Source organism: Peromyscus californicus, unplaced genomic scaffold, assembly GCF_007827085.1.
Source record: "Peromyscus californicus insignis strain IS unplaced genomic scaffold, ASM782708v3 Scaffold_9__1_contigs__length_137607984, whole genome shotgun sequence".
Lineage (NCBI taxonomy): Eukaryota > Metazoa > Chordata > Mammalia > Rodentia > Cricetidae > Peromyscus > Peromyscus californicus.
The window spans coordinates 86,745,916-86,883,560 of NW_026294617.1; the positions used below are offsets into that span (position 1 = coordinate 86,745,916).

Below are 137,645 nucleotides of genomic sequence, written 5' to 3' on the forward strand. Positions count from 1 at the left end.
ACTGACCCTGAATGTATCTGACCAGTCCAGACTGTTGAGCTGGGAGAGGAGCCCTGCGGGTGTGAGAAAAGGCCCCTTAGGCCCTTGTCTCAGGTCAGGGAGGGAAGGAAGAAGCTGCAGTTTGCCATGTGTAATATCTATCTGTGTCCCTTTTCCTGTCTATCTGTCTGCTGGCATCTGCTCACCTCTGGGTCCTCAAGACTGATTAGAATGTCTAGATTCCAGGCTTGCTGCATGTCCACTATGGAATCTTGGGCAAATCATTGCCTTTCATCACTCTAATGTGAATAATGAATAGTCATCTTTTGTTGTTGTTGTTGTTGTTGTTGTTGTTTTGTTTGTTTTTTGAGACAGGGTTTCTCCGTGTAGCTCTGGCTGTCTTGGAACTCGCTCTGTAGACCAGGCTGGCCTCGAACTCACAGAGATCCACCTGTCTCTGCCTCCAGAGTGTTGGGATTAAAGGCGTGCGCCACCTATGTCGTGCTATGAGAGGCGTCTTAAGAGGGATTGTGAGGCATAGACACTATGTTGTGCTTCTTGACTGCCCAAACCAACCCAGGACTAGAAAAACAGGATGCTGTTCTTTTTCTTCTGTCACGTTTCTGACTCTATTCACCATTATCTGATTGTACATGACTGGCATCCTTCTCGACCGCATTGAAGATGTAAACGTTTAGATGCTGTTACCACTGTCTGACAGGCACAATTTAGACGTAGTTCTTTAGATGAACTATCCCGGCAAAATACTGAGATCATTTCCAGGAGGCATCATGTCTGCCACTTGTTGGATTCTGATGTTCCGTGAAGCATTTTTGAAATATGAGGGCCCCAGGTAATGTTAGATTGTGTTTATACTTCTTTTCCTATTTTCTTCCGTCACTGAGAAGATTCAAAATCAATGTTACCAGAGTTGTTTGGGTCAGAGCCTGGGTCCTGGCAGCCCTAATGACCTCCGTTCAGTTACCTGTCCTCAGTATGCCAATTAAACAGACAAGTCATAGAGAAAGGACACATTCAGTGTGGCCACATGAGGGGAAGAACAAACCAGCGCTCTCCACATCTGTCTTCAGGGCACCGACATGAGGGTCAGAAGCGATCATGGCTAGGCCGTCCTGGCCTGGGTTTCAGCCACTGTTACCAGGCAGTCTAACCTGTGGTCAACATTATGTGGCATCTCCTTCCTGGAGACTAAGTCTGCCTCTGGATGGCACCCACTTCAGCCTTTCAGCATGAGATTCCCCCCAGAAATTCCAATGTCCTAGGGACTATCTCAATAGTCTGGTAACTGAGAGGCGGGGTACACATTTCTCTACAGAATATCTTCATTTCTGCCAAGCTTGTGGTGGTTTGAATAAGAATGGCCCCCGTCGGCTCATATATTTGAATGCTTAGTCACCAAGGAGTGGCACTATTAGGATTGAAAAGATTAGGGAGTGAGGACTTGTTGGAGGAAGTGTGTCACTGAGGGGTGAGGGGATGGGCTTTGAGTTTTCAAAAGCCTATGGCAGGCCCAGAGTCCCTCTCATTTTTTTTTCTCCGTGTAGTTTTGGTGCCTGTCCTGGAACTCGCTCTGTAGACCAGGCTGGCTTCGAACTCACAGAGATCCGCCTGGCTCTGCCTCAGGCGTGCGCCACCACTGCCCGTCATCAGAGTCTCTCTCTTTGACCATGAATCAGGATGTAGTTCCCTCTACTGCTCCAGTGTCTGCCTGCCATGATGATAATGGACTAAACCTCTGGAACTGTAAGCCAGCCCCAGTTAAATGCTTTTTCTTGGAATAGTTGCCTTGGTCATGGAGTCTCTTCACATCAATAGAATAGGGACTAAGATACTTGTTAAATGATTTTCTTCCAGGGTTTAGGTGAACTGGGCAATTGATGTTTTGAAGTTCAGATTTTTTAAAAAAATTCCCCCCGAATTTAAAAATGTTCTCTCTACAACTTTTCCTTTAAACGATGACTTATCTTTTCAATTTCTCCTCCTTTTTGTATGCATATGTATGTGTGGGTATGTGTGCACGGGAAGCCAGAAGTTGACATTGGGTGTCTTCTCTGATTACTCTGCATCCGATTTATCAAGGCAAGGTCTCTCCTTGAACCCAGAGCTTGACAGTTAGTCAGCTTGTGTCCCTCACTCCCATGGTCCCATCTCTGCCTCCGCAGCTCTGGGATTACAGGGGGCCACCAGTCTCACACAGGTGCTGAGGATCCCAACCCCGTTCTTCAGAATTGCATGGCGAGCACTGTCCACAGACCCACCTCTCCAGTGCCGTCTTATTTTGAGACTGGGTAGGGCTTTACTAGGTAGCTGAGCTCAGGCTGGCCTCCAACTCCCAGTACTCTTCATCCTGCTGAATTAAAGGCATGCACCAACATACCTGGCCTCAAAAAAAAAAAAAAAAAAAAGCCACAGTAATCATATGGTGATAGAGGACAGCTTGCAGGAATTTGTTCTCTCCTATCATATGGTTCTCAAAGACTGAACCCAGATCATCAGGCAATTGGCTTGACCTGCTGAGCCATCTTTTTAGTACTTCTTGTTTTTGGAGACAGAACCCTCTGTAGCCCAGGATGACCTTGAACTCTGTATAACTGAGGATGACATCAAACTCAGTCCACAGTCTCTGCCTTTCAAGTGCTGTGACTCATCTGACTTTTTTTTTTAAAAAACTGGATTTAAAAAAAAATTTTTTTATTATTTTTTTGAGTCAGGGTTTCTCTGTGTAGTTTTAGTGCCTGTCCTGGATCTCACTTTGTAGCCCAGGCTGGCCTCGAACTCACAGAGATCCACCTGACTCTGCCTCCCGAGCGCTGGGATGAAAGGCATGCGCCACCACTGCCTGGCTAATTCCTGAAGGTTTAATTTAGCTCCTTGAGCGTCACATATTTGGGAGAGTACTACTGCACAAATATTGTAGGAGTGAGGCTCCTACTGTAAATACAAGGGCAGGCAAAAACTAACTTTAAGTGCTTCAAGGAAGGATTAGCTTTACACATGGAGAAACTGGAAGGGGCAGACAAGCTGCTAAGTTTTCATGGAAAGAAGTGGAGTATGGAAAAGAGGAAGGAAGCAAGATTTATTCCATTTAACCTTTACTAATAAATCATTGGAAGTAGAATAACAGTGGAAGTCATATTTTATATATATAATAGAAGTGCAGAGAGATCTTCTACATCTGCAAGTGTCAGACCTGTTGTGTTAGTTCCTTTTCTATGGCTGTGACAAAACACCATGACCAAGGCAACTTCTAAAAGAAAGCATTTAATTTTGGGCTCGGGGTTCCAGAGGGTTAGCCCATGATATCATGGCAGAGAGTATGTTAGCAGACAGGGAGGCAGGATCCTGGAACAGTAAGTAGCTAAGAGTTTTACATCTGATCCCCAAGCACCAGACATAGAACTAAGTAGGAATGGTCTGGGCTTTTGAACCCTCAAGCCCACCTCCCCAGTGACACACCTCCTCCAACCAGTCCACACCTCCTAATCCAGTGGTTTTCAACCTTACTAATGCTGTGATTCTTTAATACCTTCCTCACGTTGTGGTGACACCCCCCCCCAAGCATAAAATTACTTTCATTGCTACTGTTATGAATCGAATCATAATGTAAATGTCTGATATGCAGGATATCTGATACACGACCCCTGTGAAAGGGTCCTTCCACCCTCAGGTTGAGAACCACTGCCCTAATCCTTCCCAAACAATCCACCAACTGGGGGACGACCAACCATTCAAACGTATGAGTCTACGGGGGGCAATGCTCATTCAAGCCACCACACCTGTCCACGCTATTTTGGGACACGACGTCACCCGGTGGTTCGGGGCCTCCATCCTCCTTCCAGGCATCTCCAAATCCTTAAGGGTACAGACGTTGGAGAGCCACGAGCCTCCAGGCTGCCCAGTCTTAGTTCCTGCCCCCCGCGGTAGGCCCCGCCCGCAGGCCCCGCCCTAAGCTCCGGGGCCGGCCCAGCCGCCTCTCTTCTGCGCAGGCACCTGCCTAGCCGCCCCGCGAGGAGGGGTCCTGAGACGGCCCGAGGGACGAGCCGTGATTGGCTGCAGCTGGCGGCTGGAGCCCTGCTCCAGCGGCGCTTGACAACCGCAGTCTGCGGAGCGGAGCGGTCGGAGGCGGGCTGAGGGCGGACGCGAGAAGGGCCGGCTGACGAGCGGATGGATTGACGTGCGGGCTGCGGAGCCCAGACCGCCGCCCTCGCGCTCGCGCCTCAGCCGGGAATTGGCTGCCTCGGGCTCCGGCCGCCGGCCTCTCCGCCGCGTTTCCCCCCCCCCCCCCCCCCCCGCCGCCGCCGCCGCTTCTGCCGGCTCCGCCCGGAGCCCTCAGGTGAGTGGATTCCAAGAGGCGGAGGCGGGCCGCCGGGTACCGTGGGTTGCCATGGTCACCCGTCGCCACCTGTCACGATCCTGAGGAGGCGCCGACCCCGCGGCCCCCTGGGTGGCGTTTGCGGCCGGGAGGAGGGTCTTGGGTAGGCTCGGGTGGTGACTGCCGAGAAGACGGGGCGCGGGTGAGGCCCGGGTGTCTAGGGGACAGGACCTGGGACCCGCCAGGCCGTCTCTCCAGGCCGCCGCTCCTGGACCACACCTTCCCCTGGTTGCCAGCCCGATTCCGGCGGGCGGCCGAGCGATGCGCCTCGCCCTGGCGTGGGGTCCCCCACCTCGCCGCTGCGGAGGGGCGCGAGGCGGGCTGGCTGCGCTGCATCTGCCTCGCCCCTCTGCTGGGCTGGAGCGAGACGGAGGGCTGCGCTCTGGTCCCTTTCCCGGCTCGGCGAATGGGTAGGGAGTGGCGGGGCTGGGGGAAGACACGGGGTGGGGGGGATCGGGTTTGCCCTCTCTGACATCAGGGGTCACTAGGAGCAGGCCTTTGGGGGGTCTGGGAGGGTGGCGACAGGGGCATGCACTGACTTTCGAACGCGGGTTGTGCCGGGGGCGCGGGGAGGGGGCGGGGGCGCCTGCGTAAAAGCCACCGGAGGAGGTTGTGGAACTCAGAGGGTTAAGCCTCTTAGCTGTATTGGGGAGAGAAAGATTGGGGCTCCAGCTCTGGGACGACGCCTGGGGCAAAGGGGTAGGGACCAAGGTAGGCAGGAGTAGAATTTGACCTGATGATTTTTCCCCCTGTACATCCAGGCATAACTACGGATGATGTCTGAGGGGAGCTTCTGGTTTCCTTTTTTTTTTTTGGCAACTTGGTTCTCACTGCATAATGAAAGGAGAAGTCTTTGTTCCGCCCAGATTCATCGGTTGAAATCCTGACACTTAGTTTCCCCCCTTTGTTGTAGAGTTCATAGAATGCTATAAAAAAGTTAATGGCACAGAAATTAACATACAGGTTTAAAAGGGCTATAAATCTTTTTCATAGAAAATACAAATTCAAAAAAAAATTTTTTTGTCTCAAGTGTTGGCATATGTTATGTTAACATTTTACTAGAAAGGAGAAACGCCTAGAGCCGATTTTCCTTTATATGGCACATTCTGGAGGTCTCATTTATGAGAAAGATGTAATGAATCATTGTACGTTCATTGCTTCCAACAACAAAATAACACACACGGGAAAGACAACTAAGTAACCCGTAGGTAAAGCAAACAAAACATAAACTCCTTGAATTGGGGTGCCATTATTGATTGTATGTGTGAGTGTGTGACATTTAACTTGTTATTTCCCACCCTGCCACTTCTAGTTTTTGTCCCTTTTATGAAAATCGGTAATAGGAATGTATCATAAGATACGTTAACCAATGTTTCCAGTTATATAATTGTGCACAGTCTCTTTTGTTTTGTGAAATAATTTGTTACTGAATGGGTACCATATGACTTGTTTAGTATATGGTGCAATTTGAAAAACGTTTCAAAATAAGAAAAATGCCCAATTTTCTTGGTAGTTCAGTTCCCTAGAAATCATATTGCCTGGATTTAAGCTTCCCTTTGCTACTGTAATTACAGTCTTGTAATTTATCCTATCATTGACCTTGTTTTCTTTCTTATTCTGTAACATAGGGATAATGCCTGGTGTTGTTTTAGGCTGAGAGGAACTGTGATGTTGAAAACAACTCATTTGCAAGTACTTTGAGAAAATAGGAAGGCATCTATTGAGTATATTTTATTAGAGGGGACACTGACAAGGATCATTACCATTTTCTGTGTGATCTTTTTAACATTTCTACATCCAGGACCTTGTTTATTACAGGGGCCCTAAAGGATTTAAGGGAACACTTGAGGTGCATCGCCATTCTTGGTAGAGTTTTTTTTTCTTATGTGGTGATGTGGGTGAAAAGGGTTTTTCTTCTTGTATGTAAGGGTTAGTGATGCTTTCTTGCAAATAAGGCTACTACTAATAACTGACTTGAATTATATTTGGCACTGGATAATCCTCACCGTGGATCACGGGTTCTTGACTAATGAAGACATAGCTTTTATCCCCTCTGACTTACGTTTTTCAAATTGAGGTATTGACACCATTTCAGGCTGAGGTGCAGTTTGGTGGTAGAGTATTGTCTAGCTTCCACAAGACCCTGGGCTTGATCCCCAGAACAACAGAAATAAAGGATGAATAAGCTTCAGTATCCAAGAAACAGATCTGTAGGCATGTAAATGACACAGGAAGTACTCCTTAATTTCACTTGGATACATTTGTACAAAACAAAGATGACAGAAAGAGGAGGCAATATTAACATTAATTTCTAAGGTAACCTTTAGAGATTTCAAAATAGATTTCCTGTTGGAGTTCAGGTGAGCTCTCAGCTGAGTTTAGTTTCTTCTGTCCTTAAGCACAAAAGTTTAAGAAGCTTAGTGAATGAAGGGCAAATCCTACATAGCACAGGACAACAGTCAAATTTTATTTCTGTAATTCCAGTTTTTGAAAGTTTGACTGATATTAGGTTCACCAATACTTAAATTCAAATAATCCCTTCTTGGTTTAAGCCCTGTAAAAAGTTAGGGTACTGTAACAGGAATGGTGCGGATAGATGAGTGGATCTCAACCTGTGGGTCGTGACCCCCTTGAGGGTTATCAAAGGACCATATCAGATATTTACATTAAGATTCACAACAGTAGCAAAATTACAGTATGAAGTAGCAATGAAAATAATTTTTATGGTTGGGGTCACCAGAATGTGAGGAAGGTTGGGAACTCCTGATTTAGATAGACTGACTCCTTTCATTCTGGGCCATGTACTTATTTCCTCTAGAGGCAAATTTCATACTTCTGAGCAGAAGTGCAATCCCCTGTAAAATGATGATCACGGGGGCATGAGAATTAATATAGATCAATAATGAATGGAAGTCTCTAGCACAGGACTTGATGTAAATAAATGTTAGTACCTTTTCACTTACTCTGTGTAGATTTAAAGACTAATATTTTGGGGCTGGAGAGGTGGCTCTGTGGCTTAGAGCACTGGCTGCTCTGCCAGAGGACCTGGTTTCAAGTCCCAACACACATATTATGACTTACAACCCTCTATATCTCCAGTCCAGGGTATCTAATACCCTCTTCTGACCTCTGTAGGCATTAGGTGCCCGAGTGGTGCACAGACATACATGCAGGCAAAACACTCAGATGCATTAAATAATAAAATACAAAATTTAAAAAGAAGAATAATTTTTTATACCCATTCTTAGCAGAAAACTTCATTGCCTCCTGAACCTCCTTGGTATTTTTATATATAATTTTCTTTAGGTCTTCCTTCATGTTCTTTATAAAATATCACACTGTTTTAAAACTGTGTGTGTGTATGTGTGTGTGTGTGTGTGTTTGTGTGTGTTCATGTTCACCATAGTAACTTAATTATTATATCTGAGGTATGCAGATTGGTGTTAGCATATAAAAAATACTTAAATATGTGTTTAAAACTTTCAATAACATTTATTTATTTACCTATTTTGTGTGCATGTGCAGAGGACAAATGGAAGGAGTCGGCTCCCTCTTTCCATAATGTGGGTCCTGGGATCAAACTCATTGTGCTTGGTAGCAAGTGCCTTTACTTACTGAGACAACTAGTTAAATGTTTTTGTTTTAAAGATTCATTTAATTAGCCTGGTGTGGTAACAAATGCCTTTAATCCTAGCATTAGGGAGGCAGAAGCAGGTGGATCTCTGTGAGTTCCAAGGCCAACCTGTCTACAAAGCAGTTCTAGGACAGCCAGAGCTACACAGAGAAATCCTGTCTCAACGCGCCGCCCCCCCCCCCCCCCCCCCCCGCCAAAAAATTTAAGAGTGTGTGCGTGTGCGTGTGTTCGTGAGTGCGTGAGTGCGTGAGTGCGTGCGTGCGTGCGTGCGTGCGTGCGTGCGTGTGTGTGTGTGTGTGTGTGTGTGTGTGTGTGCGCGCGCGCGTGCATTTGTGTAGGGGTGTGTGCTTATTAGTGCTGGTTCTCAGGGAGGCCAGAAGTTCTCCTGTAGTTGAAGTTGTAAGTGACTGTGAGCTGTCTAAAGTTGGTCCTGAGAACTGAACTCAGTCCCTCTGTAAGAGCAGTACATGCTCTTAACTGATGAGCTATCTCTCTAGCTTCTGATTTTAACAGTTTTTCAAAGATTATTTTGAAAACTTAGGAATAGAATTAGGTAAGTTTTGTTTATCAATTTTAAGAAAAATTGGGGGATGGTGTTGGGGATTTAGCTCAGTGGTAGAGCGCTTGCCTAGCAAACTCAAGGCCCTGGATTCTGTCCTCAGCTCTGGGAAAAGAAAAAAAAATTGGGGGTGGGTATGGTGGCACACACCTGTAATCCTAGCCCTTAGGTGATGGAGGGAGGAGGATCATTGGTTCAAAGCCAGCTTCTGCTGCACAGCAAGTTTGAGGCCAGCTTGAGTTATGTGAGATCCTGTCTCAAAAAAGCAGTTAGACATGTTGCCTAATGCCTGTAATCCCAGCATTTGGGAGATAGAGGCTGTGGATTGCTGTGAGTTTGGAGGTAGCATAGTTTATATAGCAAGTTCCAGGACAAACCTAGACTACAGTAATGCCTCAAAGGCGGTGGAGGGTGGGGTGGGGGAGGTAGGTTTGGTGATGAAATTTTAGGTAATGCAAAAAGTAGATCACAAATAAATGGTGACATTAGGCAGTTTTTTTGTGCATTCTTTGTAAAATGCCCTCAATTATGAGAAGTGTTATTTTTACTGTATATAGTTACTGACCAGACCATACCTGAAATACTGTGTTCTAATCTAGGTGCTTTAATCAAGACAGATATTCCTATGTATTCAGAGGAGCATCATCCAGATGGTAGGGGATGTGAAGGATGGTTTTGTAAGGCTCCATTAACAGTATACATAAAATCTCAGAATAGTACCCAGTGTTTCTGTAAATCTTATTTTGGGGATTCTGCTCTAGTTTGTAGCTCAATAATAGAACAGAACCTTTGTAAGCTAATTTAAAATTTTTCATTTGTATAATTTTTAGCTTAACTTTATTTAAAATTTTAAGGATTTAGTTTTGCTTTTATTCATGTGTGAGTGTATACGTGTGCACATGCCATATGTGAATAGGTGCCTTTTGTGGCCATAAGGAGGGTGTTGGATCCCTGGGAGCTGGAGTTAAAGGATGTTGTGAGTCATTGGCTATGGGTGCAGGAACTGATCTTGGGTCTTCTGAAAGAGGAGTATGTGCTCTAAACTGCTGAACTATCTCTTCAGCACCATATTTTTTATTTTAAAATTAAAAGTTGTCTTCATATCAGAAACCCACTGGCATGGTTCATACTTTTATGTGCAGCACTTAGGAGGCTGAGGCAAGAGGATCTCAAGTCTGAGGCCAGCCTGAGCTATGTAAGATGCTGATGATGATGCTGATGATGCTGATGATGCTGATGATGATCCTTTGAAACTGAGTCTTTCTGTGCTTCTAAGATTGCCTGGAATTTCTGAGGTTCAAGCATATACCCCTGCCTCAGCTTCTCAAGTATGTGGAACTACAAGTGCATACTACAGTCGTCCTGAGTGAAGCAGTCCAGACCCAGGCAGACAAGCACTGCATGTTTTTTCTCATGTGGATATTAGTTTTTCAGCTTTAGATATGTGTGTTTCATTTAGAATACTCACAGAGGTTAAGTTGTTAGTAAGTGAGCAGGGCACTTTGAGGGAAGGAAGGGATGTCCCTAGGAAGGGGGAAATACAATGTAGTGTTATAAAAGGATAAAGGGGAAATCAGAACTGGAGGACCAACTGGGGTGGGGAATGGGAGGGCAGGGTGGAAGAGGGACAGCTAACACTAAAGGTCTTTTGAAAAGGCATCTGGAAACCCACTACAGTAGAAGCTTCCTAAAATATAAACATTTATATAAATGTTTATAAAAATAAGCTCCTAAAAAAGGAGTTTAAGTAGCATTACCATATAACGAGGGGAACAATAGCCCAACTAAATACCATATGCCACCAAATAAAACCCCTAGTACCAGGAATGGATTACATCTTTTTGAGTTGTTGGCCAGTGGGCTTCCATAGATCCTGCAAATATTGCAAGCTATTGCCAATGCAATGTTATCCTTCAGGACTTAATAGTAAGGCACTATTGCTGAAGACACTACATTCTTGAGTCATAGAACATGGAGAAATCTAGCTGGTGCTCAGCTGGATTCTTCACTCTTACTTGCTAGTGTTCCTAGTGTTTATACTGCTGGAAGGTATTATAAACAGTACCAGAGGAAGCTATGAATGCTGTGAGCTATAATACTGAACTTTCTGCAAGAGAAGCCCACAGGTGCAGCAGTGGCACAGATGTTATGGGGTAGCCTGCTCCTGTTGATTGAATTTAAGGTCTGCTCCATAAGATGGGACCATACCTGGTGATGCCTAGTTAGGTCACTGGCCTAACTATGTGTTACTGTTATTCTGTTAAATGATCATAGCAATGATAAAATGATTCCTAATTATATATTGCTATAGCCATCGATCAGTGCCAGTGTGGGAAGTTGTCTTGGGTTATGAGAAAATACAAATGTCTCTGAAGTAATAGTACTTCATTATATACATACTAATTTGTTTTTTTAGGGTTATTTTTAGTTATATATGTATGTGTAGGGTTATGTGTACAGGTCCTTGGCTGTACTGTCACACATTATGTAAACCCAACTGACCTCGAATTAATTGCTTCTGCTTCCAGGTGCTGAAATTACAGATGCATGTCACCATGCCTGGCTCAGAATCAATCAATATCTCTCTCTCTCTCTCTTTTCTTCCCTCCCTCCCTCCTTCCTTTATTTTTTTGTCTGTCTGTTGACTGTCTTTCCTTGTTTCCTTTCTTTTTTTGTTTCTTCCTTTCCTCCCTTTTTTTTTTTTTTTTTTTTGGTTTTTCGAGACAGGGTTTCTCTGTGTAGCTTTGCGCCTTTCCTGGATCTCACTCTGTAGACCAGGCTGGCCTCGAACTCACAGAGATCCGCCTGGCTCTGCCTCCTGAGTGCTGGGATTAAAGGCGTGCACCACTGCCTGGCCCCTTCCTTCTTTATTTATTTATTCTTCCTTTCTTTTTCTTTCTCTTCCTTCCTTCCTTTTTTAACCTTTCTTTTTCTACCTTTTTTCTTCCTTCCTTCCTTCCTTCCTTCCTTCCTTCCTTCCTCCCTCCCTCCCTCCCTCCACCTGTGTGTGTGTGTGTGTGTGTGTGTGTGTGTGTGTGTGTGTGTGTGTGTGTGAGACATGGTCTCAATACACAGCCTTGACTGGCCTAGAACTCTCTATGTAGCACTTCCCTCAAACTCACAGAGATCTGCCTGCCTCTATCTCCAGAGTGCTGGGATTTTTAAATGTATGTATGCTACCATACCTGGCATAACTGTTTATGTTTTATTATTTTAAAAAAAATTTGACATAGGATCCTGCTATGTAGCCCAGGTTAGCTTGCAACTTTATGTCGTCTAGGCTGGCCTTAAACTTGTCATCTACCTGCTTCAAATCCTCAGGTACTGGGATTACCATACTTGAGTGTTTGTGCAACACTCAATTTTATGTAGAAATGTTTATTTTTTACAAATTTCATGTGTGTATGCCACATGTATGCAGTTGCCTGCAGGAACCAAAGAAGAAGTTGTCTACTCTAGAGCTGGAGTCACAGTGGTTGGGAGCCACTTGATGTGGGTGCTAGGAACCGAGCTTGGGTTCTCTGGAAAAGCAGCAAGGCTCTCTTAACTGATGAGCTGTCTTTCTAGCTTTACATTTACAGTTTTTGAATGTGTCATATTTGTACATGGTACAAAATTCAAAAGATTTAACAGGGTACATAATTAAAAGTCACCTAACCATTCCTCTGACCCTAGGTCTTTGGGACACAAACATTACTATCAATTCCTTATATCTTTTTCTAGAGACATTTTAGGTATATGTACAACATATGATTTAAGCTAACTTTATTTCTATAGCTATTTAAAGTGGCACCAGGCTTTAAACATCATTTGTCTCGGTATGTCCCAAATTGGCTCTAACTCATTATATTCTTGTCAGTCCCTCCCTCCCTCAACCCCTGCCTTATTCCACTGTTGTGATTTAGGAGTGTGCCACCATGCCCAGGCATAATATGTTACTTTTGTTTTGTCTTTTAAAAGTTTATTCTCTGGTTTGTATATATGTGTGTCTTTGTGTGTGCATGCCATTGTGCACATGTGGAAGTCAGAGAATAACCTGGGCGAGTAGGCCCTCTCCTTCTAATACGTGGATCCCAGGGGTCAAACTTAGGTTATCAGGTTTGGTGGCAAGTGCCTTTAGGTACTGAGCCAATTCTATGCTCCTCTTTTTATTTTTTGAGCAGCCCAGGCTGGCCTAACTTGCTCTGTAGCCAAGGATGACTTGAACTTCGGATCTTCCTTCCTCTTCCTTCTGAGGGCTGGAATTGCAGTTCTGCATCACCATGCCTGGCTTATGTGGTCCAGGACTTCTTGCACAGTGGCTAAGCACTTTATATTAACATCCTCAGCCCCACAGTCTGTTTCTGTGGGACAAAAGGCATCCACAGTTCTGAAAGTTAAGTTAAAGTAATCGATGATCAGAAGATGGTTGTCAACATTAAGAAAGGACGCGTGGTTACAAACATAGGTGATTAGCAGAGTGATGGAGCTCTGTAGTTAGAAGGAAAGTTTCGTTTGGTTAAGTTATTTAAAGAGGACTGGAGAGATGGCTCAGATAAGAGCACTGGCTGCTCTTCCAGAGGTCCTGAGTTCAATTCCCGGAAACCACATGGTGGCTCACAGCCCTCTATAATGAGATCTGGTGCTTCTGTCTGGTGCCATCTTCTGGCGCACAGGCATGCATGCAGGCATAACACTGTATACATAATAAATTAAATAAATCTTAAAAAATTATTTAAAGAAAATCTATTTTATTTTAAACTGACCTTATAAATTCAAAATTTCTGATTATCCCAGACTTCATAGTGCCCACCATAATATATGCTGTTACTAAAATATGAGTTGAAGCAAATCACAAAAATTAAAGGCACATCATAGAAACAAAACTGTGAGCACTTTTTCATAACTGTCCTAATTTCCTCAGCCTTAACTTCTGAATCGTTCTCAGCCTCCTGTGTTTTCCTTCTTTCCGATTCTGTATTTTAAGTAAGCAACGTCATTGCAAAGGAACATTTAAGTCATCTCTATTTATATTTGGTTAGAAAACTAACACTGATTTTTTTCTGTTGAGACATTGTCTTGCTGTGTAGTCTAAGTTTGTCAGCTCAGGCTGACCTCAAATTCTTAGTAGTCCTGATGGGCCTCTTGGGTGCTGAGTTTACTGTAGTATGCCACCACTTGCAGCTAGTGATATTTTTTCATAAAAACTTTCCTTCTCTATGAAAATATATTTCGGTTACCATTTTTAATCTGTTAACGTTGACCTTTAACCTTAGATTTCTAAAACTAGTTTTGTATTCAAACTTTTTTCTTTTATTTATATTTTGTGTTTATGGGTGTTTTGCCTGTATGTAGTACCTGAAGAGGTTAGAAGATGGCATCAGATCCCCTGGGATTGGAGTTAGAGAGGGTTAGGGGCTGCCATGTGGGTGCTGGGAATTGAACTCCATGTCTCCTGGAAGAGCAGACAGTGTTTTTTTCTTTTTTTGTTTGTTTGTTTTTGTTTTTTGTTTTGAAACAGGGTCTCTCTATGTGGTTCTGGCTGTGCTGAAACTCACTATGTACACTAGGCTAGCCTCAAACTTACTAAGATTTGCCTGCCTCTGCCTCCTGAGTGCTGGGATTAAAGGTGTGTACCACCACTACCCATCGACTTTTTTTGTATCTCAAGTTTGCTTAACTAGCATTAGTTGAACATATGACTAACATTAATTGAACATATGTGGTGTTGTGTCCTGTCTCGTCCTGTGTATGTGGTGTGGTCGTGTGCCTCTCTTCCCCATGCTGGGAATTGAAGTTAGGGCCTTCAGCATGTAAAGCAAGCACTCTACCATTGAGTTATAATCCCATATCCTTCCCTACCTGTCTTTTAAAGACAAGGGTTTTACTCTGTAGTCCAGGCTGGCCTTGAACTTGAGATCCTCCTGCCACAGTTTCCTGAATGTTAAGGATTACAGGTGTGTGCCACCATGCCTAGCTTGCATATCGTTTTAAAAGGTAATCTTAGAGTTAATTGTAGCAGCACACAAGTAGAGTCTGAGCTATTGAAGATGCTGAGTTGAGGTGACCATTTGAACCTGGGCATTGAGACTAGACTGGGCAGTATAGTGAGCCCTTGTCTCAATGCTCTCCCCACCCCCACCCCCAAAAAAACTCTAGAAAAAACAAACAAGCAAAGTAAACAACAATGGGCCTGGTGGGATAGGCCTGTAAGCCAGGCTACTATGATTGTGTCCGTAGTGGGTTAGAAAAGCATTGTCTTCTAAGTATGGGTGTATGTTTATAGTGTAGCCTACAGCAGTGAAACTTTTTTTTGAAACTTTTAAGAATAAAATTTCTGAGTTGAGTGATTAAAATACCATAATTTTCTACTAGGAATTTCATGGTATAGGATTCCAAGTTGTCTTTTGTTCATTAGTTCTTTTCCAAACCTGAACCAATTCTAGATTCATTAGAGTACATGTTCTATTACCTATTCGGAAGTCAGTATAAAATAAATGTTTCTGAAAATGTGTATCTTCTTTCTTTAGTCTTTACTGGTTAAAAATAATTACAGCATTAAACTTGTAATTGTGCTCGTCATAGCGCTGTATGGCTATAGTCTCAACTACAGGGGAAGCTGAGACCGGAGGGTCATATGAGACCAGGCTGGGCAATGTAACAAGCCTTTAATGTGGTTATGAGTTAAAGTAGGACAATTGCCATGAACTCTTTTCCAGAATTACTTAGTTTTAGACTATGAGACCTGTACAGTATTTATACTGAACTACATTAGAAAATTATAGTTTCAGTTCTTGCTAAATGTGTGGTTGGTACATGGTAATATCTGTGAAACGCCCCCCAAAAATCTCATTATAAGGATGGAATAATATTTTTCTGAGAGTGAAATTAATTAAAACTATTTTTTTTTTTTTTTTTGGTTTTTCGAGACAGGGTTTCTCTGTGTAGCTTTGCGCCTTTCCTGGAACTCACTTGGTAGTCCAGGCTGGCCTCGAACTCACAGAGATCCACCTGGCTCTGCCTCCCGAGTGCCTATTTTTTTAAAGATTTATTTATTATGCATACAATATCTTGCCTGCATGTGTCCCTGCACACCAGAAGAGGGTGCCAGATCTCATTACAGACGGTTGTGAGCCACCATGTGGTTGCTGGGAATTGAACTCAGGACCTCTGGAAGAACAGCCGGTGCTCTTAACCACTGAGTCATCTCTCCAGCCCCCTATTATTATTATTTTTAAAGTAAGGATTATATGACAATTTGGAGAATGTTAAGATTGCTAGTCAGTGTGTTTGGGAGAAATCTCAGGAAGATAGTTCTGAAATATGGTCAGAATTTAGTGAGTTGAGCTTTCATTGACGTTATTTTATTCTCTCTTGTGGACGAACAGGAAGATGTAGCAAAGGGAGAATCAGAGTGTGAGGAACTGGAGGGTTGGCCTGTTGAGAGAGGTTTGTGTTTGTCTGTTCGCTGAGGCAGGCATGCAGTACTGTGGAAACACATATTACTCTATAAAGGGTTTTAAAAATTACATTTGTATTTATGTATGTGTGTGCCTGTGCACACCAATACCACATGAAGGTCATAGGACAACTTGCTAGAGTTGATTCTCTCCTCTCACCACGTGGGTCCTAGGAATCAAACTCAGGTCTTCAGGCTCGGCAGCAGGCATCTTAACCTGTTGAGTCATCTCACCTGCCCCAACTATTTTTCTCTTATATCATTAAATATTTGAGTTTAGGGGCTGGAGAGATGGGTCAGCAGTTAAGAGAACTAGCTGCTCTCCCAGAAGACCCGCATCCATAATGATGGCTCACAACCATCTGAAACTCCAGTTCAAGGGATCTCATGTCCTCTCCTGGCGTCCTCAGGTACTGCATGCACATGGTGCACAGATAAACAAGCAGGCAAAACACCCATACACATAAATAAGCCCAGCATGGTGGTGCGTGCCTTTAATTCAGTACTCGGGAGGTAGAGGCAGGTGGATCTCTGTGAGTTAGAGGCCGGTCTGGTCCATATAATGAGTTGCAGGTTAGCCTGCAGCTATAAAGTGAGACTCTGTCTGCAAATTTTTTTTTTTTTTTTTTTTTTAGTTGAGTGATTATCTTAACACACTCTTCTCCTTATCCATGCAGCTTCTCTGCATAACAGACAGTATGCTATTTGGTGATGAGAACATTCTGGTTGGTGGTACATTTGCATTTCTCTTCATGAAGAAATAGACAAAAATTAACAGATTGGGAAGACCAAAACTGGATTATCTACAAGCTTGTGTTTGGTTCTGTAAGCTTGGTTAGAATGACTTGGTCCTATGAAAGACAATTCTTCCTAATAGTCCTGTTAGTCATCAGATGACATTTCTTGCAGGTAGTCCATTAGCATGGCAATCTTTTGCATTGCTCTACTACAAGAGGAAACTTCTCCGATGATGGCTGAGCAAGACACTGATCTTTAGCAGACTGTTGCTAGGAGTTATTTTATTGCTGTGTTCCTTTAGCATGTAACAATAGTGTTTGGTTTTCCTTTAGGCCCAGGGCTGATCTAATCTCAGTAGAAGGAATTGTAAAGGTTGAAATATAATTGATATTACCAATACAACATTGAAATTACCAACAAGTTGCATGTTTCAGTTGAGCCTTATTATGTTTAACTCCAAAATGATTCATGAGTGGCCAACCTTTGATCCACAGGCTGCATGTTCCTAGGATATATATGAATTTAGCCCCGTGCAAAATTGTAAACTAATTTAGAATTAGGGTTTGTTTTTTTTTTGTTAAGTCCATTGGGGAAGGGGAGGTGTTCTTGAGATGGGCTTTGTAGGTGACAGCATTGTGGCACAGTGTCTTGAGTATTAGACACACCTGATACTGTTACTTCTGAGGCACCTCAGACCTCATCATTTAATCTGCCATCACTCCAGTGTGTATTTTTCACAGATTAGTACTTTAAAAAAATCTGAGCCATATTTTTAACACATTAAAGAATGACTCAGTTTTGATAGTTAGTTTCACTTTGAAATACATGTACTAAAATTCCCAAGCAACATTGTCATTTCTAGGCAATTAAACCTATACATAAAGCAATAGGACTAACTTTTTTATTGTTCTTGTTTATTTAGGCTAGCAATATGACGGCGGAAGAAACAGTGAATGTGAAGGAGGTTGAAATCATTAAGCTGATTTTGGACTTTTTGAATTCCAAGAAGCTTCACATTAGTATGCTGGCCCTTGAGAAGGAAAGTGGAGTCATAAATGGCCTGTTTTCAGATGATATGCTTTTCCTGAGGTATGCTAACATCATTCCTACCAGGCTTACATGTAGCTCTTCCAAAGAAGAGTATTAACAGGGTGATATATGTAATATGCTCATGAAAGACTATAAATGTAATTTAATAATTGGTTTTTATTTCATAATGGAATATTTACAATGTACAGTAATATATTTGTAGAATATTTTCAGTGGTAAGATGCATAGTATTTGGAGTCACAGCCTTAAAGTATGGTAGCAATTTAAAAAAGTATTCAAGAAATCCAAGGCACTGGTAAGGTAAAGAAAACATTTCTAAAATATGCACACTGAGTGCATAGAAAAGAATTCCACAAAATAAAGCATTCATTATAGAAATATATTCATTATTAAAAATAAAATTTACCACTACCTAGAAGCAATTGTGATATTATATATATATATATATATATATATATATATATATAAATATATATCATATTTCAGCTTTATTTATGTGCATTTGTGTCTTGCCTGAATGTATGTCTATGTACCATGTGTATGCCTGGTACCTGTGAAGGCTAGAAGAGGGTGTCAGATCCCCTGGAACTGGAGTTAGAAATAGCTGTTGGCTGTCATGTAGGTGCTGGGAATTGAACCCTGGTCCTCCAGAAGAACAGGCAGTGCTTTTAACCACTGGACCATCTCTCCATTCCCTCTTGTGTATATTTTTTTAAAACAGCAATTTTTCCAGGCATTGCAGTGTACGCCTTCAATCCCAGCACTTGAGAGGTAGAGGCAGGCAGATTTCTATGAGTTCTAGGCTAGATTGGTCTTCATCATTGGTTCTCAACCTTCCTAATACTATAACCCTCTATTATAGTTCTCAGATTGTGGTGACCCTCAACCATAACATTATTTTGTTGCTACTACATAACTATAATTTTGCTACTGTTAGGAATAGTAATGTAAATATCTGATATGCAGGATACCTGCTGGATATGTGATGTGCAAAGGGGTTGAGACCCACAGGTTGAGAACCACTGATCTATATAGTGAGTTCCAGGCCTGTCCAAGCTACATAGCAAGACTCTGTCAAAAAAAAAAAAAAAAAAAAAAAAAAAGCTGGTCGGTGGTGGCACACATCTTTAATCCCAGCACTCGGGAGGTAGAGGCAGGCGTATCTCTGTGAGTTCGAGGCCAGCCTGGTCTACAGAGAGAGATCCAGGAATTCTCTGTGATTACAAATATGTATGTTAAAACTTTTCAATTTAATCTCTTAATGCTTCACCCATTTTTAGATCATTGTTTCTAAAATTCTTAAATACTCTACTGAGCAGTGTTTATACATGGGCCTTTTTGTATCTTGAATTAATTTTCTAGGGCACAGTTCTTGTGGGGCGAGGGGGAGATTTGCAAGGCAAGGGCAATTACTATATCTGCCACAATGGAAAACTGAATATCTCAAACTGGCTTGGATGGAAAAGAAAATACCAAACTCCCACATAGAAATATACTCTATTTTAGTGATTCCAAATATCCTTGAGAAGGACTGTGTATTCTTGAAAAAAATAAACTGTTCCTAATTCATGATCATGGGGCTGAAAGGAGAACACAAATTATTATATGAGCTGTAGCTTATTAAACTTGTACTTCCCTACATCCATGTTGTGGTCCTCTAGCCTCTGGGACCTACTTAGTGCTCTAGTGAGGAACCAGTTCTGAAGTTCTTTCCTCCTCCTCTTCCTCCCCTTATTCTGAGACAGGGTTTCTCTGTGTAGCCCTGGCTGTCCTGGAACTCGCTCTGTAGACCAGGCTAGCCTCAAACTCAGAGATTCACCTGCCTCTGCCTCCCAAGTGCTGGGATTAAAGGTGTGGACCACCACACCTGGCTTGCCCTTGTCTTTCAAGTGTCGATACCTCTGGGATTTAGTACTGGCCCCTGAGTCCTCTCCAGAGCCTGCTGGCTTGTGATGGAATTTTGCTGGCTGAGGTGAAATGGAAAGAATTACAGGGTAGAAAGTTTTTTGTTAAGTTAATGTATTTGAAATTGTGTCCTTTCTCCCTTTTTAAGATTAAAACATCCCTTTATAAAACTACTGTAACATATATTGTGATTGGTTATTAGTTTTCTTTAAATAAAATTTATAAATTTACTGTTATCGTAAATTCAAATTGAGACGTTATTATTGTAAAAGAATACTGCTGATGTTTGAGGAATCAGAGGTTAATCTCATTGTTTGCTTCTAATGTCTGTTTTGTCATCTACTCCGTCATCTGTTAGTGTGACCTGAATTGATTAGCATTCTGAATTTTTCTTTATTTAGGCAGCTAATTCTGGATGGTCAGTGGGATGAAGTTCTTCAATTCATTCAGCCTCTAGAATGTATGGAAAAATTTGACAAAAAAAGGTAGGATTTTGTTTTAAAGTTTTAGTATCTTGTCCTTGCTTGGTAACAGCCTGACGTCAAAACAGAGCAATAAACACATTTAAGATGCAGCCTTCCTATGAAGCAGCACACACTGGATCCACAGGATGAGTTACAAGTCTTTGCAAGTCAGAAATGCAGATTTACTCAGTCAGTAGAGTGTGTGCAAAGAGACACCAGCACAGACTTCAAAGACGTCTTTCGCCGGGCGGTGGTGGCGCACGCCTTTAATCCCAGCACTTGGGAGGCAGAGCCAGGCGGATCTCTGTGAGTTTGAGGCCAGCCTGGGTTACCAAGTGAGCTCCAGGAAAGGCGTAAAGCTACACAGGGAAACCCCGTCTCTAAAAAATAAACAAACAAAAAAAGACGTCTTTCGAAAGTTGACTCTTGGCCCTCTTTGTTCAGTGAGCAGTCAGCAGGAATTTGGACCCTTTTTCTCTCAGTGTCACCAGTGTTGTTCCTCCTTCCCCGGCTGCCTTTACGTTTTAGGCTTTATCATTGGTTTTTAGCAGTTTGATTATGATATGCTGAAGTATTTTTTAATTCATTCATTTGTTTGTTGGTTGTACATTTTCTGCTTAGGGTTTGCTGAGTTTGGGGGACTATATGTTTATTTTCACAATATGAAATGTTTTTGCCAATACTTCTTTGAAAATGTATCTCTCACTTTGTCTTTTCCTTCTGGGATATAAAATTAAATTGAATTTTGTCCACAGGACTGAGGATTTTGTTTGTTTAGTTTTTATTTGTGGTTCTAGAGATTGAATACAGGGCCTCATGCATGCTTAACAAATGTTCTCTAGTAAACTATAGCTGCAGCCTTCCCTCCCACCCCCCCACCCTCCACTTCTTTCTTTTCTCTTGAGGCAGGGTCTCTCTCATTAGTCTCAGATTGGCTTCAAACTTGATACTGGAAGGTAACCTCGAACTTCAGATCCTCCTGGCTCCACCTCCTGGGTACTTGAATTTATACAGGTGTGTACCACCAAACTCAGTTAATGAGGTGCTGGGGTTTCAAACTGGGACTTTGTGCATGTTAGGCAAACACTTTACCAACTGAGCCACATTCCCAGCCTACTACCCCCAACTTGAAAAAAATCTGTTCAGAGACAGTGTCTTGCTGTATAGCTCTGAATGGGCTGGACTTGTACTCTTCTGGTTTCCACACTCCAAATGCTGGGGTTGCTGGTGCTTGCCACCACACCTGCATCTTTTAAAAACCATTTCTCTCTTTGTTCTTATCAATTATTTTTTATTTAATGTTTACTAACTTTTCTATTAGCTATGTAATGATAAGCATGGGATTTTAAATTTCAGATAACATACTTTTCAGTTTCAATTTTTTATTAGTCATGGTGGTATATACTGATAATCCCAGTACTCAGAAGGCGGGTAGATCATGAGTTTGAGGTCATCCTGTGCCAAATAAGGAATTTCATATCAGCCTGGGCTGTACATAGCACCTAACCCCCGCAATTTTTTGTCTTTTATAGTTTCTCTGAGATATCCTTACCTGTTCATTTACTGTGGTCCTTTTCTTTAAGTCTTTGTACTTAATAGTTGCTTATTTGCTAGTATATTTATTGTTTGCTAAGTTTGAACTTCCAGTTGTACCAGGTTCAGATTTTAATGATTATCCTTTTTCCTAATTTTTTTTTTTTTTTTGTTTTTTCGAGACAGGGTTTCTCTGTGTAGCTTTGCGCCTCTCCTGGAACTCACGTGGTAGCCCAGGCTGGCCTCGAACTCACAGAGATCCGCCTGGCTCTGCCTCCCGAGTGCTGGGATTAAAGGCGTGCGCCATCACTGCCCGGCTCTTTTTCCTAATTTTAACTCACTTAAAAATGTATTCATTTTATATAAAATATTCTTCTGCCCCTATTATATATCCCCCTATCCTCACACCCCTGCTGCCCCAAATGCTAGGGACAGAAGTCAGTGCCCTGCACACACTGTACAACTAAGCCATATTCCCAGTTTGTAAATTCATTCTTGAGACTGAATTCTGTTACCTTCCTTTGAAAGTGTTGACTTTTACACTTTCTTTTTTTTTTTTTTGGTTTTTCGAGACAGGGTTTCTCTGTGTAGCTTTGCGCCTCTCCTGGGACTCACTTGGTAGCCCAGGCTGGCCTCGAACTCACAGAGATCCGCCTGGCTCTGCCTCCCAAGTGCTGGGATTAAAGGCGTGCGCCACCACCGCCTGGCCGACTTTTACACTTTCAAATTATGTGTCTGTGTGGGTGTCTCTGTGTGGATATGTGCTTGTGAGTGCAGTGCCTGACAACCAATACAGAGGTGTTGGGTCCCCTGGAGCAGGAGGTACACATAACTGTGAGCTGCTCTGTGTGGGTACTGGGATCTGAACTTGGGCCTTCTGCAAGAGCAGCAAACATTCTTAACCGTGGAGCCATCTGTACAGCCTTAAAAGAGCCAGGTGGATCTCTGTGAGTTCGAGGCCGGCCTGGGCTACCAAATGAATTCCAGGAAGGGCGCAAAGCTACACAGAGAAACCCCGTCTCGAAAAACCAAAAAAAAAAAAAAGTGTTGATTTTGATTCAAGCAATGCAAATTTAGTCTCTTCTCTGGTGAAATTTCTTGTTGATTCTTTTACCTTTTCTCTGTTGTTTTCCCATTGCCCCTTGACATTTTCCTTTTATCTTAACCATTTTGGGAATAGCCATAGATTTGGGCACTTGAATTTATACAGTAGATTTAAGTACATTTCGTAATGTGGCTTCCATCTATTTATTTATTCATTCATTCATTCATTCATTTTTTTGTCTGATCTAGCAGTATCAAACTAGGGTGCTGGAAACTTTTTTTCTTAAGATTTATTTTTATTTTCAGTTATGCCCATGCATGTGTGTCTGTGTGGAGGTATGTGCATGTGAGTGCAGGTAACCCAAGGAAGGCAGAAGGAGATGTTAGATCCCCTGGGGCTGGAGTTTGAGGCAGTTGTGAGCCATCCATCATGGATGCTGGGGATTCAAACTTGGGTCCTCTGCAAGAACAGTGCACGCTATTAACCACTGCACTATCTTTCAGCCATATCTTACACCTTTGATTCCTACTCACAAAGTTCTCTTTTTTCAAGAATTCACTTCTATGTTGAGTTTTAGTTTTCATGTTTTCCTTTCTACTCCTTTTTGTCTTTCTCTTTGGTTTGAGATAAGGTCTTGCTATATAGCCCAAACTACCTTTTGACTCAAAATCCTCCACCACATGTGGCTCCTAAGTGTTGACCTGAAGGCCTGTGCTGCCATGCCTGTACTTTTGGTTGTTTTCTAATGTCTTCGTGTGTGTGTGTGTGTGTGTGTGTGTGTGTGTGTGTGTGTGTGTGCGCGCGCTTTTTCTCTAGGGCTTAACAGTGTCTGCAGAAAGGTTAGTCAGACTCGAGCTACTTTACAGTTACAGAAGTTGAATTTTATATTTTGATTTACTCATAGATTTTTGATAACTCTTTGCTCTTATAGGTTCATTTATCTGAACTACTATTGCTTTCCAGCTTCTGTCTTTACTTGAGGCACTCCTGATAACCTACCGTCTTCTGTCTCCATAGATACCAGGCATACATAAGGTGCACATACATACATTGCAATCTAAACATTCGTGCAGATTAGTAAATAAATTTGTTTTGGTTTGGTTTTTTTGAGACATGATTTCTCTGTCTAGCACTGATGGAACTGTGTTTCTCCGTGTAACAGTCCTGGCTGTCCTGGAACTCACTTTGTAAACCAGGCTGGCCTTGAACTTAGAGATCCGCCTGCCTCTGCCTCCCAAATGCTGGGATTAAAGGCGTGCGCTAACACCACCCAGCAATACATAATTTTTTTTGTGTTTTGTTTTTAAAAAAGTTTTAAGTCTATGATTATTTTAAGATATTCTTAGAACTGTTCCTTTTTGCTCTTTTTAAATACATTTTTTGTTGTTGTTGCTGTTTTTTGAGACAGAAGCTGATCTCAAATTTACTACATAGTGATTGATACCACTTCTTTGTGATTAGAATTATTTCAGATATGACTTCAGTGTGATAAGAGCTTAAGAATTTTCTAAAAGCAGTTTTACTTTATTAAAATGTTTTTAGATTTTTAGATTTTTGTTTTATGTTTGTGAATGTTTTGCCTGCATGTATGTATATACACCATGTGTATCTAGTGCCTGTGGAGGTCAGAAGAGGGCGCCAGATCCCCTGGAACTGGAGTTACAGAAGCTGTGAGCTTTCATGTAGTTTTTGGGAACTGAACCTGGGTCCTTGGCAAGAGCAGCAAGTGCTCTGAACTACTAAGCTGTCTCTCCAGATCCCATTTTACTCACAGTAACTTCTAAGTTCATTTGTCAGCTACTGGAAAATTGTGCTTTTTAGGTTTCTTTTAAAATAATAGTTGGTGCCTTTAAAAACATATAATTGGCTGGGCGGTGGTGGCGCACGCCTTTAATCCCAGCACTCGGGAGGCAGAGCCAGGCGGATCTCTGTGAGTTCGAGGCCAGCCTGGGCTACAGAGTGAGTTCCAGGACAGGCGCAAAGCTACACAGAGAAACCCTGTCTCAAAAAACCAAAAAAAAAAAAAAAAAAAAAAAAAAAAAAACAAACCCATATAATTGTATGTGTATATATGTGCACATGTGAGATCAGAGGACAACTTAAAACAGTTGATTGTCTCTCTCTACCATGTTGGAGTTTGGGGCTCAAGCTCAGGTCTTCAGGTATGGTAGCAAGTGCCTTTACCTGTGGATCCGTCTTGCTGGCCCAATTTGATCATTTGTAGAACAAAATGGCTGCAGTGGTGCTCTGGTTTAGTGCTAGAATGTGTGCCTGGTGCTGGGCTGTGGTGCCTTTAAACCTAGCACTGAGGATCTCTGTGAGTGTGAGGACAGCCTGGTCTACAAAGTTCCAGGACCGCCAGGACTATTACACAGAGAAACCCTGTCTTGAAAAACCAAACCAAACCAAACCAACAAACAAAGAATGTGTGCCTGGCATGTGCAGAGTCCTGGGTTCAGTCTATAGTCCTGCACGGAACAAACTTCCCCTGTTGTGTTTCAGAAGCTTAGGTTCCTTCTCTGGTATTTGCCATTGCTGTCATCCTTTGTCCTTTTAAGACAGTGTCTTGCCATATAGCCCAGGTTGGTGTCCATCTCACCATCCTCCTTGTCTACCCTCCTGAGTCCGAGTTTACAGATGTATGCTCCCACGCTGGTCTCATTCAACTTTGTAATCATTTTAATGTTTCCTCTTTCTTAGGTTTCGTTATATTATCCTGAAGCAGAAGTTTCTCGAAGCTTTGTGTGTTAACAATGCAATGTCTGCGGAAGATGAGCCCCAGCATGTAAGGTTTTTATTCCTGAAGGTTTGCGCACTAGTCCTGCTTTCAGATATTTTATTCACTTAATCAGAATACTGTTATCATGAGTTTTCAAAGTTTTGTAAGCTGTGATGAAGCAAGATCTGTAGTTTTGCAATTGTAATACTTTCAGTCTGTAGTCCTTTTAAACTTGCTCTGTGATTTAAATCAAGGTGCTATGTGAATGCTTCAAGAGTATATTCTTCTCCTTTTAGGTAAGTTAGACCAGATTTGCGTATGTATATATGTGAGGTGTACTCACGTATGTACACACGGAGGCCAGAGTGCCCTCATAGGGTGTCCTCAGTTATTCTGTGCCTTGTTCCCCTGAGCAAGGGTTGGGGAAGGGTTATAGACCCATCTCTCTAGTCACTCTCTTTAAAGAAAGGGCCTCTGAGTTTGGTTCCTAACAGCCACGTGATGGCTCATGACTATCTGTAGCTCTAGTTCCAGGGGATTCAACACCTCTCCTGGCCTCCCAGGGTACTGAGCACACATATGGTGGGGTGGTCCACATATGTGGAGATCAGAAGACAATTTGAGTCAGTTCTCTCACTGTGTGGATCTGGGGATTAAACTCAAGATTGTCAGGCTTGGTAGCAATTCCTTTTACCCATTGAGCCATCTTGCTGGTCTGAACTCATGTTCTTATGCTGTGTAGCAAATGCTCTTATCCACTGAGCTATACCTGCAACAAACTATGGGAACACAGATACTCAGATCATAGCTAACCCCAAGGATATTCCAATGGGAATTGTCTCATGGTGGAGCAATTTTTGCCAGATAGTGATGTCCACAAGTAGGAAAAACCTCAGGTTGTTTTGAGTTTGTTACTAACCAGTTGATTAAATCTGTATCCTAATTTCCCCATATGTAAGATAGGCCAGAATAGTTAAATTCTATCAGGAGTGTCCAACCTTTTCACATTGGGACACGATATTGTCATCTACAATGCTATGAAGTGAAAGAAAAAAAACCCACAGTGTTTTAAGTCAGGTTACATTTTATTGTTTTTTTTTTTTTTTTTCCTAGACAGGGTTTCTCTGTAACAGTTCTGGCTGTCCTGGAACTTGCTTTGTAGACTAGGCTGGCTTTGAATTCACAAGAAATCTGCCTGCCTCTGCCTCCCGAGCACTAACATTAAAGGCAAGTTGACATTTTTGAGTTCGGCTGTATTTGTAGCTAACCTGGGACAGGTTGGACATGCCCCCAAGGCGGCTGACAATGCTTAGTGTGCACACGGTTGTCAGTCAGCTCAGCTCAGCTCCTTTTGTTCTGTCTATGGTGTTTGTATAGTAATCGACTGTAAGGGTTCCCTTTTGTCAATTTTGCTTTCTGTTCTCATAGGAATTTATTCTAAGACAAATTGAGACTAAGAAAATGGCTCTTTTGCATTTGGGATAAACCAAATAATCAAGTTTTTCAAAAAACCATTGACATTCTTTGGTTTTCACTTTTAGCTGGGCATGGTGGCTCTCAGTATTCATTATGAATATCCCAGTATTCATAAGACTGAGGAGACAGGAGGAGCTTGAGTTCAAGGCCAGCCTGAGCTATGTAGAGGCCCTGCATCTAACCACATTAACAAAGTGAAAGTAAATAAAGAACAAATAGTTGAAAATTAGAATATTCAGTCTAAATTGATTTATAGTCATCCTTTATATTTTTTAGTTGGAATTTACCATGCAAGAAGCTGTCCAGTGTCTACATGCTCTAGAGGAGTACTGCCCTTCTAAAGATGATTACAGCAAGCTCTGTCTGCTCCTCACTTTGCCTCGTCTGACCAATCATGCTGAATTTAAGGACTGGAATCCCAGTACTGCACGAGTTCACTGCTTTGAAGAGGTCTGTGTCATGGTTGCAGAGTTCATCCCTGCCGACAGGAAGCTAAGTGAGGCTGGTTTTAAAGCAAGTAACAATCGCTTATTCCAGCTCGTAATGAAGGGCTTACTTTATGAGTGCTGTGTAGAGTTTTGTCAGAGTAAAGCAACTGGTGAAGAAATCACAGAAAGTGAAGTACTTCTTGGCATTGACCTCTTATGTGGCAACGGTTGTGATGATTTAGATCTGAGTTTATTGTCTTGGCTTCAGAATCTCCCTTCTTCAGTCTTTTCTTGTGCATTTGAACAGAAAATGCTTAATATTCATGTTGACAAACTCCTGAAACCTACGAAAGCTGCCTATGCTGATCTCTTGACTCCTCTTATAAGCAAACTTTCTCCCTACCCATCATCACCAATGAGAAGACCTCAATCAGCAGATGCCTATATGACTCGCTCCCTGAATCCCGCTTTAGATGGCCTCACATGTGGATTAACCAGTCATGATAAGAGAATCTCAGATCTTGGGAACAAAACTTCTCCAATGTCACACTCCTTTGCTAACTTCCATTATCCAGGAGTACAAAACCTTAGCAGAAGTCTCATGCTGGAGAATACAGAATGTCACAGTATCTATGAAGAATCTCCTGAACGGTAGGCATTTGCTCATAAGAATTAGGAAATTGTCAGTTCTAAGTAGTCTGTAGTGTGTGCATGCAAATGCTCTTGGTGTTCAGCATTTTATAGTTTTAAGAATTTTATTTTTAAAGTTAGCTTATAAAGTAATGAGTTTCATGGTGGCGCACATTCATATCTATATCTGTCTATATCTATATCTATATATGTCATTATTATTTTGTTCTGATTTGTCTCCTCCTTCACTGTGCTCATCCCCTGCCCACTTCTGACTGGTTCCTCTTCTTCCCTCTCTTTTCTCCTCTTCCTTAAGATACCTTCCTCCTGCCGGGCATTGGTGGCGCACGCCTTTAATCCCAGCACTTGGGAGGCAGAGGCAGGCGGATCTCTGTGAGTTCGAGGCCAGCCTGGGCTACCAAGTGAGATCCAGGACAGCCAGGACTGTTACAAAGAGAAACTCTGTCTCAAAAAATAAAAAGATACTTTCCTCCCCTGTCACGATCCCCTTTTCTAGTTTGATGACCTAAACATACACCACACACATAAATATAATTCTAAATATAGGTCCTCAATATGATAGAAAGTATGTATTTGTCTTTCTGGTCTGGTTTATTTCCCTTAATACAATCACTTCCAGGTGTATCCATTTTCCTGCAGATGTCATTATTTCATTTTTCTTTAGAGCTGGTTAATATCTCATTGTGAACTCTGACCTGCCAGGCAAGATGTGCCCTGTGGTACACTAACGGCAAGACTGTCTAGGGGACTGCCAATTGCCTTCCGACTGGATTATAGGCCTAGTATATTGGAGGGAACACATGCTTGGTACTAAGCCTGTGGCTGGGCAGGTTACAGGCCCTAGAGGAGAATATACTACAGGTTTTTTGTTTTTTGTTTTTTTTTTTTTTTTGCTAAATGGACATCTAGTCAAAATGCCCTCTCAATATTTATATTTATACTCATAGAACAGTGCTGCTCTTAGCCTGAGTCAGAAAAGCTTCTTTTAGGGCTGGATGGTTGGCTCAGGGGTTAAGAGCATTGGCTGTTCTTCCAGAGGTCCTGAGTTCAATTCCCAGCAACCACATGGTGGCTCACAACCATCTATAATGAGATCTGGTGCCCTCTTCTGGAGTGCAAGCATACATGCAGGCAGAACACTGTGTACATAATAAATAAATGCATCTTTAAAAAAAAAGAAAAGCTTCTTTTAGCAGAATGTAGAGATTCACAAATGGTTAGTTAATGTAGAGACTCACAAATGGTCAAAGTACTGAGAACAAATGGTTGTTGAGTGCTTAGTCCTAAATGGAACATCTATACCTCCTTCAAGGCCCAGGAGACATCACCAAAGGTGTGTGTGGGGTGGATTGTTAAGTTAAGGATGGAGAGGAGCATCTTGAAACACTGTTTTCTGAAAGTGTTATGGCCATCCCAATCACCGGCTTGTAGCAGTTGTGGCTACCTGCACAAAAATTAAAGAGCCGTCGGAGTAGGAGGGGACTAGTTGAGGAGCAAGTCAGCAAGAGAGGGAAAGGGTAAGAGAGGCAAGTGGAGCTGAAAATGATCCCAGGCGATCTATATGTATAACATTATCAGAAATACAAATCATCAAAAGCATATTACATAATGTAAAGGAATAAATAAAATGGCCATAAAACATCCCACTGTGTGTATGTCGTACACTTTCTTTATCCACTCATTTTTTGGAAATCATCCAGGTTTGTTCCATTTCCTCACTGTTGTGAACTCTGCAGTTGTGAAGAAACATGGCTGTGCAAATACCTCTGACATGTGTTGACTTGGAACCTTTGGGCACATACTCACGAGAGTAGTATGGCTAGTATGGCAGGGTTACCTGGTAGTTCTGTTTTCAGGTTTTTGAGAAATGTCCATCTTGATTCCCACAGCGGCTGCCCAAGTTCACGTTCTCACCAACAATGAATTGTGGGTTCTTTTTCCATATCCATGCCAGCTTTGTCATTATTTGTTTTTTTGATGATAGCCGTTCTAACTGCAAGTGAGGTGGAAACTCAAAGCAGCTTTAATTTTCATTTCCCTGATGACTGAGAACATTGAACACTTTGTATACTACTTGTTATTTGTATTTCTTGTTTTGAGAATTATCTGTTTAGTCATTAGCTCATTTATTGATTTGATGAGGTTTTCTCTTTAGTGTTTAATTTTGCAGCCCCTTCTATATTCTAGATATTATTTCCTTGTTTAATGTATAGTTGGCAGAACTTTTTCCCATCTGTATGCTCTGCAGACACCTTTTAAGTTCTTTTTCCTAATAATCTCCTTTTTCTACTTCTTAGGATTCTTTTCTGTGTGATTAGAGTCCTTTCAGAAAGTCTTTGCTTCTGTGTACATTGTGATGCTTTGCCTATTCGTTTTCCTTGAGAGGTTTCAGATTGTAAGGGCTTTGATCCACTTTGAATTGATCTTTGTGCAGGATGAGATACATGGATTTGGTTTCATTCATCTACATGTGGAAATCCAGTTTCCCCTGTGCCATTTGGTAAAAAGGCCATCTATTCTCCAACATGTATGGGTTTATTTCTGGGTCCTCTGTTATAAATGTTGGTCTGTGTCTGGTTTTGTGCTGATACTGTGCTTTTTGTTGGTTTGTTTGTATTTGTTTTTTTAGCTATAGTTCTCTGTGTGTAGGCACTTGTCATAGTTGTTAGTAATTTATAGAAGTCTGGTAATGAACTCTTTTCCACATGCACACTCGCTTAGGTAGTCAGGACAAGCTCCTAAGTAAAGGTGCCTTTACAACAGTGGCTGTCCAGTGTTGCCTTCCTGATCCTTACAACTGTGTTTTGACATATCCTTATATACTCTGCCTAGAGAGGTCAGTACTGTATAATTCAGTTCTTTAAAGTGAAAGGTCATTTAACCTCCATAGTTGTTTCCATGGTGTTTTCTAGCAATCGGTAAATCTGTGTGTGTGCCTGATATTTTTCTCTCTCTCTCTCTCTCTCTCTCTCTCTCTCTCTCTCTCTCTCTCTCTCTCTCTCTCTCTCTCTCTCTCTCTCCTCTCTCTCCTCTCTCTCTCACTCCCCCCCCCCCCCTTCTTTTTCTTTTTTGAGACAAGGTATGTAGCTTTGGCTGGCCTGGAACTCACTGTGTAGAGCAGGCTGGCTTCAAACTCAAAGAGACCAACCTGCCTCTGCCTCCTAAGTGCTGGGATTAGAGGTGTGCATCACCACACCTGGGTCACTATTAACACTTTTGATATTTATGAAAAGCAGAAATTGTTAGTGTTTTAAAAGAATATTAGGAACAACCTGAAATAAAATCCTCAAATGATGCCATTAAAAAGATCATTTATTAAAAAAGTGGAAAGAAGCCAGGCGGTGGTGGCGCACGCCTTTAATCCCAGCACTTAGGAGGCAGAGGCAGGCGGATCTCTATGAGTTTGAGGCCAGCCTGATCTACGCAGCAAGTTCCAGGACAGCCAGGGCTGTATAGAGAAACCCTGTCTCAAAAAATAAGTAAAAAAAAAAAGAAAGAATCTTAAATAGCCCGGCAGTGGTAGCACTTGCCTTTAATCCCAGCACTCGGATCTCTGTGAGTTTGAGGCCAGACCGATCTACAGAGCTAGTCAGGACAGCTAGGGCTGTTATGCAGAGAAACCCTGTCTTGAAAAACCAAAAAGAAAAAGAAAAAAAGGAAAGAAGAATCAAGTAATTTTTTAAAGTGGAAAGGTCTGTTTTGCTTTTATGTTCAGTGTAAATAAAGAAAATCTCTTAATAAAATCTGAAGTCTTAGCAGGGCGGTGGTAGTGCACACCTTCAATCCCAGCACTCGGGAGGCAGGGCAGATGAATCTCTGTGAGTTCGAGGCCAGCCTGGTCTACAGATCGAGTTCCAGGACAGCTAGGGCTGTTACATAGAGAAACCCTGTCACAGAAAAAAAAAGCAAAAAAAAAAAAAAATCCAAACAAACAAACAAACAAAAACTCTAAAGTCTTAAAACTCTAAAGAAACATGTGAGAAGGAAAAACAGTATTTGAGTAACAAAATCACAATTCATATTTTATGAAGAGAATATAGGTATGAAATCCTCCAGCCTATCTAGTTTGTAGATGAATCTGGGACATGAAGAATGAAAATGAGTTCCTGAAAACACATACTACTGATATTAGGTTAGAGACCCTGCTTCCCATGTAAATGTTTGTTCTGTCTGGGCATGACAGTACACACCTGCAGCTGTGGAATGTGAGAGCTGAGGATCATGACAGTACACACCTGCAGCTGTGGAATGTGAGAGCTGAGGACCATGACAGTACACACCTGCATCTGTGGAATGTGAGAGCTGAGGATCATGACAGTACACACCTGCAGCTGTGGAATGTGAGAGCTGAGGACCATGACAGTACACACCTGCAGCTGTGGTATGTGAGAGCTGAGGACCATGACAGTACACACCTGCAGCTGTGGTATAATGAGAGCTGAGGACCATGACAGTACACACCTGCAGCTGTGGAATGTGAGAGCTGAGGACCATGACAGTACACACCTGCAGCTGTGGAATGTGAGAGCTAAGGACCATGACAGTACACACCTGCAGCTGTGGAATGTGAGAGCTGAGGACCATGACAGTACACACCTGCAGCTGTGGTATAATGAGAGCTGAGGACCATGACAGTACACACCTGCAGCTGTGGTATAATGAGAGCTGAGGACCATGACAGTACACACCTGCAGCTGTGGTATGTGAGAGCTGAGGACTATGACAGTACACACCTGCAGCTGTGGTATGTGAGAGCTGAGGACCATGACAGTACACACCTGCAGCTGTGGTATAATGAGAGCTGAGGACCATGACAGTACACACCTGCAGCTGTGGAATGTGAGAGCTGAGGACCATGACAGTACACACCTGCAGCTGTGGTATAATGAGAGCTGAGGACCATGACAGTACACACCTGCAGCTGTGGTATAATGAGAGCTGAGGACCATGACAGTACACACCTGCAGCTGTGGTATGTGAGAGCTGAGGACCATGACAGTACACACCTGCAGCTGTGGTATGTGAGAGCTGAGAACCATGACAGTACATGCCTGCAGCTGTGGAATGTGAGAGCTGAGGACCATGACAGTACACACCTGCAGCTGTGGTATAATGAGAGCTGAGGACCATGACAGTACACACCTGCAGCTGTGGTATGTGGGAAACTGAGGATCTCTTGAGCTCAGAGGTATGAGACCACTCAGCAAGACCCTGTCTCAAAAACAAACACCTCCTCTCTAAGCATGTTCTACATTTTGAAAACATTTTATGTAGTTAACAAAAGAAAGACACCTATTTTTATATATAAAGATATATAAACACTAAATCCTTAATACTCTTTTTAATGCAAGAAAAGTTCCTCTAAAATGCTTTTTTCACCCCGTCTCTGCTTTTTCTATTCTCTTAAAGAAGTGATACACCGGTTGAGGCCCAGCAGCCTGTCAACAGTGAGCCCATGTGCCAGGGTTCTGGTTTTGAAAAAGAGCCTGCCAACGGAGCACAGAATCCAGTACAGACTAAACAAGAGAAAAACGAGGTAATATTTGCCGAATGTAATGTGTCTTACAGTTACTCAATCTGTAAGAGCTAATAGGATTTCCTCTATAAAATGTAAAAGACTTTTGTATTTGGGAGTAGTACAAAGATTTTAGATATTCTGATTATCGGCTCATTTTCTGGCTTCTCCCCAAAGAATATAGTATGTTTAGTTGTTATGTATTTCATAGGTAGAGGAATTTATTAAAAATCTAAAATGCCACATATTTCATGACTCAAATAATTGAATTTAGATTACATGTGGCTACTTTTCATTTTAAAGGCATATATTCTCTATTTTATTTATTGTATTTAATGAATAAGATTTAAAATGTATAATATAGAGTAATACTTTTATCTAAATCTAAGGTTCCATTTTTATGTGTTTCTGATAGGAAATTGTATTATGACATAGAATATAGATTTATGTACTATTCCACTTAGAAGAGGTATTAAGTGTGGTTTTTCTTTTTCTTTAAAAAATTTTTTTTAATTATTGGTGTGTGTGTGTGTGTGTGTGTGTGTGTGTGTGTGTGTGTGTGTGTGCATGCCTGTGCCACGGTGCATGTGTATAAGTCAGAGGAGAATTTTGTGGGAGTGAGTTCTCTCCAGAACTCAAGTGTCAGGCTTGGGTGGTGGGCATCTTTAACCATTTGCCCATCCCTCCAGCCCCTACCCAATTGTTTAGGAGGGTGAATGGGAAATATTGAGATTGCTGAATTTAAAACCAGTTTTTACTCATGAAAGAACATTTGGAACCTAATTTTTAGGCAAGTACATGTTTTTGTCTCTAGAAACCTATTGCATGCTTAGTATTAAATATGTTTGATAAGGTTAATAATATTTTTACTAATAGTAATACAATTTTCAGACATTTAATTTAAGTAATACCGAATTTATCATTATCTACATGCATATTCTCTGACTGTGTGCCTATTATAACCATCAGTTTGCGTGTTTACTTTGGGTTGGTCAGGAACACACAGTAATCAGTCATTTCAATCGGTTGTTACAAAGTGAAGGAGCCGATAATCTGTGACTGTTAAGACACAGATGCTGTGTTATTTTTCAAAGAGAAATGTAATTTTTTTTTTTGGAGACAGGGTTTCTCTGTGTAGCTTTGCACCTTTCCTGGAACTCACTCAGTAGCCCAGGCTGGCCTCGAACTCACAGAGATCCACCTGCCTCTGCCTCTGTCTCCTGAGTGCTAGGATTAAAGGTGTGTGCCACCACCATCCGGCCAGCACCATCCGGCCAGAGCAATGTAATTTTTAAATTGTTGTAGTTGTAATTCTTTTTCAGCATTTATAGGTGATACTGTAAAAACATAATTCAGTAACGATCTGTTCATATGTATTGTTTTTCTAATATTTTTAAGCTTCGAGATTCCACTGAACAGTTTCAAGAATATTATAGGCAGAGATTACGCTATCAGCAGCATTTAGAACAGAAGGAGCAACAACGGCAGATATACCAGCAGATGTTACTGGAAGGAGGTGTGAACCAAGAGGACGGTCCTGAGCAGCAGCAGAATCTCACCGAACAATTCCTTAATAGGTCTGTTGATAGGTCTCACTCTAAATAAGAGATTCATTCAGAGCCATTTAAAGCCTACAGGAACTGCTGGGGCTGCAGAGATGGCTCACAATGAAGAGCACATGCTGCTGCTTACAGAAGACCCAGCTTCAGTTCCCAGCACCCACATGGTGACTCAGAAGGCTCCCCACCAACTTTAACTCTCTTCTGGCCTGTGTGGACACCAAATACACACGTGGTGCACATGTGTACATGCAGACAAACCCATAAAATAAGTCTTTAAAAAACATGCAGTAACTGCCACTTTATATGTAGTTTGAAATTTTCAAGATTTTAAAAATGTTTCATGTAATATAGAATTACATAATGTCTTTCAGTTAAATCTAGTTTTGTCTTCCCCAAGTAACTACAGCTGCAGTGTGGTGGTTTAGCCCATGGGCTAGGAGCTTGTAGGCTAGGTGAATCCCATTTTACCCAAGGTAGATGAGGATATAGAAGTTACTTTGTTTCTTTTGTTTTTAAACTGTAAAGTTTTATGTGTACTAGTGTTTTGTCTCTGTGTATGCCTGGTGCTCATAGAGGCCAGAGGAAGTCATCAGATCCCTGGAAATGGAGCTAGAGATAGTTGTGAGCTACCATGTGGGTGCTGGGAATTGAACCCAGACCCTCTGGAAGAGCAGTCAGTGCTCTTAACTGCTGAGCCATCTCTCCATAAACATACTTAGTAGTTTCTGTCTGCTCGTCCACTTTCCCCAGTTGCCCAGAGTGAATGAGTTAATCTGTTTATGTGCTTAGAGCAGTACCTGGCATGCTGTGAGCACTATACTGTGGTTGTAATTGTTAGTTATTAGTTTTAAACCTTCAGATTCAGCCAGGCATTGTGACATGTATTTATAGTTCTAGCTGTTTGAGAGGCCAAGATGGGATACTCATTTGAGTTAAGGTTGGAACAGCCTGGCCAACAAAATGAGACTATCTGAAAAAAAAAAAAAAAAAAAAAAAAGCAATCTGCAGATTCTTTTGGATTCAGTATATAAAAATGATTCCTTCTTAAAATTTCTTCTTAAACTATTAACTATATTGTCTTTAGTGATTGAATATGTATGCATATGTGAGTTTTTAAAAATCAAGAAACCAGCCGGGTGGTGGTGGCGCACGCCTTTAATCCCAGCACTCGGGAGGCAGAGCCAGGCGGATCTCTGTGAGTTGGAGGCCAGCCTGGACTACCAAGTGAGTTCCAGGAAAGGCGCAAAGCTACACAGAGAAACCCTGTCTCGAAAAACCAAAAAAAAAAAAAAAAAAAAAATCAAGAAACCAAAATATTTATATTTAGATGAGCAGAGGTTGTTGGAGGATTGCATGTATATACCTAATACATCTGCATATGTACTTAGACCAGTTCTGGCATGTAGGAAATGTGCTTTAGCTATCATAATTATGGTTAGGCAGCTACAGTGATGACTCTCAGTTCTTCATGTTTATTGGTATTAGAAGTAAGATGTGCTTGACCCTCTGAGTGGTGTATACAGCATTTGACCCTGAAACCGATTCTATCATCAAATCTTCACACAGGAAATGTTTATGATGATGATCTAACAATCTAAGTAGGACTCTGAATATTCACATTGGGGAGTACTTTCTTATTTGTGTGTTTGTTTTTTAAACATTTATTTTTATTTTATTTTATGTGTATGAATGTTTTGCTACATGCACATGTATATGTACTACATGCATGCCTGGTGAACAGGCAGGTCAGAAGAGGGCATAGGATCCCTTAGACCTGGAGTTTAGATAGTTGAGTTGTTATATGGATGCCGGGAATTGAACCTGGGTCCTCTGGAAGAACAGTCAGTTCTCTTAACTACTCAGCCAACTCTCTAGCCCTGGGGGTGTTTTCTTACCATCTTGGATCACACTATTGCTTGTCAGAATTTTCCTAATCTGATGAATTGACACTTGTGGTTTAGGATATCTTCTTCATAGTTGCTATTTGACTTTCCAGAGAAGATACTTTGCAATGAATAAGAAGATAAAGTACCAAAAAGAGTTTGTGATCCTCAATAGTGATTGAGATGTGCTGCTTTAGAAATAGACTATTCGCCAGGCGGTGGTGGCGCACTCCTTTAATCCCAGCACTCGGGAGGCAGAGCCAGGCAGATCTCTGTAAATTTGAGGCCAGCCTGGTCTCCAAAGCGAGTTCCAGGAAAGGCGAAAAGCTACACAGAGAAACCCTGTCTCGGGGGGAAAAAAAAAAAAAAAAAAAAGAGACTATTCAAGAGTGTTCATCCTTCAAACACAATAAAAAAATAGAAATAAAGTAGTGTAGTTTCAGTTTGGAGTAGATTTATGTTTTGTTGTTAGTGTTTGCTTTTTTTGTGGTTTTAGTTTTTTGAGACAGGGTCTAGCCTGTAACCCTGGCTGACCTAGATCTTGCCATGTAGACGAGGCTAGCATTAAATGAACAGCAGTCTGTTGTCTGTCTTCCAACGACTGGAATCTGGGTAGAGTGTATTTGTTGTTCAACAATTGTTTTCAATTTCTTTGGTAATTGGAGCTTAATATTACATTTAAGTCTGAGTATGAGAATTCTATAGGACATAGGACCAGTGAGATGGCCCAGAAGGGCCAAAGTCCCCACTGCCATATCTTCAGTCCCCAAGATCCACATGGTGTGAAGAGAGAACCAGCTCTTACAAGTTGTCCTCTGACCTCTACAAGCAAGCTGTGGCACATGCACTCCCCCACATTAATTGATTAATTTTTAAGTCCATAGGAGAGTCAAGTCTATAATTGTGTGTGCTTACCCTATGTTTTTGCAGATGACTTCTACATCAATTTTTTGTCATTCTCCTAATAGTGCTGCCCCATAATTTTTTACTCTTGATTGTTTGATCAGTATTATAATTGGCATCACTGATTTGACACTTATCATAGGCATATTCTGTCCTGCCTTCATTCTACTCTACTTTAAAGAGACTGGACTATAAAATGAGACCCTGACTCAAAAAGAAAGAAAGAAAGAAAGAAAGCCCCCAAAGTGACAGGCAGACTAATGTAAGCATTTTGAAGTCTCTTTACACTTAATGTCCATATTTACTTAGGTCCTTTTTGAAGGGAGCATATCACAGGATTAATGTTTCACAAAAACATAGTCTGGGAAATTCTGACTAATTAAATTTATACCTAATAAATATTTAATAAATATTGAATTTTTTCTGATTTTTGTTATTATTATATTTTTGTTTTGTTTTTTGAGTTGATGATGTCTCTCTGTGTAATTCAGGTTAGCCTAGTGTTACAAGTATTGGGATGATTATAGACATTTGTATGTATATGCCTGCCTTTAATAGAAGACTCCTTCAAAAACCAAACACACATACATGGTTAGTAAAGGGAAATGAGAAAGCACAGTGAACTACCACACCTATAATCATATAATATGTAATAATATAATATAATCAATAATCATACCTACTGTGCTAGTCTTTTCTCATAGTGACTCTTGGCTGAAAGGGTGATCCTGGGTCAGTTCTAGACCTAAGCTTTTTTGAGGTTGTCACTATGTAGGTCAGGCTGACCTTATCTTCCTACATTAACATCCCTTGTGATGGGATTACACATATATGCCACCAAGGCTTCCTAGATCTGAGAGAGCCTGGTACCTTCCTCTTCGTACCTTTCATAAGCCTGTGCCCCAAAGGAGTCAGGCTATGCAGATGGGAAGATTGTTGGAGAGAGTAGTGCTGAGGCCTCATTGTTTGGCGCCCATTTTATCTCTCCAGTGCCCCGTCAGAGTCTGGCAGATGTTAGTTACAGGATGAGGGAATGAATGCAGATCCGAATGATAGAGGCACCACTAGACATTTGTGATCTGCTCTAATCTTTCATGTCGTTGTTGACAGGATATTACTAGGATAAATGAAATGAAAATAGCTTATTTTGTTAGAGGAAAATTTGGTACTGTAATATTATTATTGAAAATATTTGGAAGAGAAGCTGTTTTCTATTTTTAAATCCAAGGTGTCACATGTGCCGAGCACACATTCCGCCACCAGGCTTGTCTGCTTTACAATGTGATGCTGTGGGAAAATGTGGATCATCTTTTTTTTTTTTTTTTTTTTTTTTGGTTTTTCAAGACCTGTTTTCTCTATGTAACTGGCTGTCCTGAAACTCACTCTGTAGACCAGGCTGGCCTCGAACTCAGAGATCCTCCTGCCTCTGCCTCCTGAGTGCTGGAATTAAAGGCATTGGATTATCTTTTTTAGTATCTTGGTTATGTCTTAAATTGATGGAGATCATATTTAAAATAAAATTTCCCCTAGATTATATATGTGCATGTGTTTGTCTTTTCAAGCTTTTAGCCTTGGATATATTAGGACTATTTTATACTACATTTTTATTTTAAACTATTTGTGTTGTTATTCTTATAGGTCTATTCAGAAGCTTGGTGAACTAAACATTGGAATGGATAGTCTTGGTAATGAGGTGCCAGTGCTCAACCAGCAGTGCACTGGGAGCAAAACCAATGGATCAAGTAGTTCTTCTGTGACTAGTTTTAGTACACCACCCCAAGATGCCAGCCAGAGGTTAATACACGATACTTCAAATATTCACACAAGCACTCCTCGTCATCCGGGATCAACAAATCACATCCCGTTTCTTGAAGAATCACCTTGTGGAAGCCAGAAGTAAGTGCTTGACTGTGAAACCTGAAATATTAACTTCTACTGTAGTGTTAGGAACATAAGCTTGAGCTTCTCTGGAGCTCCTCCACCCCCAAAGCTGAGCGCATCCTAGCTCCTGATTTCTCTCTGATCTGCCTTCTTTGTCTTTGAATCTCTCTATAGTCTCCTTTCTCCTCTGTTCTCCTTTTGCTTCCTCGACAGCACCAAGACGGTTCTGTTTTTTATAAACTATGTTACTGAGAGAGTCTATAGTTTTAGGTTTTATCTTGATTTTTACCCGTTGTCTTTGACATTTTTTAAACAGATAATCTCACAGACTTTTGGGGTACAAGAGGGTGTTTTTACAGCATGTTAGCGTGATTATAGAAAGGCAATTTTGGCAACTGTGAAGAAAATTATAGCAGCTAAAGACTTTGCATATTTATGTTTTCACCAATTAGAGCATTTTTATCTTCCTATCACTAGTAAACAAGTGTTAATTTATGCAATGAGAATAGTCAAGGGGCATTTTCTTGCATTACCATAAAACACTTCTCAGGTAGGTTAATTTAGAAATGTATAACTTCCTTTTGACACTTGAGTACTTGTAGAAATTAGCCTTGTAATTAATGTCATATTCTCCTTTTGTAACTGGGCTATTGGATCCCAGGCTGTCCATGGGTTGAGACAGGAATTAAATCTTTTTTTTTTTTTTTTGGTTTTTCGAGACAGGGTTTCTCTGTGTAGCTTTGCGCCTTTCCTGGAACTCACTTGGTAGTCCAGGCTGGCCTCGAACTCACAGAGATCCGCCTGGCTCTGCCTCCATAAATCTTAAAGTTATGCTTTATTCAGAGGATCTGAGATCTGAGAAGACAGAATGACCTCCACATTCATGAAGCATGCACACACCCATGCATGCACACATGCACAAAGCATTGCACACACTCGTGCACACACCATAAATAAATGTAAGAGACAAAACCCTTTCATTAGGGTAAAAAGCACCCAATAATTTGTTGTCTCTTTTCTCTCTGGGACATAGCTCCAGGATCATTCTTGCTTGTATTTACTGGCTTTAAGTCATTATTTAAAAGAACAGGTCTAGAGAATCCTGGGACTTTCCTCCTTATCTTCCTGTGTTGGATCCCCTGTTTGAAGGATCTCATAGAGTTCTTTGAAAAGGGATATATGTTAGAGGTAAAATTTCTCTGACCGTGCGTATCTGCTCATGTTTACGGTATTTGAAAGTGTTGGTGTAGAATTCGAGATGGTAACCATTTCTGAGCCTGTGACATGACCTTCCAGCTTCAATGCTCCTAGGAAGGAGTCCGATGTCCTTTTCACTCTTGATCCTTTGTGTAAGGCCTGTTGCTTTCTCCACTCTGGATTTTTAGGTCCTTTTCTTCCCAGATGTTCTCTAATTTCATTCTGTTGAATCCCCCTGGGCCTTACTAGGAACTTAAGATTTAGGAAGTTAGGAAAGGTGCTTAGTAATTTCCTCATCTCCATTTTCTATTGATGTTTTTCCCTGCTGTGATGTTTAACCAGAATTCTCATTCTCTAAAAATTTACTTTAAAGAAGTACTGCATTTTTTTTTTTCAGAGATAAAGCCCTCTTGTCTGTAAAGAGTGTAATTATGATTTTAGTCTTGGGGCTTTGTACTTTGAAGCATTTCTCTTTGCTCAGCTGCTTCAGTCTCTTAACTTTCATGAGGAGGACTTCTTTGATGGAAGCCTCTGTCTGTAATTCCTGAGGGTTTCCTTCAGCTTCTTAGAAAAGAACTGCATGATTCATCTGTCTTTGGCCTTACAAAACAAGGATTAATTGGAAATACTGTTCTAGGAAGGGATAACTGTCAGTTTTGGTTATTTTTCATTTTCTTATTTTTTCTCCAAGGCTAGATAGTTTTCCTAAAGAGCAATCTCTAGACTTGTGCTTGGGGTAGAATTAAGCATTGCAGAAGGACTGTGGGGCAAGCAGAGGAGAGGTTCTTGACCCTTCACTTTATGGTGTTTCCAGAATGACATCTCACCTTCTCCCTACAACCTTCCTTGGTATCACCAAACCCAGAGCCCCTGATGTCCCCATATAGTAGCTTTGAATAGTGTCACTGAAGATCATTTGCTTAAAATAAATAAATACATAAATAAAAAATAAAGATTGAAAGGTTAAGTTAACCTAGTTTCTGTGTTGAATTTCAGAGTGAACTTTATTGAACTTCTGTTCCCACAGCTCATCAGAACATTCTGTCAGTAAGCCATCTCTTGGAGATTCTTCAGGGAATCTATCAAGATCAAAAGGGGAAGAGGTAATGTTTGGAGAAGTTTCTTTCTGTGTGTGTACATGTTGCAAAGATTTTTTTTCCCCTGAGACAGGGTTTCTCTGTGTAGCTCTGGCTGACCTGGAAATTGCTATGTAGACCAGGCTGGCCTCAAACCCATAGAAATCCGCCTGCCTCTGCCTCCCAAGTGCTGGGATTAAAGGTGTGTGCCATCATGCCTTGCCAAAAAAGATTCTTAATTCAAAGAAAACTATAAAAATGGTCATTATTTGCCTCAAAGTAGTGGGATAGATCTCACTGAACTACACGGAGAGTTTGCCTTAGAAAACACATTTGGAGCTGGGCAGCGGTGGCAAACGCCTTTAATCCCAGCACTTGGGAGGCAGAGGCAGGTGGATCTCTGTGAGTTTGAAGCCAGCCTGGTCTACAAAACGAGTTCCACGACAGCCAGGGTACACAGAGAAACCCTGTCTCGAAAAGCCAAAAAAGAAGAAGAAGAAGAAGGAGGAGGAGGAGGAGGAGGAGGAGGAGAAGGAGGGGAGGAGGGGGGGAGGAGGAAGAGGAGGGGAGGAGGAGGAGGAGGAGGAGGAGGAGAGGAGGAGGAAGAAGAAGAAGAAGAAGAAGAAGAAGAAGAAGAAGAAGAAGAAGAAGAAGAAGAAGAAGAAGAAGAAGAAGAAACCGCATTTGGAGATCCACAGGGCTGGCTGTCTCAGTGGGACAGTGCTTATCACCAAGCCTGAAAGCTGAGTTCAGTCCCCAGGACCCACATGGTGCAAACAGAACTGACTCCCAGAAGTTGTCTTTGACCTCCATGTGCTTATGTGCACTCCCACACCCATAGTTAATTTAAAAATGAAAACACATTTGTAAGTATTCATATTAATGGCCTAGTGGTGACCTTGAATTTTCTCACTGAGACTGCGCTGCTCTCTGAACTTTATGATGGCTTTGTTCAGATAGTATTGGTATTTCTGCTGGGCCTTTCATCTCAATATGTTTTGTGCTTTAGAATCAGGTATCCTTTTCTTACTATTCTATCTTTTTTTTTCCTAGCTCAGAATTTAACCTCATAAATAAAGATATTTTTTTCAGATGCCTGTAGGGGTCAAACAGGAAACAAATGAATAGTGTCTACCATTTTCATGATAAGTACTCAGAAATATTTGTTCCCTGTACAAAGAAATGCACAATACCAGTGTTTCCAATTTCTTTGATCTCAAGAAAAGCTAGCATCTATATTTTTATATCAAATCTCCTATTATGCATAGTGCTGCATTTTAAAAAAATTTAAAACACATTGTGGCACAAATAAAATCAACTTATGTCCCTTCTGCTATAAAGAAACTCCTAATATTAATGTTTAGAATCGTGTTAGTCAACCATCCCTCTCCTCTTTCTCTTATCTCCTCCATACTACTCATTTACATGTCCATTTCCTGTGCATGGACTAAACTCCATATGAATAACAGAATTCAGTTAGATAAGAAAAATATGTGTGTGTTCGTTTTGCCTTGCTTCCCTAAGGAGGGCGCATTGTTTGAATCCTGAAAGCTTGGGTAGTAAGAGGGAAAGTCCCTTCACTGGTCATTGTGTTCTTGAGTCCACAGGCTATGACCGTAGCTGAAGTGATTTGTGTTTTTGTATACTTGACATTGGTATTTCCCAAAGATAAGATTACGTTAAGGCTGTCAACCATGCCGTCTGGAGATCCCTGTTCCCAGTCTAGTCAGTCCTGCTCAAAGTAGCAGTCCTGTTTCGGAGGTCAAAACAGCAGGAGCTATGGACATCTCTGTATAGAACTGCTTCAACTCGCCTCTCTGGAGAGTGCTGTGCACAGAGACTGACACTTTAAATAACCACTAATTTCATATATTTTGATTAAAATAATTTTCACAGTTTTAAAAGGCCATTCTACAATTTCAGTTTGAAATGCTGAAATATTAATTGCCAGAGGTAATAGTAAGCTTCTGTTGTTACCTGTAAGTGGGTTGAATTAATAATAGCCTTTTATATTTCTTCTTTTCTTCCTGAGAGTAATCTGATTGTGTTGCCAGCTCTGGTCTAGAACTACTTCTGCCTCAGTTTCTCAACTAACAGCTCATGAATTTCCTGTTGACAAACAAATGATGCTCTGTTGTTTTTAACTAGAATCCTATATGTGAGTTTCCCCTTTGACAGTTAAAGAGAGCTTAATATGGGAATATATTTTCTAATGTTATAATTTGTCTTAATTTTAGTGTTTATTTATGTGCATGGGTGGTTTTTTTTTTATGCTGAATGCTGTTTATTGAAGGAGGGAAGAGGTCTTAAATACAGGCTTACAGCACAATGGGAGAACCCTGGAGGGCAGAAGTTCGCTACCGATGTTTTACAATCTTGCATCTAAGCTGTTAACGCCCATTATGCAGGATACAGAGACAAGGAACTTCCCTTAAGCATTCAGGAGGGTGGAACACACAAAGTGCTGCCTTGAAAGAAAGAAAGAATTATATATATTCTCAATCTGTAATGAGTCTTAAGTTTTTGTCTTACATCATTTAACTGGAAAATAAAAATTTTACAGATAAAATATGTCACAGCAATAAGATTGTACTGAATGCAAAACACTCATAAACTAACAAATAAAATCTTTAAAAATAAAAAAAAAGAGCCTAGAGAACTAACTCAGTAGGTAAGAGCACTGGCTGCTCTTACAGAAGACCTGGGTTCAATTCCCATCAACCACATGGTGACTCAGCCATGTATAACTCCAGTTCCAGGGAATTAGCATAGGGAGGATATCAAGGTCAAGGTCAGCAAGCAAGGCAACAGTTACCCAAAACGGAGACCAGGGCCCTACAGGTCCCCCTTTTACTAAAAAATGAGCTTCTGACTTAGGTTGCGTGGGAAGTCAGCAGGTCACCTTACCTGTCATGCGTGGGTGTTTTGCGTGCATGTATATCTGCACTATGTGTATGCCAGGTTCCCTCAGAAGCCAGTAAAGGGTATCAGTTTCCCCGGAACTGGAGTTATACATGGCTGAGTCACCATGTGGTTGATGGGAATTGAACCCAGGTCTTCTGTAAGAGCAGCCAGTGCTCTTACCTACTGAGTTAGTTCTCTAGGCTCTTTTTTTTTTAATTTTTAAAGATTTTATTTGTTAGTTTATGAGTGTTTTGCATTCAGTGCAATCTTATTGCTGTGACATATTTTATCTGTAAAATTTTTATTTTCCAGTTAAATGATGTAAGACAAAAACTTAAGACTCATTACAGATTGAGAATATATATAATTCTTTCTTTCTTTCAAGGCAGCACTTTGTGTATCTGCATGTATGTAAGTACATTACATACATGCCTAGTACCTGAGAGATCAGAAGAGGTCATCAGTTCCCCTTGAACTGGAGTTATGTGTGATGCTGAACTGCTTCCATGTGGGTGCTGGGAACTGAACCTGGGTCCTCTGCAAGAGTAACAAGTGCTCTGAACTGCTGAGCTCTCTCTTCAGACCCTATATTTTGTTTTAGTTTGTCTGACTTTGGTTTAGTAATGGTTAGCAAAAATTAGAAACTTGATTAATTTGGTTTGTCACTTAAAAGGTTCCTGGCACTTACTATAATCAAACCGGAATAATAGGGTTGAAATGAATTTGAAGTGGATGAAGGTGACTCGAGCTTGTTTTTCCACATAATGACTCTCATGTTCATTCTTTCCGTAGGATGATAAGTCCAAAAAGCAGTTCGTTTGTATTAATACTCTAGAAGACACACAAGCTGTTAGAGCAGTGGCTTTTCATCCAAGTGGTGGTTTATATGCTGTTGGTTCGAATTCAAAAACTCTGAGAGTATGTGCCTATCCTGAAAAAATTGATCCAAGGTAAGAATAGCTGCTTTGCATTGTTCTACTTGCCTAAGTTTTCAGTAGCTGTGTTGGTTACCTTTTCATATTTGTTATTAACTAATATTTCAGTTCTTCCAAGAAATACATCCACCATTATTAATTTATTCATTTCTCCATAAAATATTTTTGATTATGCCATTTTGCATCAGTAAGTCTTATTTCCATGACATTTTTTTTATCTGCAGAGTTCTTACATTCCATTTAATGATGCAAAACAAAAACTAGGTTATAGCTCACTGCAGATTGAGAACATAGATACATTTTTTTTCTATTGAGGCAGCATTTCACTTGTAGCCTGGGTTGGCCTTGAGCTCCAGATCCTTCTGCCTCTTTCTCCCTTGCAGGCACCTGCCACCATACCTTTTTCTACAGTTTCAGAGGAGTTTAGATATAGTAATTAAACTATAGTAATTGCTGATATTTGGCCATTTTAAACCTACAAAAATTAAATTTTCATTTGGTTAACCTAACAATGATTTTTACCCTCTTGTTTTAGCAAATTGTAGGATTTGAAAACCAGGTATATATTCTAAAAGATATGTCATGAGAATGCTAATGTACATTATTTATAGCTTTGTGGTGGTATAGAATTTGCCTGTGATGTACAAGGCACTGGACTGGGTTCAGTCCCCAACACTGCGGAAAAATAGTTTTTGTTTTAGATGTAACTTCACAGGAATCTAGATTGGAACTTTTTTTTTTTTTTTTTTTTTTTTTTGGTTTTTCGAGACAGGGTTTCTCTGTGTAGCTTTGCGCCTCTCCTGGAACTCACTTGGTAGCCCAGGCTGGCCTCGAACTCACAGAGATCCGCCTGGCTCTGCCTCCCGAGTGCTGGGATTAAAGGCGTGCGCCACCACCGCCCGGCTAGATTGGAACTTTTTGATAAGGTGTTGTTTTTGTTAAAATGCCTGCTATGACTAAACTAGCATTATAGGGCGAGGAGATGGCTTAACGGTTAAGAGCACTGGCTTCTCTTCCCGAGGACCTGGGTTGAGTACCAGGACCCACATGTTGGCTCACAACCATCTGTAACTCCAGGAGAACCAATATCCTGGGACACCAGACACAGATATAAGGCACACACACACATGCAGTCAAAACATTCATACACATAAAATAAAAAATGAGCTTTATAAAGATTATGAGATGTGTGGCAGATTTTTGTGGTGAGGGAAATAAAACTATATTAATATTCTAGAAGACACATAAGCTTTTAGAACAGTGGCTTTTCATTCAAGTGGTAGTTTATATGCTGTTGACTCAAATGAAAAAACTCTGAGAGTATGTGCCTATCTAGGAAAAATTAGTTTTCATATCAAAAGAAAGATATCCAAGCAAGCTATATAAAGCTTTAAAAGTTGTTTTTTTTAAGATTTATTTATTATGTATACAGTGCTCTGTCTGCATGTGTCCCTGCGGGCCAGAAGAGGGCGCCAGATCTCATTACAGGTGGTTGTGAGCTGCCATTTGGTTGTTGGGAATTGAACTCAGGACCTCTGGAAGAGCAGTCAGTGCTCTTAACCGCTGAGCCATCTCTCCAGCTCTAAAGCTTTAAAAGTTTTAATTATTACAAGTACTATGAGGTATATTGTTTTGGATTTTTTGTTTGTTTGTTTGTTTGTTTTTTGAGATAGATTCTTTGTGTAGCTTTGGTGCCTGTCCTGGATCTCACTCTGTAGACCAGGCTAGCCTCGAACTCACAGAGATCCACCTGGCTCTGCTTCCCAAGTGCTGAGATTAAAGGTGTGAGCCACCACCACCTGGCTTGTTTTGGATTTTTAAAGCAAGTTTTTAATGTAATACTTATTATCTGGGAATTTCATACATGTATATAATGTACTTTGGTCATATCTACTCCTCCCCCTTTAACTCCTGCTAGACCCCCCCACCAAACATACATACATCCCCCCTCTCAACTTCATACACTTTTGTGTTTTGTTTTGTTTTGAAAACAGGGTTTCTTCTGCATAGCGCTGGCTGTCCTGGAACTCACTCTGTGGACCAGGCTGGCCTCGAACTCACAGAGATCCACCTGCCTTTGTCTCCTGAGTGCTGGGATTAAAGGTGTGCACCATCACTGCCCTACTTTTTTTTTTTTTAAGTTAAATACACACTGAATCTAGTTAGTATTTTCCATATACATACAAGTATGGGACCATCCACTGGTGCGTGGGTAACCTACCAGTCAAAGAAAACTGACTCTCTCTGCTAACTGCCGGCAGCTTCTCAACTAACAGTGGGGTTCCATGGTCCCCTCTCTGGTCGCTGCTGGAATTTTGATGGCTTAAGCGTTTGCAGGTCTAGTATAGGCAGCCCCAGCTGCTGTGGGTCCATGAGTGCCATGGCCATGTCATGTACAGAAGGCAGCCTCTCACAGCACACTTTCCTTCCCAGTGCTCTGCTGGTTGACACGGTCGTCTCAGTTAGAGCTGAGCACTGGCAATCTCTGATTCTTAGCACTTTGATTAGTTTTCCATCTCTATCTTAACTATCGTCCACTGCCAAAAGAAGCTTTTGCTTCTTTCGCCAAGGTTGAGAGCAGCACAGATCTATGGGTATAAATATAAATATTTAGAGGACAGTTTGACAGCATGAATATTTAGCAAATCAGCAATAGTAGGTTACCCCCAGGCCAATGATCTCCCCTTATGATAGGTTTTTGAGTAACTTAATTTTTTTTTTTTTCAAATAGAGGTTTCTCTGTGTGGTCCTGGCTGTCCTAGAACTCAGTGTGTAGACCAGGCTGACCCCAAACACAGAGATCTACCTGCCTCTGCCTCCTGAGTGCTGGGATTAAAGGTGTGTGCCACTGCTGCCTGGCAACAGTACCAATTTTTAAAGAACATTTAAAGACTTATTACAACTCTAACAGAATAGGATTGATGGAGTTTTTGTAATATCTTTGTTGTCTCTATATCTGAATAATAATTTTGACTTTTGCCCCGTGAAAGCATTTAAAGACTTAGATAAGAGGTGTAGAGATAGTTCAGTGGTTGAGAGCACTTGATACTCTTTCAGAGGACCAGCATTCAGTTCCTGGTACTCACATCAGGTGACTCACAACCATCTGTTAAGTCCAGTGTCAAGGGGTTCAGTACCTTGTTCTTGCCTCCAAGGGCATTAAAATTTTTTATTCACAGTTGTATGAGTAAATAGAGTGGATACATGCTCTTATATGTCTGTAAGTACAACACATGATGCAGTGCCCACAGAGGTCAAAAGGGCGTCAGATTCTGGAACTGCAGTCACAGATAGTTGTGAGCAGTTACATGGGTGCTGGGAACTGAACCCAGGTCCTCCCCAAGAGCAGCAAATACTCATAACCTTTGAACTATCTCTCCAGCCTTGTATTACTAAATAGAAATATTTGAAAAGGAGAAAGCCAAATTTTAGATCAGGGAGTGGAAAATCGTAGTTATGGTGACACAGCCAAAGACTTGTATGTGTAGAGTGAATGAGATGGTTTGTTTTTGTTTGGAGGCTGGCCTTGAGCTTGAGCTCCATGCCACATCCTGAGCAAGCGTCCATCTATAGCTTCTTTCCCTGCAGCTAGTCTCTGACTTTTACCTTCTTGGAAAAAAAATAATCTTATCTTTTAGGGCTCAAAACTTTATACTTTCCCATAATGGCTTACACGTAGTGGTCATGACATTATCTACTGCAACTAGATTTTTAAAATTCTGGAAAGAGATCTTGTCTTTTTATTTTTATCCATTTTCATTTTTTCTTAAACTCAGAAACATTGTTTATTTGTTAATAAATACTTATTGCACTTTCCTAGTTTGTATTAGCTTTCTTTTGTTTATTTTTTCCTCTGAAAAAAGATAAATGGAGATTTAAAAAACATATCCTATTTATTATGTGATCTGAAATGAGAGATTCATATAATAGTTATAATTTTACTGTTTGGTTTAAAGTATGGTTTATATTATTTTCTTTTATGATCTTAGAAATTTGATAATCTGTCGATTGGATGTGGTGATTTTCACATTTAGCATCAGCATTCTGGAGGCTGAGACAGAAGGATTATTGAGTTCAGAGCTATCTCTGCTTTGTAACTATATCTCAGGAAGCCAGGAAATCCAACCTTGCTGCTGGATATTCTTCTCTTCCTTCCCTTATAATAGAGAATTTCATGTTAACTTCTTTTAAAAATCAAGAAATTGAAATCTCTTTACATACTCTTTCTTTTCAGTGCACATGACGTGCCTAAGCAGCCAGTGGTACGATTTAAAAGAAACAAGCATCATAAAGGATCCATTTATTGTGTGGCGTGGAGTCCTTGTGGACAGTTATTAGCAACCGGATCAAATGACAAATACGTGAAAGTGCTGCCCTTCAATGCAGAGACGTGTAACGCAACAGGTAGGGCCCGAGTATGCAGCAGTCGCCGACAGGCAGTGTCCTGTACGTTTGCCCCGCTGTGTCTTTCTGTTGCCATTAATGACATCTCAGAACATTAGCTTAAGGAATTTATTATTTTTGTTCTGATTATTCCACCCCAGTGAGGTATTATTCTTTTAAATAAGTCTTACACGTAGCCAAATGGTATATGAATTTGAGAAAAACATCAAAGTGAAAATAATTTTTATGGACTAGGGATGTAGCTGAGTGGTAGACTACTTGAAGAGTGTGCATAACTGTGCATATGTGTGTGCATACATACACACACACACACACAGACAAGAGACAGAGACAGAAATAGAGACAGAGAGAACCTTTTAAATAACTATCATAATTGAATTAATGAATATTTTCTAGAGTCTGTCCTTTTTGTTTGAAATAAAGACAGGGAGGTGATGAACTTTCTATAACTGTTTTAAGGACAGTAATAACTCAATCCGTATTTTAATTTTTTTAGTTTTGTATTCAATAAACGAGTTGGTTATGTCAATCCCTAAGTAAAAATAAGTCTTTTTTTTTTTTTTTTTCTTTTTTGAGACAGGGTTTCTCTGTAGCTTTGGAGCCTGTCCTGGACTAGCTCTGTAGCCCAGGCTGGCCTCAAACTCACAGAGATCCGCCTGGCTCTGCCTCCCAAGTGCTGGGATTAAAGGCATGTGCCACCACCGCCCGGCATAAAAATAAGTCCTACTACTGCACTGTTTTTTAGGTTAGCACACAAGACAGTGGGTTTCACTGTGATGTTCTCCCGTGGACGTGTCAGTACGCTTTGCTCTAATGTAACTAGTGCATTCTCCTTGCCGGTGCTCAGGCACCTTAGCATCCTCTTCACACAGGAAGTTGAGCAGCATTTTTTTTTTTTAATTCTTACTGCTGTTTCAGGACCAGATCTGGAATTTAGCATGCATGATGGGACAATCCGAGATTTGGCATTTATGGAAGGCCCGGAAAGTGGTGGAGCTATTTTAATAAGTGCCGGGGCAGGAGATTGTAACATTTACACAACAGACTGTCAAAGAGGACAGGGTCTTCATGCTTTGAGTGGACACACTGGTACGTAGTGATCGCTCTGTGTGCTCTTTCCTGTGCCCAGCCTGGGCTGTGTGCTGTTTTCATTGTGGAATAGATCTCTTCATAATGGATCTCTTTGAGACAGATTTTTATTTCAAAAACTTTCATTGTGAGTTTTGGATATCAGAGAAATAATAATGGCATTATCCATTTATTCATCACAGAGTTCTTTTACTTTAATCTTCACAGACATTATATGATGTAGGAAGTTTTATCCCTCTTTATATATGAAGGCATTGGGGCAGAAAGTGGGAAGCCAGGAAGTGACAGATCTAAGATATGATTCTATATCCATTTCATTCAAAGCTAATAATCTAACTCCACTGAATAACTGCCTATATTGTCTTCATGAAAAAAGTCACCATTATTTCAAGTGACAAGTTTTTGTGTGTACTAATTATTATATCTTGAAATACAGAAATGACTTATTCTACTAATGGAGTCAAGAAAGTTTGAATTTGTTCAGAGTGGTTTTGATATGTTTTAATGAATTAAAAAATTAATCTATTTGATAGTATGTAAAATCTCTATGATAGGACATATTTGGTTAACCAGTCAGGAGAAGAACTTACTTTTGGACGTGTTGTGGAAAGGCCCTTTCCCACAGCAGTAACTGTGTATGGTCTTTTATAGGGCATATCTTAGCACTTTATACCTGGAGCGGCTGGATGATTGCATCTGGTTCCCAGGATAAGACTGTTAGATTCTGGGATCTTCGAGTACCAAGCTGTGTTCGTGTGGTTGGCACAACATTCCATGGAACTGGTAGGTTTTCCATAGATGTGAATGAAGTTCTGTGAGAAAGGAACTTTATAAATTACACTAGTGTCTGCTTCCCTACCCCCATCTTTAGGTGAAAAAGAGTACCAGGGATGGGAATGTAGCTTAGCTGATAGAGTGCTGGGCTAGTCCGTGTGAAGCTCTGAGTTTAGTTCTTAGTACTGAACAAACCAGGTCAGCCTGGGCTACAAGAGACTCAAAAAAAGGGAAAAAGAAAGGACATCAGGGTAGGGTGAGGGGGTGAGGGGTGAGGGGGAGACTGACTTTGTATTTTATCAATTAGTTTCAATTCTTTTAGAATTTGTTCATATGTTACCATATTTGCAAACCAATATTAGATCAAATATTGTGTTCCAAATTGACCTCTTAGGGCAATTTTAGAATATATTGATTTGTTTATTTATTACATATGTTCTATATGTGAGTGTATACACCCAACAGTGTGCATTGTGATTGTGGAGGCAGAAGACAACTGTGGAAGACCATTCTTTCCTTCCTCCATGGGCTCTGGAGTCTGGCCTGAGTTCCAGACTTGGCTGCAGTGACTTTGTCTGCTGAGGCATGCCCTCTGCCCAGATCTCAGCTACTTAACACCTTTTAATTCATTAACTTACTTATGTGAGGGCACCTGTTAACATAGAGGTCAATGGATAGCTTGTGGGAGTCATTCTGTCCTTTTACCATCTGGACATGAAGATTGACCCCAGGTCATCAGGCTTGGCAGCAAGTACCATTACCTATTTGGACCATCCCACAGGCTCTAAAGAACTCCAGATCTTATACAGTTATTTTTTAAAGATTTATTTTTATTTTATGTGCATGAGTGTTTGGCCTGCCTGTATTTCTGTGCACCATGTGCATACATTGTTTGTGGAGGCCAGGAGAGGATGTTGGATCCCCTGAAACTGAAGTTACCACGTGGGAGCTGGGAATCAAACCCTCCTTTTCTGTAGGAGCATCGAGTGCTTTTAACCATCTCTCCAGCCCCTCTCCCGTCTCTCTTATTTTCTCTCTTACTGAACCTCCCAGCTCCAGGTTTTAAAGGAAAGCCTCGTCTTTCCTCTAAGGCTCTGCTGTGCTGTTTTAATACACTGTACCTCTTCTTTCTAATGCTTTCTGACCTTAAGGCCAGGTTCTGGCCTGAGGCCCTGTCTTGTAATAAACCTCATTTCCTGAAGAATGTTTACGTGCCAGCTCCTTTTTATGAACCAATGTGTCCCTTACTTAACAGTGTTCTTGTCTCCCGTGGGTTTGAGGGGCTGTTTTGGTTAAATGGAGTATTCTGAGATATCTGTTAAGTCCATTTACTCTTTGGCAGCAGTTCTCAGCCTTCCTAATGCTGTGGCCCTTTAATACAGTTAGTTCCTCAAGTTGTGGTGATCTCCAACCATAAAATTATTCCGTTGCTATTTCATACTGTAATTTTGCTGCTGTTATGAATCATAATATAAATATCTTATATGCAAGATATCTGATATGTGGTCCCGTGGAGAACGTAACCTACAAGTTGATAACCACTGCTCTATGGGGTAGTTCCAACTCTAAAGTTCTTGGTTGACTTCTTATTTGATGTTCTGTCTGGAGATGAGTATGGTATTGAAATCACCCACTATTATTCTGTCAAGACATCCAAACTTTAAGAAGCCATTGGTATTTGTCTTATGAAAAATTGCTGTATATCTTCTTGGTGATTTGTTACCTTTTAGTGGCCTTCTTTATTTCTCTTGACCTTCAAAGGCCTGATGCTAGTGATCTACTTCTGCCTGTCAGGACCCACCTCCTAAATATTTCATAGCCTCCCCAAATCACTTCCTGCATTGGGGGAAAATATTCAAACATGAAGCCTACGTAGGGGGTAATTTCAGATTCAAACCTGATCTGACATTATGCATCCTTATAGTCTCAGCTCAAAACATTTCTGTTCCTTTGATGTAACATCCCAAGATTTTCTGTGAATTCATGTTGTTTCTGCAGCCTGAGGTGTTCTTCCTCTTGTCTTCTCTTTATCAGGCTTTAAAAAAGGATTTATTATGTACACAGTGCTGTAGATGTATCCAACCTTCTTATTAAATAAGAAACACAGAACCAATGCAAAGAAGAAAGCCAAGAGGTCAGAGCTAAGAGCTAAAACCTTACCCTTCCTCCTGCGGTGGTCCTACCTCTCCGAACCAGAGCTACCCCTGTGTTAAAGTCTTTATATAGAGTTCCTGTCCTGCCTTCTCATTGGTTGTAAACCCAACCACATGACCGCCTCCTCACAGCCTGTCTGTATAGGCCTCCAGGTTTTCCATGATTGGTATTAAGATTAAAGGCATGTGTATCCAATAATGGCTGTATCCCTGAACACACAGAGACTTACCCAGCTCTGCCTACCAAGTGCTGGGATTACAAGCATACGCTACCACTGCCTTGCTTTCCTATGGCTTGCTAAGAGCTCTGACCCCTGGGCAACTTTATTTATTAACATACAAATAATATTTTAATACAAATAAAATATCACCATATTTCCCCTTTTCTATTTTTTTTTTTTTTTTTTTTTGGTTTTTCGAGACAGAGTTTCTCTGTGTAGCTTTGCGCCTCTCCTGGAACTCACTTGGTAGCCCAGGCTGGCCTCGAACTCACAGAGATCCGCCTGCCTCTGCCTCCCGAGTGCTGGGATTAAAGGCGTGCGCCACCACTGCCCAGCTTACCCTTTTCTATTTTAATAAAAAGGAAAAAAAAAAAGAAAAAGCTTATAACTAATATAAGAAAAACTATATACAAAAGGACAATAACTATATACAATATATACAAGTAATAAATACCTAAACAATGTCTAGTCCATTTGTATTTGACAAATTCAGAGAAAATAATTTCATTATCTATCCTATTTTGGTAAGTCCAAAATGTATCCTAATTAATCTTCAACTATAACTAACTAACCTTCAACTATAACTAACTAACCTTCAACTATAACTAACTAATCTTCAACTCCCTCAGAGACCCAAGAAGGAAATAATATTAGCTAACAAAAATAAAAACAGGAAGTGCACATAAGCAACTTCCAAAAAATTTGTGAGTTGACAGAAACAGACAGCTGTCTGGACAGTCACCTGAGGTTTCTCCGAAGTGCTGGGGCATCATCTTCAGCCTATAGGCTTAGCATATCTGACAGACTCATTTGTGAAGTAGGATATACACAAGGTCAACAGTTCAACCTCACATTGAGTGAGAGTAGTCCATGTACCAGAAACACCTGAATTCCACTAGTGTCATGTCATGATTCAGGATTTTAAATTCTGGAAATTGTTGATGGTTTTTTAATTCAGCTGTCCATTCTTCTTGGCTGTGTATATATGGCTTCATCTCAGCATCCCATTCTTCTCCATATCCCTCCATCAAATGCCAGTCTACTATTGAGAGGCGTGAGCTTAGTTACTCTTCAAGAATAACTGTTTCAGCTGCTGTTCCATTGCACATCAGAGGCCATCGGCCCACTGCCTGTTCAGCTGCCTTCGAAGAAAAGGGCACTGTACCTTTTTCGAATTGCGAAGGCCACTTCAGGGATGGTGCCATATTGTCCTGGCCTCTGAAGATGCCTTTTGATAAAGCCCTAAACACACTTGTTTTGGCAAGAATCAGTAATCCTTTGTTTTATGTCCTGTCTGTCCATTTTGTCCTGTTGATTCAAGGATACTTTGTTGTCCAGTGGCTAACTTTTGCCACAATGAAAGTTAACTCCATATGCAGTTTCTTCAATGCCCATATTTTCTCTGAAGTAGATTGGTACTGCCAGGAGCCGACATGTCTCATAGTCATAACAAAAAAGAAAAATTTTCTAAGTTATTAAAACATTTTAAATGCCATATTCTGTAGATCTCTGAAGGGTTTGAAGATAACCTGTCTATCTAAAATATATCTACTCAATCTTGAAAACATACCTAATATAACTACAAGTTCTATTATAATATCTAACTACTAACTTTCATTTCTTTATATCCTAATAGTTGGTAATAACATTCAAGGATCAGAAAATTGCATTACATTGTTAGATGAATGGTACAATTAGAAAAATATATATAACATTTTCTAACAATATCAATTTCAATATATATAATTTGTATACAATATAAAACAATCCAATCCAATGTAAAGTATTTACATTTTTCTTTTCTTTCTTTCTTTTTTTTTTTTTTTTAATAAGAACCTTAAATCTAATCTCCTTTGCTTAGCCTTTTTCCTAACCCTTGACAACAACTTGTAACCAACCCCCCTAATCAATGAAAATTATCCCAGACCCAAAACCCATTAAAAGACCAAAAAACCCAACCACCCCACACCACCTCTTTGGGAATGTGGGCGTCGTATTCTTGAAATTGCTTCCTGCTGGGTATGGGCGAAGGTATCTTTATCCTGAAAGAAAAATTTTAGGTTAATTGTCAAATTCTAGGAAAAGTAAATATATCCTTCGTTATCCAGTCTGTGTATAATGCCAAAATTCAGGGTTTATCTCAAATCCTTATTCAAGTAGTCTTTGAGACTGGATCATCTCAGCTAGCTCTTCTCAAAATTGCTCTGAGCACTTTGTAGTTCAAAGCTGATCTGTAGATGATGTTTGTCAGCTTAGTGATGTTATTATTGTCCACGTGGAATTGTTGTTGTTGTGGGGACCCATCTTCTTCCTGGAGACTTCAGTTGATGTTAGGCCTAACCGTGATTTCCTGCAAAAAACTGATAAGAGACTCGAACACAAAGACTATATATGCGACTTTTTAGAATTAGTTAGTACTCTATATGACCATTTATATCTTAACAAAGTTTAAAATGTATATATATCTATACATATTGATCTTGTACATTTTGATATAAAATTCATACTTTAAGAAAAGTTTAAAGAATCAGAATAGAATCAAAGAGTTGAGATTCGTAATAGAATAGTCCCTTAATTAATTTGGCTTTTCTCCTGTCCCATGGCAGAAGATGGCTCTTTTCCTCTGGCATGATACAGGGAGTTTGCATTTTCCTTTTAACAACATGCTTGAGTTTAAAGAAGGAGAGAGCCATTCTCCAACTCCAAAGTCAGCTTTAAATTTTAATTGAACTGGGACTATTAGAAGTTAAATAGTGTTAAATCTTTAAAGAAAAGCAGAAACAAACATTTAGGAAGACATAAAATTTTTTTAGATAACATACCCATACGCCATTTCACTCTGTTTCTTAGGATAGATGATTTGTTCCTTTTCTTCAGTTGTCTCATTTGTCCAGTGTTCTTCAAATTCGTTAACCTTCATTCTCCTAAAAGACAAAAACAAGATACATTAACTGTATCTCTAATCCAATCTTCCAAAGGTGCAGATCTTGCCTTTAACGGCCTAATTATTCTTTTGCACGCTGCATTTGCATTCTCAAAGGCTAAAGATTCAATTATTATCTGACTAGCCTCTGAATTTGGGACCATTTTTTGTACTGCTGAAGTCAATCTTTGTAAGAAATCTGTGAAAGATTCTTTGGGGCCCTGTATAACCTTTGTAAATGACTCAGTTTTTTTCCCTGGTTCTTCAACTCTGTCCCATGCATTCAAAGCTGCCGTTTTACATAGAACTAGGGTTTGGACATCATATGAACATTGTGTTTGTACTGAAGCATATTGGCCTTCGCCAATAAGCTGATCCTGGCAGACTTGTATTCCGCTATCCCTCCATTGTCTTTTTATATTTTTAGCCTCATTACTGAACCACATTTTCCACTGGAGATTTTGTCCGGGTTCAAGAACAGCCTGTGCCAATTCCCGCCAGTCCTTTGGTATAATCCTATTACAAGTTGACCAGGTGTTTAACATTTGCTTTACATATGGGGAGTGCATGCCATAAGATGCTATTGCCTCCTTAAATCTTCGTAAGTCTAACATTTCAACTGGAACCCAAGTATTTTGTTCATTCTCTTCATCAGGTAGCTGCTGTACGGCTACTGGATAAATTAAGGGTGATTGTATGAAAACTGGCTTTCTTTCTGTAATCTTACGATCCAATTTTGAAACAACTTCACTATTTCTTCTGTCTGAATTTGAATTTCTCTATAATTCATTTTTACCGGTTTAACAAGTTTTTCTAAGACTGTTATCCTGGCACTTAAGTTGACGATCTTTTTAAATAGTAAAATGAGGATAAGAAAAGTAATAAACTGAATAATTCGATCAATATTAATCTTTTCATATAGTTGTTCCATTGTCAGAGTGCCTAAAATTTCAAACAAAGCCCAATTTTCTTCCAATGTACACATAAAGCCCATTTTTTTTTAATGTAGAAAAAAATTCTCTTTTAAATAGATATGTTAATTGACTTACCAAGTCTGGGTAGAACAGTAGAATCCCAGGGAATTTCACAGCCACCTGGTGTTCGAGGTGTGAATCCAGCGAGAGAGAGAGAGAGAGAGAGAGAGAGAGAGAGAGAGAGAGAGAGAGAGAGAGAGAGAGAGAGAGAGAGAGAGACAGAGTAGCCACTTGAGCCGAGTCAAGCCTTGGCTTTACAGGCAGGGGCCCTGTTCAGCAGGGCAGGTCTGAGTTGCTTGTAGCAGTTGCAAGTAGTTCCAGCTGTGGGTCAGTCAGGCCTGGGACCAAGCTAGGCAGCCGGGCTGCCCAGGCAGGAAACCGGACCTGCCGCCAAGCCAAGCCAAGCGGTTTTTAATGAATTCTTGTCACATTGGGCGCCAAATGTAGATGTATCCAACCTTCTTATTAAATAAGAAACACAGAACCAATGCAAAGAAGAAAGCCAAGAGGTCAGAGCTAAGAGCTAAAACCTTACCCTTCCTCCTGCGGTGGTCCTACCTCTCCGAACCAGAGCTACCCCTGTGTTAAAGTCTTTATATAGAGTTCCTGTCCTGCCTTCTCATTGGTTGTAAACCCAACCACATGACCGCCTCCTCACAGCCTGTCTGTATAGGCCTCCAGGTTTTCCATGATTGGTATTAAGATTAAAAGCATGTGTATCCAATAATGGCTGTATCCCTGAACACACAGAGACTTACCCAGCTCTGCCTACCAAGTGCTGGAATTACAAGTATACGCTACCACTGCCCTGCTTTCCTATGGCTTGCTAATAGCTCTGACCCCTGGGCAACTTTATTTATTAACATACAAATAATATTTTAATACAAATAAAATATTACCATACAGTGCTCTGCCTGCATGTATGCCTGAATGCCAGAAGAGGGCACTGGATCTCATTATAGATGGTTATGAGCCACCATTTGGTTGCTGGGAATTGAACTCAGGACCTCTCTGGAAGAGCAGCCAGTGCTCTTAACCTCTGAGCCATCTCTCCAGCCCAGGCTTTTCTTATGTTTAGGTTTCATTCAGCATTACCTTACCATCATGAGAAGCCTTCTTTGACTGCCCTAACTCCAAACTTATCACTTTTCTATCACTGAACTCTTAATATCTGTTTAAAATAATGTTTTTGCTTATTTATTGCTTATCTCCTCTAATAGAGATGAAGTGTTTCATGTTCCAGAGTTAATGAACTACCTACTGTAAAGTGACTAGCCCAAGAGACAACTGAATTAATAACCAGCTTTTTAAAGAAATGAACTGGGATTTCTCTTGGCACAATAATCTTCATCTCTCTAAACTCAACTCTGTATAGTTCTCCTGTTGTTGGTTGTTTTTACTCTTTACTCTTTGGGGGACCCACCACCCTGCTCCCAAATAAAATGCATGAAGGCTTATATTTCTTATGAATGCCCGGCCTTAGCCTGGCTTGTTTCTAGCCAGTTTTTCTTATTCTTAAATTATCCCATCTATCTTTTGCCTCTGGGCTTTTCCCTTTTCTTACTTCTGTGTATCTTACTTTTACTCTTACTCCGTGGCTGGCTGTGTGGCTGGGTTGCTGGGTAGCTGACCTCTGAAGTCCTCTCCTCCTTTTCTTGCTCCTTGATCGTTTCTTCCAAGATTTCTCTTATTTATTCTCTCTGCCTTCCAGCCCTGCCTATCTTTCCTCCTGCCTCGCTATTGGCCATTCAGCTCTTTATTAGACCAGTCAGGTGTTTTAGACAGACACAGTAACACAGCTTCACAGAGTTAAACAAATGCAACATAAAAGAATGCAACACATCTTTGTATCATTAAAACAAATGTTCCACAGCATAAACAAATGTAACACATCTTAAATCAATATTCCATAACATTCTCCTGTGTGCCAGCTGTTCTCATTTTTCCTAATTTTTGTGTGTATTTTTATATAATGTAGTATATGTGTGTGTCCACATGTGTGTGCAGATGCACTCACTCTATGTGCATGTGGAGACCAAAGGTCAGCTGGCACCAGGTGTCTTCATCTGTTTCTCTCTACCTTATTATTAATTGTTTTTTTGAGGGTCTCTCATTGATTCTAGAGCTTGTCGCATCTGCCCGCCTGGCTGGCCAGTGAGCCTGCCTTCACCATCAGCACTGGGATCATAGACGTGCATGCCTGGCCTACCATTTCCATGGGTGTCCGAGAGCCGAACTCGGGTTTTTCACTCTTCCCATTGAGTCATATCCTCAGTCCTCAGCTTCTCTAATGAAAAAATAATAATAAATTACATTTACTTGGTGTGTGTATGTATATGCATGTGTATGTGTTTATGTGTGCGTGTATGCATGTGTGTATGTATGTATGTATGTATGTGTGTGTTTGTGTATATGTATGTGTGTATGCATGTGTGTATGTATGTATGTGTATGTGTGTGTATGTATGTGTGTATGTGTGTGTATATGTATGTATGTGTGTGCATGTGTATGTGTGTGTATATGTATGTGTGTGTATGCGTGTGTGTTTGTGTGTGTATGTGTCGGGGGTACCCATGTGTTATAGTGCTCTCCTGGAGGTCTTAGGACAACTTTTAGAGAGGGTTAGTTCTCTCCTTTTACTATGTGAGTTCCAGGAATTAAACTTGGATCACCAGTAACAAGTACTTTTACCTGCTGTGCTGTGCTGGTTCCATCTTTTCTGATTTTGATAATTTATTTACTACAATGACTCATTCTGATAACTTTTTTTCTTCATGCAACTGAGATGACCACCAGGCATTCAAGTGAGACGTTAAATGACTGGACACTAGTCTGGGGAAGGCTGTTTCAATGGACCTCCGGGACTCATTTGTACTTTTTTAGACCCGCTCAAACAGTTATCTGCTGATATTGTTTGTTCATTTTTTTTTAATTCAGCCCTGAGCCCCTCATTATTTGATTATCCTGCCTTGTCTTTTATAATCTGTTTTGCTCGTTTACACATTTTCACTTAGATTAATCTTGTATCACGTAGTCCTCTTGCTTCAAAACTTACAGAGATGCTCTGACTTCAACCCTGTAGTTAGAATTCAAGGTGCTCAGCAGTATGGACGGCCCCAACTACCTTTCATGTCTGCCCTTACTGCTTGAACCTCTCAGCTGTTACATCATTTTATTTAATGTTTGCTTATGTAATTTTTCCAGGCCCTAACGTTTCTTTTTTCTTGTCAAAGTTTCAAGGAAAGATTATCTTAGTTTACATTTGTGTATACATAGGTACCATTATTTAGACTGTTTACTGTTTTTCAAGAAATACTTTAATATCATTTTTTCCTGTGATGTTTCCACAGACTGCTTGAACTACTTGGGTATTGAGCACAACTCTTCAATCTTATTTTCATGATTGATCTCCTTTTAGGAGAAAAATCAAATCATTTACCTACCAAGAAAAACTTAAATTCTAAGTAATGAAATTTTCTTAGATATAGTTGAGTTTTGGCAGGTCCACAAACGATCATTAGCATTTAATTTTTTTAGCCATCTTTCTGTGTTTGCTTGGAGTTATGAATAACTCCATTGAAAATACATGGTAAAGTTAGGGCTATGTCCTTCAGACTCAGAACTTAATTTCTGTTGTTAATAAATCATGGGTTGCCTTGGGATATTTCCTACACTGTTGCTTTACAGTTAAATTTGTTAGTGAGTTTCTTGTTCCCACAGCTAGATACTCTAAGCTGAGTAGAGAGGTATATTTTAGGACTTGTCTAGTACTGAACTCACTGGGGTAGAAGTGTTTTTCTAGCACTGTTTCACAGTGTTATGCTGGAGGTTTTTCAACTCACAAAAAATAGGTTCTCATTTCTTACAGATGTAGTTTTATCCTTGCTTCTAAAAAAGATACAGTGGTTATTAGTTAATTTAGATTTTTCCTTATACAATACATTCCTTATCAAATGAATATAACAGTATTGATAAGCTACATTAGATCATTAGTGTGTGGTTCAGTGAACATAAATAGCTACATTGTGTCATAAGTGTATTAATTTTCTCTGTTGCAATTTTCATTTCTCCACTCTAGGCAGTGCCGTGGCCTCTGTGGCTGTGGATCCCAGTGGCCGTCTCTTAGCCACGGGTCAAGAAGACTCCAGCTGCATGCTGTATGACATAAGAGGAGGCAGAATGGTCCAGAGTTACCACCCTCATTCCAGTGATGTGCGCTCTGTTCGCTTCTCTCCTGGAGCCCACTACTTACTAACGGGCTCTTACGATATGAAAATCAAGGTGACAGACCTGCAAGGTGATGAGATGGCTTCCCTTTGTTTTTAGTCTCCTATGCTATTTGGGCCTTTTTTCTAGTCTGATATGAGTGACTAACATTTTTTAAGCTTTAATTTTAAAGTTATTGAGAAGACTGAATTAAAATTTCTTGTAGTAAATTATTAAGTAAATGGAGTGAAATTTTATTTAATAAAACACATTTTATTCAATTTATTTTTACTACAGTGACTTATTCTGTGGTATAAGTGATGGATTTATATACCCTTTAGCATCCTTAAAAATAATATTGTACAATTTATATAATTAGTCCTTCAGTGTTGTTTTATCTTTAAACATTCATTAACTAAATGTTTGCTCTATACCAACTAAGAGCAGATGAATTAAATAATTCCCATCTTAATGGAGCTTGTATTTTAGAGGCCAGTGAAAAATAAACTAACAAATGATGTAATTTTTTAGGTCCTGGCCAGTGAGATTAAGAAATTAGCTGGTAGGAGATAGTGACTGTGGTTAGGGGATGGCTGTTGTAGACAGGTGCCATTTGCATGGAGGCCTGAATCATGAGGAGGAACAAGCTATACAAAGATCCTCGTGAAGAGCACAGCACAGACAGGGGTGCTGAGGCAGGGGCAGACTTGGAGTGGTCGTGACACTGCAGGAGGCGGAGGTGGCTGGAACTGAGTGAACCCAAGGAAAGAGATACAGAAGTCTAATTCTGAGGCCAGGGTTATTGGCATAACAGGTCTGTTTTTAAAAGCAGTTTTAGGTTAATAGAAAAATCAAGAGAAAGATTAATTTCCCATGTGCTATCTGCCCTTCACATGTGTTCTCCCCAGTGTCAGTTCCCACCAGAACAACACATTTGTTGTTGATGAACTGCCAGCATTTAAAACGTGACAACATGAATCCTTTGGAAGATCACTAATCAAGGAGCAATAGGATCTAATTAGATTCTTAAAGTAATCTGAGTTCTTACCTGTGTGTGCTGTTAGCAGGGCAGGAATAGAATGCAGAATCAGAGAAGGTGCTGCTGGCATGGCCTGAGGAGGGTGGTGTCTGGGAATGAGGTATGAAGTGGAGGTGGAAGAAGTAACCGAATTCAAGGATATTTTAATTCAGATGTTTAAAGGCTGGATGTGGTGATGCACACCTTTAATCCCAGCACTTGGGAGGCAGAGGCAGGTGGATCTCTGAGTCTGAGGCCAGCCTGGTCTACAGAGTGAGATCCAGGACATCCAGGGCGCATAGTGAGACCCTACCTATCTCAAAAAAAAATTATTTGGTCATTAATCTGCAGTTTAGGTTTGGGTATAAAGTGAGTGTGAATCATAGGCACATAAACACCCAAGATAGATGGAATTTCAGAGGAAGTAAGATACAGAGGGGACAGAAGAGGTCTGCCAGCAGACTCCAGGAACCTATCAACCTTTAAATTGGGAAAGGAAGGAAAATCAGTGAAGGCCTTGAGTGAGCTGGAGCAGCACTGCAGGAGAGAGCGGCAGCTGTGACAAACGTAGCCATGCGTATGCTACCAGATCCTGACATTTATCTCTGCCTAGACCTTTCTACTGCAGCACCCCCAAAGTAGCAGGAGGTGTGTACAATCCGTGTACCTACTTACGTTTTCCCTGATCAGCCAATGTCTCTTCTTTCTCAATCTAGGGGACCTCACCAAGCAGCTTCCTCTTATGGTGGTGGGGGAGCACAAAGACAAAGTGATCCAGTGCAGATGGCACACCCAGGACCTTTCCTTCCTGTCGTCTTCTGCAGACAGAACTGTCACCCTCTGGACTTACAGTGGCTAGAGGCCACCCGTGTAGGTCCATGCAGTCAGAGCACAGACTCAAAACTACTGACTTGTGAGAACTACAGGCTGGAGAACAGACTTGTCCAGAAAGACTGTAGCACAAGGAAGCCCCTTGCTACTGTGTCCTGGCCACAGAGGGTGTCGGGTGGTGGTTTTCAGTCTTCCATGTGTGTTCAGGCTGCTGGGGAGTCTTCTTGCCAAATCTGCAGAGCTCTTAGGTTGGTGTGCACGCCAAGTCAAGGTACAGGATGTGTTTATGGTTTATTATTAAATGCACTCCTCGGGTTTTGCCCCAGATAACAGTTTTATACACACACTGATATGGAATTAATATTTAAATAATTGTTACATAAATAACAGCCACGTTCTCCCCAGATGAAACATAGGTGTTCAGAAAGTACTTTGCTCTTGTCACAATCCCATATTGTATCACGTGTCTTCTAGAGGTCAGAATTTGGGAGGTCTCAAACTTCACACGATTGTCTTTACATAGGGTCATTATTGGAGTTCACAGATGAAAGGAAAACTGCTTCTCCGCTCCTTCTGCAGCAGCCACTTCTCTTCCTCAGTCCAGGGCGTGGTTGCTCATTCGCCACATTGTTTTGTTTCAGGCTAAAAGGTAACTATTTTGCTTTGGAAACTTGTTGACTTCAATTTTTTGAATGCACACAATACCTCCCTTCCAAACGATACTGTAGAAGCAGAGCAGCTGCAGTTATGTGGAACAATATTTGAGGGTAGGGGTAATTTACTGGGTAGCGTTTTCCTCCTAAAAATTAAAGACTTTGCCATGACCCTAGCATGGCTTGAAAAACTGTCTGCATGATAATTTAAAATGGAAAACTGAAACTTTGCACTCCAGAAACTTATTTGGATTTTTCTTGCACAGTTTTGTGTAATGAAGAATAATGACTTTATTTGTACAGTACTATAGATTCTAACATTTTATGTATCTTTATTTTCATATTGTTCAGTATTTTACTTTAAGTTATTAAATAGGCTATTTTATTTATTTCAACTGCAGTTGTATTGACCTGTCTGTTCACTATATGTAGTAAGCATTTTAAATCTATAGTCCACAAGTGGGAAGGGTAATAGAAGTGTAACTGTGCTTTTCTTTCAATAAAGACCTCTTGACACCTAAAACTCTATCGGTTTCTCACAGTCTAAGTCTGTGGCACTCCACTCAGAGTGCTGCTTCCATTGTACTTGGAGAAGGTAGGTGTAGCTAGAGTTTTCCTGCCTGGCCCACAGTCAGGATAAATCTCTGCCACCCGCCAGTCCCACAACCGCTCAGACCCGACCAAGTAAACACAGAGACTTATATTGGTTTCAAACTGTATGGCCGTGGCAGGCTTCTTGGTAACTGTTCTTACAGCTTAAATTAACCCATTTTCATTAATCTATATCTTGCCACGTGGCTCGTGGCTTACCGGCATCTTCACATGCGGCTTGTCATCATGGCAGCTGGCAGTGTCTCCCTCACTCAGCCTTCCACTTCCAGTTTTTTTTCCTCCTTGTCCCGCCTACACTTCCTGCCTGGCCACTGACCAATCAGTGATTTATTTATTGACCAATCAGCAACACATTTGACATACAGACCATCCCACAGCAGGTAGGAGAGAAAGACCCATGCATACCCTGCTCCTTACTTTTTCCTAAAGCTCTTTCACTAGCTTGCTCTGTAGCCCCTAACAACAGATAGCACTTCTCTGACCCACCCCCACACACACCTTGTCCTTTCTCAGGTCACTCTTGAGGTGTTGAAGGATTGAACCTAAGACTCTGCACATGCTAAGCAGACATCTACTACTCCTGAGCTGCATCCCCAGCTTTTTCTTGTGATTTTTAATTAACAAAGGCTGGCACAGCAAGGCCTGGAACATAGCTCCATGGTAAGGCACTTGGCAGGGCATGCAGAAGGCCCGGGTTCTGTCCTCAGCACTATCAGGAAGCTGGCCATGTAAACAAGTACCTAGTAGGGTGTACGCATTCTAACTCAGTGCTCCAGTAGGGTTTGGAAGCTTTTGAATGCTGAACAGCTTCACCTCACTGAGGCTGAGGGGAACACTGTAAAAACCAGTGTCTTCTTAAAGTTAAGTCTCCTTAGTTTAGGTTAATGCACAAATTTCATGAATTTTAGGGTTTCTGGTTTTGTTTTGAGAGAGTCTCACTCTTAGGCCTGGCTGGTCTGGACCTCAGAGACTTACTTGCATCCCAAGTGCTAGGATTTAAAGTGTGCACCACCATAGCCAGGTGGGGCAGCACGTCCCTTTAATCCCAGCATTCCAGAGGCAGAGACAGGAGGATCTTTGTGAGTTTGAGGCCAGCCTAGTCTGCAGAGTGAGTTCCAGGACAGCCAGGGCTAACTGGAGAAACTCTGTCTCAAAAAAAGCGTGCACTACCATTGCAGGCTCTATTTTAGGAGTTTTTAATGGTCATTTTTTGATAAGTTTAAAAACTAGGGCAGGGGATGGCAAAAAACAGACAAACATGATCTTATTTTACTTTTGGCAAAAGTTAAGCTAAGAATGTGGTGATGCTGCTCTCATTTCCCAAATCAAACTTGCTCCCTCTTTCTTGGACAACAAACGGTTTTGACAAACCAAGAGAGAGTGACTTTGTTTTCCAGAAATCAGAACATTCAGAGAATACACAGCGTTCTCGCCATGTGTAGAACAGTGTGTGATATACAGTGAGTGTAGGTTGGGTTTGAGTATGCCCAGTTTGTGGTTCCCATTTGTCGGTGGTTTTTTGCCAGTCACTGAGTGGAAGTTGGCACTTGAGGGTCGCCTCTCTTGTTCACTGATGGGCTAGGCACTCTGCCCTGCTGTGCTCTGTCTGACAGCCCAGGAGAAGTAGTGCTTAGCAAGAATGCATTATAGGCCAAGGTGTCACTACTGGTCACCATGCTTTCCTCAACAGGTTCTTCTACTAGAGGTTTGAGTGGGGTACCTCCATAACCACAGCCCACCTTTGTTCTGTATGGACCTCCATAACCACAGCCCACTTTTGTTCTGTATGGACCTCCATAACCACAGCCCACCCTTTATTCTGTATGGACCTCCATAACCACAGCCCACCCTTTGTTCTGTATGGACCTCCATAACCACAGCCCACCCTTTGTTCTGTATGGACCTCCATAACCACAGCCCACCCTTTGTTCTGTATGGACCTCCATAACCACAGCTCACCCTTTGTTCTGTATGGACCTCCATAACCACAGCCCACCTTTGTTCTGTATGGACCTCCATAACCACAGCCCACCCTTTATTCTGTATGGACCTCCATAACCACAGCCCACCCTTTGTTCTGTATGGACCTCCATAACCACAGCCCACCCTTTGTTCTGTATGGACCTCCATAACCACAGCCCACCCTTTGTTCTGTATGGACCTCCATAACCACAGCCCACCCTTTGTTCTGTATGGACCTCCATAACCACAGCTCACCCTTTGTTCTGTATGGACCTCCATAACCACAGCCCACCCTTTGTTCTGTATGGGGCACCTCCATAACCACAGCCCACCCTTTGTTCTGTATGGGGCACCTCCATAACCACAGCCCACCCTTTGTTCTGTATGGGGCACCTCCATAACCACAGCCCACCCTTTGTTCTGTATGGGGCACCTCCATAACCACAGCCCACCCTTTGTTCTGTATGGGGCACCTCGATAGCTGAGCTCTCTACATTTTAGGAGCAGATTTTTTCACAGTTCCTGTTAGTTGCTTTTCCTAAAGGCAAAATTACTTGTTTATCATGAAACACATAAAAGTTACAAATGAGCTGGGTGGTGGTGGTGCACACCTTTAATCCCAGCACTTGGGAGGCAAAGGCAGGTGGATCTCTGTGAGTTCGAGGCTCACCTGGACTACAGAGTGAGTTCCAGGAGTTCCAAGGTACAAAGCTACACAGAGAAACCCTGTCTCAAACCGCCCCCCCCCAAAAAAAAAGTTACAATGAGGTATAGGGAGATTCCCTGGGCAGCAACTCCAGGACCTCCATGTTCACAGCTACCCAGTCATTCTAGGACAGTTAATTCTTTCCTCCCCCTTTCCTTTTCATTTCTCCTCCTTCCCCCTCCCACTTCATCATAGAAATTGTCTGTATTTATAGGACACCATGGAATTTTCCACTCCTTTGTATAGTTTCATTCTTTCAGCTTTTTGAAGTGGTACATTATGTACCCTAGTATATAATAAGAAACCTTATCAATATACCTGTTAAGTTTCATGGTGGCAGATGTGCATGGTGCTACATTCCTGTATAGCAAATTGGAGGGCCTGAGACCCTGTCTCAAAAAATTCATATTCAAATAAATAAATATAGAGTTCGGGATTTAGCTCAGTGGGAGAGACCTTCCTGATGTGTGTGAGTCTCTACGTTTGATTCTCAACACTTCCCACTACACCTCCCCCAAGTTTATAAAATTATGTACCCTACTTTAATCATTGCCAGGGAGAAAGCTTTCAGGACCCTCTCAGGTGAGGTATGAAATTCCTTTCTCTTTAATGTTTCTGTTCCATTATTTACATACACATAGGTGTGTGTATGTGTCTCTATATGTAGCATGTGTAGAAGGTCAGGACAGCTGCTAGGATTTAGTTCACTCCTTCCACCATATTGGTCCTAAGGATCCAACTCAAGTCATCAGCAATGGCGGCAAGCGCTTGACCTGCTGAGTCACTCACTGGCCTGGATTTCCTTTCCGTTATTGAACTGTCTTAAAGCACCAGAAATTACTTGCAGTAACTATTTAGATACCTATGTCCATTCCCTGTGTCTCTGCACTGTTCCCCATGGGGTTGAATAGATTCTGAGCTGCATACACAAAAGGAAATGCCAAGACCGAAGTGTCTGCTCTTCCAGCTGCTGCCAGATTTGAGAAAGGAGTTTGAGTAAAGGACTCTCAGGTCTCATGCAAATTTCCCCTCCTCTTTGTTTTTCTGTTTTCAATAAAAAAAATATTTAGTTGTCCTAAAAAATTATTAGCCCAAAAGATAGTAAACAGTGAAAGGAAGCCTATAAAACGTGAGAAAACATTCACAAATCTTTAAGAATATATAATTATAGTTAGGCGGTGGTGGTGCATGCCTTTAATCCCAGCACTCAGAAGGTAGAGGCAGGAGGATCTCTGAGTTCCAGAACAGCAAGGGCTGGGTAGAGAAACCCTGTCTCGAAAACCAAACACACACACACACACACACACACACACACACACACACACACACACACACACACATATATCATGCACACATGTATATACTTTATTTATTTGTTTATTTATTTACATCTATTTATCTGGACATGGCAGTTGGGAGGCTGAGGCAGAAGAATTGCCACAAGTTCAAGGCCAGCCTGGGCTACATAGTAAATCTCAGGCCTTCCTGAGTTGTGATAAAGACCCTATCCCAGACACACACACAGAGGATTACTGAAATGTAACAACTTTCAAAACCAACCAACCAACCAAAAATCCTGATTGGAAAGTAAGGGATTTGAATAGTCATTCACCAAAGAAGTACATGAAAAGGTTCTGGAGGCAATTCCATTCCTATATGCCTAGCCACTTGGGAGGCAGTGCAAGAGTTTGAGGTCAGCCTGGGCAACCAAACAAGACACTATTATCCCCCCTACCCCCACAAAAGGATTCAAACACAGTTGAGGATGCAGGACATTTTCCTTGGGCACACTTGTGATCATAAAATGCTCCATAGAGAGGTTGGCAGTTCCCACAAAGTTAAAATGAGAGCCAGGTGTGTTGGCACCTGCCTGCAATCCCAGCACTGGGAGGCTGAGGGGGAGGGACTATGTCATTCGAGCCTGTTGGGGGTACCTAGTAAGACCCTGTTACAAAATACAGAATTAAATAAAAAATAAAATTACCACTCAGCAATCCTACATTTAAATATGTTACTGAGGGTGGAGAGAGGGCTCAGTGATTAAGAACTCTAGTTGCTCTTGCAGAGGCCTGGCTTCGATTCCCAGCCACCCATATGGTGGTTCACAACTCATAAACTCAGTTCTGGGGGATCCCAGTAGGCACACATGTGATGCACATACATGCATGTAGGCAAAACATTTATTCATATAAAACAAATCTTCTAAAACAAAAAAAATTAAATATCTGTTGCTGGAGTTTTAGGACCAGAGTCCTGGTGCTAAGTCCCAACATGCCAGGCTCAACCACCTGATGTTTCAGTCAAAGATGACAAAGGATAGAACGGAGATTTCATCAACTATGTTTGGGTAAATACTATGGTGTCTAATACTGTCAACTTGACGATAGTCATTGGGCATGCCTCTAGGTTAATAGAGGTAGGAAGACCCACCTAAATTGTGGGCAGCCCCATTTCATGGGCTGGCATCTTGGACTGAATAAAAACTGAAATCAAGTTGAGCGCTAGTATCCTTGATCACTCGTGCTCTGCTTTCTGATGGAGGATATAATATCACTAGTTGCTTCAAGTTGCGGCTGTCATGACTTCCTGTCATGATGGGCTCCTCCCCTGAACTATGAGCCCAAATAAGCCTATGTCAGCATTTGATCACAGCAACAGGAAAAGTAACTAATAGAGATGGATGAAGGAGTTCAGTGGCCCCAAATTCCTCATCCCTCTATCCAAGGACAACCTTGAACTCCTCACCCATGCTCACATGTAAGCATCCATAATTAAACTCATTGGGTCTTGGTCTCTCTCTCTCTCTCTCTCTCTCTCTCTCTCTCTCTCTCTCTCTCACACACACACACACACACACACACACAGATGTGGAAGTAGAAGGGAGACTGATGTGAGGAATGGGATCCAAAGGAGGGGGAAGGGGACAAAAGGTTATGGTAAGTGGGTTTGGTCAAAATACATTATAAACATATGAAAATAAAATGTAACCAGTATCTATAATTAATGCATGCTAATCAAAAGAGTGGGAATACAGCTGTATGAGTTTAATTAGGGTTGAGTACATGAGCATAGGTGAGGGGATATTTACAGGAGCATGAGTGGGTGACTTACCAGTTGCTATACCACTGAAGAAAATACCTCCTCTCCCCAGCAACCATAAACTGCCCATAGCTCCTCAGGGCAGAGTGGGGCCTCAAGAGCCCTTTGCCATGTTCCCAATAATGTCAAGACCGGTACTCTCTTGAACAGGTCTTGTGTAGGTAGTCATAGTTACTAGTGAGTCATGACTGTAATGACCATGTCAAGCCAGGGAGACAACGTTCCATGGCACTCCTGCCCTTCTGGCTCTAAGATTCTCCCACACCCCTCCTGAGCCAATGAGTGATACAGATATCCCATTTAGGGCTGAACATTGAAGTCACTTATTCTCAGCACCTTGAGCAGTTAGGAGTCCCTGTATGAGCCACTGCAACTGCAAAATGAAGCTTCTTTGACCAGAGCTGAAAGCAGTACTAATCTATGGGCATAAACGTCAGTGTTTGGAAGGCTGTTTGATATGCACAACTAATCTATTGAGCAAAACAACAGTAGCTTCCCCGCCAGGGAATATGACCTCCCCAGCCACAGACTTTTGTCTAGGTCTACCATGCCAGGCATGAATTCTGTCCTCAACTCAAATCAGAAAGAGGCTGGCTACCCACTTAGCAGCTTGCTACTATTGCAAAAGTGGGCACATCTTGCCTGGGAGGTCAGAAGGGTAGCACAAGGTCCCTAGCAAGACTGTTGATGACTTCTCTAGCAGCCTATAGCACCCTCTGGGGCTATGAGAGCTAACCAACCCAGAGTAAGCTTCCAGTTCAGTTACAGTTTGACTTAGGCATGTGATTTCTCCAGCAACAGAATCTTACCAACTAGATCTGGTGGGCAACCAGCAACAGACACAAGGGCTGGAGAGATGGCTTAGCTGTTAAAAGAACATACTGCTCTTCTGGAGGACCCAAGGCTGGTGTTTGGCTACCCAGCGCCTGTGTTTTGTGGCTCACAATCATCTATAACTCTACCTCTAAGGTATCACATGAGATGTCTGGCCTCCGCTGGCACCTGAATTCACACGCACAGACATGTGGGGCATACATGGGTTGCAAAGAGGGTGCCCAGAGAAAGTTAGACAAATAGAGCTTAAGCTTTAAGCTGTTTACATAGAGAGTAGATACAAATGGTGCCAGAGGAAGTTAGTTTAAGCTGTTTATGCAAAGAGTAGCTATAAGGACAGTGCTAAGAGGAAGTTAATTTGAGTGGTTTATATGGAGATTAGATACAAATAGTGAGGAAGGAAGTTAGCTCAAGTTGTTTATGCTGGTAAGACACTAAGATGTCAGGGCATAAACAACTTGTAAACAAGAATATGAGTATAGGGTGACCTTTAAAATGATTGGTTGGTTCCTTTACCCCCTCCTAGGGTTCTGAGGTTTTTGCTATAAAAGGGGCTTACTGCCTAACAATAGAGTTCTTGCTTGACTTGACTCCTGCTGTGTCCTGTATCTGATTGTCTCCAGGTTAAGAGGGATGCTGGGGAACCCACCTCTCGGTTCCAGGCCACCTCTTCACAGGTGACCTAAGTTCCAGGTAGGGCAGGACCCCCGCACAGACACACATTCATAATTAAACATAAATCTTGGGGCCAGAGAGATGGCTTAGCGTGTTTAGATCACATGCTGCTTTTGAGTCCCAGCCCACATGGTGATTCACAAACATCCGTAACTCCATTTCCATGGGATCTGACCCCCTTTACTGGCCTCCGTGGGTATGAGACATGCAGGTGGAACATGTAAAATACATACAGGGGAAGCACTCATACTTAAATAAATCTAAAAATATGAAAAATACAATTTTTTAAAAAGTTGTAAACAACATATATGTACCCAAGAATACCGAATTATATACCAGCAGTAATTCATGGCCAGTTAATTTTTGTATCCACTTCTGGAGTGGGGTGGGGTTCCTCTTTGGTGAGTTTTTTGATGTTGCAAAGCCAGAAGTTGAAGATAAACACAAAACAAACCTTACATCCAAATGCTCTATAGTGTGCCAACTCCCATTTGCCGGCCTCAGTGTTGTACTACAGTTATTCATTACCTTCCACTTAGAAAATTATGCTTGGGGCTGGAGGTTTGCCCCAACGATTAATAGCACTGGCTGCTCTTCCAGAGGACCCAGGTTCATTTCCCAGCACCCACATGGCAGCTCACAACTGTCTGTAACTCCAGTTCCAGAGGATCTGTCTGGCTCTCTCACACATACATGCAGGCAAAACAATGAGCGTAAAATATATCTTAAGAAAATTATGCTCGAAGTAGATTTGGCTTTATTGCAAACCCTATACGGTCGAACACATAAAAACAAGCTAATAGTAAGAAAATGTACTTTGTATTCCTTTAACGCACTTGAGAGCCTTCCGACAGATTCTTCGAACTGATTGGTGGTTGGGTAATTGAAAATCCGAACTTCAGAGCCGAGCGAGGCCCGCCCAGCCCCGGCCCCGCCCCCGCGGCTCAGCCAATCAGCGGCGCGCGCGGGAAGGCCGCACAGCCGCGGGCCGAGCGAGTCGATGAGTCGGCGCTGGAGCCCGGCGCAAGCGCACGGCGTCAGAGGTAGGCGGCTCGCTGTCTTCCGCGTCCGGGCTGGTCGCCGTCGCCCTGGGTGGGCAGGCTGGACCCCCGAAGTGAGTGGGCGCGCTCCGGTGTGTCGGGGTGACCCGCGGGGGCTGCGTGGGAGGCGGTGCGGGAGGCGTCGGGCCGGCGTCAGGGCCTGGGCCTGTGGCGAGCCCCTGCTCAGTGTTACGCGGGCAGATAGCTCCCGCCAGTCACTCCCCTGCCTCACCTTCCGTTGCCCTGTGAATACTGAGCGGCCTGGCCTAGGGAAAGAGCTTCTTGCTCGTGTTTTTTTTTTTTTTTTTTCTGAAAACTAGGCATAATCTGCAACAACTATTGGCTGCCAGAAAGTATAATATATATATTTGTTGTAGTTAATGGTCTAAAACTCCAAATCTTATTTGAGTGTATAAAGTTCGGAGAGGGCGTGAGCGTGTGTGTTTATGACTGGGTGTGAAAACAAATCAGGTTTTCTCCGTGACTTGAAGTACTTCTAATGTGTGCCCAGACACGTGATTCCCCGCGTCGTCTGGGCACACATTAGAAATACAAATTCTCAGCTGGGTCCGAGGTGGCGCACGCCTTTAGTCCCAGCACTCAGGAGGCAGAGGCAGGTGGATCTCTGGAGTTCAAGGCCACCCTGGTCTACTGAGTGAGTTCCAGGACCGCCAGGGCTACACAGAGAAACAGTTTCGAAAAACCAAGAAGAAGATGGTAAAAGTGGTAGAAACAGACTGACAAGTCGTAGAGTAACACAGGTTCTTCCAATAAACTAAACACATACGATGTTTTTTTTTGATGGTGTTTTGTTTGTTTTTTAAGCCAGTCTCTTTATGCAGCTCAGGCTGGCCCTAGGTCAGAAACTTCCTTTAAAATAAGCTTGCAGCAGGTCTAGATCCAGCTTTGGAGGAAGTGCGAGATCGGTTCTATTTTTTTTTTTTTTTTTCAAAGAGTTCTAGCCTTAAGTTAATGAGCACAGGACTCTGACAGGAGGGCTTGGATTCCCATCTGATTCTGTGTTTTCTTTCATATTGCTCCCCATCTTTTTTGATTTCCCAGCTCATTCTGCGGTGGCATCTGACCCTCTGGTCTCCCATCATTTTAATCATTCTGTAGTCTTGGTTAGCTCTGCACCTGCTGGCCATTATTGGAGAAAGTGATATGGTTGCCAGTGCCATGACTTTGTGAGTGATGGCTGGCAGGCTTTCAGTCCCCTTCCTTTGTATAGCGCCCTCTGCTTTGGCTTTCTAAATCTCCACTACCTCCACCCTAACCTCCCTTGTTTTTGAAAAAGTTTGTCTTCTCATTCGTGCTGTTAAGGAAGAAGGGATACAGGGTGCCTTTCCTGAACCTTGATTTTATAAACTCCCATCTTTTCAGAGCCTCAGTTCAGTTTATATACTCTCACCTACTTCTTAACTCTTTAGAATTAGGTCTTTCCCTAATTTTTAGTAAATGGTCAATGGATTAACTCATCCAATGACTTTTTCTCAGGCTTTACTGAATTTCTTTGAAATGCTGAATATGACTAATATTTCTTTCTTTCAACCAAGCCCCTCCTTGGTGTCTTTTTTAAAAAATTTCCATTTATTTTTATTTTCAATGTTTATGGGTGTTTTGCCTGTGTGCATGTCTGTGTACCATGTGCACGGTGTGCATGCTGTACCTGCCGAGGACAGAAGGGGGAGTCAGATTCCCTGCAGCCATGTGGGTGCTAGGAACCTGGGTCCTTTGGAAGAGCAGCCAGTGCTTCTAACCACTGAGCCATCTCTCCAGCCCTTTTCTCGGTGTCTTCACTTTGCTTTTTTTTTTTTCTTTCTTGCCTCTTCCTCTAGTTAAGTCCCCACGTTCTTCTGCATGTAGTTCTTTGAAGGCTCTATTCTTCTTTTTTAGAAATAAAACAGTTATTCAGTTTTTCTGTCTCCAGAGTAGGAGATGATGTTAATTTAGATTTTATATTTTCAAACATATAAAGCATTAAAAATATCAGTTAGTTGAGTATATTTCTATGTTTGAGTCATTCCTGTGATCATCATAAAAGGAGCTTATGGATTATAGATGTCTAGTCTTTTTTTTTTTTCGAGACAGGGTTTCTCTGTGTAGCTTTGCGCCTTTCCTGGAGCTCGCTCTGTAGACCAGGCTGGCCTCGAACTCACAGAGATCCGCCTGCCTCTGCCTCCCGAGTGCTGGGATTAAAGGCATGCGCCACCACCGCGCCTCGATGTCTAGTCTTTATGTCTAAAGAAATCCATATTAGTTTTCTAGGACTGCAATAACAAAGTATCATGAACAGGGCAGCTTAAGTAACCAACAGTTTTCTGACAGGTCTATAGGCTGACAAGGCCGAGATGAAGGTGTGTCCTGGTTGGTTTCTTCTGGGGCCTCTTGGCTTTTGTTGCATGACTTTTTCTGACAAGACTTATTTTTTAAAATTTTTAGTTATTTATGTATTTTATGTATGAGTGCTCTGCCTGCATGTATGCCTGCATGCCAGAAGAGGGCATCAGATCCCATTGGAGATAGATGGTTGTGAGCCACCTTGTGGTTGATGGGAATTGACGGTGCCATGTAAAAATTGCCTATATTTTAATGAGACCACTAAATGCATATGCATTTAGATGTGAATACCATTTTATTGCGTTTTTAACAAAGACTGCATCATGCATCCCAGACTGGTCTCCAAATCAGTATGTAGCTAAGGATCCTTAAACTTCGGATCCTCCTGCATCTACCTCCTATGTGTGAGGATTACAGGTGAGCTATAATGCCTGGTTTATGAGGTGCTGGGAATTGAACCCAGGGCCTTGTACTTGGTAGTCAAGTGCTTTTAACTGAGCTACACCCCAAGACATTTTACTGGTTTGCTTTTTAACTTCATGTACATTCTTTATGTTCTTTATCCAGAAAGTGTTAACTCTTGAAGGAGTTAATTTTTATTAACGAAACAACTATGTGAAAACTAGTATTTCATTGCTTTCTTAAGAGCCTCATTCAGGATGCTGTGCTTGCTGCTCCTTTGTGGATGTCTTTTGCCAATAACTGGTCATGCTCATGATGATGACTGGATTGACCCCACAGATATGCTGAATTATGATGCCGCTTCAGGAACAATGAGAAAATCTCAGGTATTTATTCTTTAAGTGCACTGGTAAGACCCTATCCGCCATGGTGGGAGTAGTCCAGTTTTGCTGTGTTTTATAAATGATTAGCAGTTGTGCAAGGTACTTTCTTGCTACTTTTCCCCTTTTCTTCCATGCTGGGGTCTGGACCTAGGGCCTTACGATGATAGACAAGCACTCTCCCATCTGGTTATCTCTGTTTGAATTTGGATATAATGCCCATCGAGGAGTTTAGTTTTGGTTCTTAGAGTGTATAGTTGATTCTTACTTCTTGGTGATTTGATGCAAGTGAAGAATTTAAGAAGCAAAGTCATAAAACGATAGTCAAACTTGTAGTCTTTTTTCACTGGAACCTGTTTTTACAACTCAAGCATAAAGAATGAAATCTCTGCTTTGATTTAGGTGAAATATGGTACATCTGAGAAAAAGGAAGTGAGCCCTGACTTGTCAAATGCTGAGGAATTATCAGACTGTTTGCACAGACTTGATTCTTTGACTCACAAGGTTTGATTATTTTTCCATTCACAAATTAAATATTATTTATTTTAAGTTATTGTGCTGGCTAGTTTTATGTCAACTTGACATAAGCTGAGGTCATCTGAGAGGAGGGAACCTCAGTTAAGAAAATGCCTCCATAACGTGGGGCTGTAGGCAAGCCTGTAGGGCATTTTCTTAATTAGTGATTGATGGGGAGGACCCAGCCCAGGCTGGTTGTCCTGGGTTCTATAAGAAAGCAGGCAGAGTAAACCAGCAAGTAGAACCTCTCCATGGCTTCTGCATCAGCTCTTGCTTCCTGGTTCCTGCTCTGCTTGAGTTCCTGCCCTGACTTCTTCAGTGATGAACTGTGACATGGAACAAAATCAACCCTTTCCTCCACAAGTTGCTTTGGACATGGTGTTTCATCACAGCAATAGTAACCCTAACTAAGACAGTTACTTGTTTTCTTGCCTTTGCTAATTTTTATATTTGTAGTGTTTCTGTGTTCCATACAATTATATATTTTTATCGATAAAATTTAGTTACATCTTGTTTTTAAAAATAGTACTTACTATTTTTGTAATAACATTTATTATAATTATTTGTGAGATTATAAACTTGTTGGTACAGGAATAGATTTTATCATGATTGTCCTCACCTGCCATACTGCTGCGCCATTGATGATGTAGCAGGTGAGCAGATGAGTCAGTTGACTTATTAAAGGTTGTAACAGTTCTCCAAATGTGAAGGGTGGTTACAATTTAGTGTGGGTAGCTCTTTTCAAGCTTGAAGAAATGTTTTGTTTTGTTTGAGACAAGGTTTCTCTGTGTAGCTTTGCAGCTTGTACTGGAACTCACTCTGTAGACCAGGCTGGGCCCGAACTCACAGAGATCCACCTCCCTCTGCGCCACCACTGCCCAGCGCTCTCTCTTTTTTAAATGGAGAGTTTATCTCAAAGGGAATAGGATGTTAAGGGATTTGAGTGTATCCTCTGGTCACTATGCTAACCACTCTGTTGGTTGTGTGGACAGTTTCCATGGTGGCAGCATGGAAAGGTCTGGACCGGGGAGGGAGGTTATCACGTGGTCCTTGAGGAGGTGCAGAGGTGCAGATGGTCCAAAGTAGCCCAGTGACGAGGATGAGGAGAAAAGATAGACGTGGATCTTTTATAGGTGAGGATAAGGGCAGTGAGTAGATAATGAATGGGAGCTGTGTCCATCTGTGAGACAGTAAGAGTGTTAATTGAGATCCACCTGTGTCCCAGTCAAGCGGGGGAGGGGGGGGGGGGGGGGCCGCGCCGCGCTTCTGTTTGCTTACTTTAGGCATACTTATAGTGAATCTTATACATTGTCAAACAAAAAATAGCAACCAGGTGTTTGTCTTAATTCTGAGAGCATCATCAAGCTAGAATGTAGTTGTTTGTTTTTTTTTTTTAAACTCTTTGGGGGCCCTCCACCCAGCTCCCAAATAAATATATGTAGCATGAATCTTAAAAGGTCTTATTAATAAAAAACTCAGTGCCAGCTATTGGAGTAAATTCTGAAAGATCAGAGAAGCAGAACAAGCCACAGCTAACCTCACCTCGCCAACTCCTCAGTTGATCTTGTTTCCTCAGACTGGAAGCCTCTGAGTCATCAGAATGGATCTCAGCTAACTGCTGCTAAAAGCCTAAAAGCTTAGCTAGGCTCTGGTTCCTGGTCCTCACGTCTTATGTACCTTTCTGCTTCCTGCCATCTCTTCCCCCAGGAAGTGTGTGTCATCATGCCTGGCTGTTTGCAGTGTGGCTTTGAACTCACAGAGATCCAGGTGGATTTCTGCCTTCAGAATGCTAGGATTAAAGGCATGTGTGCTACCATTTTCTGGCCTCTCTGTCTATCTGTGGCTGTTCTGTTCTCTGATCCCAGATAAGATTATTAGGGTGCACAATATATTGGGGAGCACAGTATCACCACAAATACATGGAAACTTATTCTTACTTTTGAATGCCTGGCCTTAGCTTGGTTTGTTTCTAGACAGCTTTTCTAACTTAAATTATCTCATTTCTTTTTAACTACATTTTGCTTCTGGGCTTTTACCTTTCTTTAGTCTGTATGTCTTTCTTTCCGTCTTACTCCATGGCTGGCTGGGTGGCTGTGTGGCTGGGTGGCAGGGTGGCTGTGTGGCTGGGTGGCTGTGTGGCTGGCCTCTGGTGTCCTCCTCTCCTCCTTCTCTCCTCTTTCTCAAGCCTAGATTTCTCCTCCTATTTATCCTCTCTGCCTGGCAGCCCTGACTGTCCCTCTCTCCTGCCTAGCTATTAGCTGTTCAGCTCTTTATTCCATTAATCAGGTGTTTTAAACAGACAAAGGAACGCAGCTTCACAGAGTTAAACAAATGCACCCTAAAAGAATGCAGCCCATCTTTGCATCATTAAACAAATGTTCCACAGCATAAACGAATGTAACACATCTTAAAATAATATTTCACCGCACTAGAACTTGACCTTCTCATTAGTCTTTAATGCTACTGACTTTATTGTTTGATTACAGGTTGATGACTGTGAAAAGAAGAAAATGAAAGATTATGAAAATCAAAGTAATCCTGTTTTTAGGAGATACTTAAATAAGATTTTAATTGAAGCCGGCAAGCTTGGACTTGTAAGTGTTTGATGGCATGATACTATTTATTGTAGTAGATATTCTTGATTATTTGCTTCACATAAGAAGTTGTGCCATGCATGTGACACACATCTGTCATGCTAGCACTCAGGAGGTTGAGGCAGGAGAATTTCCAAGTTCTGGTCCAGCCTGTATCCAAAAAAAAAAAAAGTGAAGTAATAAGCTTCATTGTGCTTTAACAGAGAATAAGCTGCTTCACCTTTTCCTAAAAGTTGTTATACGAGACTGTAGGAACCAGCCAGCCTCACAGTGCTGCCGGTGGAAGGTAAGCATGACAGACCACGCTCTTTTCCCTGCGCCCTGAGGATTAGCTCCATCAGCCCCACTGGGGTCCACTAGTGGACCTGAGGAGATAGGGAGATAATCCTGTCCTAATCCTTCTTCTCATTTTCCTGTTCCCATACTTTCATAGCCATAAAGTATAGAATCGTCATTTGAAGACAAGAAAAATGTGTTCTAAGTAGTCTTTCTCTTTGCTGTTTATTGATTGTGGTAGGTCCTTCTTTGTGGAATTGTATATCATGCACATGTGTTACTATGGTGGTGAGAGTTCCTTGTGTTATTTTGTGGTGCTGGAGAGCAAACCCAGGGCCTTGCACATGCCAGGCCATAGTGTTACCACCCGGCAGTAACCCTAGCTCCAGTTTTCCATATATTTGTTTGTGCATTATTTCATCTTTTTTAGAATCACTGTTTCAGTTTGAGGAATCAAGATGTGAAAACTTATAATTTTGCATTTTATGTTATACTTATAAAGCTCATTTTTACACTCATCTTAGCCAGAAGCTGAGAAGTGTATTCAAAGCTCATTTGTAGGCGCATGAGGTATTTTTGTTAATGTCACCAGCATTGGTCTAGGGGTTGGAGACAGACTTTTGTTTGATCTGGCCATGCCTTCCAGCCACCAAAAGCAGGTCACAGGTTTAACTTCTTGTTTGTTTTTGAGACAAAATCCTATGTGGTCCATAAAAATAGGAAATAGGCATGTCGTCCTTTTGCAAGGTTTGTACAAATCTCTCCATCACTCCAGTTATAATATATGGGCAGCCAAAGCGAGCACAGGAGATTCCTATTTGTAGTATTAGGCAGTCTTTTCTCAGTATAACAAAATACCTGAGATAGTTAACGAAGAAAGGACCTTTAGTTCATAGTGTTTGCCTAGCTTGTACAAAACCTTGGCTTCCATCCCTAGCACGCCATAAACCAGGCATTGGCGTGCATGCCTGCAATCCCCGAATTCAGGAGGTAGAAGCAGGAGGATCAGAATTTCAAAGTCATCCATGGCTACATAGCAAGTTCAAGGCCAGTCTGGGATACATAAGACCCTGTCTCAAAAACAGAAAACAAACAAAAATCCAAAACAACAACAACAACAACAAAAAAAAAAAAAGAGAGAAAGGAGGTTTGTTTTGGCTTGTGGTTTTGAACACTCTAGTCCGAGACTTGGCCTTTAGTAGGTGTGGCAGATATTTATGGCTCGAAGCATGTGGTGGGATGTACTTACTCATGTCATGGCTAGGAAGCTAAAGGGGAGAGGAGAGGAGCACTGGTCCCATAATTCCTCTCAAGGACGTGCTCCTAACTTCCTCCCACTGAGTCCTGCCTCCTAAAGGTTTGACCACATCCCTAGAGTGGTACCCTGGGCTTCAAGCCCTTAGCGCATGGACCTTTGGGCAACATTGGACATTCAGACTATAAAACCTGGGGGTCCTGGCACATGCCTGTAATCCCTGTGCTCGGGAGGCTAAAGCAGGGGGATCACTGGTTGGAGGCCATCCTGGGTTTCTTAACAAGACTCTGTCTCAAAAATCAAACTAAAATCCAAATTATATATCAACTGGTCAATGAATGTCAGTTGCGTACAGTGATTTCTCTGAGTGAACTTGCACTAGTAGAGAGATAGTGTTTTCTATTTCAAGGAAACACATTTTTATTTTTAAATAATTTTTTAAATGTTTATTTGACTTACTATAAGTTTTAGGCTATCTGAAAATTGTGTCAGCAAATGGAACTCATAAATTGAATCATAAAGATACAGTCTGTCTTTATTCTTTGCAATTTTCATGTTTGTGAATTTATTCATTAAAATTTGTCATATCAAAATCAATACTTGGTGATTTTTAAAAATTGCTCATTTTTTAAGAGGGGTGTGTGTGTGTGTGTGTATGTATGTGTGTGTGTTCACAATTGGAAGGCCAGAGATCAGTTTGGGGTGTCGTCCTCAATAACTGTCCACCCTGTTTTCTGAGGCGAAGTCTCTAACTGAACTGGAGCTCAGCCATTGGGCACGACTAGCTGGGGAATCCTGTCTCACATTCTCGGGTAAGATTGCGGGTTTGCACCACCACAGCTGGCTTTAATGTGGATGCTGGAGATCCAAACTCAGGTTCTCGCCCTTGCAGAGCAAGCGATTTTCCACTGAGCCGTCTACCATCCCCTACTTGAGGTATTTCTGTGGTCATTCTTGTACATGTGCCAGTGCTGGAGAATGAGTGAATGAATGAATGGAAAATCGGAACTAAGGTTACTGCCCAGTGGTAACACTATGGCCTAGCATGTGCGAGGTCCTGGGTTTGCTAAGGCAGGATAAGGCAACAAAGCTTGCCACTTGGTTTCAGGTCCAATACTGCAGATGGTGTTTTCATTCCTGCAGTTTAGTGTGGCCTATTACATGCTGCAATTTCCACACTTCAGAGTAGGGAGGGATTTCTTTGTTTAAGGTAATTTCATCATTTGGAATGGCTCCCAGATGTGAAGTGCCACTTACTGTCCCTAATGCAAGAAGCCCATGACATGCCCCACAGAAAAAACATGTCATACAAACTTCATCCAGATGAATTACAGGACTGTTGGCCATGTGTTCAGTGGTTACGAGTCACGAATATTTCTGATTAAGGCATCAACAGAGACAAAGTTATATACTGATCAGTTGACAAGTGTTGAGACCAGGGGTGCACAGGCACCTAACCCTGTGTTTCTTGTAGGACCGTGGGACAGCACTTTCGAGTGGCTTTGTAGAGCCTGTGTGCTTCACACAGAGACCAACTGCTGCCTTAGTGAAGCGTCTGGTATCTTTGTTTTAGACGTCTACTGTGTGTTTAGTGCTTTTTACATGGATTTGGATTTCATGCTCACCTCTGAGGAGAAGTATATAATATACTTATGAAATATTACAAATTACTTTTTTAGTGGTGCTGGCACCTAGAACTATTTACACCTTATTGCGTTCCAAAGTGTTTTTTATTTTTTGAGGTAAGGTCTCAGTATGTAGCCCAGGCTAACCCTGAACTTGAAGTTCTTTGCATCCTCCTCCTGAGAGCTGGGATCGCAGGTGTGTGAAATCCTATTTGGTCCAAACTGCTTGTAAACTTAATGTCTCGTTGAATAATGTAATAATACAATTATATTTCTGTTGTTTGTCTTTTGGTAACTGATGCAGCCTGATGAAAACAAAGTTGATATGCATTATGATGCTGAGATTCTCCTTACAAGACAAACACTATTGGAGATACAGAAGTTCCTCCGTGGAGAGGAGTGGAAGCCAGGCGCCTTGGATGATGCATTAAGTGATATTTTAATCAATTTTAAGAGTCATGATTCAGAAGCATGGAAGTGGCGATTTGAAGACTCTTTTGGAGTGGACCCATATAATGTGTTTATGGTAAGATGAGATGAGGTGACATAGAACTGTCTGTTGAGAAAATACTTCCAAAATGCCAACACAGTTGAGAGCCTGGTCTTAGCTCCTCCTTAGAGGATGAATAAGCAGTGAAGTTGTACAAAGAATTCTGTTTGAGTCTAGTTCTTTTAAGGCTGTTTAAAAATGACATCATTCATTTAGTGTGCATACTATGTATGTATGAGGGTATGTGCAGCGGTCAGAGGACAGCTTGTGGGGTTTAGTCCCGTTTCTGCTGTGTGGGTCCTGGGATTGAACTCAACTCATCAGGATTGATGGCGAGCGCATTAACCTGCTGAGCTGCCTCCCTGGCCAAGTCTAGCCTTTTTTTTTTTTTTTAAACTCATCTCTGGTGGTTTTTTGGTAGGGAAGACACTTAGCGATGTCTCTGATTCCCATTTCTGTTTCTAAGGTACTCTTGTGTCTGCTCTGCATTGTGGTCTTGGTGGCTACGGAGCTGTGGACCTATGTTCGCTGGTACACGCAGCTGAGACGAGTTTTTATCATCAGTTTTCTCTTCAGTTTGGGATGGAATTGGATCTATCTGTATAAGGTATTAAGTTTGGGGCTTGTTGTTTTGGATTATCAGTAGTGGGAATAAATAAATTGGTAATTATCCGCCACATGTGGTTTAGGAGGCCTGAGGAAAAGTAGTTCTGCTTTTTATCACCTGCTTACTATTGGCCATCACAGAGCAAAATGGACATGTTTTAGAAACTCAGTTTGGGAAATGAGCTTTTATTCTATTAGAAATGACACCAAAATTATGATAGAAAATATTAACTCTAAAAATTAGGCTTTTGATTATAAATGTTAGGTATGTTCACTGTAGAGAAATTAGAAAACAAAGATACAGGTCAACTAACTTTTAAAACTGACTTATAATCTTAGTACCTAGAAATAATCATTGTTGAATCTTTATCCATTTTTACTTTTTTGAGAGAGGGTCTCCATAGTAGACTAGGCTAGCCTTGAACTCAGCTCTACCTGCCTTGCAGGTGCTGGGATTAAAGCCATATGCCACAACATCTGGCCTGTTGATATTTTTGAGGTATTTTTTTTCCGACATCTTAATTATCTTTCAAAATTGTAATAAGATTGTAGAAATTTAAAACGACTGTTAACAGGATAATATAATCCCTGAAGGGACATTTTAACTTCAGTCTTGCTGACATTGAGTTCTTCTGATGAAATCGGGGTTACATTTCCTTTACCCTGTGGTCCTGAAACAAATCTCTTACACGTTAGCACATAGGTCTTGGTGGAGTGTTCGTTACTTTAGTGAGTTCCCCTGGGAAAGTGGTTTTATGAAAACTGTACACCTGCCCCGAGATGAATGGGTCTGGAAACCGCTCCTCTCAGGTAGCACTTGCATAAAAGCTAGGTGTAGCCTCTCGGTACTTGAAATCATCTCTGAGTCCCTTACACCTAATACAGTTTAAGTGCTGGGGAGATAGCTGGACATGATTAATGCCTGTGCAGTTTTTTCAGCCAGTTATTGGATAGTAGTCATTTATGTTAAACCCACCCAGAGGAAAATACCATTTTATCATGAACTATAAAAGAACTTGAATTGTTTATATTTTCAGTCATGGCATGAACTATATGTGAATTCCTTTTCAAAATAGTCTTGCCGGCAGTGGTGGCATATGCCTTTTAATCACTTGGGAGGCAGAGGCAGGTGGATCTCTGTGAGGTGGAGGCCAGCCTGGTCTACAGAGTGAGTTTCAGGACAGCCAGGGCTACAGAGAAGCAGAGAAACAAAGAAGTTTTCCTTCATCATAATTATGTACAAAGATAGTATGAGGCATTACAGTTAATTATTTTTTAAACCTTTTTATTGCATTAAGACTGCTTTTTGGGGCTGGAGAGATGACTTAGAGGTTAAGAGCACTGGCTGTTTTTCCAGAAGTCCTGAGTTTAATTCCCAGCAACCACATGGCAGCTCACAACCATCTCTAATGGGATCTGGTGCCCTCTTCTGGTGTCCAAGCATACATGCAGGCAGAGCACTACACATAATAAATACATAAATCTTTAAAAAGAAAAAAGACTGCTTTTCTAGCTGGGTGTGGTAATGCACACTGTAATCCCAGTGCTTGAGGGGCGGGTAGAAGCAAGAGGATCAGGAGGAGTTCAAGGTCATCTCCAGCTACCATGGTAAGGCCATCCTGGAATATAAAAGACCATGTCTCCAAAAAAAAAAAAAAGTACTTTTCCATGAGTTGAAAATAACCAGTCTTTACAAATGTTGTTTTTCTTAATTTAGGCTGGATATAGTGGTATGTGTCTTTAATCCCAGCTTTAGTGAGGCAGAGGCAGGAGGATAGCCTGGTCTACAGAGTGAGTTTCAGGCCAGCCAGTGAGACTGGTCTCAAAACAATTAAAAAACTTTACAAAAAGCAACATTGAAGTCTTGCTTGGGTAAATGATAGCGGAAGCGGTGGGGTAAATCTTGTGGGATGTGCAGGCCGGGCCTTCGCTGTTGTCGGCCTGCTTTCTTTACCTCCCTCCGTTCTGCTCAGGTAGCTTTTGCTCAGCATCAGGCCAACGTTGCCAAGATGGCGCCATTGGATGATGTGTGTGTTGAGAAGCTGGATTGGACTGGAAGTCTCTGGGGTAAGGTGTTTTTTTATTGTCATTTATAAGTAATTTATCATTTTCATTATTTATAAGTAGAATTTCTGAGAATGAGGGAAAAAAACCAAAACCCACCAGTAATGACAAAATGATGGAATGCCAGACGAGGCTTCCCCTGACTGTCTTTGTATGAGAAGAACATGGACAGGGTCCATGCGGTAGGGCTGGGGAGAGCAGGGCAGCAAGCCAGCTACTCCGGAGGCTCACGAGTTGAGGCAAGCTCCAGCGACTTGCAAGACCCGATCTCAACATGAAAGGGACGGGCTGTAATTCTGTGTTAGAATCTTGCCCATCTTGTGAAACACCCTAGGTGTTATTCCTTTTTCAAAAACAAAACAAAAGCAAAGAAAACATACATTCTTAAGTTTCACCAGTAGTGACGTACTGAGCGCATCTCAAGTCACAGGAAAGGCAGCAGCTGTGTGTATGTGGTTTGGAGTTTGCAGTCTCCTGCAGTAGACTGAAGGGTCCCAGGCTCCCTTTTCATCTCCTAGCCCATAGCATTTTCTAGGTCCTTAGCAGAAGTTTACTAAAAGTGAGTAAATGTATAGATCAAATAGGAGCTATTTTAGCTTTAATCTCCTTAGATTGACATAAACTATTATTTTATAGCTTTCCTACAATTTAGTTTTGTTTTTTAACTAAGTGAAAGTTTGCTTTTTATCCTTCCAGATTTTGTAAAAATTCTCACTCGTGTTGACCACTGTAACTGTCGAATTCTAGACTAGAATGGTTTATTGTTCAAAGACACTTTATAAACACAAGTCTGTAGTGACTGACACAGGTAGATTCTTAGTAGATTCTACAAGTAGGTCCCAGAATTAACTTAAAAAAGTTTTTTTAGATTTTTTTATTTAACGTGTTTAGTGTTTTGCCTGCATGTATTTTTGTGTACCACGTGTGTGCCTGGTGCCCAAGGAGTTCAGAGGAGGGCATCGGATGCCCTGGAACTGGAGTTAGTGGATGATTGGGAACCACCATGTGGGCACTGAGACCTGCATTGGTATTAGCAGGAGCTCCGAGCCCTCTCCTCACCCACCGGGCCCTCTCCTCACCCACCGGGCCCTCTCCTCACCCACCGGGCCCTCCTCTCACCCACCGGGCCCTCTCCTCACCCACCGGGCCCTCCTCTCACCCACCGGGCCCTCTCCTCACCCACCGGGCCCTCCCCTCACCCACCGGGCCCTCCTCTCACCCACCGGGCCCTCCTCTCACCCACCGGGCCCTCTCCTCACCCACCGGGCCCTCCTCTCACCCACCGGGCCCTCCTCTCACCCACCGGGCCCTCTCCTCACCCACCGGGCCCTCTCCTCACCCACCGGGCCCTCCCCTCACCCACCGGGCCCTCCCCTCACCCACCGGGCCCTCCCCTCACCCACCGGGCCCTCCCCTCACCCACCGGGCCCTCTCCTCACCCACCGGGCCCTCCCCTCACCCACCGGGCCCTCCCCTCACCCACCGGGCCCTCTCCTCACCCACCGGGCCCTCCTCTCAACCTCCGAGCCCTCTCCCCCACCGAGCCGTCCAGCCCCCGTTCCCCCCTTTTCAGCTGTGGGGTTGAACCAGTTCAGCGTGGCTTCAGGGGACAGCGGGCCTCCTCTAGTGCAGGCCAGTTTCCAAGCGTGCAGAGGCTGCGTCAGAACAATTAGGAGACTGGTCTGGAGGAAAACTTCGTCAGGGTGGACTTTTTAAAATGAAATTTACCCAGATAATTAGACTAGGAGGTATTTTCCCCCAGTTACAACATTTCCACAGCTACCACAGTACATACACCATTGAGCCAGGATATTAACTGACCTACTAGTTTTATTCACATGTCTCAGTTTTACTTATGTTTATTTGTGTGTATAAAAACATTATTTACCCTTTGGAAATCAAAGACTTTTTTTTGGTCTTCATAAAATTTGTCAGATTTGAATGGATTTTGAAAATATGATTTTGGACTTGATATGAAATAATTAACATTACAGAGAATCTATTTAAATATAAAACAACTCAAAATTTACTAGTGGGTGGGCAAGGATGATCAAAACCAAAGTAATCTTTTTTTTTTTGGTTTTTCGAGACAGGGTTTCTCTGTGTAGCTTTGCGCCTTTCCTGGAACTCACTTGGTAGTCCAGGCTGGCCTCGAACTCATAGAGATCCGCCTGGCTCTGCCTCCCGAGTGCTGGGATTAAAGGCGTGCGCCACCACCGCCCGGCTCCAAAGTAATCTTAATAGTGAACGAAATGCAACTTTGTTTTTCCTTAATTGTTTTGTCTGTTTCTCTACATAGAATGGTTTAGAAGTTCATGGACCTATAAGGATGACCCATGCCAAAAGTACTATGAGCTCTTACTAATCAACCCTATTTGGTTGGTTCCGCCAACAAAGGTATAGAATATATTTTGTAATAATAACAGTATCACAAATTCTTTGCCTTTATAAAGGATTGATAGGGTTCATAATAAACCTTCCTCCTATGGAAACAATACTTCCATTAAACAGTGGTTTTCAAATGTCGGTGGGCGTGGTGGCATACCTTGGGAGGCAGAGGTGGGATGACAGAGGTCAAGGCCTGGTGCGTTAGTTTGAGCTGTAGGAGAGACGCGCTCTCAGAACACACACATACATACACAAACGTGCATCTGTTTGTGTCATTTGAGCTCTGTGCACAGTGACATTTCACATGTGGATGTCTCGTCTTTGAAAGAAGTTAAGTTGCTCTGGTCTTTGGTTTCAGGCCCTGGCCGTTACATTCACGAACTTTGTGACAGAACCGTTAAAGCACATTGGAAAAGGAACGGGTGAATTCATTAAAGCCCTCATGAAGGAGATCCCGGTGCTCCTGCAGATTCCAGTGCTGGTGATTATAGCATTGGCTGTCCTGGTTAGTACATGAGCCCAACTGCTGATTGTTAACAAGACTGTGATTTATGAGAAAGAAGGCAATTTAAAACCATTAGACTTCTTTGGATTAGTAATACTGTGCTCAGAGGTATAAGGTGATTTTTAATGAGTTGAGACTTTATAGATTCCTCTAACCAGTAGTTCTTGTGGTTCGTAGGCACCATAGCAATGATTTAGAATAATTTCTTTTTAACTTTAACTTGAACACTCGGGAAATTGGTCGATTGATTCCGCTGGAGAGAAATGAGCTTTTATTCCAGTCTGAGTTTTGCAGAACAGAACAGAAAGGGGTGTAGGAGGAGTGGGTGTGTGTACTGAAAAGCAGTTTAGGGGGGTGGTCCAAGAAGAGATATTTATTAAGAATACTGCTCATGGTTCTCCCACAGTTGGTTCAGCATCCTGTTGTTTATGGCCATGACCTTCCCAAAGCACTTGCTGTTTGAATCAAAAATGAAGACTCCAGGGATTTGGAATTTACAATGCTGTGTGCGCTGACTGAATTGTTCTCTTTTGGGTTTTGCCTTGGTGCGTGATTGATTTTGAAAGTCGGGGGTTAATAGTCTTCATCATTTGCCCTATATGAGTATGAATAGAAACATGAGCAATGACCAGGCTTTGAAATTTGAATTTCTAGAACTCTGATTTAAATTTCTAGGTCTAAGATAATCTTGTTATGTATTCAAAGTGTGTCAAGCTGATTGAAATGTTTACTTGATATTGACTTATTTAGTACATTTCATTGGCTGCTTTGGCCTCTATTAGTCTAAAGAAGAAGTTTTTCATTAAAGAGTGAAATTAACATTTTATATCCACAATACTAAGGCGGTTTTGTTAAATCCTGAATAAAATAGCTCCTGCTTCATTATCTGTCAGTCACTAAATCCTCAGAATGTCTTTTTCCTTACAGAGCTTCTGCTATGGTGCTGGAACGTCATTTCCCATGCTGAGACACTTGGGTGGTCCTGAAAGAGAAGCTCCCCGGGCCCTTGAGCCAGATGGCAGACGCCGGCCGAAGGAGCCTGACTATAGACTCCAGGGTGGAGCAGGTGATGCAGACTTCTCTTACAGGGGCCCGGCTGGCTCCATCGAGCAAGGCCCCTATGACAAAACGCATGCGTGTAAAAGAGATGTGTTGAGACAGAGAGACGTTGATAGCAGATTTCACACTGGCAACAAGAGCCCCGAAGTGCTCCGGGCATTTGACTTACCCGACACCGAGGCACCAGAGCATCCACAAGTGGTACCCAGCGTAAGTCAGCAACCGTTGATTCCGCTGCCTGTTCACTCTCGGCCCAAAGCTTCTTACAGATGGTGTTTATTCTTTACCCTCTGTCAGTTAAGTAACCAGTGGATGATTAGTTACCCTCCCTCACTCTGTCACCTGTCCAGCGTCCTCAGAAAAGGAGATTTACCTTTTATGTTCAATACAATGTAACCGTATTCGTTACAACAGGTGGTAGGTATTTCCTGTGAAAACAAACAGGGAGCCAGCCAGTGAGTCTGACTGACACTTCTGCTTTTGACAAGGTAGAGAGAAGGCCTCACTGAGGGCCTGAGAGTGCTAGGGGACCGGCTGCAGAGCTTGATGGCCTCGCCGGGAGAGCGGGTTGGGCAGGGATCAGAAGCTGCTTTCCCTGTCTCTTCACAGAATCCCTATCGATTCTGCAATGTTCAAGAAAGCAATAGCTTGGTCGGCAGGACTGGACTTTTACCTGCAAGATGACGAGTTCTTCAGCATTGATTTTTGTTTATCAGCAGTCCTGGGCATTGAACTGGGGTCTCACACATGCTAGGCCACTGCATTACATTTTATGGCATCACTCTTGGGTTTTTTAAAGGGACATTTCCATTTCTGTTCCAGAAAGGAGTTGGTATTGTCATTTACAATGTTTGAGTTTCAGCTAGAAACTGTTGAGAAAGCTGTAAGTACAAGAGACTCTAGAAGTGATAGGAATCTAGCTATGGGTTCTTTTATGGACGTTAATGTAGCTAGCTAGCCCGAGACCATTCCTTCCAGCGTGGATAGCTGTTGGTCACCTGCCACTCATTCTAAACCCCTCTAGTGACTTCCCAACTGGCAGGGAAAGCCACCTGCCACAGTGGCCCCGGGAACTCCTACTCTGCCATGCCCACGTGCCCCTTACTGATCACCTCCTGCTCTCCAGGCTCATTCTACCTCTGTTATTCACTGTTTAAAATGCTGTGTGTGGATGTGCACATGTGTGCACACCCTTCCTCACATCATCTTAACTGAATCTGCCATCTGATCATAATCTATCTAGCACCTACCTACCTTTTTTCTCTCTGTAGCCTGTAGTACTTCAAATGTAATACTCTTGTACCCCGTCTGATTCATTCCCACACTGAAGTGTGGGTTCCTATGGGAGCAGTTTTTGTGTTTTGCTCCTTCTATAGTCTATATTCTAGAACTTAAAACTTAAATGTTTATGAGATGATTGTTCTCACCAGGCAGGAAGAGGCAGCATCACTGGTAGCCAGTCCTCTTGACCTCTCTTAAGCAGAGTCAGCAGAGCACCTCCAGTACCTTAAGTACTGTGTTCCTCCATGCACAGTTCTGTGAGGCTTAGTGCTTTAATTACGATGCAGCTCTAGAACCAGGATTTTAAAATGTTGGAGCACACTGCAGTAGATTGGGATAAGAATTGACAATGAAACCTTCATATTTTATTACATAGTTAAAGTATAACTCTGTATTTTAAAGCATAAATCGTCCATTGTGAATACCAACCTCAAAGAGACCGGTGGACTCCCAGGAGAAAGCACCTCAACAGAACGCAGCCAGTCTGCCGAGGCCATCTCGGGCCGAGTTGCAGGGACTGCGGAAGGCTCACCCACAGCGGAGAAGGCCCCGCTGAAGTTAGACTCTGCATGCAGCCCACAGGGAGGTGCCACACTCAGCCCAGGAGCTGCAGCATGCGGGACTGATCCTGTCAGCAGCCCGTGTGGCTAAGAAACATCAAGTCATCTTTGAAGTCTGTAAAGTATTAACTCTTCATCCTTCCCTAAAAATACGTTGAAATTTACTACAAAGCTGCCAACTCTAATAATTTTACAGACCAGTAGAATCCCTTAGCTATTAAGATGTATCTCCTAACTTTAGAGCAGGGTTTTGGACGTTTTCAGATGAATGCTATGGCGGTCATCACTGTCACGCAGTCGCCTTAATCACAGTGTGTTTTTGTTACAAAGCGTATGTTAGCTGGTGGAAGGGCCTGTGAAACCTAGTTACTCAGAGTTGCTGGCTGATTTTGATTTAGATTCAGTGTTTCCATTGCAAAGGGTTTTTAATGCAGGCTGGCAACTGCCTCAGCCCCAGAGTGTCGATCCATGTGATCCATGTTCAGGTAGGCCACCTGCAGAACAACGTGACTTGCTGGTTACCAGGCTTCCTTGTCACACATTTTACGTTAGGTCTCACTAGGACAACCTGAGGATGGTCTGGTTCTATCAGTATTTCAGTTTCACACTTCACCGGTGGTTCTGACAATGGCTTTATTCTCTACCATGAGGTGCCAGTTTTATAAAGACCCAGTTCCCATGTTCAGAACCTAGCAATTGATGCTAGTCAGTTTTTTTTTATGGCAAACCATAATGTCTTGGCTAAATGCAATTCTGGTTTTCAGAGAGCTGTAGATAGGGAACAAGATGTATTACCTGTGGATAGATTGTCAATCAACATTTTTTAAATCAACATTTTGTGATTTTAAGATGCATTCTCCATTTTAAACCTTAAAAGAAAAGCAATTTATTTTTGTACAAGTCCCTAGTTATCAGTCTTTTATAGCATCACTATTGGTTTTTTTAAAGGGACATTTCTATTTCTGCTCCAGAAAGGAGTTGGTATTGTCGTTTACAATGTTTGAGTTTCAGCTAGAAACTGTTGAGAAAGCTGTAAATACAAGAGACTCTGGAAGTGATAGGAATCTAGCTATGGCTTCTTTTATGGACACTTGGGTGTCCTTTGTTGTAACCATGTCCACACTGCACATTTTATTCAGCTGCTTTCCAAACAATGATACCACTCAAGTAAGTCTTGAAATTATCAGGCAGGCTATTTCAGCAAGGACATTCAGAGCAGTTGACTTTGATTTTTTTTTTTTTTTAACATACAAATGTATGCTATTCCCTCATTTTTTATACTTGGGTATCTAAAAAACTAATTTTATTATGTCAGCATTACTTTCTTTAGTATTTCATCAGGAAGGTAAAAGTTCTCCCCTCCAAAACAAAAGGATTTTGCATTAAGACAGTCCTGTAGCAGACATGTACTCAATGGATGGAAGGATGCATGCAGTTTTAGACTTTGAACATCTGTGCATAAAAGCAGTTATCTCTGTGAACTGACCCATTCACCCTAACTGGTAAATGCACTCCCAAAGTGGGAACTGTCCTTTGAGGTCTGGTATGAGTCTAAAGAGAATTTAATACCTCCTGTAACAGACGTTCCTGAGAGCAAAGTACTGTTGGCACCACTGATCGCTTTTAATCCAAAAATGAACACTTAAAAATATTTACAATCTCAAAAAAAAAAACCCTTTACAACCTCATCTTTGTATTTTCATTACAGATCCCCATTTGGGAATGGAGTCTACTTTGACAGCTAGCAAAGCGGCATGCTGTTGTTGAGTGATTACAGCAGTTCAGGAAGACTTGACTAAAGCAGGGGGACACATCCAGGCCAGTGTACTGCAGGAAAGAGAGAAGGCGCGTTCCACTTGACTAGCAAGGGTTTGTCACTGAGGTTAAAGCATATTGTAACTGGCTTTTAAGGAACTAAGAACAGGGTAGGTAGCTGTTAAAAGCACTTTTTAAAATGGAATAAATATTGAATGCTTACAGGGTCTTAAGAACCACTGTGAACACAAAATAAACACTTATTTTTACATTATTTTGATCTGGTATGTAGTCTTTGCTTTCTTAAATGAATTTTCTTGTAAGAAAAATACCTGCTCCAAATGCAGGCCAGAAGAGCACTGCCTTATAAACGCCTGTTAGTGGATTGGATGAGGCAAGGTCTAAGGATGGCTGAGGGAGGGCCTGACCAGTACCTGTACGCTCATGTGAATTTTCACGTGTTCTCTGCTTATACAGTTTGCGTTTTTAACCAACCACACGGTTTTCTGGTTTTCCCAACAGTAAGTCTATATAGCAGTATTATGTAAAGAGACAAACAGCCCAAAGCATGCTAAAAGTAGTTTATTTCTTATTTCCCCCACTGGCTCTGCCTAAAAATATATTGAATATAGTTTTCTTAAAGAAACTAGAATTTTATGACTTTATGACTATTTTTCATCTTCTTTACATAGGACATTTACATTATTTTCAATAAACAATGCAGTTCACTATACTCAAGGGTAAGTGTAAAAAAGTCATTGTCAATTAGATCCTTAAAAAATGACCTCAGTAAGAGGACTGAATTCTAATGTAGGGTTCATTTAAATTCCTAGTTTACAATGCTAGTCAAGGAATCTAACAGGTAAGTTTGCTGGAGCACCGACAGGACATTCTGCCCTGAAACAAACGTCTACGAGAATGTCAGTCCCTGAGCACTTCAGCATTTATACCCTAAAAATATGGTACCTACAGTGCTGTACAGTTTCCTCCTCAGGAAAAAGGTTGAGTTTCCCTGCAGTCTTCCGAAGGGAACTAGTCTTCTTTAGTAGGAAATACCACAGCATCTAGTGGTTTGCTAGTTACTTTCCTGAATGCCTAAATTCCAACAAAGCATTATTTTGCAAAAGTTCCTTTAGTCCAAACTCGGTGTCTCTGTTTGGATCTCTCTGCAAAAGAACTCTTTGTTCATCCATTCTTTTAGCTTGAGAGCGTAAAATGAGGCTAAAAAAGTCTTCATCGGGGACGGTTGGCCCCTTTGTGGCAGCAGGTGGTGGAGCACATCTTTGATCATCTAATCTGGACCCCTAAAGACGGAGAGAAATGAAAACATAATGACCAGGGAGGACAGTGCCAAGCTGTAATGTCTGTCAGTCACAAGCTAGATCTGTAAGCATTTCTTGTGGCCTTTTTCAGAAACTTGGTCGATGAGAATATATAGTATTAGGTAGAAATGGGCCTCAGAAGTCTGTCATTCCGTCACAATTGGTCACAAGCCATCTGACACTGAAATGCAAGGGCAACTCTCCAAGTATGAGCTGTCAGGAATAACTGCCCAGTCATTACAGGGTTTGTGTATAACATTTCTAGAATAACCTACGCCAGGGCCCAACAAACTATAATCACTAGATTACATTTCTGAAACTCTTTGCACAAATAGTCTAAAGTGGCAATCCAGAAGGGTTTTTCCTAACTGATTGTATACAAAACAGATGTTCCCCCAGTCACTATCCATCCTGGTCACCCGCTGCCCTTCATCCTTTACCCTTCTTCACAGCAAGGACCACTGCCTGCCTCTGGCACAGTGTACACACTTGCCCTCTCTCTTCCCACTAAAATGCAGGACCCTGCAAAAGCAAGAGCATCCTTGATATCTCAGATTGCACCTGTAACATCAGTGGTGTTCAATGGTGTTCTGATCCACAGTGAGCCCTTCACAAGGGTTTGAACACTGCCAAAGCAGCCTGAGCTCGTCTACAGATGGAACGTGTGTGGACACTCACCTGACACTTCACGAGGATGTCGAAGAAGTCTTCGTCAGGCTCCTTCTTGTCATTTGTCATCAGGCGCTCAAGTACAGACTGGTTGTTGGCTTTTGTCAGACGGAGCCCTGGCAAATTACTGAAACTGGCCCTCTGGTCATCCAGACGGCGGCTCTGTGAGCTGGCAAGAAGATCTAAAAACTCATCTGTGTTGGGGGATACCACAGAGACTGACGGTGCTGAGGACGGGTGGGAAAGGAAAAACACGGGACTGTTATGAAACACCTGTATGCACACTGCTCTTCTCCACCTTGCTGTCCTGCAGGGCACCGTCACTCCTGTGACCTTTCCCAGCAGGGTGGGAAGGGTGGGTTCCCAAGTGCTTCAGATGTCCTCAGATCTCTCTTCCTTTTTTTATGTAGTCCTCACCCAAAAATAACTGAGGTATGGGGCTGGATTTCAGGTGAACAAATGGTGGTGTTCTTTCCTTATATAGTTTCATCTAATGTCTCTTGTTTGCTCCCATGTCTGGATGGGAATCATTTAGTGAACTAAAGAGTTAAAAGACCAGCCAATCTGCCCCCCCCCCCCCCCCCGCCCCCAGGGTTTCTATATGTAGCCCAGGCTGGCCTCCAACTCAGAGATTTGCGTTCCTCTGCCTCCCAAGTGCTGGGACCAAAGGTGTACACCACCACCACCCGGTTGAGACTGGCCAATCTTAGTCTATGGTAGAAGTCATCTTTTAGTAAAGAAATATAACAATATAAGAATATAAGTAATGTATTTTAGACTTCTAAATTTCAGATGAAATGTATGCCTTATTATTTGTATGTAATATATAACTAACTACCTTGTGTGTGTGTGGTGCTGCAGATGAAGGGCGGGCCTACTATTTGCTAGACAAATGCTCTACCGCTTAGCAGTGGCCTTTTCTCTTGAGTCAAGGTTTCCCTATCTAATAGCCCTGCTGGCTTTGAATTCACTTTAATACTCCTGTCTCAGTGCCACGTGCTAGGATTATGGGATCTTTTACTGAAAGGACAGTACTAAAGACAACTATTAAAATGGGAAAAGCATGCATGATGGTCGTCTGTGATCCCCGCACTTGGGAGGGAAGCAGGAGGATCAGGAATTCAAAGCCAGCCTTGGCTATGCCTCAGAGAAACAAGATGAACTGAACTTGAAGGAGCGGTGAAGATGGCTTACCTTTCGTCACCTTGGGGGTGGTAGAGGAAGCTGCTGTGGATGCTGTGCGACAGTGTTCTTGTAAGGCGCACCTCTGGTCGTCCATCCTGTTGCTTTGAAACCGCCTCAGTAAGTCAAAGAAGCCTTCATCTCCAACAGTGTCTGCACTGATTTTCTAAAACAAAGAGAATGTAGTACGCTTAATGACTCCTCCTTTGTGTGTCATCTGTGAACATCATGATGTAATCAATGCAAAAGGGAAAGATTAAAAACAAAGAATTCAGTGGCAATGTTGGTAATAAAATGCCCCATACTGACCCCACAAGAATCACTTTTAATTCCTGTATTTCTTAGGCCAAAGTAATATATCTAAAGCTTGGCTTGGACATCACAACTATGATCCTAGCTTCTTACAAACTGAGGCAGGAGGAGCACAAAGTTCAAGGCCAAGTCTGGCTAACTTGGTGAGTGTCTCAAATAAAACTTTGCAGAAGTTCTGGAGATGCATCTGTATTGGCTCTTTTAAAAATGAACAGGTACTTGCATGTTGGAGATGCTTTATATTGATAAATACAGTTCTAAAGGTTTATAGGACAATGGACTGAAAGGTAGAGGTGGGTTCCACGGCCTTCTGTTCCACCACATCTAGTGCTGTAAAACTAATTCATTAAAAAATAAAGCCGAGTGGTGGTGGCACACGCCTTTAATCCCAGCACTCGGGAGGCAGAGGCAGGTGGATCTCAAGGCCAGTCTGGCCAACAGAGTAAGATCCAGGACAGGTACCAAAACTACACAGAGAAACCCTGTCTCAAAAAACAAACCAAAACAAAAAACAAAAAAACCCCGAATATCTGAATCAGTTTGTTCTGACTTCAACTGTGTTTGTCTTACTAACAACAGTACAATAGTACTTTTGCAACAGTCACTTAAAATAGTAATAATCGCTGTCCAAACAATGGAGCAGTTTACTATGACCAGAGCAGGTCCCAGCTGAGAACTAGAGAAGACTGAGAGAGACATACTTTGACTAGTACATATTTTACCCGTTTATCCCAGTCTGGTGTGAGTACAGGAAAACTAAGAATTACAACTGGGCACTTAGGACATAACTGACTAATAATACCTTGGGAGGGTCTGGACCGCGGTGGTCCAGGGAGTTGCTGGCGTCCTGAAGAACTTTAGCGGTGGAGCTGCTTTTGTACTTCTTCCCCTTTAGTCTGTTGACAAACAGGAGCTTTGCAGAAGGTTTGGCGAGCAGAGGCTTCTGCTTAGTGAGAATCTCGCTGTTCCAGTTTGGTACCTATAGATGGTAAGTGGAAAGCAAGGCATGAGAAACCCCACCTTCACAGTTACTCTCAGTGTGGGAGAATCATATCCTTGGGTGGCTTTTCGTTGTTACTGTGTTTCGCTTTTAGACAAAGGGTCTCATTATGTAGCAGTACTGAACTCACTCTGGCCCTGTGAGCCTTCTGCCTCAGATTCACAAATGTCATTTAATGAATCCATTCAACAAATTCAACAGCATGTATCAAATGCAGACTGGGAATGCTTTTATGAACATAAGAGTAAGAAAACGAAATTTACCCAAATTAAAAATACATTTTGAATGGTCAGAGAAGAAGACAAAGTAGTATTCTAGATGTAAATTACACAAAAGTCTGTTACAGCCAGAAACTTGTGAGTATATGTAGAATTTTTAATTAAAAATTAGTATCGCCGGGCGGTGGTGGCGCACGCCTTTAATCCCAGCACTCGGGAGGCAGAGCCAGGCGGATCTCTGTGAGTTCGAGGCCAGCCTGGACTACCAAGTGAGTTCCAGGAAAGGCGCAAAGCTACACAGAGAAACCCTGTCTCGAAAAACCAAAAAAAAAAAAAAATTAGTATCTAAAGTTTATATGATATAAATAATTTGTTGATAAAACTAGTGATTTCACTAATATGAAATAAATTCTCAGTAGAGAAAATCACACACATACCCCCCCTTCTCTCTCATACAGACGATGGTAATTTTTTTTTAAATAACTGATTCCTCTAGGGGGTAGAGTGGGAGGGTAGAGTGAGAAGGGGAAGGGAGGGGAACTGTGACTGGTATGTAAAATGAAAACAGATTTAATTAAAAAAGCTGATCCCTCTAGAACTACCTTTAAATTACATTTATTGACTGTGTGCATGTCACAGCACACACGGAGAGGACACAGGACACTTGCGGGAGTCTGTCCCTGGGCTGTAAGGCTGAGTGGCAAGCACCTTTACCCAAGGAGCCATCTCAAAGGCCCACATTTTGAAACATCTTGTTCAAATTTTAAAAAATCTTAGATCTGGACTTTTAGAGGCTAGTTATGTGAAGAGTATTAATATTTTAAAAACCATATGCTAGTTTTAACAGAAGAGCATTTAAGGGAATGCAAAGACGAACTTTGGTTTTCACACACGTTGCCCATGCTGGCCTCAGCCTGCTCTGTGCTAAGGTTACAGGTGCGTGCTACCATGCCCAGCTGAAAGATGTTCTTCATGCATGACTGCTTGTTAGAAAACAGCATCTATAATATTCAAATGAATATTGGACAATTATTAATATCTGAGGTTACTATTGGGATGGGAGATTACTGATTCTTTTGATTTCTTCTAATTTTCTAAAGTTGCTATAATGAATCTATTTTATAAGAAAGTACTTTATAATCCTGCGGAGGAGGAGGAGAAAGGAGTGTAGGAGCCAGAGGGGTCAAGGACACCACAGGAAGGCTCACACAGTCAACTAACTCGGGCTCGCAGAGACCGAACCAACAACCAGAGCCTGCATGAGACTGACCTAGGCACTCTGCGTACATGTTCCAGTTGTGTAGCTTGGGCCTCTGTGGCACTCCTGACAGTGGGAACAGGGGCTGTCTCCAAATCTTTTACTGGCTTTTGGGACCCTACTCCTCATACTGGGTCACCTTGCCCAGCCTTACATGGGGTGGGAAAAAGCTTCATGGGGCGGGGGAAATGGTCCTGCAGCACAAGTACTTACTGCGTTGAGTCTCAGAACCATGGGAAAAAAAAAAAAGTCAGTAATCCCAGAGCTTCCCATGGAGGAGGGGGTGGAGGGTAAACACATACATGAAAATCAGCCAGAAGCTTGTGGGCTGGCTAGCTTGGGCTACACTCTGTGCAGGAGAGAGAGGGAGGGAACCAGGGCGGAGTAGGGGAGACACTGTCTCAGAAAGCAAGGCGGGGGCTGGTAGGGTGGCTCAGCAGGTAAAGCTGCTTGCTGCCAAGGCTAATGACCTGAGTTTGATCCCGGGACCACTCATGATGGAGGGAGGGAGGGGACCAACTCATACAAGTTGTCTTCTGACTTCTACTGATGCACCCGCTGGCACACACAAACGTTCTATTAAAAGGTGGAAGAACAAGGTGTTCCCTGACTTCCACACGTGTAGCCTGGGAACGCACAAGCACATACCTGTTCTCACACACAGCTCTGCAATGATGTTGCTATGTAATTGAATGACAAGAAGTATTGTTCTTGCTTTTAATCTACCTGGTATCCTTTCAATTAAAAACTTTTTTTTAACAAGACAAAACGTTCAAACAGTTTAAAATAGCCTGTAATATATTTCTAGCCTATCCCAGGCACTGTGTAGAAGCAGCTACTGTAACTTTTGCAACGTACTTTTCCAGAAATGCTACACGCACCTACAAAGAATATATATGCATTTATCTGTATTAGCACACAGCAGCATGCTCTTCTCATTCCTTCTGCACTGGACCTTTTCTGGTTCTAGTTAAAAGCACATCTTTAAGTGATCTCGACATAGGACAAGCCTAACCTCTTTCACTTGAAAGTTACTGAAATACGGTTACAGTTCATGGAAATTTAAACATAGACCTGCCAACCTTTTCTGGTGTTAACTTCATAAGTTCCATGTTTTCCATACTGTGTCTTCGTCCCAGCTTGGAGCGTGCACCTTTGTAAAAAAACAAATTCGTTCAAGTAAACCAGGGAGCCCTTCGCATCCCCTCATGATTCCATTCTAACATCCAATTCACAAATCCCCGTGCAACGAGCACAAACATCTAAAAAGAGCAGATATTTTCCACGCTACATAAAAATAGACAGTCCCTCTACACCGCTCTGATGTCAGAAGCCACATGTTGGTTGCAAGTTAACCACTGGCTACTAACATTACCCCTTGATTTAGAAAAGGCATTTTGTAATGAATGGTTTATACTCTCTACATAGCCTCAAAGAAACCCACATACATTGTGGTCTAAATGAATAAAATCATGGGAAAGCTGTAGGCCTTCAATTTTAAGAGAATTAAAAATAGCCGGGCGGTGGTGGCGCACACCTTTAATCCCAGCACTCGGGAGGCAGAGCCAGGCAAATCTCTGTGAGTTCGAGGCCAGCCTGGTCTTCAAAGCGAGTTCCAGAAAAGGCGCAAAGCTACACAGAGAAACCCTGTCTCGAAGAAAAAAAAAAAAAAATAACACCCCAGTTCCACACAGTTTTCCCCAAATTTCCTATTTCCAGACAGGTTCACTGCCAGTCACGAGACAAGTCAAATAAAAGCAAAGTGTCACAAAAAACATCTTTTGATCATACTGTTAAATATTAAGTACAGACATAAATATGAAGTAACCAAACAATCCTTTAAAAACTCAGTAGTGTTTTTTTTTAATTTATGTGGATGGGTGTCTTGTCTGCATGTATGTCTGCACCACGTGCATGTCTGGTGCCCCAAAAGTCCAGAAAAGGGGTGTCTGGTTCCCCTGGAACTGCAGATGGAGTTACAGATGGTGGTGAGCCACCTCGTGGATGCCGGAAACTGAACCCAGGTCCTCTGGTAGAGCAACCAGTCCTGTTAACCAGGGAGCCATCTTTCCAGCCCCTAAGCAGCATTTTTTAAAGGATAATATACCTGGACATGGCATGACATGTTAGCCTCACTCAGATGGCTGAGTATGGAGGATCAAAATTCAAAGCCAGTCTACACAACAAGACCTTGTTTAAAACAAACAAACAAACAAACCCAGTACCAAGAACAAAAGGGCATAATATAAAGCACAGCTGATACCTCACACCCGGCTTTAAAATACGAACAACACAGACATCTGTCTGGGTAAGCCCCCTGTACATACATTTGCCATTGCATTCTTTCTTCTCCGGGGCTAGAGATCCACCCAAGGCCTTGTGAGTGCTTCCTAAGCACCCTAGCACTGAGCCACACCCTTCCACAGACCTTTTGTTTTTGTTGGTTTTTGGTTTTCTGGAGACAGTTTCTCTGTGTAGCCCAGGCTGGCCTCAAACTCAAGAGATCCACCTGCCTCTGCCTCCCGAGTGCATGCACCACCACTCAGCAAGACATACCAAATGCATTCTTATGAAAATTTCAACTTAGAATGGGCTCATGGTAGAGAGTGTAACCCCTTCAAAAGATGGGGAAAACTGTAAGTATTCATGTTTCCTAGTGGGAAGACTTAATTACTGACCTAATTTCTTTATGATTTGTTATGTTTCTAGAAACTGGTATTTCTCCTAGGTTTTGAAACAGATTGTTCTAAAATTATACTAAACCTTTCACTTTCAATCTGTACATCTAGTTTGCATGCCCCCTTCTCTTTTTCAATTTCTCTTTATGAAAAAATAATCTTGTAGATTTGCTCACCTTTGCAGAACCAAATTTTAACTTAAAAGAAAATCTCCATTACATTTTGTCTTAATACACACATACATTCACATACAAAAGATAAAAAAAATTCTTTTAAATACAAATTTTGCTAAAGAACCAATATAAGTCACACGCCACAAGAACTGAAATACAGAGATGTGAGGAGATGGTTCAGTGCATTTATTGTTTATGCAGAGGGACTTGAACGCAGTTCCCACATCCACATGGCCACATAGTGGCTCACAACTATCTGTAACTCCAGTTCCAGGGGCCCCAATGTCCTCTTCTGGAGTCCTCAGTCACCAGGCACACACGTGGGCAAATATATACATGCAGGCAAAACATCCAAATACATAAAATAAAAATTTTAATTGAAATACAATATTTTCACTGTAACTTCTAAGTTAAATTTAATCTTATTTAAGAAGTCCTTCCTCAATCTCTACGTTACTTAGAAGTATGCTTTTAAGTTTTCAAATAGATGCTCTATATTACTGTGTGTGTGTGTGTGTGTACACGCATGTGTGTAATACTACGTGGGGCTTGGTGCTTGTGCATGCTATGGGCACGTGTTCTATCACTAAGCCACATCACAATCCTCTTTAGTTTTTAGGCTGGCATCACTGAGTTGCCCAGCTTGGCCTTGGACTGCCTTCTCAGTGGTGGGGATTACAGGTATGTGTCACTAGGTCCAGACTTCTATGCTACTTTCTCGATACTAATTTCCAACTTAATTGCCCTGTGTTGAGGACAGGCTATCTATGAGATACAGATCCTCTGAAATTTTTATTTGCTTTATTGGGTTAGCTTTATGGTTAAATTCTGACTACAGGCTGTGAAGTGATCAGCATTTATATTTCATAAAATCCGTGTTTTTCATTTCTTAAAGATTTTAATTTTATGTGTCTGCATATGTGTTCTGTATGTACCTGTGAGTGCAGGTACCCTCGGAAGCCAGAAGAGGGCGCTATATGTCATGCAGGTGCTGGGAATGGAACCAGGGTCTTCTGGAAGAACAGCCAGTGCTTTAACTGCTGAGCCATTTCCAGCCCCAAGAATTTTTCTACATTCTAAAAGGTTCTATTGAAGGCACTGAACTAGAACACGGAGTAGAAGGAAAAAGGATAAAATCTGTTCCAATGATAGATGGGGAACAGTGAGGGAGGGAAAGAGAGGGTAGAGGAGGCTCAGGGACCTAGCCCCGGCAATTGCAGAGGTACCGGATGGAGGATGGGAGAGAGGAGAGAGCGCTGTGCGTGGACAGCCAGGGTGTGTGACCTCAAGTGCAGAGGAGGAACTCAGCGGGAGTCATCAGCTGTAGGAAATACTGCCCAGAAAGCCAGCAAAAGCAAAGGACGCTGAAAACCCGGGGAGCGTGTTTGGTAAAACACAGGTCCCCAGTGACCTCGACAGGAGGTGTTAGCTGCCCTGACGCTCCAGTGGATGGGTTCCGGTGACGTGAGGAGGTGAAGGAAACACTAGCACGGGTCTGTAGCTAGAGGGGCTCATGAGGACATGCATGAGGACATGCATGACGGTTTTAAAAGATGAGACTTCTTACAATATACCGATTTACAAGTTAAACACAGGAAAACTTGACCCAATTAAAATGGCCAATTACCAAGCACAACTGCAATTTATTACACACCCCACATTTTAGGCTCTCCTATGAACTGCTCTTTGGATATCCTAAGGTTATCAGTACAGATCTGCTGTTATTTTCCTCTCTGAGGGAAAATCCAATGACAAAGCTAATTGTTTTCACTGGCTTTCAAGTTTGAAATATTCATGCCAGTGTTCTTCAGACCAAGAATTTCTTTTTCCACTTTTGTGTATGGGTGTTTTGCCTGCACATATGTCCGTGTGCCACTTTTTTGCCTGGTGCTGAGGGCCAGAGCAGGGCATCAGATCCCCTGGAACTAGGGTGACAGTTGTGAGCTGCCATGTCAGTGCTGGGACTCAAACCCAGGTCCTCTGGAAAAGCAGCAAGTGCTCTTAACCGCTGAGCCATCTCTCCAGCCCTCAACTGTGAGTGTAAGCTTGGGAACACATATATTTTTTAAACTACATTTATTTATTTATTTATTTATTTATTTGTTTATTTGTTTATTGTTGAGGGTGGGGTGTGCATGTGCCATAGTACTCATGGAGGTCGCAGGACCACTTTAGGAGTTGGTTCTGAGGCTTGAACTTTGGTCATAAGGCCTGTCAGCGAATACTTTACCCATTGAACCATGTCTGTGGCTCATGGAACCAAACGTATTTCAGAGCCACACACAGGTAGAAGGTTTCCTGAGGTTTTTGATTTAAACAAAGAGACAACCATCCCAAGCTGTTTCATCGGAAGTGAAATGAGGGAGAAAAAGGGCTCACTAACAACCAGATATATTATAAATATACTTGAAATATGAGGGATAGATAAAATGTTTTCACTCTAGCATCTTCATACTTACAGATTTCTGAAATAACCTACAGGTTAATTTAACGGCATTTGAGTAATTTTTTTAACCAAAGAAACTGACTATACCTTCAGCATTCCTATGTTCCCAGTAAGAACTATAAAATGCTGTGCTCCGTGTTTACGGGTTAACTGAACTGTCTGAGACGCACAGAAGGTGGGATGGAGAAGTTCTCTTCTGTCACTCTCTGAGGTCAGCAGACACACTCATCAGCAGTTTAAAAGAGCCTTTCTTTTCCCAAATGCGAAGTAAATCGTAAGCTAAGAACCGCAGGTTTTTAAAGCTGCTACTTACCATGTAAGCTGCCGTCGAGTTCCATGTTTTCAGACATCATGGAATTATTTGTGCTGTAGCTCAGACCAAGAACCATCTGCAGGTCTGAGAGGTTCAGCCGTGCTGTCAGTTCACCGCTTTTGTCCCCAACCTATAACCACGAGGGTTTCTATGTTAGAGCGACACAGACAAGTGGTCAACATCGGTTCACAGTGTGTGTGTGCCTGTGTGTGCGCGCGCGTGAACAATTCCCAAGGTATCTATTACCATTCCAATTTCACATACGAGGGAAATGAAGCTCAGAAAAGGTATCTAAGCTCAAATAGCCATTGGGTGTAACAAGAGACAGACCTTGGTTCTCAATATCAACTTTTTCTTTAAAAACCACGATATTTCTCTACATGGGAACGAGGGTAAGGAGATGGAGTATTTGGTCACATCCTATTCCCACATGCCTCAGCTCATCTTATTGTCCCCCCAGATCAGGGCAATACAGTTCTCTACGTGCTCACACAGCTATATAAATGCTCTGGAAAAACACGGTACTCCACCACTGATTTGTAAAAGACAATGGGATGGGCAGTGATTTCTTTAGCTTCATACCTCTCTGGAAATTTCCAAATGCTTTTCGGCAAAATGCATTGCTTGATCATGATTTCCTAGGGCTGTGTATGCATTTCCTAAACTCCAACATGCTCTTCCTTCGCCAATTCTAAAATATAATTCAAAATTGACATGCAGTGATCTGAAATGAGGCCCTTGTACAGAATAAATGCAACCAAGCGATAATTAAAGGTTTTTAAAGCATGCTTTGGATTTACTTAACCTTTCAGATATAGCAATGAGGGGTCTAGACAGAGAGATGGGACTACTCAGTACCAAACTCAAAGTCAAATATTAAAACATGGAAACAGTCTTTAAAAATATGCAGTAGCGGGGCTGGAGAGATGGCTCAGAGGTTAAGAGCACTGACTGCTCTTCCAGAGGTCCTGAGTTCAAATCCCAGCACCCACATGTTGGCTCACAACCATCTGTAATGAGATCAGGCACCCTCTTCTGTGTACATAATAAATAAATAAATCTTTAAAAAAAAATATGCAGTAGCCAGACCTTAAATCCCAGCACTTGGGAGGCAGAGGCAAAAAGCTGTAATTCAGCAATGCACCTGCAGATACCTTAATTCAGGAACGGTGTGACGTACCTATCTTTGAGCTCCTGAGCAATTGCTAAGTGCTTCAGATGGTAATCGATGGCCTTCTCGTAGTCCTGAAGCAGAGTGTACGTGTTTCCAAGGCTGTAGCAAGACTGAGCTTCCACGGCTCTATCTTTAAGCTGCCGAGCCAGCAACAGCGTCTTCCTAAGAGAAAGCAATTCACACAATGCCCATTTTTAATTTTGGTTCTAAGAATCATAACACTGACGTTTTCCATCTCTGTTGCTTTCTGCTGCCTTTTAAAAAAGTCTGTTTGAGAGTTCAATATATTTTCCCATTATTCTAGAAAAAGTGAAAAGATGTTTTGAAGTGTAAAAAAAAAAATGGATTCAGACTTTGAGTCCTAATAGTTCCCCAAAATACAGGAGTGCCAAAGCATGAGATCCAATGCCTCTAGAGAGCAGAAATACCTCAGATATTTAGAAAATCTCTCCCTTCGTTCTGGCAATAACCCACATGTCCATGGAACGGCTGTCTTGTGTGTATATGTGTGTGCATGCGCATCACGTGGAAGCCCAGAGTTGTTATCAGTCTGCTGTCTTCCTCGTTGTTCTCTGGGTTTTGAGTCAGGGTCTCTCACCGACCTGGCCAGGCTGGCTGCCCGGCAAGCCTGGGGATCTTTCTGTCTCTGCATCTCTACTCCCAGCACCTGGGATGACAGGTAACACCACTGTGCCCACCTCTTCGGGTGGGGGCTGGCCCACTCAAGTCCTCATATTTGTCCAGCAAGTACCTTACCAGTGAAGCCATCTCCCTGACTCCAGCATCTGTCTCGAATCCTACTGTCACCTTTCCCTTCTGTCAACATTTCTAGTGTCCTGGGAAAGTCCTTAAATGTAGGCTTATCGTCACTGATTCATACAAAATGCCAATCTCTTCATTTACCCTTCCCCAAACTCTACCTAACACATGCAGTACTGTCAGCAAGAAGTTAGTGTAAGAAGTTAGAACGTGGGCCTGGAACAGCACTGTCTGATTCAGACCCTACCTCTGCTAGCTATGTGTTCTAGGGCAAGCTACTCAGGTCCTCTATCAGTTTTCTCAGATATCTAATGGATGGGAGAAGTACTCACAAGGCTTCTGGAAGGTGGAGATGAATCAGTATGTATATAAACTGTGTCAGTGCTTAAACCTACAGATGCCTTTGGATTTAATAATCTAAATGACCCTTTTCCATAATTTCTGCCAATAGCACAATTACTTCCTACCATCCATAACTACTCAAAAATTAAAATATGGTAATAAGACAGGTCTTTTCAAGAACCTAAATTAGAAGTTCTATACATAATGATGCTATCTCCAGAGCCGCCACCCTAAGAGGTTTCCTGCTTACTCTAACAGACAGGTCCTCATGGGCATTTTTGAGACTTCAGGAACTGCCTTCAGACCCCACAGTATAGCTGTTTCTGGTTCACCATTATTCTTTGTATAGCTGATTTATAAATGATCAGAAATCTTTCCAGAACCAAATTCAATTACTTAGTTCTGTTTGCCAAGGCACCGCTTTGTATCCTGCAAAGTATGGGCCACATACTTTAAGATGGGCCTGAAGACAGTTCTGAAGGTGAGTTCCAAAAGTCCCACTAACCTGTGTCTTTGGAACATAGGTTAAATTTCTGAGTTCTAGCCTGTTTGCTGCAGGGGAGCAAGCCATTACAGTGAACTCATACTTCTTTATCAAAAAGCCACCAACCAATTTGTAACACAACTTTTCAATATTTAGCACAGGCACAACATTTAATAATAAAGACTTTTCTGTATTCTTGGTTTTAAATTATATGAAACTTGACAGTTGAAATAAAAATGTATATCATACTCATCACATGACATATTAGGAGGAAATTTCCTATCTAGTTAATTCAGTGGTTCTTAACTTGTGGGTCATGACCCCTTTGGAGGTTGAATGACCATTTCACAGGGACTGTATATATCCTGCATATCAGATATTTACACTATGACTCATTAACAGTAGCACAATTGTCGTTATCAAGTAGCAATGAAAAAATTTTATGATTAGGGGTCACCACAACATGAGGAACTGTATTAAAGGGTCACAGCATTAGGAAGGCTAAGAAACAATGAGCTAATCAATAGTCAACCAATAAATATTAACCACGGGTAGAAGTTTAAAGAAGGACAGCACCATTTAATGTTTTAGATGGACCAAAGCAACTCAGTTTTTCTTTTCTCTGTTTTTTAGACAGGTCTCCCCGTGTACCTCAGACTGGCCTGAAACTCACTTTGTTGACCAGGTGGGCATCAAATTCACAGAGATCCGCCTGCCTACACCTCCTGAGTGCTGGGATTAAGGGCGTGTGCTACACACCCCAATTTTTCCTTGTGAAGTAACAAATATAGAGAAAGTTTATTAAGGGAAAGATACTCCTAAGAAGGGCTGGATCAGTGACCCAGGAAAGGCATACACCAAGAGCCGGCACCGTTTTCTGTTGCTGTTTTGATGACGAACTACCTGAATTCTGAATACAGGAACCTCTGAAGTGTCTGCGCAAGTCAAGTCCTGTGCTCTTGGTTCAGTCTGAGTGAGTGTTCGAAGCACACTAAGTGGAGAAAACCCTCAAGAGTCTAACGGGACAGAGCAGACGACCTGAAGCAGCTTAGACCCGCCGCCGCCCTCTGTTTCCAGGACACTGATGGGCTAGAGGGGTCCTGCCTGACACAGGAGCCCAAGCGGGCAGTGCTGCAGGCAGAGGAACAGAGCCTCAGCGTTGGCGGAGTCGATGCTGGACAGAAGGGAGGGAAACCTTTTGCTAAGGGGTGGGGTAAGAGGGAAAATTCCGTGATCACTGGTGGAGACTAAGACCTATTTTTTTTTTTCTTAACTTTAGTAATCTTCAGACAAGACCTAGTTTTGTTACCAAACTTTCTTTTGGCCTCTCTTACAACTCATAATTGGGTGAGATAAAGCACATACCCCCACACACCCTACATGCTGAACAGGTTTATGAAGGACTTTAGAAATTTAGAACTTTAAACAAAACATTTTAAAGATAAAAAGTAACAAAAAAGCACTAAGGAAGTCATACTGCTGCTGTTGTAGTAGGTAAAGGCTACAGTTGATGATGTAGGCCTGCGATGACAGCACTCAGGAGGCAGACAGGAGGATTGCAAATTCAAGGCCACCAGGTGAGACTCCCATAAAAAAAATAACACTTGAGTACGATGTTTCCTGAGCACTGTGTACCGACTGGGTAAGTTAACACATCCTTTCACCCAGTTCTCACGACACCCCCAAATCCAGATCCTGCTGCCTACCACAGATGACGAGACAGGCCCGGGAGCCTAGGCCCTGACACTGGCGCACATTTAGTGACACCCCCAGTGAGACCAGCCAGGTCTCACCCCCAAAGCCCAATGTGCTCTTACAGGATGCACAATTACTCGTTTTACATTTATCCACGAAAGTATCTGACTAACCGGTAGTATTCGGAAGCGGTTTCGAATTCACCCAGGAATATGTATGCATTTCCCAGGTTGCTGTATGCTCTCCTTTCAGCCGCTTTATCTCCAAACTCTTTTGCAATAAGGAGACGCTGGAACAGAAAAACTTCATCAGACACAGAGAACCAAAGACCGTCCAATCGCGGCCCTCCACCCTGACGGAGGAAATGCTCCGGCTCCGAGGCCTTCTGTTTACCTGCTCGTGAGCTATAACTGCATCCCTGAAGTTGCCAAGGAGGTAGTGTGTGTTGCCAAGATTCCCAAAGGCTCGTCCTTGTGCTGCTCGGTCACCTAGAGCAGTTACTAACGACAGGTTTTCCCTAATGATGACAAAAAGTGGTAAAAGTGTTAAGTTTAGGTGAAAGTTCTTAGTTGATTGACAGACAGAACTTCTCTTTTTCATAGCTGGGGATTTAAACCCAGGGCCTAGTGCATGCCAGGCAAGTGCTGGCCACTGAGCTATACTCCCAGCCCCAGAGTTAATTCTTTGCATCAGAAAAAAAGTCAGCATATAGTTATAGTGGCAGAATCTTAAAGGTACATTCTGAGGTAGGGCAGCAATGAAAAAGCTGGAATTCTTTTTTCACTGGAACATCTGGTCTTTATTCAGAGCCAGCAAGAGATGATCTTGGAGCCCCATAGCTAGGCAATTGTACTGGCCAAACACTCAATTTACCCCAAACTAAGCATTGCTATTTCTTGCTCTCACCACTAAGGGGCACTGGTCTGCAGTTTAAGCGAAACTGCAGGTTTCCGGCACTACAGTACCATTTAAACTGTTCCCAATGGTTAGTTTTCCCGTTAGCCTATCATTTTTTCAGCTTTTATTTTAGGTTTTTGGTTTTGTTAAAGACAGGATCTCACTACACCATCCTGGAACTCAGAATGTGGACTTTCAAACTGGTAGGGCCGGCGTGGGCTACCGCAGTCAGTTGGCTAGCTCATGATTCCTACATCTTTTTTGTTTGTTGTTGTTGTTGTTGTTTTCCACGAGGGTTCCTCTGTGCAGCCCTGGCTGTCCTGGAGCTCACTCTGTAGACCAGGCTGCCCTGGAACTCACAGAAGTCTACCTGCGTCTGCCTCCAGAGCGCTGGGACTAAAGGGGTGCGCCACCACTGCCTGGCTATTTCTCTATCTTTGACAAACTTGGAAACCTACTACTGAGTCAAGAACACCCTGGAGGCACCCAGGCCCGCAGGAGCACACCGTCTGTACTCACTCATAGAGATCCACGGCTGCCTGCAAGGCATTTCTCACTTCTTCTGGAAACTCTCCTACATCCTGGGGACCAGGGCAACCAAAACTTTTCCCTTTGGCATGGTACACATTTCCAAGATTGTAGAGTGCTCTCGCTTCTCCCACCTAGATGGAGACGTCAACAAAGCTTACATCCTAAAACCAGAGGCCAGGGGCTACACTTCTTATCTCATGATTTATTTAATGTGTTAGTACTGTGTGTGTGTGTGTGCATGATGTGTGTGGCGGTACGTGTACCCCGGGGCACATGTGGAGACCAGAGCTCACTCCTCCCACCCTTCTGCAGGTTCCCAGGATTGAAGTCAGGTCACCAGGCTTGCACAGCAAGTGCCCTTCCCCCACTGAGCCATCTTGCCAGTCCCCATATGTTTATAACATCCTCAGTACTACTGTCAAGGGAAAGAAGTATCCCCAGTGCCATCCACAGAGAGTCAAATACATGATTTTACTCACAAAGAAGGATCTTTTGCTATTTGCTTTTTCTATTAAAAAAAAAAATCTGTTTTCTCTTTTACTTTATAAACTATAGAAGCAGTATTGGAACACAAAACTATTTCAGTGAAATAACCGTCATCTGGCCTCCCATCTTTATTACCTTGTCATTCAGCTCTCTGGAGATATCCAGGTGTCGCTGGCAACACACTACCGCTTCATCAAAATTCCCAAGCACTTTTAAGGTGTTTCCAAGATTGCCACTGGCTTTGGCCTCCCCCAGCTGATCTCCAATAGTCCTGGGACGTAAATGTGATAGTGAAGGATGTTAACACTGTCTTTAAATATTAAGATACAGATGGGCGGTGGTGGTGGCGCACGCCTTTAATCCCAGCACTCGGGAGGCAGAGACAGGCGGATCTCTGTGAGTTCGAGGCTAGCCTGGTCTACAGAGCAAGTTCCAGGACAGGCAGGACTACACAGAGAAACTCTGTCTCAAAAAAAACAACAAACAAACAAACCTAAAAGAGAGAGAGAGAGAGAGAGAGAGAGAGAGAGAGAGAGAGAGAGAGAGAGAGAAGTCAAAGAACAGTTTTCCTAGAATAGAAGAGGCACAGTTAAGATACAATTCATTAATCTGAAACCCATTTTAAATAATAAAAAAAACTTCTACAGTTAATTTTCATCCATTTGATTAAGCTCTAGGGCTGTTTCATTACTGTTCAACTAAACTGTTTTGCCTAAAAAATAGTTTTCAAAAGTAATGCCATTAAATTAGAAGTCATTGCCGGGCGGGCGGTGGTGGCGCACGCCTTTAATCCCAGCACTCGGGAGGCAGAGGCAGGCGGATCTCTGTGAGTTCGAGGCCAGCCTGGTCTCCAAAGTGAGTTCCAGGAAAGGCGCAAAACTACACAGAGAAACCCTGTCTTGAAAACCAAAAAAAAAAAAAAAAAAAAATTAGAAGTCATTAAATATTTGTCTAAAAATTAGTTTTCAAAAGTAACGTCATTAAATTAGAAGTCATTAAATACACTGTTGGTTTTTTAAGTGAAGTTTGTTTGTTTGTTTGTTTTTTAAGTAAGCTAATTTAGAGAGAGGGAGACTATAAGAAGCTGAAGTTACCTTGCAAGAGTCAGATCGTGGTGGTGGTACTCTAGGGCTTTGGCATAGTCATGCAGGTAGAAGTAAGCATTGCCCAGCTGGCTGTAAATAGCACTGAGTGTCTTGAGGTCTTCAGTTCCAACTTGAACAGCAGCTTCAAAGAATGAGACGCCGGCGCGGCAGTCCCCCGATTTACACAGGCGCTCTCCTTCCAAGGCCAGCTCAAGGCAGGAAGCTTCCATTCTGCAAAATGATATGGGACAGACACTTGGAACATTACAGGTATATCGGTGATGAACTCCCAATAATGTAAACGTGGGCTTTGTGGCTACTCTGGAGCAGACCAACGCTTGGTTGAATTACATACAAATTACTGATAAAAAGTAAATGCTTACTTGAAGCAACAGCTAATGTGCCTACTCAAATTTCTCTGAGCCTCAGTCTCTGGGATTGGGTAGTTAAATTGTAAGTGGCCCCTCCAGAGTAACGCACTTTACTAGTGAGGATATCTGAAGTAGTTTCCACCCACCGTCCATTATTCCATTTACCTTTCTCAGTCTCGTACATCACACACACACACACACACACACACACACACACACACACACACACACACACTCCTTTTCAAGCAATCAGTGTAATTGAATAAAGGAACAAAATATCTTGATTACCAGAGAACTAAAGATCAAGAAGCTTTCCTGGAAAGCAATTAATTTAGATGGGGATGGAGGGCTTAGCTCACACAGCTGGTGGATGGAGGGCTTAGCTCGCACATCTCCGGGATGGAGGGCTTAGCTCATACAGCAGGGGGATGGAGGGCTTAGCTGGTACAGCACCTGCCTTGCAAGCAAAAGAACCTGATTTCATTTCCCAGACCCATGTAAAAATGCCAGGCGCGGCACATGCTTGTCACCCAGCACTGGAGAGGCAAGGGTCCACAGGCCTGCTGGTCAGCCAACCTGGCCTAGAGTAGTGAGAAACTGTCAGAGGAGATGTATGCCCTTCCTGAGAATGACATGCCAGGCTGTCCTTAGAGCCATCCATTAAAATGGGTTTGTAAAAGTAGAACAGAAACCTAATGGAACTAGGAAAAGTATGGACTAAGATCAACTAAGAGCCAACTGCACAGCTTCAAAGCAGACTCTTGAATTAGAATAGGCAGATTTACCCACAATCTGTAACAGGGAATTTTCAATTTTATACGCAGGTATCTTTCTCTTTAACAATTCAAAAGACTTAGCCAATGTCTACTGCTTGTTCTATAGCAGTAACTTCCATGTATGAACTTATAAAACCAATCCAAGTCCATGTAACGAAGGCTCTAACATGTTTCAACATTAGGTGAAATCCATTAGACACAGGAAGAACTAAGTACTCAGAGAGATTAAATCAGTCTAATCAGAAATGTAACCAGCTATTTTTTTTTTACAATTTACTTATTCTTTGACAATTTCACACAGATATACAATGTACTTCACACCCCTGACCCTCTCTTACCCTCTCCCTTGAATGTCAAACCATTCTTCTTCCCAACAAGGAGTCCTCTTAGCTTCCTGGGTTTAGTGTAACACTTATGATGGGGGTGTGTGTGTAAGGGCGTTGGTGCCCTACTCAATCTAGTTAGGGTTGCTTGAATGAGCATGAGCAGGGGGTCATTCACTTAGCCGGGCAACTTACCTGTGGCTCCAACATTGGGAATATGACTCCCTGTCTCCTAGCAACTGTTAACTGTCCACAGCCCTTCAGGAAAAGGGGGGGGGGGGTGTCTCACAAGCCCCTCCCCCATCCATGATGGAATGGTGATGCCCCAGTCTTGTGCAGGTATTTAGTCAGGTGTTATTTGTAGATTTTTTTTTCCCTATTCTTGTGTCAGCTCACTATGTAGCCTATGCTGGCCTTGAACTGGAGATTCTCCTGCCTCAGTCTCTAGAGTGCTAGGATCACAGGCATGCACCACCACAGCAGCTATTTACATTTTTTTATATGCAGGTTTGAAATTAATACAACTTTTCTTGTCTTTCACAAGTGAAAACTTCCCTTTACATGAAAACTGCTAGATGAGATATCTGAACTAGTTGTCTTTGTCTAAATACCCCAACCAATGAATGCCTAAGAATTATCAAGGGGAAACACTTAGAAAAAAGAAAAAAGTGTGTGCATGTATATGTGTATATACATATATGTATATAAAAATCTTCCCATTAAAAATTTAACCTAAACATTCTAATTATATAAAAATATATATCAAGCATTTTTCCTTCTAGGAACAGAACTTCAGTGTATATTTCCACAATTTCACAAGATGTCTATGCAAGGAGATTTAGAGCAGCAAAAGACTGCTATGGCAAGTATGGCTGGAGAGATGGCTCAGTGGTTAAGAGCACTGGATGATCTTCTAGAGGACCTGGGTTTGATTCCCAATGTCTACATGGTGGCTCATTACCATCCATAACTCCAGTCCCAGAGAATCCAACACCTTCTTCTGGCCTCCTTGGGCACTCAGCATGTGGTACACAGACAAATCCACAGACAGAACGCCCATACTCATAAATAAATAAAACTGTACAAAGAAGAAGAAATTATACGCCAGCACGCACGGCACACAATCCCACAGAGGGAGAGGGCAGGGAGATGGCCAGACAGCAGTGCTCTCAATCCAGGGTGACTGGGTCACACAGGACATCAGAGACACGCAGAAGAGTCATACGGAAGGCATTTACAAACAAGACCTGTGTGTTTGCCTACATCCATATACAGCAAACATACATATAGAGTAAGTATCACCAGGACAAATACATGATCTTCTGGATTTGTACTTTTTTTATACAACATGATATCATCAATCCAAATGACATGATACATAACAAAGTTTATCTTATTTATTTTATGTATATGGGTGTGTTCTGTCTGCTGGTATATCTGCTGGAGACAAAATGGTATCACAAGAGTTACACATTTGTGTGTGCATGGATGTGAGTGTTTGCTTGCCTGGGTGTCGCAGCTGGGAAGGTCAGAGACTGAGGTCAAGTGTCTTCTTCATCGCTCTCCACCGTACTTTTGAGACAGTCTAAACCCAGAGCTCACCAACTCGGCTACACTGTCTGGCTGGTGAGCCCCACACTCACTGGTCTCTGCTTTCCCAGGGCTGAGGTTACAAGTGTGCTCCCACACTCAGCAGCTACACTCCACAGGTACTGGAGACCTGAACTCAGGCCCTCACACCTGTAATCCACGTTACCCACTAAGACATCTCCTTAGCCCAACTACACACTTTTAGAAGACATTTGATGTAATTATCACCAGAGACCACAACAGTCAACCGGAACCCTGCTGACCTCCCTCACTGTCCTGAGATCGTAAGTGAGAATGTTCATAGGAAAAACTAAGTTATTATAGTAACTAACGTCTGAGATAAAACTCAGAACTATCTAGGGGGCTGTTAATGCAGAGACATTCTATGACTCTATTATATATTATGAGGAGACAAGTTAATATTATGACAAAATCCCTAAACTCAGTCAAATATTTATAATCACAAAATACAGCAAGTTAAGTTTACACGATTTTAGAAGATCATTAAATGACAGAGAAAGTAATTTCCTATCCTCTCTGTCACCGTGAGAGAGCCAAATGACTTCATCTGTTGACTGGCTGGGTTGAAAACAAAGCACGTGCTCCGATGCAGGAAACAGGTCAGGGCAATGCCTCTCCTAAGGCTTTTCCAGGCTCCCCAGCAGCCTGTCTAGCTGCATGACCAGAGACTCCTCTGAATAAATGTAAGCAGAGTTACCACCTGTAATGGTTTATAACACTGTCAACGTGGCAGGTTCACCTTGGAGAAAGCTTCTGAGTGTGTGTGAAGGATTTCTATGTTAACTGAGGTGAACGCCCCCTAAACGGGAAAGGCACCTTTCACAGGCTGGGACCCTGAACTGAATAAAAATGAAAATGATCTGAATACCAGAGTCACAGCTCTCTACTTCCTGAGTATGGACAGAAGGTGATCGCTGCCTCTGCTCCTGCCGCATGCCTTCCCTCCCTGAGGACTGCACCCTCAAACTGTGAGCCAAAATCACCTCCCCTTCCTCAAGTCTTGGTCAGGCATTCTGTGACAGTAATCAGAAAGTACCTAACACAAACACTTCAGGTATAATTCCTCTTCTGTATAAGTCTGTTATTTTGACTCCAACTTTTCTTTCTCACTTCTGCACTAGATTTTGACATTTAGCACCTTTGTTACTGCCTTAATTCTAATTTCTTACATTTATATTATGTCAGTCAAAGCAAACAGGATTAAAATCTTGATGCTGCACTTAAAATTATCTAATAATACCGACTATGTCCAAATCTGACTCCTCAAAAGGATTCCATAGTTTTTCAGGATACATGATGGGAGTTGGGGTTTAAGACCCCAAACCGGGCCGGGCGGTGGTAGCGCACGCCTTTAATCCCAGCACTCGGGAGGCAGAGCCAGGTGGATCTCTGTGAGTTCGAGGCCAGCCTGGGCTACCGAGTGAGTTCCAGGAAAAGGCGCAAAGCTACACAGAGAAACCCTGTCTCAAAAAACCAAAAAAAAAAAAAAAGACCCCAAACCAAGAGAGCCGTCCACCACCTCCTTTCATAAACTGCCCCTCGGTGTATTGTGATCAGGCAGGTGCTGTTTCCACCACCAGCCCTAGCTCCCGTGAGCAACTGTTATCTTAGGTGTCAAGTATACCTAGCTCTACTTTACTCTGGGAAAGGAAAAGCAGAACTGCAAAATCTCTAGGACTCAAATTTTAACTAAACAATTGTTTTAGATTTATTCATTTTACGTGTGTTTTGCCTGCATGTATGTTTGAGCACCACATGTGTGCCAGAGGAGGTCAGAGGAAGGCATCAGATCCCTTAGAATTGGAGTTATGAATAGTTGTGAACCACCACATGGGTGCTGGGAATGGAACCCGGGTCCTCTGTAAAAGCAACGAGTACTCTTAACCAATGAGCCATCTCTCCAGCCCCAAGATTTAAATTTCATATAATAACAAGGTTCAAATTTAAATCTCCCAAAATAACAGAAGGGGAAACCGATGCTCAGACAGGGTATTTGACTGGCTTAATGATCACATGGTGGATAAGCTAAGGGTATAAATTGTTTTTGGTTTTTTGTTGTTGTTGTTTCCAAATCCAGTGTTCCTTCCATCACTCCCTGTTACCCCAAACTATCTTAAGGAAATAATATCAGTGCTATCTTTGGGGATAGGGTTTCCTATATCCCAGATTCGCCTTGACTCTACACAAATGATGGTCTTGAACTTCTAATCTTCCTGTCTCCACCACTGGGTACTGGAATTAGAGGTGTGAGTCACCACACCTGGTTTATGCAGTGCTGAAGCTCACACAGGTTAGGGAAGCAAGAGCATTCACCAACTGAGCGACCTCCTCGGCCTCAGGGAGGAATATTAGCAATTACATTTCTCTGGCAAATCTGAATTCAATACTAAATTATATTCCCCCGTGTGTGTGTGTGTGTGTGTGTGTGTGTGTGTGTGTGTGTGTGTGTGTGTGTGTGTCTGTTCATGTGTTACATGTATGTGTAGGTAGGGGCCAGAGGACAACCTCCACGCCGCTCCTCAGGAGCCGTTCACCCTTTTCATTTTGAGAAGGGCTCTAACTGGCTTGGAACTTGCTGAGGAGGCTGGGCTGCTGGTGAGTTCCAGATATCCGGATGTTTCTGCCTCTACAGCACTGTGCCACTGAGCCTTGGCTTTTGTTTGGGTTTTTGTGGTTGTTTTGTTGTTTGTTTTTACATGTGAGTTCTGGGATTAAACTCAGGTCCACTGAAGGCAGGGTAAGCATTTTACCAACTGAGTGACACCCCTCCACCCCCAGCCTGCCCCTAAATCATAGCTTTTAAAATATTTTCACTTTATTTATTTGTGTTTGGTGTATGTCTGAGTGTGCATGTCTGTGTTCAGAGGCCAGAGGTCGTGTGTTCTGAGATATCACTCTCCAACTTATCCCCATGAAACAGGGTCCTTCAAGTAACGGCCAATAAGCTCCAGGGATCTACATGTGTCTACCTCGTCCCCAGCAGTGGGGTTACATCTATGGCCACTCCTGGTCTTTATGTGAGTGCTGGGGATCTGAACTCCGGTCCTTATACCTAGGCAGCAAACATTCTCACCCACTGAGACATCTCCCCAATCCTATTTTTCTAAGAAATATTTGTCTTTATTTTTATTCATGTATGTCACCCCCCTTCCCACCCCTGCCATGTGTGGGGTGTGTGAACGTATGCCACATGTGTGGGTGCCCCCAGAGGCCAGAAGAGAGCATCGGATCCCCTGGAGCTGGATGGACTTACAGGTGGTTGTGAGGCTGCCGTGGCTGCTGGGAATCCAGCTTAGGCCCTCTGTAAGAGCGGACAGCACCCTTGATCGCCGAGCGAGCCCTCTCTCCAGCCTGTGCTTACCCCTTTCACTTGAACGCAACAGTCTGACTTTGTGATATCAAAGCACTGAAGTGTTTATTAGTCACGTGACAAGGACAAACAGGGACAGGCCCCAAAGGAATACCAAACTATAGAAGGCAGTGTAATGAACAGAATGTATCCATCTTTCAACTTCACAATTGCCAAGACAATCAGTGTTTCACCTCTACTCCCAAACTCACTCCAACCCCAGATTATCTTGAAGTATATTCCAGAGTGCATATAATTTCACTAACAAATATTTAGTGTGTATTGCTAGAAGGTATTTTTAATATCATTAAGTACTTGGAAGAAGTAAGGTTACTTGAGCTCAGGATTTGGAGGCTAACTTTGAGACCTTGTCTCAAAACGGGGGCGGGGGGGGGGCGCGGGGGGGGGCGGGGATCATTTTATCACACTTAAAATTCTCTAAAGCCAACCATAATTTTTTAAAGTTTAGAAATGTATTCAATTTTGTTATCAGCACACATGTTCCTAAGCAGGTGTAAAGTATTTCCTAAAGTATCCTGATGTCCCCAGGAAGGGGGGCTTCCTCAATTATCAGGGAAAAACTCCAAAGCTGTTGTCACTGAACTATAGAAACTTCTCGAGGGATAGATGAGGAATTCTACAACGAAGGAACCAGATGGATTGAACATGGCACAGGGCACACTAAGTATTTACCACAGCAGAGGAACCTGCACCAGGCCACACTAACACACAGCACTCACATCATTACCTGAAACTGCACACGACCTACACTCCCCAGAACGCGGTGTTAGAGTGTGGATGGAGTCTGGTGTGCTTGGTATGTTTTACTAGAGACAGTTACAAGTCTTTTCTTGGTGAAGTCCTAAAGCAGTGAGAAAGTCAAGTCTGACCTGTCACGGAAGAAGAAGAAAACTAAGGTCTCCCTCCCTACAGGCAGGGGCCCAATCCTGCCCCCCTCATCTAAGTTCTTTACTAGACCAGAGGGCGTACGAACCACTCTTTACAGTGATCAAAAGACAGATAACCGTGTTCCTGGTTCATCTGATGGTTATGGCCTACAAAGTTCAACAGGCATGCATAACCAAACAAATGCTAAGCGACTGGGCTGCCCGAGGCACTAACAACCAAAGAAACAAGGGAGAGGTAAAGAAGGAAAAACAAACAGCCTTCCATCTAACTACAGTTTGTGCTAAGACAGGAATACACACGGTCACAAAGGGGGCAAACTGAGAAGCTCAGAAAAGGTTCGATCAGGGCCTCTGGGCTGAATCTTAGACACCAAGTAGAATGAGCTAAACCAAGGCAGCAGGAAGGGGATTCAAGTCACCATGCACAATCTAGGCAAAAACACCAGGACACAGAGCTGCACAGTGTGCAGAGCGCCATGCCAAGAAGGGGAACAGCGGAGGGAAAGTGAACAGCACAGGTACCAAGGCAGAAGGGGGCATCTTACACTGTGTCCAGCTTGGCTCCCGGCATCGAGGGGCCACCCTGGGCTGCACGGTTAACTCTGTTTTCACTCAGCCCCCAGTGGCAAACTTAAGGTGATTCCTGGAGGGTAAGAGTGGGCAATGCTGGGAGTAATCAGGGAGACTGGCGACCTGAACCACTGCAGGGGGGGAGCTGCGGATGGGCAGATGGATCTACAGACTGGCAAACTGTCTTCTGACTTCCAAATATACACTATGGCATACACGCCCCTGGCCCCAACACACACATACATACATACACACACACACACACACACACACACACACACACACACACACACACACCCCAAATAAATAATTATAATTAAAAAAAAAAAAAAAGAAAGGAGCTAGAGCCTAGAACCCACATTAAAGACCCAGGTGTGCTGCCACACACTTGTAATCCCAGGGCTAGGAGGCAGAGATAGACGGATCCCAAGGCCTGCTGATCAGCCAAGCCCTTCTGGTGAGCTGCAGGCCAATCAAAGACCTTGACTTAAAAAAAGGAAGATGGCACCTGAGAAATGACACTGAAGCTGTCCTCTGGCCTCCACAGTCATGCACCACACATATATGCATGTATGTACATGCATGCACACACATACACACACATATATGAGAGAGAGAGACTGGAGAGATGGCTCAATGGTTAAGAGCACTGGCTGCTCTTCCAGAGGACCCGGGTTCAATTCCCAGCAATCACATGGCAGTTCACAACTGTCTGTAACTCTAGTTCCAGAGTATCCAACACCCTCATATGAACACACATGCAGGCAAAAACACAATGCACATGAAATAAAAATAAATAATTAAGAAAAAAGAAGAAATGGAGGATTTAAAAAAAAAGGCTGAGTGGTAGTGCATGCCTTTAATCCTAGCACTTGGGAGGCAGAGGCAGGTGGATCTCTCTGTGAGTTCAAAGCCAGCCTGGTCTACAGAGCTAGTTCCAGGACAGCTAGGGCTGTTATACAGAGAAACCTTGTCTTACAGAGAGGTGGGGGGAGAGAAATGGAGGATTTAGTAACAAACACCTTCACACAGAAGAGTCTGAGTGCTGAGACTATTAACTCAGTAGTAAAGCACTTGCCTACCACACACAAGGCCATGGATTCAATCCCCAGGAAGAGGGAAACAGAGAGACAGACACTGATTTGAATTCTACTCATCACTATGAACTTCTGATGTCTGTTTCATCAACACATTTTGAGAAAGAATCTTCTGTTACATAATCACCTGAGTCACTGTTTTATGGTTGGACCAGAACTTCTAGAATAAATGTCAAATAACAGCAATATGCTTGCTCTGTTCCTATCAGACGTGCCATTAGTATTTCATTACCAAATATCACACTGCCTGCTGATCTGCCATGTTTAGAAAGTATCTACTCTTTCAACTTTATTTAACCCGTCTGTTTTGAAAGGCCAACTAGAAAAGACCACTATTTGGAAACGGTCACAACAGCTCGTCCAACTATTACCCATGACAGTCTTAAGATAGATTTTTATATGTACAATGCACAAGTTACAAAACACAAAGCAGCTATTCAGAAGTTCTCCCAGAGAATATTAATAAATTACAGAACATCTGGTCTCTACCACCACTTTCCCACAAAAGTATACAAAAACTTACCACCACCACCAAACTGCTTGCAGAATAGACTAAATTTAGTTGGCATATTTTGAGAATTTTGAAATTGAACATTGAAACGGACAAGCGCTAAAGAGATGTCTAAACAGATGAAGAGCCACACACTAAGAGAGCAGCAGTCTTACCTGTAGCGAACATGAAAAGAATGGTCTTCCCTCATGCTTATCAAATTTCCCTCCATCGAGTCATAGTATAAGCTGAGAAAATGCGAAATGACTGTCTGCTGCGCCAGTCCAGTTCTTTAGCGTGCAGAGGAGTTTGCAGAGCACTGTCCGGTTAGTACAGCAATGAGCTGGTGCTAATACATCCTAAGCTCCTGCTTCTTCCTTATTAATAATAAAAGGAGGTCAGAGTCAGACAGCTTAAAGGTGCAAACGCGTCCCAGATCCTTGCATCTCTGGCCCTTCAGCAGCACTTCAGCAACATTTCTGTAAAAGGAATACAAGATGCTTTGCTGGAAGTCCTGTTTTCAGAGATTAACCTAAAGTAACGTGAGCTGTACACGATCAAGAGCTAAGGCCATCGGCTGCGGGTCAGGCCAGTCACTACGGACACAGTGGATGGCTGGACTGCCATCACAGAGATTAGAAGCAAGGCTGTGACTCTAAGATGTCTGCTTGAGAACTGCACTTGAAATTTAACACCGGTTTGAAGTATGATTATCTTACGGAATTATTAGCAATCATGAGCAAAAGCAATGTATCAGATTAATACTTGAAAATAAAATCATGATACTTTGAGCTCTTAAAAACTCCTATTAACAAATCAAGTGAAGATCCAACACTTATCGAAATAAGTCAACTAAACTCTATAAATCTGTTTTTTCAATGATACCACACTGGTAATTAAATTATATTTGCATTCATATGCTGAGTATATTTAAGTTCTTTAAAATAGTTGCATTAATATCAAATAGGTACAAAAAGAATTTAGGAAATCCGTATATAAGAGAAAGAATGAGAACGAAATATTTAATTAACACAACGCAGTATAAGACAACGTGCACCCCACCACCCTGAGGCTCTCCTGGATACCCCAACTTCTCCTGTCTTCACTTCCGCTGTCGGATGATCTCTGAATGGACTCATCATTCTCTTGTTATCTTAACAACTTTACCTCAAGTGTGTACACAGCCCTAAGCAACACATTTCACTTTCTAGGGTTTTGTTCAACATTATGTTTCTGAGATGCACCCAAATCATTGTTGCCCATAGCTACAATTTGCACATTTTTATCTCCATATCACACTCCATTATATAGCAAGTGTATTTCTCAATCTGCTGTTGATGGGCATTTGGATTGTAAACACTTTCATTCCTATTTTTGCTGTTATTAAATGAACTGCCACAAAGATTGGTATTCACAATCTGATGTATTAGTTAGGCAGCAGAGCAGATGTAGTTAGAAAAATAAACAGATGAGTAGAAGAAAAAGGTCCTACAGAGCAGTTGAGCGCAAGAAGGAACAAGTTGAGAGGCTCTAGCCAACGTAATAGGCACACCAGAAGGAAAGAGGAGCAGATACAATCTAAGAACAAAGACCGAGCCGTTTTCAGACTTAAAGGCACCAATGGGCAGACGGAATCAGCACAAGCCCCAACACAGAGCTGGTCCACGCCCAGACAGAGCACAGAAGCCAGCGCATCAGATGAAACTGTAACCTTTATGTCAAAAACCAGGAAACAAATAAGCAAAGATGTAACTGTAAGTCCTGGAATTTCAGCGTTGTAAACAAGCCTTTACACGTGAGACTGACTGCCCAACATTTTACTGTGCTCACAAAGTGAGCAGCTGCTGCCTGTTTTGAGTCCCACTGCAAGGCTATCTCCTATGTTAAGCAGTCTTCATTTCTACCCATTGTCTGGGGTTTTCTTCATGCTGCTGTCTACAAGAAAGACCAATTCTTCTTTCATATAGCATCCTGCAAGTGTCACTGCTCCGGTACAGCCGGACTGTAAACAATGAACAAGCCTTGCTCTGTAGTGGATGCTGATAGAGCGGCCGGGCAGTAAGGAGGGGAGATTCAGCCTTGGGAGACTGCTAACGTTTCCTAGAGGAAATGAGCTTTTCACATAAACAACCAGCTTGGCATGTAAGGGACATACAATACTGCTCTTCCTATTCCTTCTCTCGCCCAACAAAGGAAGCAATAACTTAAGGATGAAAAGATAACTCACAGCTATTAACCCAACAACTCTCTTCCTCTTCCCCCGCCCCCTCCCATTCCATTGTGTATCTTTCTCCCTCTTAGAAACATGACTGAAGGGAATTAGTGTAGACGCTCTAAGCGCATCTAGATGACACAACCAGCTAAAATGGCAACCAGACAGTCATCTGTTATTCACTGCGGGCTTCAGCTGTCATTTATAAAATGAGGTGCAAGGAAAGGTATTAGGATTTGTCTAACTTAAAATTAAGTTGTATTTAAATATCTTGTTTACGAGATAATAATGGAATTCCAACTTTTACTAATAACTTAAAATGTGAGCTTCATATTTGTGAAAATATAAGACATTTCCATGTTTAATAATTAGCAAACGCACACAGATGAAGTTGTAAAACTACCTTACCTGATAGAAACTGCACATAAAGACCACACCGATGGACTCAATGACTGCTGAACTGATTTGTGAGTTTGTCGTTGTTTTATTAAATCTAGCATCTCATATAGCCCAGGCTAGCCTTAATTCCCTACTTAGCCAAGAAACTGATCCTCCTGCCTCCAACTCCAAAGTCCTGAGAGTAAGGGTATGCCCCACCACAAACAACTCCTAAGTAAATTGTTAATACAGTTTTAGTATTCTCAAATTTATTTCCCCCAAATTTACTCTGCATTACACTCTGTGTAGCATTTCATTCTCTCTTCTCTTTCAACACAGGGCCTCGACACGCTCTCAGGTGCTCTTGTATCTGACCTCTTAAAACCTCTCACTCACTGAGCAAACAAGCCATTCCTGACTCATGATTCACTGCTCAGCCAACTTTGTAACAATGTGTTCACCATGTTCCATACTGCATAGTTAACAAATTCAGTTCATATTTAGCACTACATGTGTTATGTGCATATTTATAGACAGTAATACTGGTAAGATCCATGTATTATATATAAACACACATATATACTAACACTAATTACATTCGCAACACTTATTAAACTGCACTAGAATGAGAGATTTTAATGACAGGAACTGCAACTGAAAGGGAGAGTTCTGAAAGAGCAGTGAAAAGTGGCCAAGTTTCAATCCCGACTTCCAGTAAGACTGACAGCTAATAATCTGCAAGACACATTTATCCCCCACAGCGTCTCCCAACAATGCTCCAAAAACCAAGGGCAGCAGCAGCAACATTCTTTTGTCTGACCATAAAGAAATAAAGAGAATGTGGTATTTCCCCATAGCCCAGGAACTGGCAGAAGCGTACACACAGAAGAAGTGGCATATAACTCTTCTATTAGGAAGTCACACAGGAAAATCCCCAGACACAGCTAGTGGACTTCAGGGACTGTCCACTGCACAATGCAGCAGGTGGAGACTAGAATCCTGCCCCAGGTTTCCTGCCCTGACAGCAGAGTTCACAAACTACACAGGGGGTGGGGAGCCGATGGAAGGAACACGGCCACATTTCCACCTCTATGAATCCCCTAAACGATCTGCTCCCGACTGCAGTGGAATGACAGTAGCTTTCAGTCTGCTTCTTTCCTCAGAGGGCTATACAAACGCAGCTGGAGAGGTGGCCCAGGGGTTACCAGCACCTGTTGCTCTTGCAGAGGACCCAGGTTCCAGTCTCAGGACCCTCATGGTTCACAACCATCCATAACCCCAGTTCCAAGGTATCCGATGCCTTCTGGTTTCTGCAGGCACCAGACATGCCTGCGGTGCACATACATACACATAAGCAAAACACTCATGCACATAAAATAAATCCAAAAAATAAACACTAAAAAAAGATGTACAGGTATTGGCAATACTCATGAGTGAACTTATTTTTCTTACCTCCACCTCAGGTCATCTACACTCTTTAAATCTTTTGCATGCTATTAATTTCCTCTAAGGCATATTCAAATTCCTTAAGTCCACCTAGTTATATTTCATGTCAAATACAGCAGCCGTTTATCAGTGTGAGCAGGAATAAGTAAGAGGAGGAATCGAAAACAAACTTAAAACAAGGCCCTGCCATACTAGAACTCAGAAGTAACCCATGCACATCGTGGTGATTATGGAAGAAACAATGCAGGGTGCCCAAACAGCCACTTCTAGAACAAACTCTATCCTAGGTGAACTGGTTGTTTTGAGTCTAATTATGTGCCTGTAAGTAGACATGACTCTCACTCCACTCCACTGGGTGCTGAGCACTGACTCTACAGCCTCAGCAGGCTAAGTCAGTGCTCCACCATCGAGCTGCATCCTCAGCTCCTCAAAGTCCACTTCTAGTCCAACTCTACTCGAAAGGTAATTGGAAACTAGTTGGCAAGTATAAAGAACAATACATGCAAAATTAAGAGAACAGTAAGTGTAGGAAGGTGAATTGCACAACACGCACGCACGCACGCACACACACACACACACACACACACACACACACACACACACACACACCCCATGGCTAGAGAAATGGCTCAGCGCTTATGAGTCTACACTGTTCTTGCAGATGAGCCAAGTATGATTCCCAGCACGCACGTGAGGGGGCTGACAACCGCTTGTAACTCTGGCTTTAGGACAGTGGCTCTCAACCTTCCCAATGCTGCAACCCTTTAATACAGTTCCTGTTGTGGTGATCCCCAACCATAGTAAAAGTATTTTCGTTGCTACTTCATAACTGTAATTTAGCTACTGTTTTGAACTGTAATATAAATATCTGTGTTTTCTGATGGCCTTAAGTAACCCACATGAAAAGGCCATTCAAGGTCCCCACCCCACCCCCACCCCAAAGGGGTCCTGACTCACAGGTTGAGAACCACTGCTCTAGGTGAGCTGACACCTCTGGCCTCTAAGGGCACCTGTACACACACACACACACACACACACACACACACACACACACACACACACACTTAAAAATGAAATAAATCTTAAACTCTGGATTAAAAAATCCTAACACGGGCTGGAGAGATGGCTCAGTGGTTAAGAGCACTGGCTGCTCTTCCAGAGGTCCTGAGTTCAATTCCCAGCAACCACATGGTGGCTCACAACCATCTGTAGTGCGATCTGGTGCCCTCTCCTGGCCTGCAGGGATACATGCAGAGAGGAAATTGTATACATAATAAATAAATAAATAAATCTTTAAAAAAAAAAATCCTAACACAAAAGCATGGGATGTTAATACAGGGGAACATAAGAAGTATGTTTGCCACAAAAAAGCAAAAGGCACAATACCAAAGCCCTTGGGTAACATGGGTTTGAGTGTCTTGTGGCCAGTGCTCCAGTGAACAAAGGCAAAGCTTATTCTGACATGAAAACACAGTACTAACGCGAGAAACCAGTGCCTAAAGTGAGGCAGTCGGACCAAGAGCAGCGGTGCACTTGATGACGTCATCAGAGCACCTAGAGAAAAACAGTGCCACCAGGGCAGCAAGGGGAAAGACCTAGTGTGAACCGTGCCCACAGGATTTCCAGGACCGGCAAGCTGCATTAAGCTGCACTGTGAAGGAAGACACTGGCCTGCTTACATGGGGTAGACTGCGCTTCACAAAGTACTCTATTCAGCAACGATAGCTAAAAACTTAGCATCTCACGCTCGAGAGCCAACAATCTGAAAAATAGGTAAAGGTCTGGAAGGAAGAAAATATGAGTGACAGACGCTCCTGAATTTATTTTCTTTATCATTTTTATTATTACTGGGGGAGGTGGGGGACAGGGAGGGGTGTGTGTGAGAGTGGGCATACACATGCCAGGATCCAGGTATGGAGATCAGAGTCTAACACTCAGGAGTTGCTTCTCCTGCCATGATGGGGTCTAGGGGCCAAACTCAATGCTTTTACCTACTAAGCCATCTCAATAGCCCTGAATTTGCAAACATCTTTAAAGCTGAAAACTGTTCAACAACTCCCAATCCTTTTTTTTTGAAATCTAAATATTAATAAAGTCAATAGCAAAATGAAGAAGAAATTCCACCAGGAGTAAAAAAGTCAAGGCAATACACAGAAGTCCTGGTCTTCCATCCAACACACTCAGGAAGCCAGTAATGCAATCACACTATGCATAACACTATGGCTGACGACGAAGTAACGCAAGAGACAGATCTGTAGTTGGCTGTTTTTACTCTTTGGCTCTTCTTTGGGGGGCCTGCCACCCAGCTCCCAAATAAGTACTTGGAGGCTTAGCCTTACTTATGAAGGCCCAGCCTTGGCTTATTTCTAGCCAGCTTTTCTTAAATTATCCCATCTAGCTTTTGCCTCTGGGCTTTTACCTTTCTCTATTTCTGTATATCTTTTCTTTCCTTCTTATTCCGTGTTTGGCTGGGTGGCTGGTCCCTTTTCTCGCTCCTTCATCTTTTCTTCCCAGATTTCAGATTTTTCTCCTCTCTCTCTTTGTCTGCCAGGCCTGCCTATCCTTTCTCCTGCCTTGTTATTGGTTGTTCAGCTTTTTATTAGACTGATTAGGTGTTTTAGATAGGCAAGGTAACACAGCTTCACAGAGTTAAACAAATGCAACATAAAAGAATGCAACACATCTTTGTATCATTAAACAAATGTTTCACAGCATAAACAAATGGAACACATCTTAAGATAATATTCTACAACAAATATCCATCAATATCTAAGTGTTATGTGTAGTTTTACTATTAACTGACATATGTACCAAGTACATATTAGTTGACAATCCAAATTCACAAAATAAACATGGCCATGCACTTCAGCAGGTCCTCTTATTCTCAACAGATGTGGAGACAAGACTTACAAAAATCTACCAAGCGTACGCTTCAAAACTAGATTCAACAGTTACACTGTGAAAACTGTTGCTGACAAAGATCTCTCTGAGCAATACACACCCCTAAAGTATGTACTCCAATTAAGGTTAAGTCTTAGTAAGCATCATTAAGTTGGCAAGATTTTAGCACCAATTAGTTTAGAAACCCAAATGTTATAAATAGCATCAGGGCCAGCAAACACACATTATAAGGGATCTGATGCCCTTTCTGACTTCCTCAGGCTCCTATGTGCATGTGGTACACAAACATACACTCATGCACATGTGTGTGTATAGGCGTGCATGAGATAAATAGTAAAAACAAAACAAACCTCACAAAACTTGAGGGCTGAGGAGAGCTGAGAGGTAGAGTGCCTGCCTAGTATATCATATACAGCTCTAGGTTTGGTCCCCAGAAGGACAAAATAAACAAAGCAAGAACTTTAAGTTGTGATTATCAACCAACCAGCTAAATGAATAGGATAATATTCAAACAGTCAAGGCAAGAGTTAGAGATTCCAAATGAACCTGAAATGATTCCAAATGAACACACCAGACAGAAGAATATCTGAAATGAATTCATTCAATTTTATGCAAAAGGCCTAAAAGTGATATGGAATTAATTCAAATGCATCTAGAATTAATTCATATGGGTCATGATGAAGAATACATTGTGGGGCGTTTACCCACCACCCCCACAGTTCCCCAGAGTTTTCTTGAGTGCGAGCAGCAGGAAATATTAGAAGGATTTATTGCAGAGAATCTTGTGGAGATAAACAGATAGAAAATAAAGGATAGCCTCAAGAGGGCCCCGACTGTCTCTGCCCCAGGGTTTTTATAGAGATGCCAAGGGGTGGAGCAAAAGACCTCCTCCCCCAGCATAGTCAAGTGCAGACCATCTCAGACACCTGCACTCAGGCCCGTGGTCTAATCACCCTCTATGAGGACCTGCTGGGTAAAGCCACGAGGAACCCGAGAATGGGCTCCCACAATACATGAAAGTAAAATCACAATCCCAAGCTATTTTTAATGATTCATTTTTATTTATGTATGTGTGCATGAGTATGTACAGGTGCCCTCAGAGGCCAGAAGAGGGCATTAGATCCCCTGGCACTGGATACAGATGGTTGTGAACCAGCCAACGTGGGTGCTGGAAATGGAACTTCGGTCCTCTGGAAGAAGAGCAAACACTCTTAACTGCCAAGCCATCTCTCCAGCCTCCTCAAACAATTTTTATTCTTGGATATCTCAAGGGTCCTAGAACCACTCCACTTGGTACTAAGGGATAACTGTATAGCCGTCCTTTCTTGGTCGGACATACATTTATATTTTTTCCATCATATAAAGTCAAAAGGAATCCGGCTGCCTGGATTGCCAAAACCCACTAGTAAAACCATACATGGAATCTCCAAGTGAAGGAGCACCAGGCCACCTGGAACCTAACAGAAAGGGATTTGAGTAGGGTCAAGCCTTCACTCTAGCATTAGTAACAGCGGGAAAGGGGCACGTGCAGGAGTCTACTTCCCTGCCAAATGCTGCACGTGCAGGTCAACAGCTTCCCAGTATCTCTACAAAGCACTGCTGCTGTAATCACTGCATGGCACCTTTTCAGTGTATTAGGGTTCAGCAGCACTTAAGTCAGAACGAAGCTACGGACTGTGGTGATAACAACCCTTTTTGTATTATACATGGGTCAGCTTGACAAAGCTTTCAAAAGTTGCTGTCTTCTGACTACAATCTTTAGCAATTGAACAATTTAATAGAGGGTGAACCATTCACTTAAAATCTCCCATGTCCAAGAAAGGTTGTTTTTAGCAACACTGCTAGTCTTGGCCATTTTCGTCTCTGACACAGTAGTTACTAAATTAAAAATCCCGCCCTCCCCAAAATTTGTGTTTATTTTTATGCGTGGATGATATATGGTTGTGTGTGCACAAATGAACGCAGAATCGTGTACTCTCACATGCACGCATAAAGGCTAGAGGTCATGAGTATCTTCCTCTATTGCTCTCCATCTTAATTTTTTGAGACAGGGCCTCTCACCGAACCTGGATCTTGCCAACACAGCGAGGCTGGCTTGCTGGCTTGCAAACTCCCACAGACCTCCTTGTCTCTGCCTCACAGTGTGGGATCACAGACACACAGCATCACAACCCTGTTTTGTTTTGTTTGTTTGGGGGGTCTGTGGGGGCTGTTGAGACAGGATTTGTCACCCAGGCTAGCCTTGCAGCTATGTAGCCAGGGAAGACCTTGAACCCTGATCTTCTTCCCTCTTACTCCCTTGTGACTGGAGTACAGGCATGTGTCATGAGGATTTGTTTCCAACAAGACTACTGACATTTAAAAATGATGAGTGTGCTAGGGTTGGGGTGTGTTAGTGGAAGAACACCCGGCTAGCATTCATGAGGAACGGTGTTTGATTCCTAGCACCGACTGTGGGGTCAAAGACTATTAAACATATTCAAATAAAAGAAAAAGGCTTTACACTAAATATGTTCAAGACAGTACAACCAATACTTCCCCATTAGTTGGTTTTATTTCTCATCATATTGAACTCCAGAATTTAAAATTTTCATTTCTACCAAAACTATTTCAAATAGCCATGATCTTTTAACTCCATCAATAAAATTAACAAGCTTTCAATGAGTTGTTTTTTTTAGTTTTTTTGTTTTGTTTTTTTGAGACAAGGTCTTTCTATGTAGCTCTGGCTGTCCTGGAACTTGTGAAGTAGACGAAGCTGACCTTGAACTCAGAGATCTACCTACCTCTGCCTCCTAAGTGCTAGAAATAAAGGAATGTGCCACTATGTCCGTACTTTCAATGAGTTGTAATGGCTTGAGCAAAGATGATCTCTAGCTAATTACAATTAGTACTTAAATTGGATCTATTCATATAAAAACCAGCTGTAGAAAATGTGGTAACTTTTATAAAAGAATGAAATAGAGGTCGTTTATTAAAAGGAAAGGCATCTGTGAGAATGGGAGTGGGCTTGTGAGCTGGAAAAAGGCATACATTCAAAAGCACCTTGCTGCACTGCGTCCTGCACCTTCATAGGTTATTTACACAGCACCAGCAGAAAATTTCATAGCTTTTTAAAGACATTCTAAACTTTAATTAAACACATTCTCAGTACTTTCTAAAGGACTATTCATGTCAGAACAAAAAAAAAACAGAATAAACCAACAACAAAACAAACAAGAGATCTTAGGAAGGTCTGCAACACAAAAATACTAAAGTACAGACTCAGCCCAATTTCTAAAAAGAAAAAAAAATCCATATATATTTGTCATTTCCTTTTCCTATCTGTAGTTTTTTGTTAGTAAATAAGGATGTATTTAAATTTAACCTTTTTAGAGATCACACAAATTATTGAACAAACACTATATAATTAAGTGTTCAGAGAAATAAATGTAAAATCGTCTCGTGACTATTACTGTTACAGAAAAAGAGGGAACAATTATTAGTTAACAATGGAAAGCATACAACTCTGAGAAAACTTTAAAAAAAGTTACCAAGCCCAGTTGAAAACATGACCCATGGCCATTTACTACCACAGCAGTTCTTGATCTGTGACTTTCCTTTTCAGTTTCAATATCTACACTCAATGGCAGTCCAAAACTATTAAGTGCTAAATTCCAGAAAGCAAATAATTCACAAGCCTGTACTTATGAACCATCCTGAGTAGCATGGTGAAATTCCCTAGTTCTACCAAGAAAGTGACTCATCACTGTGTGCAGTGTATCCCTGATGTATATGCTACCCGCCCTGTTGGTCATTTACCAGTAACTATCCTGATCAGTAAATGTCACAGAATTGCAGTCCTCATTCAAGCAATCTTTATTTTACACAGTAATGGCTTCAAAGCACAAGAGTAGAGATGTCAACAATTCCATTACAGTATATTGCTACAACTGCTCCCTTTTATTATTAGCTGTTGCTAATTTTCACTTTGTCTAATTTATAAATTAATTATCACGGGTATTACACCTACGTCTATACAGGTGCTGCTCAAGGTTTCAGAACTGGGGGGGTCTTAAAAGTATCCCCTGTGGCCGGGCGGTGGTGGCGCACGCCTTTAATCCCAGCACTTGGGAGGCAGAGGCAGGCGGATCTCTGTGAGTTCGAGGCCAGCCTGGTCTACAAAGTGAGTTCCAGGAAAGGCACAAAACTACAGAGAAACCCTGTCTCGAAAAACAAAAACAAAAACAAACAAACAAAAAGTATCCCCTGTGGATAAGACAGGCTACTGTAACAATGTTGGTCAGTCGCCAACTTTAATCAGTCAATACATGTATGTGACAATTTAAAAACTGAACATCGAGACTGAAAAGAACTGGTCCTTCCTCAGTAAACAGCACTATGTCAGTTCTCTTCCAAAGGCAACATCAACTTCAATCCTAAACGCAGAACATTACAACCAACAAAAGAAGGAAGGGTCCTAGATAGTTTCAGGTTTTTTATAGGAATATATATATAAAATAAGTTATTAATCATCTTCTATGGAAGGAAATGTTTCTACTCAGTTTAATTTTATGAAGTTATATGAGAAGAATTTCTGATTAAAAAGGACCAAAAAAAAAAAAAAAAACAAAAAAACACAAAGCCAAACCCAAAACCAACCCTCTGTGGAAGCCAGGCAATCAGTACTGCAGGCATGAAGGATGGTGAAACTTATTAGGCAAACAGAAGCAAGGCATTCTATTTAAGGGATGCGACTCAAGCAAAAGCCAAGAGGTGGGTCTTCAGACTGCCCTGGGCAAGCACCCTGGTCAGGAGTGAGGTTCTCAGAAGGTAGGGGAGGACCAAATTCTGCGACTTCACTATCTGACTGAGGCACATATTTGGCAGTATATTCCTGCAATGGGGAACCTTGTAGGGTTCTTTTTGTTTCCGCTTTTCAACAAAGAAATAGCAACATTAGCTGTTAGAAAGGTGTGGGGCAGGGTGAGGAGAAAGGGCAGAAAAATGCTGCAAAAACTCAGAAGCCTTTCCGGCCATCTCAGAACACCAAGTGCATTATTCTGTGCATAACAGATGTCCAACCATCTTCCCTGGGTTTCTTGCCTGAGAAGAAGACAAAACTGTGAGGCAGCCAAGAACTCACTAATGCTGGGGTAGGGGGTGCAGCTCAGAACACGTGGGAGCCTGTGAGGGGAAGAACTGGGGCTCAACCCCCAGCACTTCAAAGACAAAAAAGAATTCTGTAAGAATGCAAAGACAAGAGTTTAACACATTTCTGTTTTTACAGGGAAGATTATATTTATATTCATGAAAAAGTAAGAACATTTTACTCATGTTTTCAGAAAGGTTAAAAGCTATGGGAAGTGTTAACTTGGTTTAAAAGACAATAAAAGCAAGCCCATAGTTAGACAGGTAGAAATATTTCTTCACACTTTGCAACAAAACACTGGCCCTATAGGCGGTTTTAATTAGAATTATGTACCACAAATGGGACAGGGACATGTGGGGATTTAAATGTACTGCATACAGCTGGTGCTTTGAGACTGGGCAACAGTTCCAATCCTGCCAGTACTTATTAATTACAGAATCTTAAAATAAATGCCCACAGCTGGTGTCCTTTTTTTTTTTTAAGGTAAATCTTGGAATATTTTATAGATAAGAAAAGATCTTGGGGGATGTGGGGATGTGGCTCCGTTTTTGCTTAGCATACACCTGCCCTGGATTTGACTCTAAGCATGGTGGGGTCCATACCTGTAATCACAGCACTGGGAAGGTAAAGGCAAAAGGATCAAAGAGTTCAAGGCCAAATTGGGCTGAGACCCTGTCACAAAACAACGAATGAACGAAAGAAAAAAAAAAAAAGTCATCCATTTTACTCCAGGTATAATTTGTGCATAGCTGTAATCCCAGCTACTGGGGAGGCTGAGACAGGGGAATTCTAAGTTGCAGGCCAGCCCTGGAAACCTACCAGCACTCTGTCTTAAATAAACAAATAAGCTGGGATGCATCTTAGTGACGGAACTCTTGCCTAGTGTTCACATGGCTCAGGGTTCAAATCCAAGCATAGAGGCGGTGGCGTGTGGGAGCCACGCTTAAAACTACTATATTCCATTACTTTTTGTAACTAGCCTAGCATTAAATCTCAGATTTACATTAAAACATATTTGTAAACTTGTATGTCTGACTTAATGAAAATTCAGTTAAACTACTTTTCTGTGGGACGTGCTTCCACAACACTCCACATTTTCTAGGTTCATAAGCAGTCCAATCCTTGAATTCTAAGTTAGAAACAGCTTGCAAGAGGAACCTAAGAAGGCCTGGAGAGAAGAGTGAGGGGATTGGCCCGGCATCCCTGAGCCCCCACCCTCCGCAGTCAAACGACAGCGACAGCGACCTTCCCCTTTGTACTCCGGCTACCGAGCCGGTGCTCTGACATGGAGAAACTACACACAGAAGCGCTCTTTATTCGAAGCAATCATGATGGTCACTAACATGCCGGAGAATTTTCAGTGTAACCTTCCAAAGAAGCAGCCTGAAAATTCAGCTCCGTTGGTGACAAGCACTTCCAACACAAACCACACAGCACTCCAATCAATACGCGCCACCGAAAGTCAAGAACGTACCTCTCCTAATTCTGCAGTACGGTTAAATTATGCATTAAGGCAAATAAAAATTTCCACCCTTACTCGTTTCAACAGAGTTCAAATGATACTAGTTGGAATTACCTAATTGTTTGCCATTAACATACAAGCAAACTGGGTTTCCCACTTTTCATTTGAAGGTAACTTTACAGGTTTCGGGGAAAGGTCTCAACATTTTACGCCTGCTTTAAAATTGTTTGCAACAATCTATCCAGTCCACCTGCCAGTAGAAAACCGACAGGTCTGAGTTCCAAAAGTTCACGAGTTTAAACGGGACTTGGAACAACTGTCTGGTGTGGAGACCAGGGGCTGGCGACGCGCTTCGGATTCGATTCCACGGGGAGCGGGCTTGGTACCTACTGTCTTGTCTGTTCCGCTCGGGAAACGCGTGAAGTCGCTGCATCCCAGCAAATGTTTTCAAGAGCTGCAGAACCAGCTCCCCGGGCTCCCCTCACTTCGAGGCAAACAGTCGGGCGCCGGTGCGGGTGCGAAGCCCCCCGCGGAGCCCTGAGGTCCCAGCGTCACCCGAGCCCCCGTCACACGCTCCCCTAGCCCCCGACACACGCCCCTCTCGGTCGGCCCCTCAGGCTCCGCTCACCTCCCTCCGGCCGGCGGCTGCCGGGAACGCGATGCCGCCGCAGGGGTGAGTGCCTCCGGCCGCGGACTCGGGACCGCGGCGCTTCCCCCCGGCGGCTCCCCGCGGCGACGCCGAGCCAGGCAGGGGCACCGCGGGAGGCCGGCGCGCGCCCCCGGCGCCCGCCCCCGGCAGGTCACGTGGGCCAGAGCTTCGGACCCCCCTCCCCCGCCCTCCGGCCTCTCAGAGGGTCGCACCGTCGGCGAGGAGCCCTCAGCGCCTGCGCTCCTCTGCGCCTGCGCCTAGCTCCAGGCTCTCCCATTCAAACCGACAACGCCCCGCGTCTTTTGGACCGGCCAATGGCGACGGCGGGGGCGGGGCCAGGAGCGTAGGGGGCGGGGCTAAGCGAGCCGCGGTTCCCTCTTTCTGCAAACCTGCTAGCTTGCCTCCCAGGCTGTGGGGCTCGGTCCTCCTCTGCTTCCGACCGGTCCTCCGCCACCAGCTAGAAGCTTATTGTTCTCGAATTTCTCCTTCAGACGCCGAAACGTGGAACAATAAACATCAGAGTTCAGGCCGGGTCTAGTTCAGACTTTGAACGCTGGAGCCCCACTCCAGTGCCTCCTTCCCTGCAGGCTCTGTCCCGCCCCGGGAAAGTCTTCCAAGAGGCAGATGTGAGGAAGAAAGAGGCCTGTGTGAAAGGAACAGAGGGTCCCGTGTGAAAGTCGGAACAAGGAGCCTCAGTTCTTGAGGCTGTGTCACAATTCTGGCGTTTCCAGCTGTTGGAAAAGCAAACTTCCTTTTGAAGTCAGGAGCGCTGGTTCCCGGGAAAAACAGAGTGGAGAGCTGAATCAGCTTCA

General features: G+C 42.2%; 3 protein-coding genes across 18 annotated transcripts; 2 read left to right on the forward strand and 1 right to left on the reverse strand.

Moving 5' to 3' along the window:
* The first annotated feature begins 4,204 nt into the window (after window positions 1–4,204).
* Wdr47 (WD repeat domain 47) lies at window positions 4,205–65,642 on the forward strand. Of its 7 annotated transcripts, none has more exons than XM_052730486.1 (15): window positions 4,205–4,333; window positions 17,664–17,830; window positions 20,098–20,181; window positions 25,439–25,544; window positions 27,210–28,012; window positions 33,425–33,548; window positions 34,926–35,104; window positions 39,514–39,771; window positions 41,981–42,056; window positions 45,726–45,883; window positions 50,103–50,272; window positions 51,191–51,361; window positions 52,013–52,144; window positions 62,485–62,703; window positions 64,347–65,642. In XM_052730486.1, the coding sequence occupies exons 2-15, from the start codon at window positions 17,673–17,675 to the stop codon at window positions 64,487–64,489; spliced, it is 2,781 nt and encodes a 926-aa protein (XP_052586446.1). In that variant the 5' UTR covers window positions 4,205–4,333; window positions 17,664–17,672; the 3' UTR covers window positions 64,490–65,642. The 7 variants fall into 7 exon arrangements, with proteins under 7 accessions (XP_052586446.1, XP_052586444.1, XP_052586448.1 ...); XM_052730484.1 differs by having other exon boundaries at window positions 4,206–4,333; window positions 33,422–33,548; XM_052730488.1 differs by having other exon boundaries at window positions 4,206–4,333; window positions 25,439–25,523.
* An 8,296-nt stretch (window positions 65,643–73,938) lies between these two features.
* Clcc1 (chloride channel CLIC like 1) lies at window positions 73,939–94,412 on the forward strand. Of its 7 annotated transcripts, none has more exons than XM_052730699.1 (12): window positions 74,007–74,116; window positions 77,029–77,170; window positions 77,567–77,668; window positions 80,167–80,274; window positions 83,735–83,956; window positions 84,387–84,527; window positions 86,500–86,593; window positions 88,890–88,987; window positions 89,337–89,483; window positions 90,411–90,752; window positions 92,226–92,505; window positions 94,092–94,412. In XM_052730699.1, exons 2-11 carry the CDS (start codon window positions 77,042–77,044, stop codon window positions 92,472–92,474), a joined length of 1,632 nt encoding a protein of 543 aa, XP_052586659.1. In that variant the 5' UTR covers window positions 74,007–74,116; window positions 77,029–77,041; the 3' UTR covers window positions 92,475–92,505; window positions 94,092–94,412. The 7 variants fall into 7 exon arrangements, with proteins under 7 accessions (XP_052586655.1, XP_052586659.1, XP_052586658.1 ...); XM_052730698.1 differs by having other exon boundaries at window positions 92,226–92,500; XM_052730697.1 differs by having other exon boundaries at window positions 92,226–92,496.
* Window positions 94,413–94,705: 293 nt separating this feature from the next.
* Gpsm2 (G protein signaling modulator 2) lies at window positions 94,706–137,405 on the reverse strand. Of its 4 annotated transcripts, none has more exons than XM_052730691.1 (15): window positions 137,223–137,405; window positions 122,834–123,136; window positions 113,172–113,393; window positions 112,213–112,348; window positions 111,580–111,722; window positions 110,557–110,680; window positions 110,337–110,452; window positions 106,890–107,045; window positions 106,292–106,400; window positions 105,710–105,839; window positions 101,182–101,252; window positions 98,426–98,602; window positions 97,324–97,477; window positions 96,139–96,356; window positions 94,706–95,442 (listed from the first exon to the last, which is right to left on the reverse strand). In XM_052730691.1, the coding sequence occupies exons 2-15, from the start codon at window positions 122,887–122,889 to the stop codon at window positions 95,218–95,220; spliced, it is 2,037 nt and encodes a 678-aa protein (XP_052586651.1). In that variant the 5' UTR covers window positions 122,890–123,136; window positions 137,223–137,405; the 3' UTR covers window positions 94,706–95,217. The 4 variants fall into 4 exon arrangements, with proteins under 4 accessions (XP_052586651.1, XP_052586650.1, XP_052586653.1 ...); XM_052730690.1 differs by lacking the exon at window positions 137,223–137,405 and adding an exon at window positions 136,813–136,954; XM_052730693.1 differs by lacking the exon at window positions 122,834–123,136 and having other exon boundaries at window positions 137,223–137,404.
* Window positions 137,406–137,645: the final 240 nt, after the last annotated feature.

Excerpts from the sequence above, each read along its gene's own strand:
- Wdr47 (XM_052730484.1), top strand. The coding sequence starts at position 17,673 with ATGACGGCGGAAGAAACAGTGAATGTGAAGGAGGTTGAAATCATTAAG. Across the intron at positions 28,013-33,421 it reads TATGAAGAATCTCCTGAACG|AAGTGATACACCGGTTGAGG; the intron begins GTAGGCATTTGC and ends ATTCTCTTAAAG. Across the intron at positions 42,057-45,725 it reads CAAGATCAAAAGGGGAAGAG|GATGATAAGTCCAAAAAGCA; the intron begins GTAATGTTTGGA and ends TTCTTTCCGTAG.
- Clcc1 (XM_052730695.1), top strand. The coding sequence starts at position 77,042 with ATGCTGTGCTTGCTGCTCCTTTGTGGATGTCTTTTGCCAATAACTGGT. Across the intron at positions 77,669-80,166 it reads TTGATTCTTTGACTCACAAG|GTTGATGACTGTGAAAAGAA; the intron begins GTTTGATTATTT and ends GTTTGATTACAG. Across the intron at positions 86,594-88,889 it reads TTGGACTGGAAGTCTCTGGG|AATGGTTTAGAAGTTCATGG; the intron begins GTAAGGTGTTTT and ends TTCTCTACATAG.
- Gpsm2 (XM_052730691.1), bottom strand. The coding sequence starts at position 122,889 with ATGGAGGGAAATTTGATAAGCATGAGGGAAGACCATTCTTTTCATGTT. Across the intron at positions 107,046-110,336 it reads ACCGCTTCCGAATACTACCG|GAAGACGCTGTTGCTGGCTC; the intron begins GTTAGTCAGATA and ends GCTTTCTCTTAG. Across the intron at positions 95,443-96,138 it reads ACATCCTCGTGAAGTGTCAG|GGGTCCAGATTAGATGATCA; the intron begins GTGAGTGTCCAC and ends CTCCGTCTTTAG.